The sequence below is a fragment of the Prionailurus viverrinus genome, chromosome B2, assembly GCF_022837055.1.
Source record: "Prionailurus viverrinus isolate Anna chromosome B2, UM_Priviv_1.0, whole genome shotgun sequence".
In the NCBI taxonomy this organism is placed as follows: domain Eukaryota; kingdom Metazoa; phylum Chordata; class Mammalia; order Carnivora; family Felidae; genus Prionailurus; species Prionailurus viverrinus.
Genome location: NC_062565.1, coordinates 135,164,784 through 135,290,284, shown reverse-complemented (window position 1 = coordinate 135,290,284; position 125,501 = coordinate 135,164,784). Strand labels below are relative to the sequence as shown.

Here is a 125,501-nt window from a genome sequence, read left to right as displayed (position 1 = left end):
AAGCACAAAAACAGGTGAAGAGACAGCGCTTTTCAGTGTAATCCCCTTTGGAATTTTTTCCAAAGTCTTGGTACGTCTTTTTGACACAAAACATGGATGGATGGGTGACTGAAATGTTCCTAGTTGCATAACTGTCACCGTGATCCAAAAATAAATCACTTTTATCCACACCTGGGCTCTCTGTTACCAAATTGTATATCATTTTCTCCCATGGCGGCTTCTCCCCTTAGGCCAAGTTTTCACGTCAAATATTGTGGGTGTGAAAACTGATGTTGTGGCTGCCTTATTTAGTGTTATTCCTCCCTTGGGGGTGAGGAGGCTGGGATCCGCCTTTTCCAGGGGAGGCCCAAGGTGAGAACATGCCTTTGCTGGATGTTCAGCTGGCGGTTACCAAGGACACAGGTTGCTTATCAGTTTGCTAGACTTTTAAAGTCCTCGTTACAGAACCACAAAGCAGTCTCATAAAAGCCGTTCTTCCTGTGTAAACCTGCAGCAGAATCCTTGATTGCTCAGATCTGAGGAGCCTGCTGCTATACCGTGCTTTTGCTGGGGCTGCTTTCCCAGAGGCCTCTGGGCGGCGGTTTGCGGCAGAAACTGCAGAATATCAGGGGTTAAGGGGATAGAGGCAGGAGAAGCCACTCACGTCAGCCTTGCTCCAGGTAAAATGAATCCCAGCCCTCCGGAGTTTACACAGAATTCACGTGGGGGACAATGAGCCAACTGCCCGCTGGCACGGGTACAGCTTCCGTTCTCTAGGAGAACAGTCCCTGTGGGGAGAAGAGCGGGGTGGGGGGGAGGGGAAGAGGCATTAAGGAATGGGTGATGGGGGATGGGGCTCTGGGAGATGGAACAACTACTTGGAATCACAAATCCCACCGTGAGGGAATGCACGGAGCCAGGCCCAGCTACTTGTGGGGCCCTGTATGGATTTAAAATGCAGGGCCCCCCAGGGGCGCCCGGGTGGCTCCAGCTAAGTATCTGACTGGGGCTCAGGTCGTGATCTCACGGTTCGTGAGTTCGAGCCCCACGTCGGGCTCTGTGCTGACAGCTCGGAGCCTGGAGCCTGCCTCGGATTCTGTGTCTGCCTCTCTCTCTGCCCCTCCCTTGCTCGCACTCTGTGTCTCTCTCTCTCCCAAAAATAAATACACGTTAAGAAACAAATTTAAAAAAATGCAGATACCTGTTCAAACGTGGTCAAGAATGTCAAGACAGCACAGCATTCAACCAAGCATGGGGTCCTTCTAAGTGGGGGTGCCCCGTGTGCCTGCCTACTGCCCACGAAGCTGCCCGGTGTGGAATTACCAAGTGTGCAAGGGAACATTTTGCACGCCCAGAGTGTCAGAGCCCAAGATATGATGTGCACACTTCATAGCTGGGAAAGGCCACATGTGTCCAGGGAGGGTCCTGGTCCCCCCGGGTCTCCCCCTCAGGGACTGTCTACTGCACCCCCTGAGGACTGACTGAGCGGACCTTCCTTGGCTTTCTCTGCCCGCCTCTGACAACAAGGGGCAGAAGAGGAGAAGTTAAGGGTTCTGGGAAACCAGACGCCGGACCAGCTCTGTCCATATGAGTACGAGAAGGCAGTGGGGGTGGGCCCAGCTGGGCAGCGAGTATACTGGTTTGTATTGGGCAAGGCTCTTTGGGTACGGGCATGGCTTACAAATCAAAGGTCAGGAGGCCAGGGGCGGAGGCGGCTTCGGGGTCGGCTGCACTGAGGGGCTTGAACCCTGTCTGTCAGAATTCTCTCCTTGGTTTCTTCTGCATGTGGATTATTCTCTCCTTCTGAGGTTTTCTCTGCACAGCGAGGGCCACGGTGTTGGCAGACCCAGGCACGTGTCCTTCCAGCTGAAGGACTTTCAGCCTCAGAAAAATCCTGGGAAGAATTGAGTGACCTGACTTGGGTCATGTGCCCAGCACTGAACCAGTCACTGTGAGGTGTTGCCCTAGATGCGGCTGGGTCTCACGGCCCCGTCTGGCTCAGATGAGGGCACGAACTGTGATTGTCAGCTCCCGCCAGACCCCACACGGTTGGTGGGGGGGGGGGGGGGGAGCGGGAGGTTTAAGGGGATGCCGGGCTCTTCCCTCAGATCTGAGAAGCGGGCACGGTGTCCAGGCAGACAGAATGAACGCCAGGCAAAACAACAGCGCTCAAATCTGGACTCTGGGCCAGGGTTTAGGTTGGCCGCACCGTCCTCCACTTCCATCCACAGTCAGCACAGCTCTCTGCGGGAGCAAGTTGGAGGGCCTGCTGCTACAGGGCCTGAGTGATCGTCGTGCGCGTCTCGCCACTCCCAGACTGCAGCCAGATGAGCACTTAGGTGGGAGACTGCCAAAATGCCCCGCAGAGGAGGAAGTGGCTCTTCAGAGTCAAAAGGTGACCTTGTTCCCTTTGACTCACTTCTGAACCGATGCCCTCTAGAACTCAGGAAGCTCTCGGGATCGGAGCGCTCAGCCCAGCCGCTGGCAGCTTCGCTGAAAAGGGGGGGCGGGGGCGGGCCCTGGCCCAGCTTGGTAATTACTTAGCTCCGAGTTCCTGGGGGAACAATGTCACCTCTCTGTCCTTCTGGAGGAATGACATACTTAACCCCAATGCCCAGGAACAGGAAAGGTGTGGTAAATAAACAGAAAGGCAAGTGGGCCACAGGGCTCAAAAGCCAGTTGAATGCCGTATATATATCGACTGGCTGGCTGGCTGACGCTGAGTGACACTGAGTGACACTGACTGGGTGGCTGACAAGGTCTGAGTAATCACTCAAATAGGGTTAGTAAACCACAATAGTTGCGAGTTTGCCTGAAGTCCAACTTACTCTTGAAAATGGCGTCTGTGTGACTAAAACGAGCCACACCAAGCCTTACCGATGCCGTTCTTGTTGGGGCAGTGGATGGAGGCTTCTTCCCCCCAAAGGAAGGATGGGAAACACAGGATGGAAATGAGGTCTCCCTCTTTGCGCCGGTGATTTTTTTTCCAGTCCGGCCCCCTTTTCCTTTCTCTGAGACTGTCTCTAGCCCTCGTTTTCTCAAAGCCCCTTCTTCCTACAGAGCCACCTTCTCAGTGGTCTTTTGGGGGCCATGTTTCACTTGATTGTATGTAACTCCTCTGCTCTGTCCTCTTTGGTCTCCTGCTCCCACCGCTGCCCTCAAAGCTCTCCGGCCCTCAAAGCCCTTCTCTCTCCCCTTCCTCCATGAAGTCTACCGGGGCCATTCCAGCCCTTGTGACCCGGTCCTCTTCTCGGATTCTTCACCGCTGTCCTTTCCGGGGCTGGACATTTCCCACTGCCCCAGGGCACCCTTGGAAAGATTTTGCTCTGAGTAGTTATTTGCTGTTCACCATTGAACTCTTTCCTTGTATTTGGGCGTGTAGACCATGCACATTTGAGAGGGTTGGGGCTCTTGTCTTTAGCCTTGTCTTTCCATCAGCTCTGAGGCCAGTCAGGACCAGTGAGGTTATGTCACTGAACCCAAACAGTCCCAGATCCCAATGGCTAGGACCACAGGGTTGTGGTATATTGTGCTCCAGGTCTGCCGTAGGTTAGCCAGGGCTGTGCATGCAGAGACCCAGGCTGAGGGAGGATCTGTCTCCAGCTTCCAAGTGGCCAGAAGAAGAGAACGTTCTCAAACGTGCACCGATTCTTAAAGCTTCCAAGTAGATGGCAACACCTGTCTGCACAGGGCAGGAGAACACGATCCTCCCGTGCGTCTGCTTAGGGTAGGCAGAATGGCACCATGATAGTTTGCCTGTGGTGGCCAACAGTGAATTATTTATTGATTGAAAGCCTTGAAGGAAGAAATGAGTTAAATAAAACATGGAACATTCATTTAATGGAATCGTATAAGCCACGAAAATGATATTGCTGGAGGATGTTAATGACATAGATAACGTTGAGCATAGATTATGAAGTATAAAAGCAGATTATAAAAAAAGAATGTGCCATATTTCTCTTTTATTAAAAACGCATATTATATGGGGCGCCTGGGTGACTCAGTCAGTTAAATGTGTGAGTCTTGATTTTGGCTCAGGTCATGATCTCACTGTTTGTGGGATCGAGCCCCACATGGGGCTCTGTGATGACAGTGCCTGGGATTCTCTCTCTCTCCCTCTCTCTCTGCCCCTCCCCTGCTCACATGCTCTCTCTCACTCTCTCTCAAAATCAAATAAACATTTAGTAAATGCATATTATACTTATAGAAAAGAAATTCTCGAAAAGGTCCACAGGTCCAGATGGTGAGATTATGAGGACAGGCAACCTCTCCTCCTTTTGGTCTTTTTTTTTTTTTTTTCAACGTTTATTTATTTTTGGGACAGAGAGAGACAGAGCATGAACGGGGGAGGGGCAGAGAGAGAGGGAGACACAGAATCGGAAACAGGCTCCAGGCTCTGAGCCATCAGCCCAGAGCCTGACGCGGGGCTCGAACTCACGGACCGCGAGATCGTGACCTGGCTGAAGTCGGCGCTTAACCGACTACGCCACCCAGGCGCCCCTGTTTCTTTCTTTTTTTTTTTTTTCAACGTTTATTTATTTTTGGGACAGAGAGAGACAGAGCATGAATGGGGGAGGGGCAGAGGGGGAGGGAGACACAGAATCGGAAACAGGTGGTCTTTATCTATTTTCTAAATCTTCTCCAGTTGATCGCTTTCATTACAAGAAAAAAATTTCTTGCTAAACAACCTGGCCTTTTAAAAAGTGGTATACATTCATCATAAGAGATGCGGAAAATTCAGGCCCCTTGAATTGACACGTGAAAACACCAAAGTTTAGATCTTTCCAGACCTCTTTCCATGTATGCGTGCATATTTTGTTGAAAGCGAATCCTCACCCGCCAGAGCCTGGAGCGCATGGGCTGAATGTCAGTGACGTGATGGTGCCCGTGAGCATTGTGCTGGTTCCATGGCCAGAAAATCCTGTGCAGGCCCTGGCTTCTGGGAGGTTCCCCCCCCCCCCCCCCCCCCCTCCCCGCCAAAGCTCTATGTCTGCCAGCTTCTGTGGCTGCTCTGTGGAAGGCCCACCATGCGTGGCACCCTGGGTCCCAAACACGTACATTCGGGCTCGTGATATCGCAGGCAAGGAGGTGGCACTCGCTGTGGAGAATTTGGCCCTGGGGCCTCACGGCCTCGTTGCTTGGGAAAGGAGGAAGATGGACGTTTCCCCATTCTCCGTTTGTGTTCTTTGAGTTGGTTCTGCTCCAGGGAATTTTTTTGGCCAAGGCAAGTTCAAAATAACTCTTCATGATCTGTTTGGTGCCAATGCAAGTTGATTTATGGCTTTGCTGACCTTTGATTCACTGGCAAAGCACTGCCTGGGGCCCTGGGGAGATTTTCCTTTGCTTGTTTACCCGGGGTGATTTAGGAGCTATAGTGCCAAGAAGGTTTTCCTATTTCTTCCACCCCAGGACTTGACCTCGCGGCCCCTGCCCTCAGGGCTCACACCCTGGGGGACTCAGCCTCAGATCGTGTACAGACGGACAGTTAACCTTCAGATGCCCTGGACCATGTTACTCATTCATAGTCTCTGGCTTTTAACCCCTTTCAAGAGGTCCCCAGAGAGGGGTGCCTGGGTGGCTCAGTCGGTTAAGCGTCCAACTCTTGATTTTGGCTCAGGTCATGATCTCACGGTTCGTGAGTTCCAGCCCTGTGTCGGGCTCTGTGCTGACAGTGGGGAGAGCCCCACTGTCCTTCCCCCACTTACTCTATCTCTCAAAATAAATTAAAAAACTTAAGAAAAGAAAATAAAAGTTAAAAAAACCAAAAAGACAAAACAGGAGCGCCTGGGGGGCTCAGTCGGTTAAGTGTCCGCCTTCGGCTCAGGTCATGGGTTCGAGCCCCGGTTCAGGTTCTGTGCTGACAGCTCAGAGCCTGGAGCCTGCTTTGAATTCTGTGTCTCCCTCTCTCTCTGCCCTTCCTTTCCCTGCTCACACTCTGTCTCTCTCTCAAAAATAAATAAACATTAAAAACATATACATGTATGAAGTGCATTTATAGGATGTCTCTTTATTTTTTTAAAGTGTGTTTATTTTGAGGGAGAGAGGTGGGGGGCAGAGAGAGAGAACCCCAAGCAGGCTCTGCAGTGCCAGCACAGAGCCCGACGGGGGGCTCGAACCCACGAACCATGAGACCATGACCCGAGCCAAAATCAAGAGTCAGACGCCCAACTGGCTGAGCCACCCAGGTGACCCAGTAAAGCTCTTTAAAAGCAAAAGAAACCTGTAAAGAAAATGTGTTCCCAGAAGAACTGACTCTGGAGGGTTCGAGGTGGACTGGCTCTCACCATGGGCTGGTCCCAGCTTCTCCTTGTCACCTTTCTGTCTTGTAACAAGCCCAGCAGGAGGCGACCCTGCCCTGTCTGTGCCCCCTGGAATGTGCTGTTCCAATGTGCCCACCTCAGCCTGAGGGGCAGCTGGGGAGGGGGGCGGTCTGTGGAGAGACCACAGGGCTGCTGGGCCCCCCTGTGGAGGGCAGTGGCCTGTCCTGGCTGTTCCACCCTCACTCAAGGAGGGTCCTCTGCCTGCTTCAGAGGTGGGCTGGCGCTGGGCCCCATCCAGGCTCTGGTCTTCTTCCGTCCATTCATGGACACCGCGGAGCAGAAATCCCAGACCGTGGCAGCCCCTCCTGTTTGAGTCCCAGCCACCAAAGCCCCAGAGGAGGTCGGCGGGGGGAGACAAGGAGAGGAAAGCCTTAAGTAGGTGCTTCCGGAACAACTGGAAAACGGGAGATGGTGGTGGGGGGTGGGCATGGGAAGCGGAGAGGGGAGACAGCGGCAACAGAAAAAAGAGAAGGCACGAGAAAGTACCACCTTCCAGTTCTGGCCCTGAGGCAGACCACCACTGATTTGATACCTACTTGTTTTTACCTAGCGTTTTCCAAACAGCGTCAGTATCCGTGAAGTCCTGGGGCGATACGTTAGCTACAGTTTCCCCAGGAGACATTGAAATCACTAGGTAACAGAAGCCATTTCTACGGAGACAGAAAGATGAGCGGTTTCCTGGGGCCGGGGGCTTGCTGGGAGAAGAAGGGGATGAGAACTAAAGGCGTGGGTTTCGTTGCGGGGTGGTGGAAATGTTCTAAATTTGACTGTGGCGTCGGTTGTACAAGTCTGTACTAAAAAGCATCGAATTGTTCACTTGAAAGGAGTGAATTGTATGGTATGTGAATCATACCTCAATAAAGCCATTACAAAAGCGAAACGAAAAAGAAAGAAAACAAAGCGCGTCTTTGTGAAGCCGGGATCTCCCTGCCCCTCTCGGCGGGGCCAGGACCGCTTTGGAAATACTTGGCAACGAGAAGTCCACGGCCCTTTCCAGTTCTGACATCTCGGGGCTCTTGCTGAAGCTGTACCGTGAGCGGGGTGAGTAGGGAGCCGGCGTGTGGCAGTGGGAGGGACCCGACTGCCGCCTGGCTTTTCGAGCTAAGCAAGCAGTGGCCAGCCGTCCAGGAACCGGAGAGAGCTGTGACCCACAACCGTGTTCCTACCACATCGAGGGCTCAAAAGCAGTGACCCAAGGCAGCTGCCAAACATCCGTCAGTATTGCACCACCGAGAAAACATCTGGGATCCAAAGTTGCAGCTGCCCTCGGCCTCAGAGACAGTCAGCCACGAGACTGCTGGACACTTCTGTGGGTCCAGGGCTGGCTTGGTATCGACATCGAGGCAGGAAAAGAAACTGGAGCCTCTCAAAGCCCCTCAGATGGGGCGGGGCTCCTGGGGTGACTCTTATCCAGGTTGCCCGAGACTGGCCCGGTTTTAGCATCGAAAACCCCACACACCCAGGAAACCCTTTGTTTCGTCCGGACAAACCGGACAGCTGGTCACCCAGATTCCTCACAGACCCCTGAAAGCAAAGGGCCAGGCTGAAAGACTCCTGGAAAGGCCACAAGAACGGCTTTCACTCTCCCTCTGCTCTGATAGCCACAGTGACTGAAAGGAGTCCTGGAGAAGGGAGAGAAGAGGGTCTTACTGTAAGCCTGGCAACCCACTTTCCAGAAACAGAAAACAACAAGAAGCCAGACTTGAGAATCAGGCCCTTGGCCAGGGCAGCGTGGCCACTCCTGGCCTTTGGGGAGGGGTCTCCATCACAGAGCCACCCGTGGGGCCCAGCGGGCACTTGCTTCCTTCAGCTCCCATGCTCACCCTTGAGGGGGTAAACTGTCACTGATTGTGATGTTTAATTTCATATGTCAACCTGACTGGGCGACAGGGCACCCAGAAATTTGATCAAATATTTTTCTGAGTGTGCCTGTGAGGGTGTTTCTGGATGAGAATTGGTAGACTGAGTAAAGGGAATCGCTGTCTTGAATGCGGGTGGGCTTCATTTAATCAGGTTAGTGGCCTGAATAGTCCAAAAGGGCTGACCATCCCCTGACTTACAGAGAGTTCTTCCTGCCTGACAGCCTCTGAAAGCATCAGGTCTTCCTGGGTTTCAAGCCTGCCAGTCTTTGGACTATACTTCGGTGCTTCATTTTAGGCTTTTGGACTCAGACTGGAATTAAACCATCGGTGCTCCTGGGCTTGTCAACTCAGCTGCAGATCTTGGGGCTGCTGGTCTCCATTATCATGCAAGCAAATTCTGTATAATCTCTGTCTCTCCTATTGGTTCTTTTAAAAAAAATATTTAATGTTTATTATCATGTATTATTCTAATTGTTTTAATGTTTATTTATTTTTGAAAGAGAGAGAGAAGGAGAGAGAATGCGAGCAAGGGGAGGGGGGCAGTGAGAGAGGGAGACACAGAATCTAAAGCAGGCTCCAGGCTCTGAGCTGTCAGCACAGAGTCCCACTGGGGCTCAATCTCACGAACCAAGAGATCATGATCCAGCGCAAGTCAAACCATTAACCGACTGAGCCACCCAGGCGCCCCTATTGGTTCTTTTTTTTGAAAAGCCCTAATACACTGATGAGTCCAGCTCTCTCCCTGCCCTACTCAGTCAACGACCTTCAAATGAAGATGTTGATTTTTGGTAATTTTGAAAGACTCAGGCTGGTGATGATGTCAACGTCAAGGCAAGGAAGCAGTCAGTTTCACTAGGGGCTAGTTCTTGTGCCGACTTCACGAATTTATGAATGGCTGTGGCAAGAAAGGCCCGCTCCTCCCTGGTCTTGCCTGTTTGGGGAGTGGGTACTCAGTATACTCACTGTCCTGTGTGCACGTGTCAGAAATAGAGACATCGTTGAGTCCGTTTTGTTCTCAGTCTCAAAGCCTCTGGAGAGCTGGTAACATAAACCCTAAGGTCTTGTGGGGCCTGACATACTGTGAGCTTTAGACACTGACCCCACACAGCTAGCATCACTCACCAACTTGCTCTGAAACAGGAAAGAATATGTGTTCCGACCCCATGCAGTCTTTCTTTTTTTTTAAAAATTTTATTCATTTTTTTGATAGAGACAAGTGTGAGTGGGGGAGGGGCAGACACCGACTCCGAAGGGAGCTCCAGGCTCTGAGCGGTCAGCACAGACCCGGACGGGGGGCTCGAACTCAGGAACCGCGAGATTGCCCAACCGACTGAGCCACCCAGGCGCCCCTCCCATGCAGTCTTTCTTACCGACTGCAGAAATAGTTCTTGGCCTGAAATCTCACTTCAAATGTAGGTCTAAGGTGCTCTTTTTAGAGGACTTCAGACACTGCCAGGACGCTGGGAGCAACCTTTTTCAGGACGCAAAGCTCGGTGCCCTTAACTCCTGGAAGAGGAGGAAAAGCAAAATCTCTGAACTAGGTTAGGTCTTCTGGGGGAGTGTTCATCGGCTTCAGCTCACTGAGAAGGGAGTTGGCCAAATATAAAATTCCCCAGTCTGAATCCTTCTTTTTCTTGTAAGAGCAGCTGGAAGACAAGCCACCCAGCTTAGTGTCCCCCACGTCCCCACCTCGGCTCCCCAGACTTTCAGACCCAGGAGCGCACGCAAGTACCGATCCTGACCATTAGGTGTCACTGTTGTACACGACATGGACTGACCTGGGCTCCGGATGATTGACCGCGCTCCAACTTGATCCGCCTTTCGATTTCTGCATGACCGCGGGGTTCCCCAAAGTCTAGCGGTGCCCAGCCTGAGGCCAGTAACCAGTCAACAGTTGACACAAAATACAGGTAAAGCCCACCTGGGCTTTGCACTCTGGCAGTTACAGCTCTTTGTGATGGAGGATGGAAAAGCAGTCGGTATGGTGAGCAGCCGGAAGGGCAAATAAAAATATTTTTTACCGTTGCGTTTTAAAATTCATAATAAACTATGTCCAATGTACAGGAAAATTACAGAGAACATTACAAGAAACCCTTGAATTGAATTGCCATGTCTGCTTCAGTGTTTTGCTTTGTTTTATATAAGTATTCACAAACATTGTATAGCATCATTCTGTGTGTTTTCAAATTTTATGTAAATATTTCCATTTCTATTACATCATTTTGCAAGTTGCTTTTATCACCTCAACCATTATTTTTCGTTTTGGGGGTTTATTACTGTCGCTGTAAGTAGCTCTGATTTATTTATTTGAGCCACTGTATTGTATTCCATTGAATCTCTACAACAATCAGTTTATAAAATCATCGGCTATTTCCAATTTTGTTATTACTGCAGGTAAAGCTGAAATGACAATTTAAAAACAACTTTATTGGGGCGCCTGGGTGGCGCAGTCGGTTAAGCGTCCGACTTCAGCCAGGTCACGATCTTGCGGTCCGTGAGTTCGAGCCCCGCGTCGGGCTCTGGGCTGATGGCTCAGAGCCTGGAGCCTGCTTCCGATTCTGTGTCTCCCTCTCTCTCTGCCCCTCCCCCGTTCATGCTCTGTCTCTCTCTGTCCCCAAAATAAATAAACGTTGAAAAACAAAATTTATAAAAAAAAAAAATAAAAAAAAAATAAAAACAACTTTATTTAGGTATACCTTACATACCATAGAGTTTACCCACTTTATTAAAGTATACAATTCAATGGCTTTCAGCGAATTTACTAAGTTGTGCAACCATGAGCACAGTCAAGTTTCAAACGTTTCTATCACTCCCGTGAGACCCTAGAGCCCATTTACAGGTACTAACCCATTTTCTGTGCAATGACTGTTCTCACACAGGTCTCTGTGCTCATGTGCGAGAGAATCTTTCTCTTTCCACCTGAGTGGAATTTAAAAGGCCATGGACATACACATTTCAGTTCTCAAATTCTGCCTCATTTCACGTTGTGTGGTTGAAACAATTTCCACTTTTAAAGCAGTGATGTGTATGGGGCACCTCAGTGGCTCAGCCGGTTAACCGGCGACTTCGGCTCAGGTCATGATCTTATGGTTCGTGGATTCGGGTTATGATCTCACGGTTCGTGGGTTGGAGCCCCACGTCGGGCTCTGTGCTGACAGCTCAGAGCCTGGAGCCTGCTTCGGATTCTGGGTCTCCCTCTTTGTTCCTTCCCCGCTCGTGCTCTCTTTCTCTCTCTCTCAAAAATAAATAAACATTAAAAAAAGAAAATAAAATAAATTCTCTCTTCTTTAAAAAAAGAATAAAGCAGCGATGTGTAGACTTCTTCTTTGGCCACATTATTAACATACTTCTTTTGTCCTTTTCTTTAGTTTTGTTCTTTTCCTTGCCAATCTGATTTTAACCACATTGTTGCTTCAATTTGCACTTTCCTAATTTCTTTTTTTTTTAAGTTATTTATTTATTTTGAGAGGAGGGGAAGAGGCAGAGGGAGAGAGAGAATCAATCCCAAGCAGGTTCCGTGCCATCAGGGCAGAGCCCGACATGGGGCTCAATCTCACCAACCCATGAGATCATGACCTGAGCCGAAATCAAGAGTTGGACACTTAACCGACCTAGCCACCCAGGCGCCCTTTCCTAACTTCTATCTGTTGATGTTTGTTGGCTATTTGGGTTTCCTCTTCTGTGAATTGCCTATTAATGCCCTTTGTTCATCTTCTAATGTATTACCTTTTTCCTATCGATTTGTAGCAGTCTCTTATGTATACTGGGTAATAATTTCTGTTTTCAGTTACACACTTTGGAAATATCATCTCCCAGTCTGTGGTTTATTTAAACTCTAGGGACTTCTGCTGAACAGAAGTTATACATTTTTATGCAGCCAAGTAATCAACAATTTCTTAGTGGTTTGTGCTTTTTATGTCTTAGGAGAAGTATTTCCCTATCACAAGGTTACAAAAATATTCTTTTGTATTTTCTTCTGAAAGTTTTTAAAAAAAAAATTTTTTTTTCAACGTTTATTTATTTTTGGGACAGAGAGAGGCAGAGCATGAACGGGGGAGGGGCAGAGAGAGAGAGGGAGACACAGAATTGGAAACAGGCTCCAGGCTCTGAGCCATCAGCCCAGAGCCCGACGCGGGGCTCGAACTCACGGACTGCGAGATCGTGACCTGGCTGAAGTCGGGCGCTTAACCGACTGCGCCACCCAGGCGCCCCTCTTCTGAAAGTTTTAAAGTTTTATATTTCACTTTAGGTCTTTAATCTACCTATAGCTTGTTGTTACGTGTGGTGAGGAATTGTTTTCTCCAAGTAGACATGCTATTCCTCTACCAAGCCCCATCCTGTGTCACCTGTTCATCTGAGCCTGTTGCTAACACCACAGCATCTCGGTTACTATAGCTTTAGAGCGAGTCTTGATATTTGGAGTGTGACCAAGCTCGATGAGGGCAGGAATTGCTGACTGTTCTGTTAACTGCTCTGTTCCCATCACTTCAAGCTAGGGTACACAGTGTGTGCTTCCCATTTGTTGAATAAAGAAATGAGTGGATATATAGTAGGGCACGTCTCTTCTCTCCTTTTTTTTCTTTTTCTTTAGGAGAGTCTTGGCTGTACTTGGTCCTTACTTATTCTGGATAAGGTTAGGATCAGCTGGGCAAGTTCTACAAAACACGTTACTGGACATTTTAGAATTGTCTTGAGGGGCGCCTGGGTGGCGCAGTCGGTTAGGCGTCCGACTTCAGCCAGGTCACGATCTCGCAGTCCGTGAGTTTGAGCCCCGCGTCAGGCTCTGGGCTGATGGCTCAGAGCCTGGAGCCTGCTTCCGATTCTGTGTCTCCCTCTCTCTCTGCCCCTCCCCCGTTCATGCTCTGTCTCTCTCTGTCCCAAAAATAAATAAAAAACGTTGAAAAAAAAAAAAAAAAATAAAATAGAATTGTCTTGAGCTTAGAGACTAATTTGTGGGAAATTGACATCTTTATAATCCTGAATCTTCCCAGCTAGGAACATGGCATATCTCTAGACTTATTTAGGTTGTCTTTATTTTCTTTAGTAGTGATTTGAGATTTTTCTCTACAAAGGTATGCATGCATATGTTATTGAAATCATTCCTTGGTGCCTTGTAGTTTTTGTTGTTATTATGAACTGGTTCTTTTTTCTTTACACTTTCCTACAGTGTTTCATTGGTGTTATTTATTTTTGTATGAACAAATCTTGAATTTCCTGAATGTTTTATCTACATCTACGAAGATGATTACATTTTCCCTTTTTATCTATTAATATACATTTCTAATTTTTTAATGTTGAGCCATCTTTGCATATGGGAAAAGCCAGTTGATTTTCTCCATTAGTGCTTACCAACAGAAGTTTCTGTGATGATAGAAATGTTCTGGTCTGTCCAAGAGAGTAGTTATTACACATAGGTGGCTATTGAGCATTTGAAATGTGGCTACTGTGACTGAGGAATTGAACTTCAAATGTTTATTTATTTTGAAAGAGAAAGAGAGTGCAAGTGGGGGAAGGGTGGAGAGAGAGGGGGAGAGAGAATCCCAGGCAGGCTGTGCACAGTCAGCACGGAATTTGACACGAACTGTGAGATCATGACCGCAGCCAATGTCAAGAGTTGGATGCTTAAACCGGCTGAGCCACTCGAGTGCCCCAGCACGGAACTTCAATTTTTACTTAATTTAATTATAAATTTAAGTAGCCACCCGTGGCTCTGGTTGCTGTACAATGTCCAGCTGTGTGTGGTGCTGGCCTGGCATGTAGCTTTGGGTTTATCTTCTCTGTCCTCCTCGCTCGAATGGGTTCTTCCGGAAATGGGATAAACAATGCAAGGCTATGGCTTTCCTTAGGGAAATGATAAAAAAGCAACTGAAGCTGAACCCAAATCATGATGAAAAAGTCACAGTGAAAAAGTCGCAGTGAAAAAGTCACATGATGGCTGGAAAAGCCACCACCCCAGGCTTTCCCGCTCTGTGCTCCTTCTTGTGAGCAGGGGACTCGTGCCCAACCTCACGATAACCGCACGATGCGCACATCCACTGAAGACGCCTAACATTGATTTTCCTCTGGAAAATAATGTGCGTGTACACTGCATTATGAAAGAAATACATACTCATTATAGAAAACACAGGAGACACTAGAAAATCAAGGAAAAGATCAACTGTTTAACATTTTGGTGTATTTCCTTCTGATACGCTTTCAACATACAAATTTTTGTTACTGTTGGTTTGCAGATGTATAGTTGAGATCATTGTCCAGATATGATTTAAAATTCTGGATTTTTCTCCTTATAAAATTATAACATGAGCCTTTCCTCAGCTTACTATGATCTTTGTAAACGTCATTGGTTAGAACGATATCATAACTTCCATATACAATTTACTGAACATTATTTATTTCTTTTTTGCCAGAAGTATATATAAGTGTCTTTGGCTTAAAGCTCTTTCACCATTTCAAAAAAAATGTGTTTTAACATTTATTTAGTTTTGAGAGGCTGAGACAGAGCGTGAGTGGGGGAGGGGCAGATTGAGAGGGAGACACAGAATCCCAAGCAGGCTCCAGGCTCTGAGCTGTCAACACAGAGCCCGATGCGGGGCTCGAATCCACAAACCGTGAGATCACGACCTGAGCCGAAGTCGGATGCTCAGCCGACTGAGCCACCCAGGCACCCCACTTTTTCACCTTTTCAGAATTTACCCCTAGTGGAATTACTGGAGGCAAGCAAAGTAATTGATATTGGAAGCCCTGCTATGCCTATTGTCAAATTGGTTTCCAAAAAGGCAGGTGAATTTATACCCTCCCCGGAATGTGCGAGGGCCTGACTTAATCACCTCCACCAGCAAGAACTGATTAGAAACAAAACCGCCCCCCCCCCCCCCCAGCAGCACCAGCACACCAACAACTTGATAGGAGAACAGTTTAAACTCCCCATCTTTGATCAACATGTGTTTCCTCTTTGGTGAACTATTCAAGCATTTTACCTACTCAGTCGTCAAGGTCTTCCTGCTTTTTATTTATCATTGTAAAAATGCTATACGTGTTGAATATGGTAATCTTTTGTCTGCCTTGTTTGTTGTAGACATTTCCCTCTGTTTGCTTTCTAGAATTTGGCTGTTTTGATACACTGACATTTCACATTCTTTTCCAGCCCCTTTCCCCTGTTCTTCTTGACCACGATGTGCAGGGGTGCTGGTCAGGCCCTTCTTTTCTCACCCTTTCTGCTGGTGACCCCACTATGTGCTTGAATCGTCATTGACAGGGAGCTGCCTATCCAGCCTGGAACACACTCAGGGTTCAGCAACCTACCTCCCCCCCCCCCCCCCCCCGCTCTGTCCCCAGGACAGCTCTATTCAGATGACCCACTGGTGCATGCTCTAAACCTGATGTCATGACTTTCCCCTCACACCTCTTCCATCTGTGTCCTGTCTTCACTGCCTACCTGGCTGCCAGAAATGGGAGGATATCCTTGACCTTCCCTTCTCCATTTCCTTGTTTTTTTAAAAAAAAAATGTATATTTTTTAGTGTTTATTTTTGAGAGACAAGAGAGAGACAGAGTGCGAATGGAGGAGGGTCAGAGAAAGAGAGGGAGACACAGAATCCGAAGCAGGCTCCAGGCTCTGAGCTGTCAGCACAGAGCCTGACACGGGGCTCAGACTCACTGTGAGATCACGACCTGAGCAGAAGTTGGATGTTTAATCTCCTGAGCCACCCAGGCACCTGAAACACTTTCCACTTTCTAACGTCAACTATCCCATCCATTCTGCTTCCTACCTGCCCTTTCTTTGCTTCTGCTGTGATTACACCTATGGAATTCTCTCCTGGACTCCCTGGATCACCACTCCAAAACTTTCTTTTTTTTTTTTTCAGCGTTTATTCATTTTTGAGAGAGAGAGAGAGAGAGAGAGAGAGATCTCGAGACAGGGGAGGGGCAGAGAGAGAGAGGGAGACACAGAATCTGAGGCAGGTTCCAGGCTCTGAGCTGTCAGCACAGAACCCAACGTGGGGCTCGAACCCACGAACCATGAGATCATGACCTGAGCCGAAGTTGGATGCTAAAGCAACTGAGCCACCCAGACGCCCCTATTTTTTTTTTTATTTTAATTCCAGTGTAGTGTTATATTAGCTTTGGGTGTACCACACAGTGATTCAACAGTCCATTTATTAATGTTCATCAAGTTAATTGTATTCTTAATCTCCTTCCCTTATTTCACCCATCCCTCTGCCCACCTCCTCTCTGGTTACCATTTGTTCTCTATAGTTAAGTCTTTTTTTTTTTTTTTTTTTTTAATTTCTGTCTTTTTTCCTTTGTTCATTTGTTTTGTTTCTTAAATTCCACATATGAGTGATATGGTATGGTATTTCTTTTTCTCTTACTGGCTTATTTCATTTAGCATTATACTCTCTAGCTCCATCCATGTTATTTCAAATGGCAAGGTTTCCTTCTTTGGTATGGCTGGATAATATTCCATCACACACACACACACACACACATACACACAGACACCCCACATCCTCTTTATCCATTCATCTATCGAAGGACACTTGGGCTGCTTCACAGTTTGGCTATTATAAACAATGCTGCTATAAACACAGCAGTGCATGTATCCCTTTGAATTAGTGACTTTGTATTCCTTGGGTAAATACCCAGTAGTGCAATTACTGGATCTAAGTGTAGTTTCTATTTTAAACCTTTTGAGGAATCTCCAGACTGTTTTCCAAAGTGGCTGCACCAGTTTGCATTCCCATCAACAGTGCACCAGGGTTCCTTTATCTCTGCATCCTCACCAACACTTGTTTCTTGCGTTTTTTTATTTTAACTAGTCTAATAGGTGTGTGGTGGTATCTCATTGTGGTTTTATTTTTGCATTTCCCTGATGATGAGTGATGTTGAGATTGTTTCATGTGTCTGTTGGCCATCTGCTCATCTTCTTTGAAGAAATGTCTGTTTATGTCTTCTGCCCGTTTTTAAAATTGAATTACTTATATTTTGGGTGTTGAGTTGCATACATTCTTTGTATATTCTAGATACTCTTTGTTGGTTGTGTCATTTGAAAATATCTTCTTCCATTCTGTAGGCTGTCATTTAGTTTTGTGGGTTGTTCCCCTCACTGTGCAGAAGCTTTTTATTTTGATGTAGTCCCAAGAGTTTGCTTTTGCTTTTATTTGCCTTGCTTCAGGAGACACATCTAGAAAGATGTTACTATGGCCGGTGTCGGAGAAACTACTGCCCCTCCTCTCTTCTAGGATTTTTATGGTTTCAGGTCTTAATCCATTTTGAGTTTATTTATGTGTGCGATATAAGAAAGTGGTCCGGTGTCATTCTTTTGCATGTAGCTGTCCAGTTTTCCCAACACCATTTGGTGAAGAGGACTGTCTTTTTTCCATTGGATATTCTTTCCTCCTTTGTCAAAGATTAATTGACCATATAATTGTGGGTTTATTCCTGGGCTTTCTATTCTGCTCCATTGATCAATGAGTCTATTTTTGTGCCAGTACCATACTGTTTTGATTACTACAGCTTTGTAATACAGCTTGAAGTCCGGGATTGTGATGCCTCCACTTTTGTTTTTCTTTTTCAGGATTGCTTTGGCTATTCTGGATTTTCTGTGGCTCCATACAAGTTTTAGGATTGTTTGTTCTACTTAATGTGAAAAATGCTGTTGGCATTTTGATAGGGATTGCATTAAATCTGTAGATTGCTTTCAGTAGTCTAGACATTTTAAAGATATTTGTTCTTGCAATCCATGAGCGTGGAATGTTTTCCCGTTTTTTGTGTGTCATCTTCAGTTTCTTTCACCAGGGTTTTATAGTTTTTAGGATATAGGTCTTTCACCTCTTTGGCTAAATTTATTCCCAAGTATTTGATGATATTTGGCACAACTCTAAATAACGTTGTATTCTTAATTTTTCTTTCCGATGCTTCATTATTAGTGCATAGAAATGCAACAGGTTTCTGCACACTGATTTTGTATTCTTGCAACTTTCCTGAATTCATTTATCAGTTCTAGTGTTTTTTGGTGGAGTCTTTTGGGTTTTCTACAGATAGTATCATGTCATTTGCAAAGAGTGAAAAGTTTTACTTCTTCTTTACCCATTTGCATGGATTTTATTTCTTTTTGTTGTCTGATTGCTGTGGCTAGGACTTCCAGAACCGTGTTGAATACAAGTAGTGGGAGTGGACATCCTTGTCTGTTTACTGACTTTAGAGGAAAAGCTGTCAGTTTTTCCCCATTGACTTATGAGTTAGCTGTGGGTTTTTCATATGAGGCCTTTATTATGTTGAGGTATGTTCCCTCTAAACCACCTTTGTTGAGGTTTGTTTTTTTATCATGAATGGATGCTGTCCTTTGTCAAATGCTTTTTCTGCATCTATTGAAATGATCATATGGTTTTTATCCTTTCTCTCGTTGATGTCACTGTGGTTTTAATTTGCACTTTCCTGTTTACAGTGAGGCTTAGCTCTTCTCCCTGGAGCCTTGGCTGTTGTGTTTTCCATGTCTGAGAAGTGCCTGTTTGTGGCCTTTGCTCATCCAAGAGCCTCTTGCCCCCCTAATTCATTCTTTACACTTGCTGCCAGAGCAGGCTTCTAGAACAGGACCACTCTGTTTAGCACCCCCCTGGGCCTCTCAAAGCCCCAAACTCATGATGTGGCCGCAGACCTGCACATCCAGCCAGTACCTCCCGCTGTGACCTTTGTGCAGGCCACACTCCCTTCCTCTCTCTGGACCCCAGGCTGCCTGGACTTCTGTCAGTTCTTCAGATATGCCACATCTTTCCTGCCACAGGGCCTTTGCATCAATTTTCTCTGCTCCTGCCCCACCTCCCCTCCAAACTCCTGAAATTCTCCAAGCCCAGAACAGCATGGAGTCCCAGGGTCCCTTCACCGGTCAGCGGGCTCCTGGCAGCCTCCCTCCTCCGGGGTCCTTCCATCCCACCCCGCGAATCTGAATCCTGGAAGCCCGCTTGTCTTGTTTATGACAGAACAAGTGACTGGGCACACAGGTCCTGGATCTCTCCCCAGCCTGTTCCCCTCACTCAACTGGTGCCACAGCCACCCCATCTCTTCAGGCCCTTGCTGGATAAGAGTGGTAAGAGTTGGGAAGGTAAGACAGCGTCTCAATATATCACGAGATTTAAAAATGACATATAATGACGGGCACTGTCACCCAAGCCGTCTGAGGTCCCTTACTGCTGTCCGTTGGTAGAGATTCTCTTTCATGGCTGATGAAGACCTTTCTGAGAAGGTGATTAAGTCTCATACACACCGTGCTTCCCAACAGAAAACAAAACGAAGCAAATCAGGGTGCTTGATTCCCCCTCCCCTGGCTTTATTGCTATATTAGAACATTGTGTGAGCGTAGGACACACGATGTGATGATTCCATTCTCGTCTATATCGTGAGATGAATACCCCAGTAGGGCTAGGTAACACCACCACCGCCTCACATATTTACCCCCCCTTCGTTTGTGGTAAAAACATTTAAGATACACTCTTTGAGCGACTGTTAAGTAGACAGTACGGTCTTGTAAACTGTCATCGCCGGGCTGGGCAGGAGATGCCCAGAACGGATTTCGTCTCAGAGCCGGAAGTCGGTGGCCCTTGACCGACCCACCCCTGGCTCCGTGTCAGAGTCTGGCTTTTTACGATTCCACCTGTCAGTGAGATCATATGGCGTGTGCCTTCCTCTGACTCATCTCACCTAGGCCGGCTCCGTGTTGAGTCCCCTTGCTCCCCACTGGCCAGGAAGAGCACCCTGTCCGACTGTCAGGGAGCACCCCCCATGGGAGCTGTCTAAATCTGCCTTTTTTTGAGAGCCGGCCGTCCTTGGAGCTAATGGTGGAGGTGGGAGGGGGATTTTGCTGCGACAGCCGGAGCCATGCACCCCTCGGATCTCTCCCTGCGGGAAGCACAGATGACAGGCCCAACTGCTCCCCTCTGGGTCCACCGCTGTGTTTGCCCGAAGGCCACTTTTCCAACGAGCTGCTCCCAGCCAAGGACAGCTTGGCGGGAGCACTCATTCAGCCCCTTTCCTGAGAGACAGATCTCCTCCGTCAGAGGACTCAGCCCTCTTTCCTGCTCTCTCTCCTCCTGCATCGCCCTCCAAGGTTCTCCTGTCATCTCCCGAGTCTTCCTTCTTTATCCTTCAGGGCTCTGCCCCCAGGATGTGTCTCACACAACTCACCAGTCTTTGTAGCTCCTTCTCAGAGGACCTGAACCAGCACAGGGGACACGAGAGGGGCTTAAGGACCGGACGGCTCACTCCCCAGAGGGCGAAGAGGGCACCGTCCTGAGGGGTGTGTGAGGCAGAGAGTCCCTGGTACGTCGTGGCAGCCCCGTTATGAAGATCCCGCGGTGGTGACCCGAGGTTGTGGGACCCATCCTTCGGAGGGGGAGACGGGGGACCGTGTCTCCAGGGGGCGCCGTGTTAGCTGGTGACCGCTGCACATATTGAGGCCTTGCAGAAAGATAGTAAAGACGGAGGGCTCTTAACGAGCACAGAGAGGGTGGGTGTGAGAGCCAGAGGGCCTCCTTGCAAAGACGCCTCTGTCTCCTGCGGGGGAAGAACGGACACAGCTGCACAGTGAATGGAGGACCCGAACGTCACAGAACTTGAGAGACGTTTCAGAACTTGGTCAAGGCAGAGCCGTCATGTCGCTAGACTCATTGCCCTCACTGGAAAACCTGGCCCGCAAGCATGGGAGGGGGACGTGGCATCCCCATGGGTGCCTCCAAGAATGTGGGTTCTGCAGAACACCCCCCACCCCGAACCCTCAGGGCTTGCAGAGGTGGCCAGCCCGTCCCTAGTAAGAGAGCACGTCCCCTGTGCTGAAAGATGCTGCAGAGGCCTCTGTCCTACAGAGCTGACTCTTCTCCAGCCTGCAGACTGATAACTAGGGTTCGATCCCAGCATAATTTGGTTTTATACAGACTGCAATTTGCCAGGGAGGAGAATGATTATGTTCCAGAAGAAGAGCAAGAATTAGCTAGTATGCACAGGATGTAGGGAGTATCTCTGGCATTGGATGTTGAAGGCTTGATTAAGGGGGCTAGAATTTAAAGTTGGAGAAGCGAGAATTTATTGATTGGGGGGCGCTTTACTGGACACAGGATTTAACACTGTAACAAGGCCTCCAGGGGAGAGGGCAAAATCCTGCTGAGGCGGCTGCTAGAAGCCTGGGAGTGTGGTGGCCAACACTGAGCGAAGTGAAAATGTCCGAGTTGCCCCAGACGGGAAAGGAAGGAATAAAGAGACAGAGGGGAGTGGTCATACTAGAAAGCATATCTTATCTGAGGCAGGAAGACTGGGAGGACAGAGAAAATGTTCCAGAGAGGACTCCAGGCCATTAGGAAATGCACTGATACAGGGACCCAGCATCACTAGGAAGTTCAATGGTAGCTTTCCTCTGCAGCCCAGGGTTGACGGCAAAAGGGATGGCCACCCACCCCCATGAAGTCTTAGAGGCCATGGAAGCACTAACCACCAGAAGCTGGGAGGTTGCAAGCACTATAATGAACAGCAAGAGGGAAGGGGTGGCCATGGGGACTTGGCTGGCAAGAATCACAGAGGTGGTTACTAGATCATGGGGACCCTAGAGCCAACTTTTTCTGTAACAGAAAAAGTCAAGAATGGAAGAGCAGAAAGCTAAGGGAAGTTGCCTAAATAGAGTCGTGATGTACTTTAAGTGGAAGGACAAGTGGCCCAAGAGACTAATACTGATCTCTGGGCAGTAGCCAATGGCCTGGCTGTCTGATCAGGTGCCTGGAAAGAAAATGACTGGACGATGGGAAAGGAGGAGGTCTGGGGTAGAGGCACGTGAAGGGTACATGGAAGTCGGCCTGAAATAAGATTTTTGTACCACCCGTTATGTCCACTGGAAGAGGCATTGAACAACGAAGTAGACAAGTACTTAGCCAGTTGACATCGGTCAGATTTTGTTCTTGACCCCCTGGAACTGGCACGATGGTCACATGAATGGAGTGGCTATGGTTGCCATGATGGAGGTTATATATATGCCCAGCACGAAAACCGTCACTTACCAAGCCCAATTGAGTTACTTAACTGCCTCTGACTTTCTAACATGTCAGCACTGGAGGCAGAAGTTGAGCCCCTGATGTGGCCTGGTCCTCTTCCTCAAGGACAACCACCAGCCCCATTTGGCCCATTGTGTTGGGAGGGCTGTCAAGGTAGATACACATTCTTGGTGTGTGTTTGCCTTCCCTGCCCCCAGAGCTTCAGCCAGCTTCATCATCGGGGGCTTCCTGGATGCCTCACCCATGGGCACAGAGTCCCACACAGCAAACCTAAGACAAGGGGATGCTCCTCACAGAGTAAGAGCTGTGGGAGCGGTCCCTGATCCTCAGAGCCATTGGTCCCGTCACACACTGCACCAGTGCAGAAGCAGGTGGCTCCCGAGAAAGGACCCCCCCCCCCCCTCCTGACTGCTCAGCTGCGCACTGGCTCGGGAGTAGCATTGGGAAAAGACGGAGCCATCTTTTCAGGCATTAAGCAGTTCAGGCATTAAGTCAGAAACCTGTCCAGGGTAGTGCCCCCAGCTAGGGTACACAGGGCTGGGAAACGAAGGTGGGGGGAACAGAAGTGGCTCCACTCACCACGAGTACCAGTGACCCATCCGAGATTGTGCCCTTCTCGCCCCCCAACTTTGGGGTCTCCAGGCTTGCAGGTCCCAGCAGGTCCCAGCAGGTCCCACGGAACTACAAGGTACTGCCGTGGCAGGGCGCTGCGACCCTGGTCTCCAGCGACCAGCAGGTGAGGCGTCGCCGTCCCGATGCGCGGGAGGAGGCGGGGCTGCGTTTTACAGATGGGACCAGGGAGGTAATGTGTGTGGCGCCCCGACGATCCCTGCGGCCACCTCCTGGCACCCTCCTGCCGCACAGACGTTTGCAGCCCACGGGCAGGGCCGCCAAGGAGAGGGGGGAGGTGCGGATCGCACCGCCGCGGCCACCGTGCAGACCTGCCGAGGTGACAGCCTTGGTGAGGGAAACTTAGAACGGACGGCGGAGGAGAAAGGGGCAGCCGTGGTTGTGGCCCCGGGACCACCGCAGTGACAGGAGCCAACCTGGTCCTCGGGAAGGGCGGGTGGGAAGCGCGCGGAGTGAGGACACTGAGGTCTGCGACGCACAAGGCCGGGCGGTGACAGCGGCAGGCGCACCGGCCCCTCCGCGCCCAGCCTTCCGGCGCTTCCCGCCGGTCTCCGACCCCTGACCGGGCACCGGGGCTCCTTCAGGCCCCTCCGCCGGGACGCGGGACTCCTCCGACGCGCGGCGGCGGCGGCGGCCCCGCCTGCAACCTGCCCCGGGCTCCTCCCGCCCCCGCATCCCCCGCCCCCCGCAGCTCCACCCTTCCCGGGCCCCGCAGCTTCGCCTCCCTCCCGCGCCCCGCCCGCCCTTCCCCTCCCCCTCGGCCCCGCCCCCGCAGCAGCTCCGCCCCCCTCTCCCCCGGTTCCCCCGCAGCTCCGCCTGCCCTTCCCCTAGGCCCCGCCCCCTGCCCGCCCGCCGCAGCCGGGCCCATTCCCCCTCTTTCCCCCCAAGCCCCGTTCCCCTCCCTTTAGGCTCCCCTCGACCCCGCAGCTCGCAGCTCCTCTCCCTGACCCCCACCCCCCCGCACTTGGTCCCCCGCAGCTCCTCTCCCCTCCGCGGGGCCGCGGCCCCCCACCCCCACCCAGCAGCTCCGCCCGGCCTCTCCGCAGCTGGGGCGGCTCTGCTTGGGAAGCTCTACCCTTCGGCCCCTTCTGTGGGGCTGAGGGTCTATAGGGAAGTTTACAAACGTGGAAACAAAAAACAGACTTCAAGCCGAAATCCATTTTGCTTTCTGCGAATTCAGCGCATTGTTCTCGTTTTTCTCACGTGCCCTGGATCGCCGAAAGAACCGGTGGTGGCTGGGGGGGAGGGAGCTGGGAGCTCGGCATGGGGGGTGGCCACAGGCATACAGGGCACCCCAGCGGGCTACCCTGGGGGCCGCGCGTCGTGGGGGGCACCGAGCCGGTTACTTCGCCGCGGCTGCTTTGGTTCCCGTTAGCGCCTGGCGAGGGCGGTGGGGACGGGCGGTGGGGACGGGTCTCACTCCAGTTTAATGCCCCTCCCTCCACAGCTAACAGGTGGCGTGTGAACGCCTGTATGCTCACGCAGGGGAGGTGATGGCTTCACGTGGGTTTTCAAACCGCCCCTCCTGAGATGGAGTTGAGAGGGGCCGGTGGGGGGGGGGTGCTGATGGCTCCCCTCGAACCCAGAGACACCCCCCCCCCCCCCCCGACGAACCGTGGCTTCCTCTGCTTGGCATTCGTTGCAGCGTCAGGTGCTCGGGAGCCCGCCACACGGTGTTTGTGCCGTCTTTTGGAATTAATCAAAACTTTAATCCTCTGCTCTAGCAGCTTCTTTTGAACTGTGGAAATACCAACCTTGTAAGAAAACAGTTCTTCTGAAGGGAAAACTGAAAACAGCTTAAACTCCTCTCGGTCAAGTTTTTTCCGGGTGAGCAATGTTTTCAACTTAAAAACGTTCCCTTGTAATTATGCCTCTGCGTGTACTGGTGCTTTTCTTCTTGCTTGCCTTCCATTCTGTTTATTCAGCAGTTAGGAACGGTGCCACATTGGACTCAGCTGGTGAAAGACGCCCTCATGATGTGCTTAGAAAGCAAGAACGTGGAGCCCAAGGAAAGAAACCAACCACACGTGTGGTTTCCCCCACGCAGCATTAGGTGGAAGGGAATCATCCCTTTGCGATGCCCTCCACTCTCCCTTCCTTATTAAAGACAACACTGACGGAAGACGGCGAGAAAGAAACAGAAAAAGTCACATTTAGGAATCCATCCAGCTTTCAAAAGAGAAAATCAGATGCTGCCCCGCGTACCACAAATGCAAGATACAGAGCGTGCAGTATTTAGAGCAACGAGGACGAGCCTTCCGGGAGCTGGGACACGGATGCTGCTACTTGCCTGCTTCGCTTGCCACCCCGCCTAATCCACAAACCAGTTCTCAAGTGATTAAAGGCTACTGTTCTGAGCATTTAGTAACACCCCTTTGACTACTGAGGTTCTTTACTATCTCACAAAGCAGAAGCAAAGAGCCTTAAAGTTTATAGTTTTCAGTGAAGGCGATGTTCGCTCCCATCCAGAAATTTATTCTTCTGAATTTGAGCATTTGCTCCTTAGGAGAGAACCTGAAAACAAAATCCTGTAAGACTACTCTCAAAGCAGTTGGGCAGCATATAGGGAAGGCACATAATGAGCCCAGCGCTGTGACAGCTCAGTCATGGGAGATCTCAGGGGACAGATGAGCACGGGGATTAACACTGGGGCTTCTTCACTGTTATGTGACCAGAACTCAGAATGTTTGGCACATAGGAGTGCATTGTCTGGGTGAATCAAAAAGAAATCAAATTTCTAAGTCAAGGTTTAACTTGAGAAAGCAGGAACCTCTGACAGTTGTTTGGGATTTGTCAGCCTAAGAGGCTGCATGCGAATGTTACCAGAGATGTTAGTTTTACAGAGAAGAGAATTACAGAAATCAACATATATTTTCACGAAAACACACCTGTAACTGGGAAAACTAAAGGTGGGTAGCTGCCTGGAGAATTCTGTCTGTGCTGAAGGCCAGAGGTGGTGCCTGCAGTGGGAGCATCGTGGATGCTGGGGACGCTTTATGGGACATCAGACGGTGGCTGCATGGGCGTTGAAGCACCGCCAGAACAGAGCAGCTCTTACCTCCCTGAGAATGAACGATCCTGTGGAAGAATCAGAAGAACCAAAGTACTAGGCTGGTGCTGATGTCGGTCTACACACGGCAGGGTCCACTTGGCCTCTTCACAGCGCAGAAGCGCTCACCGATTTCACGCGAGCTCCCTCGAAGAACACGGCGCTCCCAACCACAGATGGCCCCATGCAGTTGTCTTGCTCGGCATTAATTCAGTAGTGTTACAGTTTGAGAAGAAACCCCGCCAGGTATATTGGTCACCAGGTAGCTAGTGGTGATAGAGACGAATTGGTATCTATCCTACTAAGACGAAATTGTGAATCAAATCCGAGTTAGCAACAGGATGGATCATGGACATTCCCCAACTGGATTACGTCGGGGAGTTTTTAGCTTTAGATATGACGGGGTTGTACTTTATACCCGATCATTACTAAGGGAGCATCTAGTGGTAACTTGTTTTGTGTTTCTGCTTTTCCACTTACTTGCCTTTCTCATAGGTGTCTGTTTGTCAGGATGCGGGAAAGGTATTGAAATATATACCAGATGCTTTCCCTCCTAAAGCTTCTTTTAAAACAAATTTCTTATTTTAATTTATATACTCTCATATACTTTGCATGATTTTTATGTAACAACATGCACCCATTAAAAAATTTTTTTTAATGTTTATTGATTTTTGAGAGAGAGAGAGAGAGAGAGAGAGAGAGAGAGAGAGACAGACAGCACAAGCAGGGGAGGGGCAGACAGAGAGGGAGACACAGAATCCGAAGCAGGGTCCAGGCTCTGAGCTGTCAGCACAGAGCCCGATGCGGGGCTCGAACCCATGAACTGTGAGATCATGACCTGAGCCGAAGTCGGATGCCTAACTGACTAAGCCACCCAGGTACCCCCAAATGCACCCATTTTTAAACGAATTTTGACAAGTGGATACCCCCATGCAGGCTTGCCACAGTCAAGATGTGGAACATTCCCATCACCCCACGCAAGTTCCCTTGTGCCCCTTTTCAGTGAATTCTATCCCTGTTTCTGCTGTCACCACAGTTTTGTCCTGTCTATAACTTTATATGAACGAAACCCTACAGACGTACTCCTGTGTCTGGTTTTTTTTCACGGCTCTCAATGCACTGAGATTCATTGATATTGTTGCACCATATTTGTCCCTTTTTGATGCTAACACCCCCGATGCAATGATAGACCACCATCTGTTTATCCCTTTACCTATTCATGGAAGTTTGGGTTGTCTCCACTTTTTGGCTCCTATGAATACAGCTGCTATCAACACTGATGAACTTATGTTTTCATTTCTCAGGGGCCAACCACCCAAATTATTTTCATGGCTCCTTTTGCTCACTGAATCAAGTACACTCTTCATCTTGCTTCGCAGAGTGGTTCAAATGACCTCTCCCTCCCATGCTCCCCTTTCAGCCAAGTGAGGTTACCTGCAGATCTCCGTGGGGCCCCTGCAGTTTTTGGGCTCCATCATGGCTCACTCTATTCTCTGCATTTTGGAGCATCTTCCCCCTGCCTCCACCAGATCCTCACCCACCATTTGGGTCCCATCTCAAATGCTTCCATCATAAATTGTCACAGACTCAACAATTAGAAGTCATATCTCCCTTCACTGAACGCTGTACCTCTGTGGACAGCACTTGCCTTCCGCTATAATTCTGGTTGATTCTCATTATTTGTGGTGGTTGTGTCCTATATAGTCTTCACAAACACTGAATTAGCAAGTACTAAATCATTGCTCCTGGGGCAAATGCAGGCTGAGGTTCCCACAAGGCCCTGTTCACATCTTCATCAACCAATCAATAAATGTTTTATATGTGTTTCTGTTTAATACATTATTGATTCACTAACCCTGAACTCACAGGCTGCACAGCACTATGGCTTAGGCCCGAACAAAATGCATTTTCTCTGTAAGACACGTCACAGTCTGCTTGCACTAAGGAGCTCTAGACAGCAGCAATATGCTTGGAGGTCATTTAAAATTTTTTTTTCAATGTTTGTGTATTTATTTGAGAGAGAGAGAGAGCACAAGTGGGGGATGGGCAGAGAGCGAGGGAGACACAGAATCCCAAGCAGGCTCCAGGCTCCGAGCTGTCGGCCCAGGGCTCAGCCCACGGCTTGAACCCACAAACCAGGAGATCATGATCATGACCTGAGCTGACGTCTGATGCTTAACCGACTGAGCCACCCAGGCGCCCCTGCTTGGGGCTCATTTTAAACAGCAAAATCGCCAAGGAAAAGCACCACAAACGTGCAGCACGTGTCACTGACTAGACCGTAAACACGGACCCTTGTTTGCAGTAGGAAAGTCCAAGCAGGGAGGCAGAGCGTTGGAACCTTGTCTGACCTCAGCTGGGAATGTGAGCGTCAGGAGACGGAAATGTTTCATCGACCTGCACATGTCACGAACGGCTATAGCGAGCAGGCAAAGTCACAAGCTGCACAACGGGAGAACGGTGAGGGCTGTGCGTGCACACATTTGAGTGGGGAAGCATTTGAGGGAAGTAACAGAAAAACACAGTTACTCAAGCTCACCAGATTTACGGGCTGAACTTAAAATTTGCTGTGCGTCTGCTACGTGCCAGGCCCCCGCCGGGAGCAGGGTGCACGGTGGTGACCACAGAAAGAGACCTCGGCCTCACACATCAGAGGAAGTGTCGGAAGACTGGCCAAGGAGGAAGCAGCACAAGTTGGAAGTAAAGCGTCTCCTAAAATGTAAAGATGATTCTAGAGACTGAGAGCTGATAACTTACCATAGCCACTTTGGAGGAAGTAGGAATAAATACCCATTCGCAGGAGACGGAGAAGCCTGAAGGCAGCATGTCGTGGTGGTTAAAAGCGGGACGGGAGTCAGAGGCCTGAGTGGGAACTCTGGGCCTGAGTCTTACCAGCTGTGTGACCCTGGGCAGGTCACTTAATCTCTCTGCCTCAGTTCCTGGTCTGTAAAATGGAGATATCAGAACAGCTAGCTCTTTGGGCTCTTCTGAGGATTACATGAGTTCATATTTGTAAAGCATCTAGAATCGTGCCTCACATAGTGAGCACGTTAGTCCTATCTAAAAAACCGTCGGCGCCTGGGTGGCTCAGTCAGTTGAGCGTCCGACTTCGGCTCAGGTCACGATCCCACGGTTTGGCAGTTCGAGCCCTGTCTTGGGCTCTCTGCTCTCAGTGCAGAGCCTGCTTTGGATGGCTTTGGATTCTCCATGTCCCTCTGTCTTCTCCTCCCCCACTAGTGCTCTCTCTCTAAATAAATAAATAAACATTAAAAAAATGAAATACTGCATAGCAGACAATTTATCTGCTGAAGGAGATCTTGTCAGATCAGTTTGATTACATCCGTGAGAGGAAACAGGTAAATGAAACATGAGGTAGTCACTTCTACTTGGCTAGGAAAATGCGCTCTTGGCCACTCAAGGATGTGCTAAGAAGAGATGCTCTGACCCCGCAAGATTGAATCACAGTTTGGTCCTGGGGCTAAGCATCACTATGGCCATTCTGCTCCCTCACCAGAAGACAAGCATTAAGCCCATTCTCCAAACAAATCAGGACGCAAGAGGTCCCACGCCCCACTATACTCCATAAAACATGGTAGAGGAAGCTAGACCCTCACTAAAACAGATGGTGTAAGGAAAGACTGAAGGCGGTTCGTCATTCTGTCTAGAGAGGACAAAGCCGAAATGTTACCAACCTGCACTTTCTGAGAATGAAGGACTTTTTTTTTTCTCAGTATCACGCCTGTAGAAAACAGAGGAAATAGAATCAGTGACACGCGTTACAGCAATAAAATCCTTTTACTTGTGGATGGACGGGTCTGTCAAAATGCCATGAAAATGAAAGCCTTGTACGACTCTGGGGAGGGGGTCCTCACGATCTCTGCACTGCAGCAAATGTAGATTCCACAGCACAGATGCTCAGAGGAAAAAGTGACAGTTGGCCTAAGGTTTTCAGTGAGTCCTGCTTATTCTTTATTTCACTTGACTTAGAATGTGGGGGCCATTTGTTCCATGTAATGTGAACCCACTGCATTTAACCGTAGGTTATTAATGGTTATGAATGATGGAAGAGAGATTGTGGTTGGTAAAGAGAGGAATACAAGTGTGCAAGTTCCAAACACTTTGCTGTATGTTTTTGCTTTTTGCTATTAAATATAATTGTAACTTTGGGACACTTCACAGTCTTAACAAAAACCACCTATGATCATTCACTGCAATGAGATTGTGTGTACGACTTCTCATTCAGTGGCTTCGTAGAGCCAGGTTGCCCGGGTTGGTAGTTCTAAGATGTGTAGACTGTTCTGTGGAAAAGAATTTGGTTCTTCAGCATATGGGTTTTGAAATAATTCTATTAAAAACCCAAAAGGTAGTTAATTACTGTTGGTAATAGAACGTACATTTGATGGCACTCATCACACAGGCAGTGTGTTGGTCCTCCATACGCAATTCACAAATACACTCTCTGCTATCATGCACCTGGCCAGAAGCCTGCCTTTTCACCTTTCTTGGGAAAAAGGAGGAGAGGGTTATTACATCTTCTTCATTCAATTTTCTTTTTTCCCTCTTCTCTTGACCAGTGTTCTCAGAAAAAAAAAAAAAAAAAAACAAAAAACTCTCTCACGTCCCTCTGCTTCAGTTGTGAGTTAAGTTTTTTTGATCCTTATCATGTCTAAGAACAAGAAGCCAAGAAAAGGCAAAATTTAAGCTTTGAAGTAAAATCAGATAGAACAGAATCAGGGGCCTCAATTTCAAATGCCAATGTCTGTATTTTCCAGAATATCCACAAAGGTCTCTACTTTTCCACACAGAAGATAACTGAAACATCCTATTATTTTGTTGCATTTACATATCCCAATAGCATTGTGTCATATCCTAGTATTTTAAATGCAAAGCATTCCTATTAACTACTGGCTGGCCTGGGAATCTGTAACTTATATTGGTCCTATGTGAAATATATACCAAATTCAAAGTGGCTGTACCCATCGTTTAAATGTTAGAAATGGCCCTCAATCATCATCATCACCATCAACAGTTACGGACCTCTTTCTATGCATACGGGTATTTACTGTGGAGACACAAAGGGCTACGTCTTAATACCTACCCTGTCAGTTTATGAATGGACAGGTCAAAGCAGCAATAAATGCCAAGTGGGCAAAAAATATAGCAAGTGCCACAAGAAGGTAGCTTGGGAAGGCCTCATGACCTTGACCCCTGACCTGATCCTTGAAGGTTTAAACTCAGAGAGAGAGAGGAAGTGGAATGGACAAAAGTACCTTGGTGGGGATGTGCCCTAAGGCTAAGGGAAGTGACCAGGCTGACTGTTCTAAGAGTATTCCGTTGGAAAGTAACAAACCATCCTGAAGCCAAGCTACAGAATTTTACAAGTAAACCCAGTCAGCTTATTGTCAGGAAACAATAAAGATTTCTAAACAGGGGAGCATGGGCATGGTGTTACCTCTAACCCTGGCTGCACAGTGCAAGGAAGAATAAGAAACAGGAGGCAGGAGAACCAGGAAGAGCAGCGTGAAAAAGGCACTTAGCTGTAAGAAATGACGGGTGGGCTCACAGGTGGGAATGGAAGTCTGGTTTTTTTGGTTTTTTTTTTCTTTTAAAAATCTCTGGAAAGCATTTCCATGGCGGAAATATTTTAGTGTTTGCCCACTGTGCTATGAGGGTCAATAAACACTTTTGGAATATAGTTTGGGTCAGAGGAAGGATGTATTCCTGCCCTAAAGGGGAAAAAAAGGAGGTAAAGTAGGGGATTGGGAAAGAGAGAGGCTAGAATGACGTGTACCTTCGGTCAATTTCAGCCTTGAGACAAATATGCAAATGTGCAAACACTGGAGTAATTCCTTTGAAGAAAGTGTTTATTTTCCTGGAGAAATCATGTCATACTCCACCATAAAATACACGTTCTTTAGATAGCTGGACACACAACAGAAATATAAACACACTTGATCTTCAGGTTAGCCTTTGATAATCTTGGCAAAACAAGTAACTTTTTGACATTAAAAGGCAAGAAGTAATTTAACCGCAGTGACCGAAATCCCAAATTCTGGTCCACCGTGATGTCCCTAGGCCACTTCAGACAAATAATAGCAAACTTACCGTTTCATTCATTGACACTGATGAGAAAAATGCAACAAAACCCATTCAAAAACATGACCCACTGCTTAAGGATAGGGAAGTTCCTAGTGAGATCGGGTTGGCTCAGATAGTTTCACCTTAAGGCTCTCAGCACCCCTGTGAGGCAGGCTTAACATAATTAATATAATTATCTTCATTTAACAAGGCAGGGAAATAAAAGCAAGGAACTATCCTAGGGTTACAGGGTAAATCTAGGGAGATGCCAGAATTGGACCTCAACTGGCCTGATTCTTAAGATGAGTGGTCTAGGAAACAAGGTGCCATAGTGCTAAAAATGCAAATGCACAGAGTATAGAGTTGTTAACTCACTATATTTTATCCCTGAAACTAATAGAACACTGTATGTTAACTATACCGAAATTAAAAAAATCAATAGCCTCCAAGTGCTTTCACAACCTTTCTAAAGAACTAGGTAAGTCAATCAACCATTATAACAGGGCAGTTCTATTTTTGAAACTAGAATATAGGAAGAAATTTATAGTTGTAAAGACAAGGTATTACAGCAATCATTTCTGTATGATTAACTACATTCTCTTAAACAAAACAAAAAAAACAAACCCAGTCTATTGCATACTGAGGGTTGGAAAATCCTCCTTTAACAAATATAAAGTTACAAAATTGTGTTTTCTTTAGAAGTCTTTTCTCGCAGTTGCTTTACTTCAGGTGGAAGCAATAAAAACTAAAATGCAGCCTCAAACCATTTCATCTTCAAGTAACACGGATATAATAATTGTAGCTTCTAAAAACTGGAGTCAAAAATATGTTTGTCACAGAGAAATAGAAGTGTTTTGTAATATCATAAGGGAAGTTATGCTAACACCCAGCATGAAGGTATTAAATCTGGAACGGCCTTCAGTGCCACTACGGATTTAACATCATTTTCTAAGGCAATACAGCCAACTTCAATCACTCAGGGACTGAATATTATAGCTTACACCATTCACTTCTTAAACCCATCACTGCTCACTGGACTGTCCCGTCAACATTTAACTGGGATAGAGGTATGATGAAATGTCAGGAAAGTCTGTGGTTTAAAAATGCTTTAAAATACGTTTAAAGTTAATAACCAACATAGTTTTGACTACCTGTGGATATGATTCTGTGCACAATTTCAATTCTCCAATATAAAGTCAATATTAGGCTGCAGATTCATCTAGATTGGTCACTTAAAAAAGTAAATGGGGGGTGCCTGCGTGGCTCAGTAGGTTGAGCGTCTGACTTCAGCTCAGGTCATGATCTCACGGTTCGTGGGTTTGAGCCCCGCGTCGGGCTCTGTGCTGACACCTCGGAGCCTGGAGCCTGCTTCTGATTCTGTGTCTCCTTCTCTCTCTCTGCCCCTCCCCTGCTCGCGCTGTCTCTCTGTCTCTCAAAAATAAATAAATGTAAAAATAAAAAAAATTTTTTTTAAAGTAAATGTAAATTTTTAAAGAAAAATTAATTTTCATACTTTCACAAAAACCTGCAATATGACATACATCTTTGCATAATGTATTAGTTATAAGAGCATATACTGGCCACTATTGTGTTAATATAAGCTTTTCTGAGAAATCCAGGCTCCCCGAACTAACTGCCCACCTCACCTTTAAATAAGAGAACGTCAACACCCAAGGATAACAGTGATGAGAAACAGAAGTCCATCTTTCCATCTGAGGTTCTTAGTGTCCGTAATTCTACTTTAGTGCAGTAATTCTTGAAGGTGGTTTCCAGACCACCAGCAAGTCCAGGCCTCATATTCCTTGGCAAAGGGTATTTCTGTCTCACTAGGTTTAAAACACAAATCGAGGCAAGGCAGGGCTTTCTACGGTTACGACATAAAGAGATCAGCAAACGCTACTTTCTTTTTTTCATACTCAGAAAAACCAAGTTATATTTTTCGGGAAGTCTTAATATAGAGATTCTCTTCAAGAGAAGCACCACTGGGATCCCCAGCACCTACACATTATGCGATAAAGTAGATACTAAGTGACTCCTCCACCCTAATGGCCCAAGATATCACGCTTCCAATGAGGTAAACGGTAAAAACCCAAAAAGAAATGAAAGGAAAAGGAGTAACGACGAAAAAGAAGCAGTATTACATTGTTTTTGGCTCAGTTGAAACAGGGTCGCTTTCTTTCATTAGTTAAGAAGCCTGAGGAAATGGCGAAAAATCATCCAAGAAATGCAGTTGAATGCCATCTGTCACGAGAAGACTCTAGGGAATGAGTTCTCTCTGATTTCAATTAACTATCAAATGTTCGGCTGGGGTAGAAACTGTCTTCTGTCCCACAGACTTTAAAAACAAGTCACAAAATCCACATTAGAATATAAGTTTTTTAATTTTTATAAATAACTTATCTGTTACAAAGATAGTTTACCCAGCTAAATCACAAAACCATCAACTCAAGATATCCAAATTACGTTTTATTAATAAAACAAGTAAAAACTGATTTATCAATCTTCACATAGAACTGCAGATGAAGCTGAAAAACAAGGCCTAGTTTTAAAACAAAACGTATCAAATGTAAGGGCTTTGGGTCTATGGGCTAATTAACTAGGACTGTCCTATTTCTTCCCATATACAAGATGCAAAGCCCGGAAGTCGAGGCTCTGACATTCATACAGATCACCTGTAATAATCCTGCCTACTTAAAAAATATCCATTTGCAGACATTTACAATGGGTGACAGTCAACATTATCTCCTACCTTTTTGCTACATTTCAGCACTTCCCTTAGCCCCGTTCTAAGCACTGATAGATAATTTCATAATTCTGCTCTTAAATGCATACTGTTATTTCTTTTTCTTGATTTCATTTAGTTATATACATTCCCGATCATCTGAATATTTATTTTCCTTATAAAAATAGATCATCAAAATAAAGAGATGCTTGAGGTTGCTTCAGTGTTCAAGTTTGCTTGTTTTTCTTTTTTCCAGCTTTCCTTCAGTTGTCCTAAATATGACTAGCCTCGTTTTATAAATACGCATGATACTGCCACCAACAGGTTTTCAGGTTTAGAAACGGACTGCCCCAACAGTAAAGCATTTAAACTTCTCCCCACACCAGGGCTGTAGGTACGGCCGCTGTTGCTGGTTTTGCAAACTGTACTTTCCCGATCGTAATCTCCCGTGAGAGTTCTGTGGGACACCAGGCAGATGGAGCAAGCTCAACCTTGTTGCTCTGTCAGTGGGTTAAAAATACCTTTTGTTTTAAGCTTCCCTGTGGGAGATCAAACACCGTTGTGCCACCCACTGCCGAAGTCAGTACAGATAGTGTGACTTATCGACGTAAGTCTTGGAATATTTCCTGCAATTCACTGGGCAGCATCTGAATGTCTTCACAGAACATCGGCACTCATGAGGGCAAAGTACAGAGTGAGCAGAGGAAGGTTATTTTGTGCACAGCTTCATTTCATTAATGCTTTTTTTTATTTTAAGGCATTGCTTCTCTCAGGTAAGGCTTAAAAAGGGACATGATCGTGCTTAATCACTAAAAGGAAAAAAGAAAATTAGTTAACAAAAGACTATTACACTATACATATAGAAATATAAGAAAATAATAAAGAAGAAAAGAAATCACTTAAAGCAGACTCGAGAGATCTGTACAGCAGGAAAAGCTTTGGGATATTTCACTGCATGTTTGTACAGACAATGCACGCTGCTTTCCTTTTCATCTTTAGAGCCCAGATGCTGGCTTCACAGAGTGGAGACGTTTTCAGGGAAGACAAAGACAAGGCCAGGAGTACCACAGATTCATGAAGTTCTTCCCCCATCCATTGGCACCATGCGGCAGCAAACAGTTTTTAAATAGTTAAACCTTGTTCCTTTTCTTCATGTTTGTAGTGTTTCACCGAAAGCTTTAAAAAAAAAAGCCATCGTTCTATTCCTGCCTCCTGTCAAAATTCAGTAGTGACATGAGGGGGAAAAGGTACTGGGAACACCTAGGCATTAATAGATTGAGAAGTATCCATAACGGGCTACTGGTAACACTGTACATGGTTAGGCAGTGGGCAACCAAGTCTTTCAGCAGATTACCTTTCATGTGATGAATTTCAACTGCCCATGACATTAGACTGAGGTATTATTAGCTCTGTGGGCTGACATTTACCATTAGCACAACACCATCCTGTCACACCTTCAATTTGACAAAATCCTATGTAGCAGTGAAACTTTTCCCCTGATGACAGACTAGTTTCTTGAACTTCAGATGTGGTTTTAGAGATATAGGGCCTTTTGGCTCAGAAATGCCTTGGCATCTCACACTGTTCACAGCGGATTAAGGCTGGATGGTTCAAAAAAGTACAGGCAGTACAATTCCACTGAGCCCCCTCATCATCTTCTGTGTCTTGAGTCTTTGGTGTTTTGATGGTGGACCTTTGATCTATAAGGAAGCAAAAGAATGATTTTAGAAGCAAAAAGCACGAAGTCATCAATTACTGGCAACTTTAGACACCTGTAACTGCACAGCAGGAAAGCAGCCTGTCAAGCAAATGAAGCCTCGACCCGAAACGGACACAAAGCTCCGTTCTCTCCAACCTCTAGGGAGCCAACAGGGACATGACGGGGTCACCCCGCTATGTCCTTCAGGGGAAAAGAGTATCTTTTCTCCAATTTATATATAGCAGGAGAAAACCGAAATCAACTCACAGGGGACCCAACAGCAAATTCCCATGTCACCTTAAGACTGGGAAAAGGTATCCATCCTACTGCAATACTGACAAAGTTTATATCTCATTAATGCTAGAGTTTCATTCCCCACTGAAGCAGTATTTTTATTTCTGTCTTCTTCCAGGAATGGACCTTTTTGTTAAACGTCCTCTATCTGCTAAGAATGTAAGTCTTGACCAACACAAATAAAAATAAAAAGATGAGCTAATTTCTCAAATCCTCACTGTCTCAACAATAGACTTGGAGAAGCAAATTGAGTATAAACACTTTACCATCCTTTATCTCTCAGTTCATTTTAAAATCCTACTTATTATGGAACAGTAGAAAGAACACGAGGTGAAGTTCTGTTCCTGGGTCTGCTACTCATTCATGGCTTTGTTCTGTGATCTCAGATAAACCACATACCCTCCAGGTCTGATCTTTCTCATAAACTAAAGCCACTGCAGCTCTAAGAGGCCGATGTTCTAGACTGCTTGAAAGGATTAAGGTATCTTAAATATCAAGAATAATTATATTCCTCCAAGGCTGTATCTAAGATGAAATTACATTTATGAAACTACTCTTGTGGGAATCCCATTAGAAATGTTAGGACAGAGTTGCTGCAAATTATTGAGGGAGGTTTAAGGTAAAAGAAGCACGTGTTGCTTGCTGGAATCTCCTGCTGAGGTTTACAGTGTAAAGATTCAAACTATGTTAAAATGCCGTCTATTAATTTGCAAATTCCACCTACTCTACTGAGTTGGTAACTAAATGGTAGCTTTTCAGATAACCTAAAATACACACTGCGGTATCTAGTAGATAAAATATAGGAAGTCAAGTTTTTATAACAAATTTAAAATAATTAAGTGATGTTTGGTATTCTGTCCCCCTTCGGCAGCATCTTTTTTACTGATTAGTCTGAAAGAATACTTACTTTATTGCAAAACTGTCGACTTTCAGGCATTGGTAGCAATTTTTAGGCATCATGACAATTTTTGCCATATGCACGAGCAACCGAAAGTGTTATTTATACAGTAATTTTCTTTAAATCGAGTAAGTTAAAAATATCTAATTAAGGGTTTTGTAAATGAAAATATTTGAAAAATCAAGGGTCTGAAAATACTAGTTAATGTTTCCTACCCACATTAAAATAAATAGTTAAGATTTATTTTGACATTTTACCATTTAAAATGATTTCACATTTCATACTTGGGAGACACTTTTATTGAATAATTGTTTTAATCTCGGGCTCCATCCTACTTATTAGAATTTTGGTCTCACTTAGGTGTTAGAAAACATTCCTACCTGGCACATTTAAAAAACTTTGTCTATCCTTTTTGTTTAACTACAAAAGTTTTTAGGAAGGGGTACTATTTGTATTAACATTTCAATCTATTATTAAACACCAGCATTATCTTCATTATTTAGATATCTAAGGTAATCAATAGGGGACCTACAAATTAAAAAAAAATTTTTTTAAGCTTTATTCATTTATCTTGAGAGAGACAGAGACAGTAAGAGGTGCGAGTGGGAAAGGGGCAGAGAGAGAGAATCCCAAGCAGGCTCTGCACTGCCTGCTCAGAGCCTGATGGGGGCTCGAACTCACAAAACTGTGAGATCATGACTTGGGCTGAAACCAAAAGTTGAATGCCTAACCGACTGCGCTACCCAGGTGCCCCTAGGGACCTACAATTTTTTTTTTTTTTTTTTTTTATGAAAAATCTCCAATGGTTTTCTTATATCTGCACAATCTCATTTGGTACTTAAACTTACCAATCTTTTTATTAGAGGTATTTGGAAACCAGAATTTAAAAGGAGGAAGTTGGATTGCAAAGGATGGCTTGTGATTTCCACACTAATTTTAGCCGTTAAAAAAAAAACAACACTGCAGTGTAAAGCAGAACTGTAAAATCATTTCTAACTAAATAAACCTCTATAAATGAAACTAATAAATAATTCTCTATTTTAGCCCTAAGGGAAGAATGTTTGATTCTATATTTCCCCAAAATAGCATACAAATTTTTATCTTTTGCGAACAAGCTAGTAAGAATTTTTTTCTTTCTTTTTTTGGAAATAATAATATGCCATATTTCATCATTTGACATGTTATGAATGTTTTAAATTGAAGGATAGTTGGCATACAGTGTTCTAGTAGTTTCAGGTATACAACATAGTGATTCAACAATTCTATACATTACACAATGCTCATCATGATGTAGTTACCATCTGTCACCGCACAAAGTTACTATAATATTGTTGACTATATTCCCTATGCTGTACTTTTTGTCCCTGTGACTTACTTATTTTATAACTGGAAGTTTGTGCCACTTAATCTCCTTTACCTATTTTGCCCATCTCCCTCCACCCCAGAGGCCGTTTGTTCTCTGTATTTATTAGTCTGCATCTGTTTTGTTGTTGTTGTTGTTGTTGCTGTTTTGGACTCCACATATAAATGAAATCATATGGTATTTGTCTTTCTCTGATTTATTCACTTAGCATAATACTCTCTAGGTCCATCATATTGTCATGAATGATAAGATTTCATTCTTCTTTATGGCTGAATAATACTCCATTGTGCACATGTGCACGCGCACACACACACCCATCTTCTTTATCCATTCATCTATCAATGGACACTTAGGCTACTTCCGTATTTTGCTTATTGTACATAATGCTGCAATAAACATAGGGATGCATGTATCTTTTCAAGTTCATGTTTTCATTTTCTTGGGGTAAATACCCAGCAGTGGAATTACTGGACTATATGGTATTTCTAGTTTTTGAGGAACTTCCATACTATTTTCCATGGTAGCTGTACCAATTTAAATTCCCACCAACAGTACACAAGGGTTCCCTTTTTTCCCACATCCCCATCAATACTTGTTATTTCTGGTCTTTTTCAAATTGAGTTTTTAATTTTTACTTCTTGTCTTTTTGATTAGCCACTCTGAATGGTGTTACTTCATTATAGTTTTGATTTGCATTTCCCTGATGATTAGTGATTTGTAGCATTTGGAAAAAGTTTACTCAGGTCCTCTGCCCGTTTTAAAATTGGATGATGTGTGGGGTTTTTTTGGTGTCCAGTTGTATGGTTCTATTTTGGATATTAAGCCCTTATCAGATATACTGCTTACGAATATCTTCTCCCATTCAGTAGGTTACCTATTTATTTTGTTGGTGATTTCCTTGCTGTGCAAAAGCTTTTTAGTTTGATGTAGTCCCAATATTGCTTTTGTTTCCCTTGCCTGAGGAGTCACATCTAGAAAAATGTTGCTAAGGCCAATGTCCAAAAGATTATTGCCTGTGTTTTCTTTAAGGGATTTTATGGTTTCAGGTCTTACATTTAGGCCTATAATCCATTTAGGGTTTATTTTTAAGTGGTCCAGTTTCCTTTTTTTTTTTTTTTTTCCAGTTTCTTTCTTTAGACACATGTAGGTGTCTAATACTCTCAATACCATCTATTGAAGAGATTATTTTTTCTCCATTTATATTCTTGCCTCCTTTGTTGTAGATTAGTTGATGATATATGGGTGGGTATTTCTGGGCTTTCTATTCTGTTTCATTGATCTATGTGTCTATTTTTGTGCTGGTACCGTATCTTAAAATCTGGGATTCTGATACTTCCAGGTTTGGCCTTAAGATTCGTTTGGCTCTTTGGGATCTTTCAGGTTCCACACAAATTTCAGGATTATTTGTTCTAGTTTTATGAAAAATACTATTGGTATTTTGATAGGGACTGCACCGAATCTCAATGTAGACTGCTTTGGTAGTACAGACATTTTAACAATATTAAGTCTTCCAATTCACGAACATGATACATCTTTCCATTTGTTTGTGTTGTCTTCAATTTCTTTCATCAATGTCTTATAGTTTTCAGAGTATAGGTATTTTTTCCTTCTTGGTTAAATTTATTCCAAAGTATTTTACTTTTCTTTGATGCAACTATAAATGGGATGGTTTTCTTAATTTCTCTTCTGCTACGTTGTTGCTAGTATATAGAACTGCAATAGATTTCTGCATATTAATTTTGTATCCTACAGCTTTACTGAATTCATTTATTAGTTCTAACAGTTTTGTTGGTGGCATCTTCAGGGTTTTCTATATATAGCATTATGTCATCTGCAAATAGAGACAGTTTTACTTCTTCCTTATCAATTTGGATGCCTTTTCTTTTTCTTTTCTGAATCTGCAGCTAGGATTTCCAGTACTATGCTGAATAAAAATGGCAAAAGTGGACATCCTTGTCTTGTTCCTGATCTTAGAGGAAAAGCTTTTAGCTTTTCACCAATGATTATAATGTTAGCTGCGGGTTTGTCATATGTGGCCTTTATCATGTTGAGGTATATTCCTTCCAAACCCACTTTTGTTTAAAGTTTTTTTTTTTGATGTTTATTTATTTTAAGAGAGAGAGGAAAAGAGGGAATCTCAAGAAGGTTCTGTGCTCTCAGAGCAGAGCCTGACACAGGGCTCGATCTCATGAACCATGAGATCATGACCTGAGTTGAAATCAAGAGTCAAACGCTCAACTGACTGAGCCACCCAGGGACCCCTTGTTCAAAGTTTTTATCATGAACAGATATTGAATTCTGTCAAATGCCTTTTCGGCATTTATTATGGTGATTATATGGTTTTTATGCTTCATTTTGTTAATGTGGTATATCATGTTGATTGATTTGTAGATTTTAAACCATCCTTGCATCCCTGTAATAAATCTCACTTGACTGTGGTGAATGATCCTTTTAGTGTAGTGTTGAAACTGAGTTTGCTAATATTTTGTTGAAGATTTTTGTATCTATGTTCATCTGGGATACTGGCCTGTAATTTTCCTTCCTTCCTCCCTCCCTCCCTCCCTTCCTTCCTTTTCTTTTTTTTGTAGTGTTTTTAAAAGGTCTGGTTTTGTATCAGGATATAATGCTGGGCTTGTAGAATAAACTTGGAAGTTTTCCTTCCTCTTTTATTTTTTGGAATAGTTTGAGAAGGATAGGTACTACCTCTTCTTTAAATGTTTGGCAGAATTCACCTGTGAAGCCATCTGGTCCTGGACTTTTGTTTGTTGAGAGTTTTTTGATTCCGGATTCAATTTCGTTACTAAGTTATTGAAATGTTCAGATTTTCTGTTTCTTCCTGATTCAGTCCTGGAATAATGTTTGTTTCTAGGAATTTATCCATTTCTTCTAGGCTGTCGAAATGTTGGCATATAATTTCTCATAGTAATCTCTTATAATCTTTTGTATATCTGTGGGTGTTGGCTGTTACTTTTCCTTTTTCATTTCTGATTTTGAGTCCTCTCTTTTTCCTGATGTGTCTGGTTAAAGATTTATCAATTTTGCTTATGTTTTCAAAAAACTAGATTTGGTTTCATTGATCTTTTCTATTGTTTTTCTTAGACTCTATTGTATTTCTACTCTGATCTTTATTATTTCCTTCTTTCTACTAATTTTGGTTTTGTTGTGTTTCTTCTAGTTCCTTTAGGTGTAAGGTTAGATTATCTGAGATTTTTCTTGTTTCTTGAGGTTATATTGCTATGTTGCTATAAACTTCCCTCATAGAACTGCTTTTGCTGCATCCCAGAGATTTTGAAACTGTGTTGCCATTTTTTATTTGTCTGCAAGTATTTTTTTACTTCCTCTGTGATTTCTTCATTGATGCATTGGTTGTTTAATATGTTGTTCAGCCTCCACATATTTGTTTTTTCCCCAATTTTTTCCCTGTAAATGACTTCTAGTTTTATAACACTGTGGTTGGAAAGATGCTTCACATTTCAGTTTTAAGTTTACTGAGACTTGTTTTAAGGCATAATATGTGATCTATCCTGGAGAATGTCCCATGTGTACTTGAAAATATGTACTCTGCTACTTTTGGATGAAATTTTCTGTTAAGTCCATGTCATCTAATGGGTTGTTCATAAGCCAATGTTTCCTTATTTTCTGTCTGGAAGATCTATCCATTGATGTAAGTGGGGTTGTAAAGTTCCCTACTCTTATTGTATGACTATCAATTTCTCTTTATGTCTCTTAATATTTGTTTCATATATTTAGGTGCTCTATTGGTGGGTGCATAGTATTTATAATTGTAATATCCTTTTGCTGATCTTTTTATCATTACATAACGCCCTTTTTTGTCTCATTACAGTCTTCATTTTAAAGTCTACTTTGGGGGCACCTGGGTGGCTCAGTCAGTTAAGCATCTGACTTTGACTCAGGTCATTATCTTATGGTCCGTGAATTCGAGCCCCGTGTTGGGCTCTGTGCTGACAGCTCAGAGCCTGGAGCCTGTTTCGGATTCTGTGTCTCCCTCTCTCTCTGCCACTCCCCAACTCACACTCTGTCTCTGTCTCTCTCTCAAAAATAAATAAACATTAAAAAAAATGTTTAAGGGGCGCCTGGGTGGCTTGGTCGGTTAAGCGTCTGACTTCAGCTCAGGTCATGATCTCACGGTCCGTGGGTTCGAGCCCCGCGTCGGGCTCTGTGCTGACAGCTCAGAGCCTGGAGCCTGTTCCAGATTCTGTGTCTCCCTCTCTCTCTGCCCCTCCCCCGTTCATGCTCTGTCTCTCTCTGTCTCAAAAATAAATAAACGTTAAAAAAAAAATTAAAAAAAATGTTTAAAAAAAAGTCTACTTTGTGTGATATAAGTATTGTTAACCCAGTTTGTTTGTTTTCTTCTATTTGCACAGAGTATCTTTTTCCATCCCTTTCAGTGTCTTTAGGTCTGAAGTGAGTCTCTTGTAGGGAGCATATACATGGGCCTTGTTATTTTATCCATCTAGTCACCCTATTTCTTTTGATTGGAGGATTTTGACCATTTACATTTAAAGTAATTACTGATAGGCATGTACTTATTGCCATTTTGTTGTTCTCTGGTTGGTTTTGTAGTTCTTCTCTGTTTCTTCTCTTGCTTTCTTCCCATGTGTTGATTACTTTCTTTAGTGTTGTGTTTGGATTCCTGTCTCTTTACTTTTTGTGTCTTTATTATTGGTTTGTGGTTTGTGGTTAACATTAAGTTCATATGTAACATCCTAAGTATTTAGCAGTCTATATTAAGTCAATGATTGCTTAAGTTGAACATACTCTAAAAGCACTACATTTTTACTCCCTCCTCTATGTTTTATGTAGATATTATATTTTATCTTTTTATTTTGTGAATCCCTTAACTAATTTTCTTTAGATATAATTGATTTTACTTTTGTCTTTTAGCCTGCATACTAAGCTCTATAAGCAATTGATCAACTATCTTTGCCATAAGTTTGCTTTAACCTGGGAAATTTTTTCATTTCATTATTTTCTTATTTCTAGTTACGGTCTTTTCTTTTTTGCTTAAAGAAGTCCCTTTAACCTTTCTTATGAGGTTGGATTAGTGGTGGTGAACTCTTAAGTTTTGTCTGGGAAACTCTACCTCTCTAATTCTAAATGATAATCTTGCTAAGTAGTATTCTTGGTTGTAGGTTTTTTCCTTTCAGCCCTTTGAATATATCATGCCACTCCCTTGTGGCTGCAAAGTTTCTGCTGAAAAATCAGCCGAGTCTTATGGAGTTTTTCCCCTATATACAATTAATTCCTGTTCTCTTACTGCTTTTAAGATTATCTATCTTTAATCTTTGACATTAAAAAAATTTTTTTTTCAACGTTTATTTATTTTTGGGACAGAGAGAGACAGAACATGAACGGGGGAGGGGCAGAGAGAGAGAGAGAGAGAGAGAGAGAGACAGAATCGGAAACAGGCTCCAGACTCTGAGCCATCAGCCCAGAGCCCGACGTGGGGCTCAAACTCCCGGACTGCGAGATCGTGACCTGGCTGAAGTCGGACGCTTAACCGACTGCGCCACCCAGGTGCCCCAATCTTTGACATTTTAATTATGTGCCTTGGTGTGGACCTCTTTGGGTTTATTTTATTTGGGACTCCCTGTGCTTCCTGAATCGGAATGTCTGTTTCCATCCCCAGGTTAGGAAAGTTTTCAACTATTATTTCTTCAAATAAGTTTTCTGCTCCTTTCTCTCTCTCTTCTCCTTTTGGGATGCTCATAATATGAATGTTACTATTTTTTTAAATTATTTTTTTAATGTTTATTTTTGAGAGAGAGAGAGAGAGAAAGAGAAAGAGAGAGAGAGAGAGAGAGAGAGAGAGAGACAAAGAGAGAACAAGAATGAGTAGGGGAGGGGCAGAGAGAGAGGGAGACACAGAGTCTGAAGCAGGCTCCAGGCTATTAGCATAGTGCCTGATGCAGGGCTTGAACTCATAAACCGTGAAATCGTGACCTGAGCTGAAACTGGATGCTTAACTGAATGAACCACCCAGGTGCCCCTGAATGTTACTATTCTTGATGTCCCAGAAGTCTCTTAACCTATCCTCCTTTTTTAAAACATTCCTTTTTTTCTTTTGCTGTTTAGTTTGGGTGCTCTCCATTACCCTGACTCCAGATGGTCTATCCATTCTTCTGCATCCTCTAATCTGCTCATTCCCTCCAGTGTATTTTTCATTTCAGTAATTGCATTCTTTAACTCTGATTCTTTTTACATTTTACATCTCTTTGTCGAAGTTTTCGCTGAACTTATCCATTCTTCTCTCAAGTTCAGTGAGCATCTTTATGGCTATTACTTTGAATTCTTTATCAAGTAGATTGTTTATTTCTGTTTCATTTAGTTCCTTTTCTGTAGTTCTGTCTTTGTTTGTTTGGAGCACATTCCTCTGTCTCATTTTGTTTGATTTTCTGTGTTTATTTCAATGAATTAGGCAAAAGAAAAAAAAGACCTTTTTCAGTCTTGAAGGAGTGGCCTTGTGTAGGAATGTCCCCATAAAGATGTGTGTGCCCGGCAGCTTTGGCTGGCTGGCTGGAGCCTGTAGCAGGTGTGAGCGGAGACCCAGGGTACTCCATGCAGAGGTGCCCTGGTGGGACGGCTGGAACTGCAGTGGGTGCAGGCTGGGCGTCTACCAGTGCGCACTGCATTGGGGCCCTTTGGTGGGATGGCTGGAGCTCAGGTAGGCATAGGCGCATGGGGCCATTTTGGAAGGATGACTAGAACTGGTGTGGGAAGAGGCCCGAGTCTTGCTGAGAGGGCAGGTTGGCTAGACTTTGCTCCCATTTGTGCTATCATAGTGGTGGGAGAAGGTAAACATGGTACTTGCTGGCACTTCTGACCCCAGAGAGTTGCAGCAGTTCCCTCACCATTTGGTGGATGCTCTAGGTTTGGTAAATGGGTTTTCCTCACTTATATTCCCGTTGCCCTTTAAACCACATCTTTGTTTTTTGTTTTTCCTCTGGGGCCAGGTGGGCAAATCTGTGCGTAGGCTCCTCAGTGCTATCTCCCCCTACTGCAGTTTGTAGTGTAGGGGGTGGGGTTCCCATGGTTCCCGTGTCTCTATCTCTCTTTCCAATCTCTATGTGGTCCTTCTACCCTTTGTCGTGCAGAGCTGTTCAATGAGCCCCCCGTTCTTCTTCAGGTGGAACTGCTCCATACATATGTAGGTGTAGATTTGGTGTGTTTGTGGAAGAGGTAAGTTCAGAGTCTTCCTAGGACACCATGTTGGACCCCTTCCCTTGATATGTTGTAAATTTAAGGAAAGGCTTCCCATCCTTTGCTTTCACCGTTCCACGTTTCCTTACTTCTTATCACAAAAAACTTCAAGCATATACAGTAGTGGAGAGAACGGTAAACTAAGCCCTCATGTACTTATCCTGCTTCAACAACTGTCATGACTGATTCCATTTCACCTCCTTTCCAACTACCTTCCATCTATACTCCCTCCCACTCTCAATTCATAAGTACTGGATTAAGTAGAAGTAAAACAGGAATCTTTTTATAAGAACAATTCTACTTTTCGAAAGAGAGTGAAAAGATTATATTAAAGCAACTTATTCAGAGTCTGAAATACCCACTTTGTTTATTTTAAGAAGCTAGGCTATGCCACTGTTTTCTTTACTCTATTTAATTAACATCCAAATAGCATGTAGTATTTTAACCTTACTGGGCTTACTGTGACAAATGCCCTAATCTCACTTTTGCTCCTCTGGAATAATAGTTCATTGCATTCCAGCTAACTGTGTTTAGAAACGTTTAAATTAAAAAAAAAAAAAAGATGGTACAGCTAGGCCCAATACAATTATATTTAAACAAAAATGACGGAGTGGAGAGAACTCCACTGAGTGCTAATGTGAAAAGTCTTCTAACAAACCAAAGAGCTAGTAACATACCTATTCATTCTTGTTATCATTTCTCTCTTTTAATTCCTAGAGTAAAAAAATCCACACACCTATTGTGACATCTTGGTTTGGTGTGCATATGGTCTGATTATCAATGATGTAAAATGATAGTAGGTAAAAAAATTTTTTTTCACACCCAGCGTGGAGCCCAATGCAGGGCTTGAACTCACAACCCTGAGACCAAGACTGAGCTGAGATCAAGAGTCAGATGCTTAACCGACTCAGCCGCCTAGGTGCTCCTTAGTTTTTAAAAATGATTCATTTGGAATTTAGAGTATTTTGATTATGCAGAATTATGCATCAACAGAATACTCACGAAAAGTAAACTTCCCTAAGGTGTCTTCCTCTTCATTTATCTAAAATTTTAAAGAGTACAAATTTTTGCACCTGATGATTTCTTTTGCCAAGACTTGCTGTTTTAGAGGGGTATATATAATGAATCCTAAGGACCTGCATATTACTCTTAAAGAGCTAAGTACATAACACTTTTGCATCCTTTCCCATCCCCAGCATATAAGTGAAAATAAGCAACTATCCTCCTGATGAATTCATCCATGAATGCCAATGTTTGAAGCACTTCTAGAGTGGAAGGTTGCTAAAAACAAAATTTTCTAAAATCTTGTTTTTCAAGATGTAATGGTTTTCACACTTAATGGAGACACTAACCTTTGGGTTTTGGTGGCACAGGACCTACAAATCCAATATTGTCATAAAAGTTATGAATAGCGCTGGGATTAAAATGTGGTCCTGAAATATATAAAAAGTAAATATATCAATGTTTATAGCTCAAAAATACTTAATTTTATTTTTTCAAAAGCAAACATATTCTTTCTAAAAAAGATCACAGTATAAATAGAAGAAATGTCTTTCATTTATTTTGCACTTCTATTCTCAAATTACATGTAAGGATGTCAAAACAGCTGAGGAAGGTATAATACACTACTCACAACAGAGGTCTAAGTGGTAAATGAGGGAAGAAGCCAAATGAAACTGTAAGACAGTGACAGATGTAGAACTAGACCACTATTCCATGTGACAAGTTAAAATAACTTAAAATGTAACAATTTAAAATATATTTTCAAACAATCAAACATGGTCTTAAGCAACTACATAAATAGCTTGGTTCCAAATAAGTATTAAAACCTTACACTAATGTAATATAATGGTTCAGATGTTAAATAAAAGGAACAGGTTCAAAAACTATAGTTGCTAGACCGGCACTAAATTCCTTTTTCTCTCTTTAAAGTTAAATATGGCATTTTCTATGAATGTCAAACATGACTTATTAACATTTTAAAAGGAAACACAACGACCATCTTTCAGTTTGATGGATTTTTGGCACACACTCAAGAGTAATTAAGGACTTCTTTTTTGTTGGCTTCCTTCCTTTTTTCTATCTTTTCCATTTCATACATTCTATTATTTCCCTAACTTCAGAATTAGGTTTAAGTTATAAAATTTCCTTTCAGCTGTCTATGGAACTGAATTAAACTGTCAAGATTTTTTTTTTACTACAATAAGCAATTATGGCTTATCACTAATAGCTCAAGCTTCCTAATAAGTTGTTCTAAAAAAGTACAGGCCATACTTTTACTCTCTTTTATTAATTAAGACAGTGCCATTAGGGTGGGGATGCCTTTTAATTACGTTTTTTAAAAAAAGCATGATTCTTGAGAGGTAAAAGGAAAAACAGCAATAGGAAAGAGACATAGGCATACCTCTATTTTAATCTTAATAAATATTACAATAAATATTATAGAGTCTACTAATACATAACAGTAATACTTTTGATGGCACAGCCAGACATACTAATTACTGTCTTCCCTTAACACACGACTAAAGCGGGTTTGAATAATACAAATTTTATCAAATTACTCCTAAACCAAATATATAATTTCTTTTGGAGTGGGGGTGGGGAAGAAAAACACAATAGTTCTTTAGTACTATCTGGCTCCAAAGTCAAATCTGAGACAATAAGCTTACAACTGAGAAGTTTGTTTTCAGCCACAGGAAAAGAGTTGATAAATTAATACAATGAATTTCAGTTGAGTATGCACTGAACTTTACCTCGGGCTTGAAAAAGATCAATTTCTTTGGTTAAGCAGTCAATGTCAATCTGGAGTTGTCTATTACAACTTCTCAATTGCTGCATTTCTTCGAGCTGAAAAATAATTCCGTGTGAGAAGGATCTACATTGGATTCTCTTATCATTAGGTAAGAAAGCGTGGAGTTTGGCAAGGGAAGGTAAGGGCAAAGAAACAAGTCTGAGTTAATAGGAGCATTTCTAGAAAACTAGATCAACTCTTTATACTTCTGACAGATTGCCTATTCTCATGTTCCCAAGCACAGAGGTCACAAGAATTACAGAAAGACTTACTGAAGGTATTTGGGATATGGAATTTGATCTTTTCAGGCGCCTTCGAGTTAGATTATTTTCCATTTCATTGACCTCAGATTTTAGTTTATCCAGCTTTTTCTTTTGAATCTCAAGTTCTCTTTGAAGTCGTTCCATTCTGGCCTTCTGGTGTACCAACAGAGCTGCAACACATATTAGCACACATGAGGACCCACTCACTTCCGTCAATTAACCTTTAAGCAGCTTCGGGAAAACAAATGGTGTTTCTGTGACAATCAAGAGTATGCCAAGAATCCCAAAGAGACACTAAAACAAAATATTTTGAGTTTGAACACTTAAAATTTAAAAAATTGTAACTTGAAAATTATTTTAATTATTTAAGCAGACAAATGTTGCTACTCCTTTAAAGATTAAAAAAAAACCGGTTTGGCTAAATCCACTTTGTGGCTAAGGACAGCATTTATAGCCTATTACTTCTATAAAGGCTCCGGTCTAGTTAATTAACCTACTCACTCTTATTTAATTTGCGTCTGACCCTCTGAAAGATAAGACCTACTCCAAGAAGCCTGACATGTTTGGACTATGCATAAGGTATTCTAATATGAACACTTTATGGACATTTTAGAAGAGAATGTGGGTTAAGCCAAATCCATTGTGATGAATGCCAACAAATAAGACAGACTGATTTCAATCCACATGAATATTAACATTAAAGTGTTAAATGCTAACATTAAATTGTTCAAATCACGAAGTAAAAATGATACCATTTAAAGAAATCACTATTATTTTGTGAAAATATTTTCCTAAGGTTTTTAAAGAAAGAAAGTATGCAATCAATCTTGTAGCATGAATGATAAGCTGCCTGGGAAACCTTATTAAGCCAAAAAATTAGTGTGTGTTCTTGTGATCAATCCTTGGGCAATGTGGGCCTTGTTTTTTAGGATACTGGGCTAGAAGTGAAGACGCCTTTATCTACTTCTATAAAAAGGCAATGTGGGATGATTCTACCATGAGAAAACGGGCAGATTTAGAAAAGTACAATTAACAATCTTTAAAAATGAAAAATAGTTATTAAAATGAAGAAGTCAAGTAGATTAAACAGGTTGGATTAATGCTAAACAGTCATCTTAAACTAAACTCAGATTTCTTTATTTTACTTAATTTTTTAAACCTCATTTTCTAAGAATCAAAAAAATAAGGAAAAGGCTATGGCATATTAAGACATATTCAGGCCAATCGAGTACTGTATTCTAGAACCAGAATTAGGGTGTGGAGTCTGGGAGGCTGTTAGGATCAAGGACTTCAAAATTAACTTTAAACAGTAGAGAATTTTTTCCCAACAAAATCTGACACTGTTATAATCCACAAATGCTTCCCTCTATAATTTTCCTTTCTTATTAATTGGAAGAAATAAATACTAGGGCATTATGTTTCAAGTTTTAAAAAGCATGGCTGATTCTGATAAACATGAAAACCCTGTTAACCTTTCTCCCATTTTAATATATATTCTGTAAATGCAGGGAGGTGTTCTTGGAGGTACACATGTTCCTGGTTGAAAACCTGCTGTGTCTATAGTACATCCCTACCTATCAAGCTTGTTCTGTCAGGCTTTTGTCAATTTGACTTATTTATTTGAACTGAAGCTTTACCTCTCTATTTCCAAAATATAAGAATTCTACGGTAGGGTTTATTTTCTTAAGAGAAGATGAGGATGTGGGCTGTTATGGAGGGAGACAGAAAGAGAAGAAAAGACGGAGGCAGGACTGCAGTAAGAATGAAGGACAGAGCAAAGGAAAATGGGGAATAACATCCTTTCTAAACTCTAACCACCTGCCAACAACATGTCTCATGGGGCATTAATTAGAAATTTGCTCAAATTAGTGATTATTTTCTCCCTAATGACTAAATCCTTTAATATCCTCTGATGACCAAATGATGGTTGATATTTATGCTGAAATTCTAAAATAAGATACATATCTGAGATATTCTTCAGTATTCTTTATGAAGCAGGGATGAGTAGAGATTTCCTGAGAAATTGAAACCCAAGTTAAAACACATCTGAGTGGTCAAAATTTATATCTTAAGGGCAGAGAGAGAACCTCAGGGTGAGAAATACTGATGCCAATGAGCCCCAGGCTGGTGATTTGCTGGGAGGGGTGGGCAGAGGCAAGTGCAAGCTGCCGTGACAAGCCACTTCCACCGCCAGGAAGCTATTACCATGGGGTCCGTGGAGGAAACATCCTTTCCATAAAGAGAAGCTTTCAAAAGACAAGTCTGACCAAACAAGAAAATGATCTCCCGTGAGGATCCATGGCCTAGAAGGGGCCCCCCAAACTTAGAGATTATGTAATAGTCTGAAAGAAGCTATATATAAAAGCCTGAGATGACTACAGTGATAACAGAGTACGTAAAAATACAGTAAAAGATACTATGAATAAAAGAGACAGATTTGCAAAAGTACCATCAACAGAAATAAAACAGAAATAAAAAGTAGCCACTGAAATGAAAAAGTCAAACACATTAAACAGTAGACTGTATACAGTCAAAGACACAGCTAGTGATCTGGAAGATAAGCCTAAGATCACTACCCAGAACACAGAGATAAAGTGACAGAAAACATGCAAGAGGCGTGAAAAAATCTCACATAAATAAAAAAGGAGTTCCTGAAGGAGACAACGGATAGGAAGGGGCAAACTTTGAAGAGATGCTTGCTGAAGAAACTTCTAAAACTAAAGAAGAGAAATAACAGATTCTCAAAGATAATAGCATAACTTGATCATCTAGTTAAATTATCCGAGCATGGATGCAAAAACATTTTCAGGTAAAGTTTGGGGGAATTCACCAACCACCGGCTGCTGCTGAAATTATGTTTTTTTTTGATAAGAAGGAGATTAATACAAAAGGAAAGAATAGGTGAACAAATCTAAAGTTCTAACTCTAAAAAAAGGGGAAAGACCATGGCAGTGGGCAGGGTGGCATAAACTGCTTAAAACAAAGTAAAACTAAAACATTAAGAAATAACAAGAAATTGGAAATACGAAGCCCAGAGAAGCATTCTAAGGTCTTGAAAGTATTCAGGAAGAATACTCTAAAATGTTGACAAACCAAACCTACATGTTAGGGGCACCTGGCTGGCTCAGTCGGTAAAGCATGTGACTCTTGAACTCGGGGTTGTGAGTTCGAGCGCCAGGTTGGGCGTGGAGCCTACTTAAACACACACACACACACACACACACACTAAATGTGTAGGGATCACTATTAGAGAAAGCTAAATAGAATGTAGCTTCTAAATAAAAAGACTGAACAAAAGGAGAATGAAAATTTGATTAAACTTAGATGGCAGGAAAGGAGGAAAAAAGAGAAAGAGGTAGAAAAAAAATTTGACAAGAATAATCCCAGATATATCAGTAATCACAACTGCAATTTAATTAAATGTATTTGTTTAGATACAAGAGATCAGCACACTAAATTTTTAAAATTCAGCTATATACTGTTCATAAGAAACACACAATATAATTCACTCACCCATTCTTTTATTATGTTGAGAGCCTACTTGTCAAATCAAAGAACAGGCAAAAATCCCTGCCCTTGCAGAGCTTACATTACAGAGGTAGGAGAGACTGGGGGCGTGATGGTGGTGGTGGGGAGGGTGGTGATGGTGTGGAAGAACAAGGCTCTCAACGAGTGGCCAACAAACTATGGTCATTGGACAAGTATGGCTCACTGCCGGTTCTGTGAAAAAAGTTTTACTGGAATACAGCTATGCTCACTTGTTTACTTATTGTCTATGGCTGTTATTGTGTTATGACAGCAGAGCTGAATAGCTGTGACAAACTGCATGGCTTGCAAAATCAGACATAGTTTACTATTTGGCCCTTTATCAGATCATGTGGAGACTTGCTGATCATATTAGGAAGTCTGAGTACGTGGGGACCCATCATAGCACAGAAAGGTGGGAAGTAAAAGGACTAAAGTAAAATAAATAGTTTGCACTTCGGGTACCACTCTAAGAGATGCAAAGTAAGAGCAGTCAATTGCTGGAGATATTTGAAGGCAGTGGTACACTAAAGATTAACAACAAAACCCAAATCCAGCTCCGGGCCTGACTGAATTGACTAAAGTCTTCACACTAATAACCTGAAAAAAAAAAAAAAAAGCTGTTCTCATTTCTGGGTGCAAATACTACTTATCTCAGTCTCTTCTGTTTTTTTTTTTTTTTTCATACAATACTGGCATTCAACAAAAAATTATGAGACACACAGAAAAGCAAGAGAAAAATCCAACTTCTCACCAAGAGATAAAGCAATCAATAGAACCATACTAACAGATGATCCAGATGCTAGAACCACCTGACAGGGAATTTTAAAATAACTATGATTAATATGTTAAAAAAAAATCTAGTTAAAAAGACGGAGAGCAAACAGGCAGGACCCAACAGATAATCTGACAAATGGAAATTACACAAAAAAAGAGTCAAATGCTGGCAATTAAATATGGTATCAGAGATAAAGAATTCCTTCAACAGACTTACCAGCATACTGGATACAGAAGAATCAGTTAACTTGGAAGACAGAAATTGCCCAAACAAGAGGAAAAAAGTGGAAAAAAGAACAAATATCAAAAAGTCTAATATACATGTAATCAGTTAAAGAGAAGAGGAAAAACAAGGCAGAAGAAATATTTAAAGAGACAATGGGCAAATATCTTCCAAAATTAATGAAAGACAATCAATCATAGATCAAAGGAACCCAGAGATCTCCAAGCAGTAGTTAAACAAAAACCAAACACATCATAGTCAAACTGCTGAAAACCAGACACCATCTTGAAGGCCACTTGGAAGTTTTGAAGGTGACATAGCAGGCAAATATGTAAAATTGAAATAAAGCGAGTGTAGTAATATTCATTTCAGAAAAAGATGACTTTAGGGCAAAATATGAGACATAAAGAGGGTTCTTTACTTAGTGATAAAAGTGTGGAGGGGGAAGGTACCAACCATCCAACTTTATTTCTGTTTCAATTTTATTTTCCAACCAATCCATCTCAGGACATACATTCTAGGATGGGGGCTAAGCACTCTTCCCAGTAATTCTCTGTATTAGTAATCCTTTCTACCAAAATAGGAAAGTATACCACAGAGCTGAGAAGGCCAATATTGGTAGCAGAGATCCTTTAACAAGGCAGAAATCTGGTTAAAAAAAATTGAGGAAAAATAGAGGAGCCACAGTCACTGAAGCAGCCACAGCTGCTGAAGGTTGTGGGCATATTTTGAAGTTAAGGAGTAAATTCTTCAGAATGTTTCTGCAATAGAAAAATGTTATTTACATCCCTGGGGATTCACAAAGAATGGAGTTTCTGCAATGGCTGAAGATGGCTTGCCTTTGGGGAAAAATGGCAAGATACATTTATGATTAGACTGAACCCCGAAAGTAAAATACTGTGAATCCATGACCTCAAATTCTGTTTGAGAGATTTCTTTCCAGTGAAGACAAAATCTTAGAACAGAGTTATAATTATATTATATTATATTATATTATATTATATTATATTATATTATATTACTTAAGAATGAAAAATGTAGTTTATAGACTCTTCAGGATCTCTTAAGTATGTCTGTTAATTATAAACAAGATAAAAAGTGCTCTGAAGATAGTAGGAAAGAGATATGACCCTCTACTTCTTAGCAATTATTTCTTCTAAGTGCCTGGATTTTTATGTGCCCAGTTCACTTTTCATTTGTGGCTTGGGAGTTTTAGACAGAAATCTCAGGAAGATGAATGACAAAATAGGGGTGTCAAGATGAATCACTATGAAAATTCAGCTAAAGGTAATAAACTTTTTCTCTCGTTGTGGTCTGTCTGCAGTTTTAACCTTCACCATATAAACCATTACACAGTACATATCATTAAGAACCCTTATTAGACTCATAATGAAGAAAAGTCATTACAGTGTTTGTTTACAGACACTTTTGCTCTGATCAGGCCCCACGAAATGAAAAAAGGGTGAGTGTTAACTACAGAGCAAGAAACATGACAATTATACTTCTGGCGTCCAAAAGAAGGGAATTAGCTTAGAAAGAGAGTCAGGCAGGCTTACAAAATTGGGCTGCAGTCGTGGGGTGAGGCTAGAAAATTTCACCTCTGTTACAAGAAATGGCTTTGAAAAGGGATTTGAGAAATCCCTGAGACTGGTTTTTGGGTTTTGTTTCTTTGTTTTGACATGTTAAGAAAGTGTTACAAACACAATGACATCAACCACACATAAGGATAATTTGGGCTCATGTGCTATCTAGTAATACGTATTTATAAGGGAGGAGGGGTGATTTGTTACACAGACTTCCATGGGTAAGCTAAAGGAAAAATTCTCTCTCCATTCTTGTCATTCATTTAGATATAGACAAATATGGACTTAAAAAGCCAGGCTATGAAGAATCGATGTTAGCCAGGACTTCCATTTAAAGATGACTAAACATTGTATTTATATAATTTTCCACCTCCTGAAACCCCAAGACAATGACAGAGGAATAAAACCATCAATCCAACAACAACAAACAATGGGAAAAAGGCAATTAATGGACAAGAGATTTCAACAAATTTCTGGAAGGCTGAAAGTAGATGGAATAGCAGGCTAATGAAGGAGGGTGGGGAAAGCTACAATCTCGGACAACGAAGCAGCTCATCTGCACTGCAGAGACCTACTGAGGCTCCAGACTGAAGACTGCAGGTGACAACAGGAGGCCTAAGTTAAGGAAATAAGGCTTTAATTGGATAGCTGTTTATGCAACAGTTGGCCTTACCCTATCCTGTGGGACAGACAGTTGCATGTCTATTCTCAAGGCCACCCAACATGGATTTCTCAAGCTGGTCCCCATATACAAACAACATTAGGCCGTGATGGTAGTGTTCTCTCCTCGTAGCTGGCTCCTCACTCATCACATAGCAAAGTCTCCCAAGTGACAAGTCCCTCGTTCTCACGTAGGTTTCCACTTAGTTTTCTCAGTCTTTCATTCTCAGATATAAATTGGGGTGCCTGGGTGGCTCAGTCAGTTAAGCGTCCGACTTTGGCTCAGGTCATGATCTCGCGGTCCATGAGGTCAAACCCTGTGTCCGGCTTTGTGCTGACAGCCAGAGCCTGGAGCCTATTTCAGATTCTGTGTCTCCCTCTCTCTCTGCCCCTCCCCTACTGGCGCTCTGTCTCTCTCTAAGAATAAGTAAACATTAAGAAAAAAAAATTTAAATATGAACCAACAGCCATGGATCACCATACATTTCAGAAACGTCTGACATGTCAAAGATCTATATAAACAAAGAGAAAGACTAAACCCAGATCAAGCAGAGAGGATTTAGGAGCTAGACGAAAACTTAAATTCTAACTAGCATCATTAAGAGATCTGAGACATTCATGCACCCATGCAACAATAGTCTGCTATGAAAAAGGAATTCGAGAAATAGCTCTTAGACATTAAGAACATCACTGCTGAAATGAAAACTTCATACATGGGTTGGAACAAAAATTAAGGAAACCTCTTGAATTACATAATGGGAAAGATAAGGAGGTAGAATATCTGAGGACAGGGCTACGAGAAGTAGAAGGTTGGTATAGGATGTTGAATAGCTGAGTAAGAGAAGCTCTAGAAAGAGACAATGGAAAAAACTGGGACTCAGGAGGGGATTTCTAGAACTGAAGGGAGAAATAAGCCTTTCAACAGGAGTTCACTGAATATGAAACAAGGATGATTAAAAAAAAACACCACACCTAGACATAACTGTGTCTAGATACAGAATATGTATATATACATCTACAGAATATACAGGATATACAGAATATAATGTAACATATATAAATGTATAAAATTAAAATATATCCAATCATGTATGAGTAAAGACTGTGCTGTAGTTTCTTCAGCAGTATTTGCATCGTAACAGTATTTTGTTTAGCCAAAAACAGATTAATTAAATTTTTAGTATTCTGAAATCCAAGGTAATCTCAGTAGTAAAGGAGCTTAAGTATATTTCTATACTACCTGTTCAAAGGGCATTAAATAAATTAATACCCTGAAGTGTGAAGTATGAAGGAAGTGTGAAGGAAGGAACAAAGTTAAAGGAACTATTTCAAAAGCATTTTTGTATTTATAAAAATACTATTATTTTGTATTTATAAATCGGTATCCCATTAGAGAAGCAACTTTTTTTGTTAGATGAGTCCATTTCATTTCACACTAGGAAAAATTCAGCATTTTAGATTTTTCATTATCAAGTACATCTCTCAACTAAACCTCAAGGTCCTTGAGGGTAAACACTGATTTTGTACCACCTGGTATCTAGTACTAAATGTCGACAATTGTAGGCACTTGATAAATATCTACTACATGTAAAATAGTGACAACAATTGACTTTTAATGAACGGTGGAGTAAAATACCAATTTTAGGCCCAAGAGACAGAAATACTGATAAAACTGAAACATGAAATTTATTTTAGAGTTCTCCCTGAATGTTTAGTTTTAGTATTTTTCACTTAACACAGCTGAATACATTTTGAAATCTGGCAAGACTTTTAAGTTGCTCACAATGCAGAAAGGTGGCGTTGTTTTATATGCTAGTTCTGCCTAGGAAATAACCTAAGTGATGTATTTAACACCTCAATCACACACTGACTTTGGTTTCGAAACCTACCTATCTACTTTTAGATATACACACAAAAAAGAGAAGGAATAACAGGTAGTGGAAAAAACATTCAGTACCTTTTAAATCCTCTTTCAGGAAAAATTACATTTTAACATATAAAGGTAATTTAAGCATACAACTCCCTCTTGTGGTTGTTAAAATAAGTATTAGTGAATTCAAATACTGGGGCCCTTAAACCAGTCCTACGGGCATTTTTTTAAAGCAGCAGTTTAGAAAGCTTAGTCTTTACCCAGCTTTTGTCAACTTCCAGGAACGATGGACACAATTTCTTACTCAGCTTTATTGGTAATTAGAAAAACACACTTCAAGTTTCAGATGGTGTTAGCTTTACTAATTTTAGGTATTTAAAAAAATTTTTTTTAATGTTTTATTTATTTTTGAGACAGGGAGCAGCAGAGCATGAACAGGGGAGGGTCAGAGAGAGGGAGACACAGAATCTAAAACAGTCTCCAGGCTCTGAGCTGTCAGCACAGAGCCCAACCCGGGGCTCGAACTCACGGACCGAGAGATCATGACCTGAGCCGAAGTCAGCTGCTTAACCGACTGAGCCACCCAGGCGCCCCATAATTTTAGGTATTTTTATAGTGTAAATAACATGTAATTTCTCCAAAAGTTAAAAAAAAAAAAGAGATACTGTCTACCTACCATGTTTCAGGCACTGTACAAGCATTACAGAGAGAAGGGAGCAAGTTAGAAGAGATCCCATCCCTTGTGGCACTGACATTCAAAGCACGGTCAGATTTTTTTCTTCTTATGAAATGTGGGTATATGAATTAGTAATGGAAGAAAGAACAGTAAAAATAGTTAACCATAAAATGAACCAAAAATTAATTTTGATTTGTTCTCCTCCCAAATGGGGGGTAAGAGAAAAAAGAAAATGTCTGACTTAAGCTTTTAAAATAACAGCATGGAACACAGCATACATTCTGAAAACTGCATTTCCATTGTGGGGGGCGGGGGTGGGAAGTAAGAGAAAATGAGGAAGAGAACAAATGTACTTGAGACCTAAGGTGAAGAGATACGGAATCACCACTGTTGTCCGGGAATGGTGATGACAGGGTTGACATTCAAGAAGGAAAAACTGTAATTCTAATTAAGGTATTCACAGTTTTTTTTTTCAACTGCCTCTCTTAAGCCCCACGTAGGTCTCGCATCTGCATAACTATTTTACAAATGGTAAAGCACTAGACAAATGTGCGGCTTTTGTATTATTAACAAATGTCAAGTCTTTATAATTCTTACAGAAAATTCCTTTATCCTACAGTTTTTAAGGGTTTACCCCATCTCCCCCCAAAAGTAGTTTAATTCTTCAGTCATCATTCTTACATTCTGTTTCTTTAGACAAAAAGTTTGACTTGAACTTGTGGGGAAATTACGCGATTTCTCAGGTGCCTACTCTTTTTAATTGGTGCCAATAAAAAAACTTGCTAAAAAAAAAGAGGATGCAAAGTGCATATTAAAAGAATACCTTTGCCACTGGAAAATGTACCAGGTATTTGTGGATATGAAGATCTTTGGCTTATCAGAGAGAGAGAGAGAAAGAGAGAGAGAGAGGGAAATTTGCAACTGGAAATCTGATAGGTACTTACTTCTAATATCTTTTATATTTTTGTCTGTCATGACAATTTCACATGCCAAAGTGAGTTATGTGCCTAAGTCACTGTACCTAACAAAGTACAATGTCAGCTTCTAAAATAAATCAAAACTGTTCTAGACTGTAACTGTTGACAGCAGAGGTATTTGTTTTATATGCCAATGTATAATTACTGTCACTTATTTAGTGACGGAGTCACAAAAGATTGAGAGATGGCAATTACTCATTAAAATTAAGTTTCCTGATGTTTTCATCTACTTTTGCCATTTAAAAAAATTTTTTTTTAACGTTTATTCATTTTTGAGAGACAGGGAGAGACAGAGCATGAGTGGAGAAGGGGCAGAGAGAGAGGGAGACACAGAATTGGAAGCAGGCTCCAGGCTCCGAGCTGTCAGCACAGAACCTGACGCAGGGCTCGAACTCACAGACCAGAGATCATGACCTGAGCCGAAGTCGGACGCTCAACCAACTGAGCCACCCAGGCGCCCCTACTTTTGCCATTTTTAAAGACAGTTTGAAATCAGAGCTTTCAACAGTGCTGAAACTGGGCCTCTAATGTGGGCCACAGATGTAACAAAACTATAAGGAATGATGCCTAACTCCTATGATTAGGCTTCTGCTAGATAAACACTTTGTTGGCCTTTATTTGTGTGTATAAGTAAGTACATATAATTGTGTGTAATAAGTATTGTACATATAATTTTACAGCATTAAGATAGAGACACTGTCTAAAACTTCTGTTATAGAGAAAAAGAAAACCAGGGCCTAGAGATACCAAAAGAGCCTCAAAGAAATACAACTGGATGAACCATTAAAGGAACTGGGGGATGTTTATAGCTTAGAAAAGTTTTGAAGGGTTGCCACAGGAAAGAGAAATGAGTCCAGTTCAATAGGGTTCCAAAGAATATCACTATAAAGAGAAGATATGTGCAAGATTTCTGGTCCTTTTTCAAAATCTTGGAATGGTGAAAGGCTTTCTAAATAAGACCTAAAACCCAGAAGCCAGAAAGAAAAAAAAAAAAAGGTTGATAAGTTTGAACATATAAAAGTAAGAAACTTTATAAATTAAAAAAATTTATTGACCAAGTTAAAACAACGTATTAGAAAAAAACAGTAGGTATCTTATAAAAACAGACAAGTTCACAAAATACAAACAGCTTAAAAAATTAACACATGAGGGGCGCCTGGGTGGCGCAGTCGGTTAAGCGTCTGACTTCAGCCAGGTCACGATCTCGCGGTGCGTGAGTTCGAGCCCCGCGTCAGGCTCTGGGCTGATGGCTCAGAGCCTGGAGCCTGCTTCCGATTCTGTGTCTCCCTCTCTCTCTGCCCCTCCCCCATTCATGCTGTCTCTCTCTGTCTTAAAAATAAATAAACGTTGAAAAAAAAAAAAATTAACACATGAAAAGGTGCTCAACCTCACTCATTTTCAAAGATGCAAATTTTTAAAAACCTGAGCAATAAATTTTTACCTACCAAACTGACAAAGATGTATTTTTTTTTCAATCACCTATATCGTGATGATACTCATCACGAGGGAGGGAAGGAGAAAAAGAACATTCTTACAAATGTTGTCAAAAGTGTTCCCCGTTTACAAATATGAGATTATAAACTGGTAGCTAGATAGAGTCTCAAAACTGGCAATATTTTCTGTGATAGTCATCGGTGTCCTTCACCAAATATTTCTGGCTCTCTGCCTTCCAGGTATATACAGTAGAATTATGCCTCCCCATTCTCCAGGAATTAGATGTGGTTACGGGTGGCTGTGTAACTTCCTTTAGCTAAAGAGTAACGTGTCAGGGCAGAAGCTTAAGGAATCAGTGCTGATTTGCTGATTTTCCTTTGTTTTATCTGAACAATCATGGAAACGTGGAATGGCACTTCCCTCAACCTGGGTCCTTAAGTGAGGATGATATAGAACAGAGCCCACCAGCTAATCTACTGTGGCAAGTGAGCTAGAAATAAACTTTGGTTGTTAAAGACACGGTTTGTTACTGACATATAACCAAGCCTAAATGATACATCTATCAAAATTAAAAATACACATATCCTTTGACACATCAGTTCCACTCCTGGTAATCTCTTCTGCCAACATACTTGGACATGGGCATAAATATGTATGTACAGGATTTTTACTGCAGTGGTTTGTAAAAATAAGACCTTAATGTCTATCTATCAAGAAAGGACTGGTTATGGATTATGGTACAAACTGCTGTGCAGCCATTTTTTAACAAAGAGATCTATCTGCACCTGCTGTCATGGAACGCTCTCAAAGTGATAAAGAAAAAGAAAGGACAAACACAAAACACGAGATACTATATTTCATTTGTATAAAAATATATCTATATACCTATATACCTTGATTTGCTACATTTCAGTTTCTAGAAGAATGCAAAATGAAATATTTGTGAATAGCTATCAGTTGCCTCTGGCGAGATGAACTTTTCACTACAAACCCTTTTGTTCTGATTGCATTTAAACAAAACAAAGCAAAACAAAACATCAAGTATATGTAGAAAAATACTCCAGTGCAATTTCTTTTTTTTTTTTTTAACATTTATTTATTTTTGAGACAGAGAAAGACAGAGCATGAACGGGGGAGGGGCAGAGAGAGGGAGACACAGAATCAGAAACAGGCTCCAGGCTCTGAGCCATCAGCCCAGAGCCCGACGCGGGGCTCGAACTCACGCACCGCGAGATCGTGACCTGGCTGAAGTCGGACGCTTAACCGACTGCGCCACCCAGGCGCCCCTCCAGTGCAATTTCTATTAGAATCCCAGCTGACTTCTTTGTAGAAATCGACAAGTTTATTCTAAAATTTATATAGAACAGCAAGAGACTGCAAATAGCCAAAATAATCTTGAAAAAGAACCAAGTAGAATTTACAGGTCTCAATGTCAAAACTTACTACAAAGTAACAATGATCAAGACAGTGTAGTACTGGCCTAAAGACAGACATATAGATCAATGAAAAAGAACTGAGAGTCCAGAAATAAAGCATGTGTTTATGGTCAACTGATTTTCTATGAGGGTGCCAAGACCATTCAGCGAGGAAAGAAAAGCCTTTCCAACAAATGGTGCTGGGGCATCTGGATAAGCCCTAGGTTAAAAAATGAAATTGGACCCTTAGCTCATACTATTGTATAGAAATTAAGTCAAAATACATCAACGACCAAAATACAAGCACTAAAACTACAAAACTCTTAAAAGAAAACATAGGAGTAAATTCTCATGACCTTTGATTTGGCAACTGATTCTTAGATATGACACTAAAAACAGGAGCAATGAACGGAAAAACAGATAAATTAGATTGCAGCTAAATTAAAAACTTTTGTGCTTCAAACAACAGTCAAGAAAATGAAAAGATAGGGGGCCTGGCTGGCTCAGTTGGTAGAGCATGCAACTCTTGACTGTGGGAATCATGAGTTCAAGCCCCACATTGGGCATAGAGTTTACTTGAAATAAAAACTCACAGAATGGGAAAACATAACTGCAAATCATCAGAGACTTATATTCAGAATACACAAAGAATTCATACAACTCAATAATAAAAAGACAACCCAATTTAAAAAAGGCAAAGGCTATAAATAGGCATTTCTCCAAAGAAAATACACAAATGGCCAATAAACACATGTCGTAATCCTCAACATCATTAGCCGTCAGAGAAATGCAAATCAAAACCACAAAGAAATACAACTTCATAGCTACTAGGATAGCAAGATTCAAAGTCAAATGATGGCAACTATTGATGATGTGGAAAAATCAAAATACTCACATACAGTTGGTGGGAATGCAAAATGGTACAGCCACTTTGGAAAACAGTCTGGCAGTTCCCCAATGGTTAGCCACAGAATTAGTATAGGAATCAGGAATTCTACTCCCAGTATATATTCAAGAGAAATAAAACCAAATGTCCACCAAAAAAGGTGTACATGAATGTTTACAGCGGCATCATTCATAATAGTTAAAAGATGGAAACAACTTAAATGTCCATCAACTGGTGAATGAACAAGCAAAAATGTGGTCTCCATCTATACAAAAGCACGTTGTTCAGCTGAAAAAAAGAATGCAAATAGTAACATATGCTGCAACACGGATGAATTCTACAACAGTATGCTAGGTGAAAAGAGCCAGTCATGAAAGTCTCCATATTAGGTAATTCCATATATTGTAAGAGTCCAGAATATATAAATTTAGAGCCAGAGAGTAGATTAGTGGTTGCTTAAGGCTGAGGGTAGGGGTGATGGGGCAGGCAGCTGATAGCTAAAGGGTGTGGAGTTTCTGAGGTGACAAAAATGTTTAGTATTGGTTGTGGCTATGGTTGTACATGTGACTCTGCCCAAAATCATTGGTTTGTACACCGTAAGTAAGTGAATTTCATGGGTGTAAACTCTATCTCAATAAAGCTACTAAAATGAATAAAAATGTTTAAAAAGTATATTAAAAGAATGAAAGAGATTTGTACAGGCTGAAATGCAATGATCTTAAGCAAAAACTGTGGAGCGTACCTCTCCAGTGTTTATGTCCTACATACGGTAGGTTATGTATGTATTATAAAATCCCACATGTGTGTATTTATGTATGCCATATGTGTATAGTGGGTTCCCGTTACAAAAAGTGTGTGTGTGTACGTGTATGATTACAGAGAGAAGGGGGATCAAGACTGTGAGTGGAGGTTACCTCTGATAGTTAAGTGGTGGGAGGGCCGGGGGGGAGACACAGGCAGGTGTTGAAAGGAGACAGATTGTAATCCTATCTTCCTTTTGGGGGGGGGGGAGTTGAAATTTCTTGTATCATGTGCATATGTTACTGCATAATACTTTTTAAAGAGACCAGTTTAATACAAGAAATAACTTGCTAAAAGGCAGAACTGTACAAAGTGGGATTTGCTACCTCGGGAGGCAGCTTCTCTCTCCTCAGGGATTGAAGTACGTACAGAATGGGTTTACAATGACTAGGGATTGTGAGGACTAAGTGTTAACTGGGCAAGTGGGCTGGATGACCTCTGCACAATTGTACACAGTTGTACAATTCTAAGTGACTTTTGAAGTCTCTTCCAATCCTGAGATTTCAAATTAAGAAAGGTAGTAAGTCTTGAGACTGGGAAGAACCTATGAGAAGTAGGGCAGATTAAAAACTAATTTAAATTTTATTTCCTCTTGAAAAGAATATTTAGCCCTCTCAATTTTTGTCATGATTAGCATATTTATTGAATATTGTTAAATAGAAAGTGTGATTTGGAGGGAAGCACTGGTTAAAAAAAAAAGGACAAGGAACGAGAAATACAAAGTCCAAGGAGCTAAATTTCATCTCGTAATTTTCCTTATTTGTTTTTGTATTTCAGGTTCAAAGTCAAGGCTACTGCTTAACAGTATGATAGGACCATAAATATAATTGGGAAAAAAGTAGTAGGGAATCATTAAAAATGTTTATAACCTTATATATGTAAATTTAAAAAAATGTTTACTTATTTTTGAGAGAGACAGACAGAGAGTGAGTGGGGGAGGGGCAGAGAGAGGGAATCTGAAGCAGGCTCCAGGCTCTGAGCTGTGAGCACAGAGCCTGATGCGAGGCTCTTCAGAAATAAAAGAGAAGACGACATCATTTTTGGCACCAGTGGTAATCTGGTAAGAGCCTCTGCCTGCTATAACAAAACATAGAAAGCAGGCCTTTCCTCCCATCCCCCACAATGTAAATTAGTTTGAATCAATGAAATGTTTGTTCTTCACACCTAAAGAAGTTGCCAGTATTACTAAAAGCGTACATCTATGAATGCGAGAGGGCACCAGAAAGTCCCAGAATACAGTGAATGATAAAATATTTACTGGCACTTTTCAGAAGTTAGGTACAGTCAGGCAGTATGACTCAAGGGGGAAAACGTAGCTTGTGGCCACACAGTATCCTTACTACTGGCAAGCAATTTTTACTTTAACATTTGTTTTTAGCAGATAGAATAGGAGTCTTCTTTATATCCACAGACTTCAAAAGGGCATTTCTCTCTAACCTGAATTTGTCTTTTCTATTGGGCATTCATTTGTGTCTCTGGTTCCTGTAGTACTTTGATAAGGACTCAAGTGTAATTTAATTCCTTTAGCAGTGGTGTTGGTAGACTTGGGTGATGAAATGAGCAGGACCAGGGAAAGTTTCATTAATTTATCCCTTTTTCTTCTCATTCAATAGCAGAGGGCTTATCAATCAATGTATCTTTTATAGACATAAATTCTCATTTTTGACATGTTTTATTGTAGTATTTTTAGATTTTAAATGTTAGATGAAATACAAATGAAAAAGAATGCATTTAGTGTACCAAATTTATTTATGTATGTTCCGTCCTCAACTTGAGAAAAATATTTTCCTACGACTCTGGTACTTGGCTCAACTTCTCTTTCTATTCTGAAATAGTCTGTTCCAGGAGCTTTAGAGAGATCAATTTCACTGCAGGAGGCAGAGACACTTCTTTTCTCTTTATTACCCATGCCACATAAATCAGAATTCAGGTCTTTTCTTAAAGATCACTATTATTCGGGTCACCGCATTAAGTACCATAGTGAGTGCTGTATAAACTGTAGAGCGTCAAACACGTATAAGTTAACCTCACAAAAGATACATTTTCAGGAAAGAATAATTAAAAAAAAAATTTTTTTTTAACGTTTATTTATTTTTGAGACAGAGAGAGACAGAGCATGAACGGGGGAGTGTCAGAGAAAGGGAGACACAGCATCTGAAACAGGCTCCAGGCTCTGAGCTGTCAGCACAGAGCCCGACGCGGGGCTCGAACTCACCGAGATCATGACCTGAGCCGAAGTCGGCCGCTTAACTGACTGAGCCACCCAGGCGTCCCGAATAATCTTTTGATTTGAATAGAACCAAGCCAAAGAAACACGAGATCAAGAATTTTGTCACTGGATGATGCATAAATCTAGGTCAACAGCAGTTCCACACTAAACAGAAAGAAACAAGATGAAAGGGCTGGAGAACGGTACTCCCACCAATCCGGTGTGCACGCACCAGGTAATACAAGGATACGCAGCCACACGAATGTTATGAAATTCCACATGTATGTACATATGTGCAAAGCAAGTGAGTGCTGTTGTTTCAGCTGTCTGAAGGCTGTTAGTGTAGAGAAGTAATTTGAGCGGCGGATTCCGTGGAACCCTGCTATTTGTTACTTGGGTAGGTTCTGGGCTCTCAAACCAGGGCCTTCACTCATCAGCATTTTTTTTTTTTCTTTAATGTTCAGGTGCCTTTTGAAGTCTAGTGCTCCCTATACTTCTTTCTCCAGGGGACTGCTTTATTTTTTCAAGTCGTTTTTCTAATTATATCTGTATATTGTGATTTCTTTCCCTATAGCTGCCTGTTTTTGTTTTACTTATTTTTATTGAGTGATATTTTAGCTTCACGCTTCTTAAACTGGGGCACGTGTCGCCCCCACAGTGGTGAACCAGGGGTTATGTGAAGCTGCAAGACAAACTTGAAGCATCTATCCAGAGGGTTTATTTTTAAAATGTGGAAAGAGGTTACAGTGCTGTGGTTTAAGAGTGTGGGCTCCACTGTCAATTTCCTAGGTTAGAATCTTGTCATTTGTCCTTTGGCAAGGTATTTACCCTGTCTGTTTCTAAGTATGTTAATCTGAAAACAGGAATAATACTAGTGTCTGCTTTATAGCTGGTTGTGGGAAATAAATGGGCATTCAGAAAAGTGCCTAGCACATAGTAAGCTTTCAGCAGGTATTTATTAGTTATTATGTATCTTACTATTAGATTATTCATTTTCCTCTCTCTGAGCAAAAATAAGCAAGGATGGAAAGATGGGAAATGCTGGCATGGAGATTTAGACAGGGAGACCAGGGATAATTTCACTGAAAAGGTGACATCTGAGTAAAGATCCAAAGGGAATTAACTGGATTCTGGGAGAAGAGAATTCAGACAGAGAACAGCAAGTACAAAGATCCCAAGGCATCCCTTCCATTGTTTAAGGAAGGCCATTGGCAAGAAGACCAATAGGGCTGGAAGTGGTAAGCAGAAGGAAAAGAGATGAGCAATGGGCAGTTGATCACATAAGGGTTCATAGCTTTTACTCTGAATGAAATAGCCATCATATGCAGAAGAGTGATATAATCTGACTTACGTTTTTTAACAGCATCTGTCTGGCTGCTGAGCTGAAAGAAGACCATAAGGAAGCAAGAATGAAAGCAGGTCGGCTACTGCAATAATCCACTTGAGATGATGGTGGGTCAGACCAGAGTGATGATAATGGGGTGGTAAGAAGAGAGAATTCTTGATACACCTTGAAGGTTAGAGTTGATAGATTTTCAGATTAGATGTGAAATACGAAAAAAAGAAGGTGTCAAGGGTGTTTCTGAAGTTTCTGGCCTAATTAAAAAAAAAATTAAATTGCCATGAACTGAGATGGGAAAAGTGATTACAGGGAGAGTAAGCTGGAGGGAATAGCAGAAGGTATTTCAGACACGGAAAACTTGAGACGGCCAGTAAACATTCAAATGGAGATGTTAAATAAGTAGTTGAATAAGCTGGCTTGAAATTCGGGATTAAGTCTAGGTTATGAATTAGGGAATCATCAGCACATAGTATTTATAGAGTCATAAGGCTGAATGAATCACCTAAGGAATGGTACAGACAGAAAAGAGAAGGGGCCCAAGGATTAAGCTTTGAGGCATTGATCCCACTTCTTTGAGAAGTGGAAGGATGAAGAGATGAGAGATGAGGGAAGGAGGACGAGCAAAGAATAAAAAGGAAGGTGGAAATTTTATAGTATCCTAGAAGTCAAATGAATAAAATGTTTCACCGTGAAGAGGGTGCTTCACTGGTAAATGTGGCTGTACGCACATCAAGGAAGATGAGGGCTGAAAGGAGACAGATAGGTTTTGTAACAATGCTGTCACTCATGACGTTAACAAGAGCTGACTATAGTGGAAAAAATCCTGACTAGAGTAGATTCCAAAGAGAATGAGAAAAACTGGGAGATAGCAAGTTTAAGCAACACTTTATATTTACAATCCAGTTAAATGTGATCATCATGTCTATTTCAATTGAAAATTCCCTTTACCAAATCGTCTTCATACAACAATTTATTCTCCATTTAAGAAATAGCAAACTATATGAATACAGGAAATCTGCTATTTTGATGGAAGGAGAGAAGGAGAAGGGAGGACTTTGGGAGAAGAGTAAGAATTAAGTATCAGTGGAATAAACAGTGGTATATTAAAAATTCATATACCACTGAAACCAAACAAAAATGGTTCCAGTTTGGGGCACCTGGGTGGCTCAGTCAGTTAAGCATCTGACTTTGGTTCAGGTCATGATCTCATGGTTCCTGAGTTCAAGTCCTGCATCGGGCTCTGTGCTGGCAGCTCAGAGCCTGGAGCCTGCTTTGGGTTCTGTGTCTCCTTCTCTCTTTCTGCCCCTCCTCTGTCCCTCTCTGTCTCTCAAAAAGTAAACAAACAAACAAACAAACTGGGTCCAATTTAGTCACAGATATATGGAAAACAAACAGAAGTTTTAGCACAATTTTTAGTGCAACTGGAATCACCCACAGACCTTTGAAAACACACATGTACACTAGGCTTCACCATTCAGAGATTCTAACTGAGCAGGTTTGGGTTAAGACCTGGGCATCTTAATTTGAAAGCTGCACAGGTGTTTATGGAATCTGAAAACACCACAGTCCAGCTTGAGTTGAAAATCACAAGAATCTAATTACTTGAAACATAAAATAAGCCAAAACAATCAGGCTTTTCTGAGAAACTCAGCAGTGAAATCATTATTTTTAGAATTGTTTTTAAGTTTATTTATTGAGAGAGAGAGAGAGAGAGAGAGAGAGAGAGAGAGAGAGAGAGAGAATCCCAAACAGGCTCTGCACTGACAGTGCAGAGCCTGACTAGTGGTTTGAATTCACAAAACATGAGATCATGACCTGAGCTGAAATCAAGAGTCGCAAGCTTAACCAACTGAGCCACCCAGGTGCCCCTATTTTTAGGAATTTTTAAAAGGACAAGTGGTACTAGGGGTAGTAGGTGGCTGCGTGGGAGTGATGATATATATAGTACTTTCCTGCCTACAGTACTTGGAACAATTCACTGGGGACACAAAGATGAGTACGACATGTTGTTACTCTAAAGGACTCGCAGCCAATCTACAAATCTACATCAATAGTCAAGAAGACACTTACCCTCCACTTTCTTATCTGAATGAATTTAACAGTTTCCTACTGAAGATTACGTAACTTAAGGGACCAAATAAAATATGTATGACAGAAATTATCTCTACTGGAACTAATACAGATATCATTTAGTATTATGTCAATATCAACTAGTCTATTTCAGAAAAGGATAATCAAGAGAGACAGACTGAAAACTATTGTTTTTATTCACAATTCCAAATAAAAAGAAAGGCTGCGTTCATGGATGATTAAGGGTGACTGAAAGAGACAAATATCTAGAATAGAAATCAAGTCTCTGAGTTGAATTATTCTAGGACTTGAAGAAGTTAGCTTTTGACATAAAATAAGATGAACAACGTCATATTAGAAAAATGAAAATGCCTTAAGAGTAAGTAGAGAATTCGCCTGGTTGAAGAAGGCAGATTTACTGTATGAATTCACTCATCTCTTACTAAGATGTGTGTTTGTAGAAATTTTAAAGGGCAGGTAAGCATCACCACGGAGAAGAGAATTACCTGAAAAGCAAACATTAAGAAAGTAAACAGACCAGGAGCGCCCGGGTGGCTCAATCAGTTAAGGATCCAACTCTTGATTTAGGTTCAGGCCATGATCTGGTGGTTTGTCAGTTCGAGTCCCGTGTCGGGCTCTACACTGACAGCGTGGAGCTTGCTCGGAATTCTCTCTCTCTCTGCCCTTCCCCCGTATGCACTCTCTCTCTCTTCTCAAGTAAGAAAATAAGCATTAAAAAAAAAAAACAAAGTAAACAAACAAGAGTGGATACTTCTGAAGTTGTGACCCTATCGGTCAAACTTTAACTTACACAATAATAAAACTGAAATTCAAAGCTCATGAATACTCTCAAAGGTTTTAAAAACAGTATGAGATGGGGCAACACTTAAAAGATGCAGTAATCATGCTGACAGCCATGTCTACGGTGAAATCCAATATACACCAATAAGCCCACCATGGAAAGTGACCCCACCTTCCGTATTATTACCTTGAGTGTAGGCAGCATCATCAGATCCCATACTCAACTTCCGTGCTTCACTTATTCTATCCACATGTGCTAAAGTAGGGTCCGTGAGGTGCTGAATATTCTCTGTTTCTACATAATGATCAGGATGGTTTAGAAGGTTTGTAAGTTCAAAGGTAGGGGACACCACCCCTGGTGAAACTGCAGGGGGTTTATTAGGAGAAACTGTAATTTTGAAAGTGTATTTTGTATTGGGTTGAGTGACCACCACTCGAGGAGAAGTTGCGGAGTTATTGCCTATTGCTCGGCTTTTGGGAGGGTGGTGGTGAATAAAGGCAGGACCCATGCTCACTTGCCCAGACATGTTCCTGGAGGCCGCAGATGCTCCGGAGTTTGTGGATATGAAGAGGGTGGGCTGATTCCTCATGATCTGTTCATCTCCTGGGGCGGCATTGGCCGAAATGTAGACCTTAGGTTGACTACGGGACATCATCTCGTCACTATTTGGGGGACTGGCAGCTATGTAAACAGTGGGCTGATTTCTATTTAAGGTCTGGCTATTGACCGAAGAGGAACTGCTGGAGGTTCGAGGTCCAGAGGAACGCAATTTTGAAGAGCTGTTTCTTTGTGGGGGTTCAAGTTTGATTTCGATCTGGTTCTTTCGAGGTCCTGTCGAAATGTTCTGAATGTTGTATTGGCTATGGGCAGAGGACTGGGAGCTCCCAGATGAATGAATGGTCGGTGGCTGTGGAGTAGTAGGTGAACTGATGGGCATGTAGACGTGAGAGGTCTGGTGGCCTTGCTGGTTTGGCTGCTGGGCTGAGGTATGTGACATAGGATTAGATGCAGGATAAGGAGTCCAGGGGCCAGGCTGTGAAGGCTGATAGACTTGTTGAGGGTTCATAGGATTAAACTGAGATACCCAGCCAGAATGCTGTTGTGTCTGTCGAGCTGTACCACCAGGAGTCGTAATATAAGGCCTAATATAGATAGAATTTCCCTGTGGACTGTTCAGTACAGGGGGAGGTACACCATGTATGTGCAAAGATGTAGGAGTGTTACGACCAGTCTGGATGTTTGGGGCTAACGTCACCATAATGGGATTAAATCTGGGAGTCTGCTGAGAAAGGCTAGATGTTCCTTTGCTGCCTAAGTGAAATCCAAGATGCGGTGCTGAATTTGAAGCACCTGATGCACTAGACATTCCAAAAACGTTAAAGCCTTGAGGAGCTTGAGCTGGTGCTGTCTGTGGCTCCTGCTGAAATAGCTCGTTATTGGCCGGACCACCTGGAAGTTGTCCATCACTAATGCTGTGCGTCAGAGTCCTGCTTCCGTTCACTCGATGTCCTTCTCTCCCATGGTGGTAAACATTCTGCGACTGCAAGTCCAAGTTGAGAGAAGTCATGTGATTGCGTAGGCCAGAAACTCCAGAGTCATCCGAGAAGTTCAAGTCTCCTTCACCATAAAGATACCTTGTACTCTCCTGAGAGAGAACTGCACAGCAGGCATCCAGGTTGTTATTATTCTATAAAACAAAAATAAGAACAGCTTGATGTTAACAACCAGAAGCTCATGCTCACATGCTCATCACTACTAAAATATTACGCGATTAACTAGCGACTAGTTAATACAATTCTGACAGATCTGTTGGAATCTTTAATTTGAGAAGAACTATTTTTGGTGCAAATGACGGAATTATAACAATCCTCACTGCTAACTTAATGGAAAAGCTCTCTAGCAATAGCTGACAGCAAACCAGGTCACGGTTCTGTTTTAGGAGCTGTTTTGTAAGTAAAATGGATTCATGCAAATACAGTAAAAGTATAACCGAATTAAAAACACGATTTGAATGTTGAACAAAACATAACCACTCGAGTATTATATATTAATTAGATGTCCTGCATTCAAATGCTGTATCAACTGTTTTACACTAATGACCTTTTAAAAAAATCACGTATGGAGTGTTGAAATATAAAAAGTCCGAAAATTCACAACAAAGTCATCTCAATTCCTTACATGCTTCCCCTTAACCTGTGTAAAAAAACCCCACACATATATAGGAAATGGAAGTTCCAGGGAGGCCCTAGAGTAATGGAGTTCGTATCTCTGCCTTTAGACAGTACCATACAAATCTACTCCACAGAAATGAAAACAAAAACAAAAAAGCAACCAGATTATTTCCAAAGAATCCTCAAGAGACTGACCAATCATTACTCATAAATCATCCATAAAAATATTTACTGAACACCCAAAATATGCACAGTAGTCTGAGCCTGTGGAAAAACTCAATGACCTATAAAACCAAACTTTCCCTAGAAGAGTTCTGGAACTCGATTAGGGAGACAAACCGTGGATTTATGAAAAGGTAACATTATTAAAACAGGAGTATGTGCCAAGTGGTTTTGAAGTTTGACAGAGTCAGTACTGTAGGCTACTGTACAAAGAACTGTTATTAAGGGACATGTAGTCTGATGGGTTTTATATACAGTAGGATATGCGTTTATACACGACTTGGATAGGAACAAAGAATTCCAGGTGAAGGGAATGGCAGGAGTAAAGACAGATGTAAGTGTGATCAACAAAAGCATATTTTAAACAAGGTAATTTCAACAGACTTAGTTGGAGCTAAAGGTTTTATTGGAGATTTTAAGATTTTAAGAAAAAAAAAGATTGAGATTAAATTAGGCATACCTCGTTTTACTGTGCTTCTGTGCTCTGCGGATACTGTTGTTCTTTTACAAATTCAAAGTCTGTGGCAAGCCTGCATTGAGCAAACGTATTGGCACTGTTTTTCCAACAGCATTTGCTCACTTAATGTCTCTGTGTCACATTTTGGTAACTATTATGTTTGTTATGGCAATCCATGATCCAGTGATCTTTGATGTTACTATTATAATAGATTTGGGGTGCCACGAATTCTATGGATGTGCCACGACCCACATCCATAGAAGATGATGAACTTAACCGATAAATTTGTATGTTCCGACTACTCTCTCTCCCTATCCTTGGGCTTCCCTATTCCCTGTGACACAATACTGAAATTATGCTAATTAATAATCCTACGATGGCTTCTAAGTGTTCAAGTGAAAGGAAGAGCCACCCACATCTCTCACTTTAAATCAAAAGCTAGAATTGATTAAGCTTAGTGAGGAAGGCATGTTGAAAGCCGAGACAGGCCTCTTGTGCCAGAGAGCTAGGTTGTAAGTGCAGAGGAAAAGTTCTTGAAGGAAATTAAAAGTGCTAGCCCAGCGAACATACTAATGATAAGAAAACGAAATAGCCCTATTGCTGATATGAGAAGGTTATAGTGGTCTGGATAGAAGATGGAACCAGCTTCACCATTCCTTTGAGCCAAAGCTGAATGCAGAGCAAGGCCCTAACCTCTCTTCAATTCTGTGAAGGCTGAGAGAGGTGAAGAAGATGAAGAAAAATCTAAAGCTAGAAGGGGTTGGTTTATGAGGTTTAAGAAAAAAGTCATCTCTATAACATCAAGTGCAAGGTGAAGCAGCAAGGGTTGATATAGAAGCTGCAGCAAGTTATACAGAAGATCTAGCTAAGACAATTAACAAAGGTGGCTACATTAAACAAATTTTCAGTGTAGATGAAGCAGCCTTCTATTAGAAGGAGATGCCATCTAGGCCTTTCATAGCTATAGAGGAGAAGCCAATGCCCAGCTTCAAAGCTTCAAAAACCAGGCTGACTCTCTTGTTAGGAGGCTAACGCCTCCTAGTGACTTGAAGTTGAAGCCAATGCTCATATGCTATTCCCCAAATCCTAGGGCCCTTAAAAATTATGCTAAATCTGTTCTGCTTTTGCTCTAAAAAGGGAACAAAGCCCTGATGACAGCACATCTGGTTACAAAATGGTTTACTGAATATTTGGAGCCCATTGTTGAGACCTACAGCTCAGAAAAAGATTCCTTTCGAAATATTACTGCTGACAATGCACTTGGTCACCCAAGAGCTCTGATGGAGATGTACAATGAGATTTATGTTGTTTTCACGCCTGCTAACATAATACCCACTCTACAGCCCATGGCTTACGGAATCATTTTGACCCTCAAGTCTCATTATTTAAGAAATATGTTTTGTAAGGCTATAGCTGCCACAGACAGTGATTCCTCTGATAGATCCGGGCAAAGTAAACTGAAAGCTTTCTGGACATGATTCACCATTCTAGATGCCATTAAACACATTTGTAATTCACGGGGAGAGGTCAAAATACCAACATTAAGAGAAGTGAGAAAGAAGTGGAATCCAGCCCTCACAGACAACTTTGAGGTGGTTCAAGACTTCAGTGGACGAAGTCACTGCAGATGTAGTGGGGACAGCAGAAGAACTACAGTAAGAAGCAGAGACTGAAGAAGTGACTGAAATGCGTCATCTCATGCTAAAACTAACAGATGAGGGAAAAAAGTGGTCTTTTTGAGATGGCACTTACTGCTGGTGAAGATTGCTCAAATGACAATAAATGATGTAGAATATTATATAAACTTAGCTGAGAAACCAGTGGCAGGATGTGACGGACTCCAATTTTGAAAGAAGTTCTACTGTGGGCAAAAAGCTATCAAACAGCCTTGCGTGCGACAAAGAAATCGTTTGTGAAAGAGTCAGCTGATGTAGCAAACTTCATTGTTTTAAGAAACTGCCACAACCTTTAGCAACCACCTCCCTGATCGGTCAGCAGCCATCCACATCAAGGCAAGATCTTCCACCAGCGCAGAGACTGTGACTCACAGAAAGCTCAGATGATGGCTAGCAGTTTTGGCAACAAAGTATTTTTTAATTAAGGTATGCTCATTCTCTTTTTAGACATCATGCTACTGCATTAATAGACTACAGTATAAACATACTTTTTATATGGCACTGGGAACCCCCCAAATTCGCTTGACTGGCTCGGTTATGATATTTGCTTTATTGTGGTGGTCTGGAACTACACCCTTAATATTTCCAAGGTATGCCTATAATTGAGGGTTTTGAAAAATGAGTCACACTAAAGTTAGGACCAGATATAGGCCGTGGGGAGAGCCACTGAACGTGAATGAACAGAGAAGTGCAGACACAGGGTATTTTGGGAGGGTGGTCTGTTGATACTTCATATGAAAAGGAAAGGGGCAACTTCTTGATAAGACCACCACTGGAAGACATGAAATAAGGACTGTTTGACAGTAGACACAAATTATGAAGGATTACAAATAAACAGTCAACGCAATTTGTCTACAAGAGAGAAAGAGACTTCAGAGAGGTTGGAAGATTAGGAACCTGACAGAAAGAGGTCAGTTTTAGACACAAAAAAGATAAGTAACCAGGTTAAAATGTTTACAGGTGGTTTGATAGGAGATAATACCTTATTAGAGAAAACTGAACTACAAAAGGCATCTTGAAGTCTTGTTAAGAAATGACAGTCCACAGTTTGAACAGGTAATGCAAAATATAGTGGGCAAGGCTTGACTTATTTCCGCCCCAAAAGCTCAAATCTCTTATGCTGTAAAAATTCTTTTACCCTACTCATAACTCTGAATTGATATATATTAGTTTTTCAAATAAAATTTTAAAAGTCACCACAATCTTTATCAACCAATTACTCACTATAGTTAGACCTTACCTTTTGCCAAACCTAAATGGTGCTTTTTGCTTCAAGTTACCTTTATTGCTGTTCCTAGCAAATTCTCCCTACTAAACCAAAGCTCACAAAGACCCCATCTTCTCGTCTCTTCTCTGCCAACATCCCCAAATTAAAATGTGTCTACCAAATCCAATCCCACACTTCCTTTTTTAAAAGAGATACTCCTATTTACAAAGTCTTTTTCCTTAATTCTCTTGAGCTCTCAAAAATCCCGTCAATCCTTTATAAAATCTGATTATTTAATATGTTCTAATCCCAGCTATGTCATAACTCACATGCACTTAGGTTATTTACCCTCTACAGACATCATTTTCTTATCAGAAAAACACTGACAAGTCGTATACTTACAGGGATTTTATAAGGCCATAACAAGATAAAAGGAAATGTACCTTTTATCAAATGTATTAAAAATTAAAATATTAAAAACTAAAGAGTAAATACGATAAACTCATCTATATCATCATCCATCTGTAACAGTGTCAAAATCTTTTTTCAACCAATGTATATGCCCCAGCTACTCCCCTCACAACGCTAGATCAAGTCTCAGACATTATTTCGCTTTCATCTGTAAATACTTCAATATGTATCTTTTAAAAATAGGGACTTGGCCGCCTGGGTGGCTCACTTGTTTGAGTGTCTCTTGATTTAGACTCATGTCATGATTGCAGGGTCCTGGGATGCAGCCCTAATGCTTGGGATTCTCACGCTCTCTTTCCCTCTGCCCCTCCCCCACATATGCAGGCACACACACTCTCAAAATAAAATAAAATAAAATAAGATAAAATAAAATAAAAATAAAATAAAATAAAAATAGGGACTTAACCATAATCACAAGGTCCCTATCACACCTTAAAATAATCAATACTTGGTATCACTTAATATCTAAATAGTGTTGAAATCCCAAGTCATAAATGTCTTTTTAGTTAGCCTGAAGGAGGAACTAAGAAAGGTCCACATATTTAATTTGGCTGATATGCCTCTTAAATTTCTAGTAATAATTAATCCTCCCGTCTTTAAAAAATTCTCTAGCCATTTGTTTGTTGAAAAACAGTCATTTGTCCAGTAGAATTTGCCATCTAGACTGGATGGGTGCACTCTGTGGTGTCAATATCCCCTGTATTTCATCGTGAATTAGTAGTTGTAACTCTAAGTATAAGCAGGTTCATATACAAATTTTTGGCAAGACTCTTTATAGCGTCTGTTACTTACTGCATCACAAAGGGGGCATAATAATCCACTTGTCCTTTTATGACTTTCAAGCTGATTGGTAGATTCTGATATTATCAGCCTGATACAGCTAATGATTTCTAGCAGTTACTGATGATCGCTATTTAGAATCTTTATTTCATTAGGGATTGCAAAATGCCGATATTTGGGATATCTCAACTGTAAGATTCCTTTTTTAAAAATTTTTAAAAAATATTTAGTTTTGAGAGAGAGAGAGAGAGAGAGAGAGAGAGAGAGAGAGCACAAGCAGGAGAGAGGCAGAGAGAGGTGGAGACAGAACGTGAAGCAGGCTCCAGACCCTGAGCTGTCAGTACAGAGTCCGACGCGGGGCTTGAACTCAAGAGATCATGACCTGAGCCAAAGTCAGATGCTTAACTGACTGAGCCACCCAGGTGCCCCTAAGATTCCTTCTTCATGTATTAGCTGCAATGCTTCCTCAAAGAACTTGCTGTCTTCAACTATTTGGTACTCTTTGCACAGAAGAAACAGAGTAAATAATTTCTTTCTCTCTACTGGTTTTTAGAATAATGAATTGGTGTTCTAGCAACGCCTAAAAGTTACTAAGATTTATTTTCAGTATCATCACAAACTCCAGCATCTTTAATGTTTTGATGTTTATCGATTGTGGTCATTCTTATTTGATCTTTAGGCTGGTGGAAAGGACTTCAAGTTGGTCCATGTGTATACATGACATGAACCCAGTAGCCTTTCATAGCTTGTTTTGTCATATGACAAGATGTCCAAGATCATCTTGTACACTTCCTACCCTAGAGGAATCACCTGTTTCTCAAAGACGCCCTAGTTACTTTTAGTGGGACTCCATTTAAGTGTAACAAGAGGTGTGGGGTAAGATTCTAAAAGGTTGAAAATCATTGCTTTTTTGTATATATGCAAATCTGCATTCTCTTCAAAGCTACAAAAAGGTCTGACTCATTATTTCCAGTTCCTCTTTCATTTTTCCTCAAGCTTCTTACATAGACCCAGAGATTACAGATAGTGTCAAAATATCCTCTGTGATCATCCTTCTCTAACTGATTCATTCACCCCTTCAACCAATTTACTGAACTTCCCTTAGGCAAACAGAAAGAAATACAATTACTGCTAAGGATCTCCTGGTCTGGTAGAGGAAATTAATGTGTTCACAAACAGAATAAAGAATGATAGGTGTAGGGATAAGGACTATGGGCAGAGGTCACCTGAGAAGACTTCACCTAAGGATATGTATGGTACTTAATATTAAGTCTTACAAATACTAAATAAACACTACTTAATGCATTACTGTTAGAATAGCAAATTTTAAACTTATAGATTCAATTGTCATTTTAAGAGAACTGAAAAACTCAGTTAAAAAAAGGAAGTCAGAGTGTTAACGATGCAGTATTTTTACACCATTCTAATATTTAATTAAAAATATGAATTTTAAAGATATGAATTATCAGATACCTGCTGATAATATTGTCATCTTAGAGAATCCACAGCACAAGGAAATGATACAGGCAGTTCCAAACAGAGGAATCTGAGCAGTCAATAAAGTCAAGAAAAGAACAGTAGATATTTCTGTCCTTAAGAAGCAAGATGTTTGGGGTGCCTGGGTGGTTCAGTCAGTTGAGTGTCTGACTTCGGCTCAGGTCATGATCTCGTGGTTCGTGGGTTCGAGCCCCGCTTCGGTCTCTGTGCTGACAGCACAGAACCTGGAACCTGCCTCGGATTCTGTGTCTCCCTCTCTCTGTCCCTTCCCCACTTGTGCTCTGTCTCTCTCTCAAAAATAAGTATTAAAAAAAAAAAAAAAAAAAGAAGAAGCAAGATGTTTAAGAGCATGTAAACACAGTGGCAGCATGGCATGATCCTTTGACGACTAATTTCTTATATTTTCTTTACCGTGTTTTTTTCCATCGAGGAAAGTTCTGAACCAGTGTATTTATTACAGAGAGGTTCCCTCCAGAGGAAGGACAGAAGCCTACCCAATTGGGAAAGGGACAGCAGCTCCCAAAAGAAGAGGCTGTTACCAAATAAGAGATGTTTAGAAGTACATTTAGAGGTAGCTAAATTTACTTTTACAGTTTAAAAATATCTCCCCAAATTTGGGAAGATGTGCACCCTAGCTGTGCTTTCAGAGGAGCTCTCCCCATCCCTTTCTTTTAACATTTCTTGTTCTAGCACATACAAATTACATTATTTGGATGCCCGGAATGATCATCAACTCAATTTAAAAGAATGTGATCTGTCACATGGGTAATTTGCAAGCAAAACCGATTTCATTTCAGTTATCATTAGGTGTTGGGAAGCTTGCCTTCGGGCAGTTCGCTTTTGTGAAACCAGACTAACATGGTAAAAGTGTTACTACTGAGCGCCCAAAAGGAATTCAAAATCATTTATTTTCTATTTTTTGGTAAAGTTGAATACATGCTTACTGACTACATTTTTTAAAAATTGGCAGTTCTTTCATATCAAGTCTTATAACATTTTATTGAAGAAATTGTATTATTTTTCTATTTTTCAATGACTTACTGAACTCTCAGCATAGGGTTATTTTATTATCTCTCAGCATAGCGTTATTTTATTACAAAAGTCTATTTGAAAAGTTAGAAAGAGGTACCTGGATTCTAGGGGGAAACACTCCCCACTATCTCTGCTCCTCCCCATATTTTCTTTACTTCTGACTCCACTCTTAGCGGATTACTGATTCATTCACCAAATATTTATTATAGGTCTTCTACTATTATTATTGTTATTAGTAATGGCTGCCAACATTTATTAAGCACTTCCTATGATTCAGGTATCCTACTGGTGGTTTTACTTTCCTTATCATATTTAATTCACTGTTAAGTTTTTTATTCCCATTGTATAGTTAGGAAAATGAGGGCCAGAGAGGTTAATTAAATTACTGTTAGTAACTGTCAAAACTTGAACTCAAATCTGTTTATCACCCCAAACATATGTTATTTTTTGATTATTTATTTAAAAATTTTATTATTTATTTATTTCCTCCCCATTTTACTAAGGTATGATTGATAAATGAAAACTGTACATATTAAGGTTGTACAATGTGATGTTTTAAAAGGTGTACAATGTTATGATGTAATATAGTTATACATGGTGAAATGATTACCACAATCAAGTTAATCAACACATTCACCACTTCACATTGTCTCTGTCTCTGTGCATTTTTTTAGTGGTGGTGAGAACACTTAAGATCCACTCTTTTTGCAGATTTCAAGTATACAATACAGGATTATTAACTCAAAACATATGCTCTTAAACACTATATTATAGAAAGAGCGAGGCATGTTCAGAGAATTCCAATCAGCTGAGGACGTCTGCAGCATAGGGTGTGAGGAGGAAGGACTGGGCAAGAGACCAGGCTGCAGAAGAAGGCAGGATTCCAGATCACAGGCCTGGTATGCCCTCTTCGCAATATATGAACTTTATTCTGAAGGGTATGAAAAAACAATCATGAGGTTTTTAAGCAGGTAAAAACATGATAAAATCTGCACTTAGAAAGACACGTTGGCAGAAGTAATAAGGAGGACTGGAGAGACCAAAACTGGATTAGGCTACAGGCAGGTAGAGCAATTAAATGTACAGATAAAAGGTGACAGGAGTATGAACAAAATGTAGTCACTTGTATCAAGCAGATATCGAGCCTTTAAAAATTTCATGCAATTTCAAACTTTTAAATTAATTTATCAAGAGAAAGTATGTTTGAGCCCAAATTACTTTTTTATATCTCTATTTTTAACAAGCTTGGAAAAGCAGTTTTTGATGGAGAGATTTCCAGTTTAATCAAATGACAAGGCACAACTACCACCAAATATTTAGAATTATGGATTTCTAAGATTGTACACGTAAGAAAAATGCAAACATTTATTAGCTGGTTAGTGACAACTGGAAAACCTACAGATTAAATTAAAACATATAAAAACAAACTTTTGTCTTTAAAATTGGAACCTGAGGCACCGTTGAAGTCAAATTCCTTCATTTCACAGACAAGCAAACTAAAGTATAAAGAAGGCATATTACTTGCCAAGTGCGCTTGGGGTGCTCATTTAGGATCAGAACCCAAGTTTCCTGACTCCTTATTTAATGATTTCCTGACTCTCAAATGAAGATCTGGAATTTTTAAAAAGTGCAGGGGAAAAGTGAAGCGAGCTCAGAGTAAGTATGGACCATGTATCAGGGCTTTATACTGGGCTCTCATTTAGTCCTCACGTCTACTTCACAAGGTAGGTACTATCTGTATTCCAAAGAGCCTAAACACCTCGTTAAAGGCCACACGGCTATCAGACACCAAAGTTCATTTCTTTTCATCGGAGCACACGAGTGCCAACAGGAAGATAAAAGAGTTTTCTTCTAATTAAAAAAAAACAACAACCCAGGTTTGTATGAATGAATGCAGAAATCATTGCACACTGACCTGTAACATGCACCTGGATACAACAACTTCAGGTACTTCAGGGAATTTTTGTCGCAGGTCATGTAAAACCTGAAAATCAATTTGGTGGCTTCCTTGGGCCATTCGTATATTGCCTGATCAGGACTATTTGTACAGTAGGCAATTCTAGGCCTTAGTGGAAATAGTACTCATCTCTTCTGTCCAAGCATTTTCTGTGAAAGAAAGAAAAAAATTTTAATGAGAACTGATTAGAGAATGAATATTGTTGTGGATTTAAAATTTCAATACACAGGGCACGTGCTTTAGTACCTAACATTTAATATAAGTTATCAAAATATTATTTAGTCCTATAATGTTTTCCATGTAGTTATACTGTCTTTTCAATTTATAACTCCTGATGTCAAACTTTTAGATTGTTTCATCCCTATTTATATGCCTTATAATGGCTGTGCCAAAAGGCATTTAAGAAATTATTGTCAAGGATGTCTTCCCTCATTCTTCTAGACGGGGAAAATGAGTAACATTACTGACATTTTTCTTAATATTAGAAGAGAATCTGAGGTGAGTTATCTTATTTACTCAAAATTTTTAAAGTTTGGAACCTGATAAAGTTTGGTTCTAAAAATGACTTTGCATGCTTTGTCTAATAATGAGCTATATAACCCAATACATTTTCTTAATTTCCAGATATACTTAATCCTTAAATGTGTAATGAATTCATTCTCAGGGGATCAGTGGCATTTTATTCCCTCTGTTTTAATAAAATCAGTATTTTAAAATATACTATTACTTGAGGCTCAACCCCAAAGGTCTGGATTTAATTGGTTGGGGAGTGGCCTGGGCATATGGATTTCTAACACTTCCCCAAGTAATTCTAAGATGTGGCCAAAGTTGAGAACTACCTACCTTCTTTTTATTCCTAATGGAAACCATGTTTAATTTTGAAAGCCCTTTTGGCATATAAATAGTATGTAAGTATATTAAACCTAAATAACATGAAAATATTTAAATATAATGCTATTTGTGTGATGTCATTTTATGATAAATTTAACAATAAGACAATCTCTTTGAAACAGGTTTCTTATCTGTAGTATTTCTCATTTAACCTTGCTAACTAACATAAGCTTAAAAAATACAAATCTATAAACTCCATCAATATAGGAATTAGGTCTCTTTTGTTCCCTTCATGTAGCTAGCACTGTGTAAGCACTGTTCAGCATAACAGTAGATATTAAAATATTTTTTATTAAATTTAGTTATGGTAGAACTTCTGAGTCTTCCACAGAATATATAGACATCATGCATAGTAAAGCCTTTTAGCTTTTTATTATCATTTAATTAAATTCCTTAATTGTTTCGTCTATGTGATTTCAGCTTATGTCACACAGGTAAAAATTACAATGGGTTATAGGAGAAAAGAGGAGTACTGAAAATTAGTAAATGGTATTTTAAAATAGCTTAAGGGGTGATAAATGAGCTACAACACTGCTCAACTTGAGCTAGCCTCCCTTGACTTCACTCCAGCCATCAGCTCGTTTCTCTGCCCCTTCCCTCTTCTGGGCTAAAACTCCTGGAAAGGAAGGGTTGTTTGTACCTAAGTGTCTTCCCTTTCTCCCTCCTAATCTCTTTTAGCCTACACAATCAGGCTTTCGCAGTTTTTCTCCACTGAAACTATACTTCTCAAAGCTGCCGCAGGCCTTCAGGCTGTCAGACCTCATAAGCAGTCCCCAGTCCTCATCTAACCACAGCTGAGGACTCAGTCAACCAATCTCCTCCTTTGAACAAGTTCCTCACTTGGCTTCTGAGGTTTCTACTCTTCTGGTTTTTCTCCTACCTGCTGGCAGCTCCTTCTCAGCTTTGTCAGATCCTCTTCCTTTCCTGCACATCTAGATGTTGGTGGACAATGGAGTTCGATCTAGGGTTTCTTTTCAACTATACCTACACTCCTCCGCAGTGTAATTTCATCCAAATATACCACTTTAAACAGAGGCATTTGTATCTCCAATGTCAAGGGAGCGCTCTCCCTTGAGTTCCACACTAATCTAGCCAATTACCTGCCTGACATCTCCTTCTGGACATCTAAAACTCACTTCAAACTTACTATGTCCAAAAGGAAACTCTTAATTTCCCCCCTTTCAAGCCAATCCCTTCGCAGTCTTTTCCATCTCAGTAAATGGTGCCATCATTCATCCAGTTGATCCTTCTTTCAGATCCCAGATCTAATCCGTCATCAAGTCTTGTTGGCTGGATCTGTAAAATAATATTCTGAATCTGACCACTGTCTCCCACCTCTGTTACTGCTCTTGTCCAAGCCACCACTGTCATTCACACAGACTGCCACTGCAAAGGTCTCTTCCTGTTTCGTCCCTTGCCTTCATTTTCTGTTCCCCCTCTGCCCCTCATTCTATCGAGGGATCTTTGTGAAAAGTAAACCAGAGCAAAATCCCCTGCTCAGTCCTACAACACGAGGCCCGTGGCTAACTACCACCCCTCAGACTTCACCTTCTACCATTCTAGTCCCCTCAGTTCTGGTTAGTTCTCAAAAAAGCCACTCTTTCCTCCCTTATGGTTTTTGCACCACTGCTCCTTCTGCCTGGAACATTTTACCCTCAGATACTTGCATGGCCCCCTTTCTTAATTCACTAACATCTCTGATGGAATGTCACTCCCTCAGAGACAGTAGCTTCCTTGACCAATCTCTCAAGAATAAAGCCACAAGTCTCCTCCTCACGTCCTCACACCCTACTTTTCTTCATAGCGTGTCAATACCCGATACGTATTTATTTATTTATTTTCCATCTATCTGAAAAATGGTAACTCCACAGGATCAAAAACTTTGAAATTCACTGCTATACCCACCTCAGGACCTAGGTCAAACATGCAACATTTGCTGCATGAAATGAAAGTTTTACTGTATGGTTTCTTCACATTACTTTGCTTCTAAAACACTTTTCAAATGATCTAGATGTGGAAATTTTTGCACAATTTGAGGGAGAGGCAAATAAATGAATTTTCAGTCTAATTCAGGACCACCTTTATTAGAAGAGGATGAATCACGAAAATAAATTTCAACTTATCCCATTATTAAAACATAAAGTTCCCAAATTCTTTGAAAAAGTCTTATCACACTTGCTTTTCTAATAAAGACCATCAAGTACACAAACAACAAAATTGTTCATATGTACAACTGTATTTCAGGGATTTCATTTCCTGTAATGGCTGAATGGCTCCTACTAGCTCATTTCTCTCATAAACACTATAAACATTAGACAAAGTATAAAAACAACTACATGAAAGCAGAAGGCATAACCAGTAATAGAGATGGTGGGGAGAAGGAGGAGTCAGTACTTAGAAGGTTAACAGCATGGGGTGATTTTCCATTTTTTTTAGTGGCGTTTAGCCAGAGAGCAGGCCTCAGCTGGTTCGGATGGCTAAAACCTAGACAGAAAACCTACAGCCGTACCAGCTTAATGAACCAAAGGGTAGACTCTGGCATACCCACAACAGCTGAAAACCTAGTAAGTAAATCACAGCAAGGAGAGAAGCACCAAATCCTATGTATAAATTCTGCACACATCTCTGATCCCCGAACTACACATATGTGAGATTCCAAGCAGCCCAGCCAAAGCTAAAATAACTGAGATTTCAGAGTTTGAAGCTGGGAGTTCAGCCAAGTTAACTGCCTCCTAAAGCAAGCAAGCGAGGAAGGAAACCAACCAAACATCAATACTCACTACTGAAGGCACACAATAGAATCCAGAGTCTCTACATGCCATTCATAAGAAACAGGAAAAACTGACCCATACTCAAGAGAAAGGGCAACCAAGGGAGACCAAGCCCAAGATGACCCAGGTGCTAGAATTAGCACATAAGGATTTTAAAGCAGCTATTTTAACTACGCTTAAAGATGTAAGGACACACATGCTTGGATTTCAGCAAAAAACCACTCCCCTGAAACCCCAAAAAACCAAAAAGCCAGAAACTATATTCTTTTAAAAAAGAGAACCAAACATAACTTCAAAAAGTGAAAAATAAATGTCTGAGATAAATTCACTGGGTGGATTCCCCATATATTGGAAATGACAGAATAGTCGGTAAACTCGAAGACAAAGCAATAGAAATTATTCACACCCAAGGGATGGAGAATAAAAAAATGACTGAGGGTGGGATGGGGTCAGGTAGGTGAGGTTAGGAAGAGAACCTAAGGGTAAATATCAAAAAGTCTAAGGTACTTGTAACTGGAGATCCAGAAGGATAAAGGAGAGAAAATGGGGTAGAAAAAACTATTTGAAGAGTAGTGGCTAAAGATTTCCCCAAGTTAGTTAAGACTTTGGTCACCTTCTCAGACGTGTGTGGCTGCTATTGGTCAGGGGTCATCCCACACAGCAGGCAGAAGATGGTGGCTGCAACACCATCCAGAAGATGATGGCTGGAGTCCATCAACTCTAGGCTCCAACTCCTCATGAAAAGTGGGAAGTCCTTGCTGGGGTTGGAGCAGACTCTAAAAATGACCAGACAAGGCAAGGCAAAACTAGCCAATTGGCCAACAGCTGCCCAGCCTTGAAGAAATCTGAAACAGTACTATGTCACATTGGCCAAAACTTGTGTCCATCTCTGCAGTGGTAATACTACTGAATTGGGCACAGGATGCCCTGACCCAGGTGATTCTGATATCACCAGAAGCCTGTTAGAACAGACTGGTGAAAAGTATGCAGAAGTTGTCTTTAATAAAACTGGCCAGAGCTTGTTTTAAACAACAACAACAACAACAACAGCAGCAGCAGCAGCAACAGCAGCAGCAGCAAAAAAGATCTTACTTAAGAATATCAAAGCCTAAACAGGAAAAGCCAAGGAAGACCACGCACAGATATAAGTGTCAAACTGCTAAAAATCAAAGACAAAGAAAATGTTGAAAGCAGCAAAAGAAATGACACAAAGGGGAACAATTCTAATAATGCTGACTTGTCATCAGAAACTGTGGACGCCAGAAAATAGTCAAATGACATAATTTAAGTGTTGCAAGAAAAAACATCAACCCACTTTCTATATCCAGCAAAAGTAAACCTTAAGAACAAAGCAAGATAACTATTTTTAATGTAGCCTTTGGCGGTGAGCAAATAAATTTTACAACTAAACACATTATTGAAACAAACCAATGTTAGATTCTGTATGAACTATAACGCAGCTAACTATGGGCATTTATGAGGCAACTGGATACACAGAATATTGAAAACCAGACAATCATTTAGTCTAATTAGCCACGACCCACACACTTAAGGAGTGTCTAGAATGTGCAGATACAAGTACTAGTCAATGCCCTTGCTCTCCAGGTCACGGAAATTCTTGGATTAGAGGCACATCAACACAAGTTTGTAATTTAGGTAGCTATTCGAACTTGGGCACTATTTTACCTTCTGTCTGCTTCCTGCTGCCACCTCAGCCTAGCCTGTTGCTATCACATTGGTTTCGTCTCTTTCACATTCAAAAAAGGATTAGAAAGGAGCACTGTGCATAAGGAAAAATTGTAGAGAGCAGAGAGCAAGAAGAAGCTAGGCTCCAAGTCATGATGTGTCTTGCAGGTCATTAAAATTTGGAAGTTTTATCTTCTGAGTAATGGGAAGTCACTGAAGATTTAAGCTCAGAGGCAGGGAAGGGGACATGATCAAAAAATCATGTATGTATGAAGAATAGCTACAGAATGGAGAAAAGGGCAAAATATATGAGCAACTCAGTTTGAAAACTACTGTTGTAGTCTAGCTGGCAAAGGTTAATAGCTTGTAACTACAGAAACAGCAATGGAGGCTGAGTAAAAGGAAAAACTGAAAGGATATTTAGGAAGGAAAAATGAATAGAACTTGTTGCTGGATTAAATATTGGGGTGAAGAAGTCGGTGTCAACACTGGTTTCTGATCTGCTCAACTGGATGGTGGTCCCATCTACAAATGATAGAACAGGCCCAAGAAAACAAAGGGGTAGATTACGGGTTTGGTTTTGAACATGCGGAGTCTGGGGCACTTTTAAAACATCAAAATAGATGTATCACAGAGGGAGTAAGGATATATGGGTCTAGGCTGTACACGAGTGCTACCTAAGTGGTATTAACTGTGCTGTATGTGTTTAAAGGGCTCTCTGGGCTGAGGGAGAGAGTGGGAGGCCATAGAATCATGGCTACTTTCGAAGTTTAAGAATATAAAAAAGAATGAAATCTTGCCATTTGCAACAACATGGATGGTCTAGAGGGACAATACTAAGTGAAATAAGTCAGTTAGAGAAAGACAAACACCAAATGATTTCACTCATATGTTTAAATTAAGAAACAAAACAAAACGGGCAAAGAAAAAAGAAAGACACCAAAAACCAGACTCTTAATTATAGAGACCAAACTGATGGTTGCTGGAGGGAAGGTGGGCGGAGGGACGAGTGAAATACGCTTATTGTGAGGAGGCCTAAGTCATGTGCAGAACTGCTGAGCCACTATATTGTACACCCGAGACTAATGTAACTGCATGTTAACTAAACTGGAATTAACATTTTTAAAAAAGAAGGTTAAAAAAGTATGAAGCAAAACAACCAAATCTGAGGCAGCTTCTGGAGATAGTCATCTGTCTGGCTAGAAGAAAGGAGGGACAGTAGGATTAGGAAGAAGGAGTTTGGGGTGGGGGGTAGTTACAGGAGATGAGAAAGGCCTTGAGATATAAGAACACTAAAGTTTTAATATTATTATGTAAACTATCATTTATCTTTGCCCTATTCTTGCATGGTTGAATTTTACTGAAACACATTTAATTATAGTTCATGTTGAGTATCAGAAAGAAATGGAATGAAATATATAAAACTAAAATTTACTTCTCGATTGCATTAGGATTCTCTTTTAGCTTATAGGACAAGAAGGTAAGGAGGTCTTCCCATTTTAACATATATACCATCCTAAAATTTAGTTCTGGTTAATAACCTTAAGAGATGATAATTTTTTCTGTAAACAATGTAATCTTGAGTGGGAGAGGACCCCATGAAATTATCTTGCGAAAGTATATAATTTCAGAGGTTAGAGAAAAGCCTGTTGTCCAATAGACTCCTTGCTAGACTTCTCCTTTCACCTGTGTAATTTCACTTCTTAAAACTGACCCTTGACAACAAAATTCTTTACAAAAGTACTGTTATTGTCAAAGTGGAAAGACTACCTTGTTCACCGTTGTGTCCTAAATACTTAGAAAGTGTGTGCTAAGTAGTAGATGCTCAGTAAATATTTGCTGCAATAAATCTCTACATATCAGAAAATGCCTAGATTTATTTTTTTAAATAATTTTATTTATTAAGTAGGCTCCATGCCCAACGTGGGGCTTGAACTCACGACCCCAAGATCGAGAGTTGCAGGCTCTACGGACTGAGCCAGCGTGCCAGAAAATGCTTGGATTTTGAAGACTAGTATAAAAGGGGGTCTCTATCTATCCAAACAAGCATTTCCCTTACCCTCAGCTTTAAGTCGGTGCTGCTTAGTACTTATTTTGAAACTGCAAATTTGTTCCAATGCAATTGAAATAATAGGGAACAATTTGAGCGTTAGTTACCAGCTAGAAATACTAGTTGGATGCGGAAAACCACGCTCAACTGAAACAAGCTGCGTGTGAATACACAAAATGTAACACACCTCAAACATCCGCCAGCTGCCTCAGCTGGCCTATCAGCATGCGGCCCCACCTAGCCATATCTTGTGTTACAACTTTCCTTCTGATTTCAGAAAACCCTTCTTTGACCACTTCAGGATAACAAATTGCCACATCTATGCTCACTTCCATAAGCCAACTTCAGATCTTTTTCAAAGTACCGTATTTGTTTGTACGTTATAGGAGTACATATTTCTTAGTCATTTAACATGGGTAAAACTATACTGTCATTTTTTAAGGATCCTATCTTTTTTAAAATGTTCTCTGATAAAGTTTTTGAGTGTTGTATCTGGAACTCCACTTTTTCCATAAACCCTGTGGCTTTTCTTTTTCATGATTTGCATAGCACGGTGATTTTTAGAAACACAGATGTTAAATTTTAACAGAACTGTCTGAACTGCAAAGCCCCTCTGACCTTAACAACTGTGAACAGTAACTTCCCCAGGATGACTACTGGGAAGGCAGAATGTTTTAACTTATCTATTTGGTTGTCAAAATGATGTTAATAGTTTCTTATAACTGATTATAATTTGTGTCTTTTCTGTGGATTGGCTGACATTACCAGACTGTGCAGTGAGTTATTCTTAAAGAGTATCATAGAACGAAGCATTGATATACAGTCAGAGTAGCTGGATGGCACTACAATTTTTAAAATTAAAGGTAAAGCAAATTTTGAAACCTTTAGCCCCAATAAGATTTCAGAATTAAACCTTAAAAATAAAGAAATCTATTCCATGCTTAATCATACACACACTATTCTAAATACCTTTTACTTTACTCATGCATTATCTAAGTATCTCATCAAATGCCAGTTAGGTAACAGTTGATGTACTTCACATTTGATTAACCTCAAAAGAATTTACAAATGTCATTAATTAAACATAAAAACTTTCAAAAAAATTTTAACAGCACATTATTGGAGTTATATTTCTTGGAGCATGATATGACAACTTTACTAAGGCAAAGCAAACTCCTCCCCCCCCCCCATCCACCCTCCACCAATCTATAATATCAAGTTATTTTCCTAAAAGTTAAAAAATGCAAGAATTGTAGCCATGTAATCAAAATCTAAAATTCAAATACTATCACTGTTTAAGACTAAAAATAAGAATCATAATCACTCTTTAGCATAAATTTTAGCATGAAAGAATTGTAATACTGAAACACTTTACATAGATAGCTAGTTATTTGCAAAAGTAACAGTAAACATACCAAATCAGTCATCTAAATGCTACATGAAGTTAGCTATCATGTTCAGCTTTTATGTTATTTAAAAGCTTGAAAGGAGCAAGGGACTGGTAGCAGAAAATGGATTTCTCAACTTTATAACGCTGCAATAATTTACTTTGTAAAAGAAAAAGTGAACACTAATGGCTGAAGTACATAATGATCTACACTTCCTTCTCTAAACAAGAAAACTTCCCGACTTTTTCATTTACTACATTGCCTCAAGTCCACGAATGTTGGCCATTCCTTATGGATAAAAGTCTTACCAGTTTTAAGTTCTTCTAAAGGAATGTGCAAGTCAGCCACACTTGGCAATTTATGTACTGTGGTTTTGTGGTGAGTGCTACCATTTTCTAAGGATCAAGAAAAGTGCAATAAATCTAAGACAGAATGGTTATAATTCATCAAAACATATTATATAACTAACTACCTTGTGTGTATTTTCCAATTCATATCTCACTATTTTTTTCCAATACATTAGGGCTTTAAGATGGAGACAAAGTTATTTTTCAGTGCTCCCTTTTCCCTGTAATTTTTGGATAATCCATCCTGTGCATAAATATCTTGGAAAGAAAACATGATATAAATAAATGATATGACAAGAAGCTCCTATTATGGGTAAAAGGGAAAAAGAGAGGATAAAAGAAAATGAAAGCACTTGGAAGTACCAGTTTGCATCTTGTATCAACCATCAACATTTAGAACGAACCAATGAACTCAGTGGCATGTGAAAATTATAATAACCTGGTTAAAATATTAATCCAAAATGGCATCTTTATATGCAGATTAAGAGACAGTTATGAGAAGTTTTATCAACTGATCCCTGTGCAGTTCTAATCACTCACTTGGCCCCACGCTTTCTTTTTGTTCATCTCATATAATTTTGCCCATCTTCCTTCTAATGTCATGGCCCTCAGCTGACTTCTCCCCAAAGTGGACTTCTGGCTGCCTGGTAGATGTATGCATGTGTGTGTGTTATAGCACAGGGCACAGGTCGATTATGTTCATGAGTTAGACACAGTGTAAATGGACAGTTATTAGTCTTTTCTTCAATTTTAATTTTTTTCATGTTTATTTAATTTTGGGTGTAGAGAGAGAGAAGGAGAGAGAGAATGAGCAGGGGAGGGGCAGAGAGAGAGGGAGACATAATCTGAAGCAGGCGCCAGGCTCTGAGCTGTCAGCAGAGAGCCTGATGTGGGGCCCGAACCCACGAACTGTGAGATCATGACCTGAGCCGAAGTCAGGGGGCTGAACCGACTGAGCCACCCAGGCTCCCCATTAGTGCTTTCGTAATAACTACTAAAATGTTTTACTATCTAACGAAAAGTTAAATTGGCAATTTGAAAATTATACACATACACTTGATTGGTAATACAACTGTGGTTAATAGAGACTGCTAAGCCTGCTAATGGAGAAAATATATACAAATCTATATGTAAAGACCAACATTTAAATAAAATATTTCATTACTAGATTATTCAGAACCTTAAAAGGAAATCACAGAGAATTCAAAAGAGCAAAGTTAAAATTGGTAAGGCAATATTAAATGAATCAAGTTTCTAAAATACAACACCATGCTGTAATGTTGTTTAGTATGTGCCAGTGTTTCAATCTAACACTGTGAAACTGTAGTATATAGTTGGCTATTTGTCTTGTTATAGTTATGGTGAATGGATTTTTTATTAGATGGTCAAGAATAATCTCAGAACTATACAGAAACTTTTATCAGCAAATTTATTATATACAAATCTATTTCACAAATCTCTAAATTAGATACCCTTAGAGAATATTCAATTTAATATTTTTAGTTGTATAACATAATCAAATAAAGAAACAGAAATCACATCCTGCAAATACCTATCCATAAATCTGCAGCAAAGGCTTTCCTAATTAAGTAGGAAATCTGAACTGTAAAAATATATTAAAGTGATCTTCTACTTAACATTTTTATTTATGACATAACCCATTTTCTAATTTATCATTTTTATATTTTTCATATGTACATTTTTCATATGTATTTTTTCATATGTGTGTGTGTGTGTGTGTGTGTGTGTGTGTGTGTATATATATATATATATATATATATCTCAAACTTTGTTGAGTGCCTGCTACTTACTCTACACCATAGTGGGTGCTGAAAGTATTAAAATTAATAAAAGCACAGTTGCTTATGTTCAAGAAATTTACATTTTAGGGGTGCCTGGGTGGCTCAGTCAGTTAAGCCTCTGACTTTGGCTCAGATCATGATCTCATGGCCCGTGAGTTTGAACCCTGCATCAGGCTCTGTGCTGACAGCTCAGAGCCTGGAGCCTGCTTCAGACCCTGTGTCCCCCCTTTTCTGCCCCTCCCCTGCTCGTACTCTGTCAATCTCCCTCTCTCAAAAATAAATAAACATTAAAAAAATTTTTTTTAATTTACATTTTAGTAGGGGAAAACAAACATTCAACAAATAAATGTAATAATGGATACAGATATAATATGCAGTAAACAGCAGAAATGAAGGAGGGACCAGCCAATTCCGGGAGAAGGGGAGGATTGAAGGAAAGGATTCATTAAACAAGGGGACACCTACGCTGGGTCTTGGAAGATAAAATGTGTTCTCTTGGACAGGCGAGAGGGAAAGAGTAACTCAGGCATAGGTAGTTGCCTAGGGAAAGACCTAACAGGGTGAAGCAGCGTGGCAAGTTCAGGAAACCGTAAGGAGCTGGCTAATGCTGACCTGGGGGGGGGGGTGAGACTCACAAGGAGACAGCGTGACAAAAGACGAGGCTGAAGAAGTGGGGTAAGGAGGGGCACATCACAGAAGATTTTCATTGCTCTCTGCGTCATGCATGCTGCCTCCCACAAGTCAGCAAAAACATGCCTCTCACTTTCTCCATTCAGGTCATTTATCTCTGAAGCTCCAGGCCCCGCCACAAGATGTACCACTATGCCCCAGCACACGGCAACAAGTACTCTGTGCCATTTACAGGTGTATAAGCTGCAGTGAAGGTCAAGGGAAGAAGTGCCTAAAACTTAGGAACTGAAGAAAGGCAGGAAAAATGTCACAAAGAATGTCGTGCTTGAGCTTAGGAATTACAGAGGAATAATAAAGGTCTCGCAGGAAGGATATCCCTGACAACTGTTTGTGTTGAGGGAAAGGCCACGAAAGAACATGATAAATTAGAAGAATTACAGCTGAGTAGAGTAGAAAAACGAGTGAAGTTTGAAAAGGTGGGAAAGTTTCAGTGAAAAATGTACAGATTCCAGATAATGTAGAAAATACATCTGAGAAAATTCTACGGGCCTGAACGACTTTTTGGCTCACCTTCATTTCTAGGATCCACTCTATAAACATTGCGACTGTAAGCCAGGCGATGTGCTTTAAATATGCAAAGGTAAGTAAAATATAGTCCCTGCTTTTGAGAAGATTATAATCTAGCAGAATTCAGATTTATATTGGGACTTCTTATCAGCACATGTCTATTATCTCACCTTATCCTCCCCACATGTGAGGCACAGAGGACAACTGTTATATTCCTTTTAACTGAGGAGCATCATGGAGAGAGACACCGAGACATCTATACACACACTTCCCACCAAGTTAGTCTGCAAGGCCAGCCGTGCACAACTGTGGTGTCAACCCCCACTGCGACTGCAGTCAGCTGTGAGGCAGGCTGAATGAAGTCTGTTGCAGATAATAAAGTACCAGAGGTCTCTTTATATAAATTAGAGCATCTCATCTAGAGACAAACACATGTGTTTCAAGAGGAGCAGAAAGTCACCTCCTTAGTGTGTATTACTAAAAACAACTGCTATTGGGAAGTGAATAAGTAAATTACTGTATAGCAACACTAATGAATACCAGGTAGCTGTGTGTGTGTGTGTGTGTGTGTGTGTGTGTGTGCGTGTGTGTGTGTTTTGGTGGAATAAGGTATCTAAATAATTAAATGGAAAGAGAAGATTTTAATGAATGAAAAAAGTAAGAGGCAGAATCTGTGTATTTAAAAAAGGGATACAAAAATGTATTTTAAAAAGATATTTTGTATGTATCTACAGGAAAGACTCTGAAAGAATATACACTTATTTTGGAGAGGGAGCGAGGCCAGGTAAAAGGTTACAAGGATGGAAGATGGTCCATCAGTATTTGTATTCTGATACCTGAGCAGGAGAGTAAGAGTAGAATACTTTGAAAATACCTATACTTAGCCAACTATATGTACTTTAAGATAACTTAAAGCCTATGTTATCTATGCTGAGACTGTTACTGTTAGAGTTAACAGCTACAACAATTACCAATCTTCCAGATGTTTGACAAGACGAGATCTACAGTTACATTTTGATTTAAACGTTACATACAGGCTATATGTTTAGGTGCACGACTAGCTCTATGCTCAGTCCTGTTAAAACAAAAAAGCCAGGTCCCTTTGATTTTCAACCAAAGGCTAACTCAACATGAACTAATTCTGAGTTACTCTCAAACGGAGTAAGAAATACTCATCCACCAATGAGATGGTTTAATTGTTTAAAAGAGGTAGGGGGTTGTAGAAAAAGAGGTTTAATGTTACTATCTTAAGCCTAAGAGTCCCTCAATAAACACAATACTTTTATAGAAAGCTATAACACATAAAGGTGGACAAGAACACTTTTCTGTAAGTTTACAGTATAAACGCTATGGTTCAGCATTACTGGTTCACCATTATTATGGGCCAGGTCCTATGCTAAATGCCTAACATGTATCATTTCAGTTACTTCGCACATTCCTGTAGTAAGGATTAAGTGAGAAACTGCAGGAAAAACTCTTCACACATTTGGCACATATAACAATAAATGTCCTTAATGAGGTACCACTGCTGCTGAAATCTAACTTCATCAAGCCAATGACTCTAATACAGTTAGCTTTTCAAAAGACTCACGGACTTAAGTGCACCAAGGCTTAGAAATCTTCAGTGGATACCCATTCCCTGCTACTGAATTAAGTCCAAAAACTTTCACCTGACATTCAAAAGTATGACACAGCTCCGTCTTCTATCACATCCTGTACTCCACTGTTCTCTAGGCACACTGGACTGCTCACAATTTCTAGAACATGTTATACACTTAAAAAAAAATTTTTTTTTTTTTTACTTCTTAAAGAAGTAAATAACATTTAAAATGTTTACTTATTTTTGAGAGAGTGCAAGTGGGGGAAAGGCAGACAGAGGGGGACAGAGGATCTGAAGAGGGCTTTGTGCTGATGGCAGCAAGCCTGATGTGGGGCTCGAACTCACCAACTGTGAGATCATGACCTGAGCCGAAGTCGGAAGCTTAACCGACTGAGCCACTCAGGTGCCCCTATATACTTTCATTTCCATAACTTAGATTTCTAAGATTTCTAGATTCTTGCCATTCTCTCCAAAGACTTTTATCTATCCCTCAAGGCTTAGTAGAAATGTTACCTTCCCCATAAAGTTGATTCTATCTGGTACTCTCCTGTATACTGTTAGCACTCCTATTATAGTACTTTCTTTGGTATTACTTGTCTGTGAGCTCACCGAAAGCAAAGTTTATTCATTTGCACATCCCTTTGGGCCTAGTACAGTGTTTTACACAAAATTTGCATTCAGTAATGTAGAAAAATTTCACCATTACTAACAGCCTCCCAGATAACAAACAAGACTTGAAATTCAAATGCAATTCTCTCTTCAATTTCTCCCCCAATTCACCCATCGGCAGTAAAGATCCTGTAATAACTCTGATAGTAGCTCTCTTTCCGGTCCTAATACAACACGCAGTGAGATTCAATCCTTTCAATACCAAACAAATCATGTGGGACATAATCAGGGACCCAATGCTGACTAGACTGGCTGACATATTCATTATACAATAACAGCGGAGGAGAGAATTTCTGAAGCAGAAGCTAGGATATTGGAATCATCTTTTAAAATCACAGTTGGGACATAAAATTTCTCTGATCAATTCTTCTGAACTGAACTTTAAAAACAAAAGATAAGTATGGTTATCTGCCCATTCAGTAAATAAAATCACCTTTCATGGATTAATCCAGTTTCTAAATCTATACAAATTGGTAAAAGCAATAAATGCCCCTAAAAGCTAACTGACCTCAGCCCTCGAATCCTTCATAAGTAGTTTTCACTCCATTAAAATCTTAAGCAGCAGGAAACGTGTTTTTGTTTTTGTTGTTATATTCCAGGACAATTTAATCTACTTATGACTTTCTTATTGGATTTATTTTGAATAATCAAGTATCATTACAGCAAGTATTAGTTACACACTTACATTTAAAATTAAACTCTTTATGTAGAAGTACTATATAATACATTATTTGGTTCTACTTCCAAATGCTGAAGAAAACACTGACTCTATGTGAAGGCAGGCATTGCGTGGAATGGTTGAGAGAACTAGTTTCACTTATTAAACTCCACGTACTACTCAGACCATGTGTGAACCTCTTAAAGGAAGACAGTTTTGCTGTCGATAATGTTTACTTTTCATTGAAGAACAGACTAGTTTTTGCACATTTACAGGGTCTAACTCAATAGTATTTCCAATTTGTTTTTCCTACGTTGTTTTTGCATTAGTTTGCTACTACTAGCAAACAAGTTAAATCAGAAATATTCAGGCAAAAGTAAGTTAAAGTCAAGAGTAGCTGCATGTTACCTAGATGTTAGGAATGTTACCATACTTGAAAGCAAGAAGACCACAGATTTTGAAAGTAAAGTTTTGGTTATTATAGATGTCACAGTAAGGCAGTTACACAGGCTAAGCTTGACTGGTGCCGTGGACTTTAGCATACCTGGAAATAGAAAAATTCAAATTGTAGCTGTTCTTGGTTGGCCCTTTGCCATTTTTGCAGCTTACAAATTTTTAATTAAGTAACTGCAGTGAGCTCATCTCTACCGGATACTTCTTTTCCAGGGCAGGTCCAGGAACTGGGTCTGGAGCCTTGAAAGCAGAAGAGAAACTAGAGTAAACTAGAGGCAGGCGGAACGAGAAACGTGACCAGGTAACACTATGAGATCTAATGGCAATGATGTAGTCCCCAGTGCGTCTCACACAAGATATTCTGAGGTGGAAAAAGGATCTCCTAAGTTGTAAGTTCCCAGAAGATGCCATTTACATGAGTTAAGTCACTGTCTTCCTTTACCCAGCTCTACTCTCGACTTCCAGTTCCAGCTACTGAAGCAGTGGCCTTCGTGAGACCTGTGATGGCTTTCAGCAGCAGACTGTCCAACGTGGGACCACAGACAATAGCCGAAAGAGAAAAACAGCAAATCCACTTTCACTGGTCAAATTAAAATTGTAAAGTCCTCATTTTCAGGTCATTTTGCTCTTCTTTCACTATCTTATTTCCAATTATCTTCTAACTGCTCCCCTGATTTCCTACAATCAATTCTCAGAGGTTTCTTCAGAAATACATCCAAGCAATGAGCTGAATTTCAAGTTCCAATTTTTAAAAATACTTGGTAATTCTTAAAGTGGGAGGCAAAAAAAAAAAAACAGCTCATAAGATGTGGTTCTTAACCACACTGGAAATTCTCTTTTTCCATTACCAAAATAGGTTCAATCTTTTTGGTATAAATTTGTTGGGTCCATATTAACACACACACACACACACACACACACACACACACACACACACACACACACACAACTACAGAGGTTACAGAAATGGTAGGATATTAAAAATGGTAGACTGTTGCATGAGAGCCTGGCAAGGATGCCCTTACACTTGGTGAGCTGGCACCCGAGGGAGCTTCTCTAAGAAACAAATGCCACAGCACTCAAAATGAATTGAATTCTCTGCTACTGTCAAATGATGGCAGATTGTGGCAACTGCTAACAAGACAAAAAAAAAAAAATAATAATAAAAATAATAGTGAGGACAAGGATTCAAAGAACTAACTCCCTGCATTTCTAGTGACTAGCAACACAGCAAAGCAAAACAGAATCAAAATAGTTTTTAAGAAAAATGTAAATTTTCCATCTTTCACGATGGCATATTGTCAGTGAAAAAATTCTGGCAGAGACAGATCTAGGTTCAAATCTTGTGTCAGCATGGCCTTGGACTAAAACTCTCTGCAGAAGTTTCTTTTCTATTAAGTTGGATACCACACCTCACTTTACTAGACTGTCAAGAGAATTAGCTAAAGTACACAAGTGGCTAACAACCTAGCACACAGTAGATAATCAATTTTTCTGCATTACTACAGAGTGAAACACATTTTTTTATTCTAAACATACAGGTCTACCTAAGTTTTCATTTTCATATATACTAAAACAACAGTGTGTAACAAGCTTTAGGTTTAAATAACTCAACTGCATCACATCCTAAGAGACACAACTGATTTATCAACATTGATTTCAGAACTGCAAAGGAAATGTGTCAGAGAGCTCAATTCTGAGAGCTGATAATGAATACAAATATAACAATTTACATTTAGAACATAAAGGGAATCAGTGGTAAGCAAGGTAAACAATGTAATTCTTCTCCCTCCAAATAAAATAGAAAGTACCTTTGTCAACACATCTCTTGTTAAAGAGTTACAGATCTGGAGTAGTGTACTTTAAAAAGCAAAAAGAATCCACGCATAATATAACTTGGTTTTTAAGTCAGGAAATGCTTTAAGGGCAAAGAAAAGCCTTACATTTGGGCAATAATTTTCCTCTTACTGATAGAACAGCGGGTTCCATACAAAATTACTATTTACCAAATATGGTTCAAAGATCAGATTACACCTTTCCTAGCATTACCAAGTAATACAGCAAGTATCAAAAGTAACAAAGAATTAAAAAAAAAAATCCTTAAAGTCATTCTATTCACTGCTACAACTTTATTTCAAAATATTTTTTAAAAGTTAACGTGGAAAGTGTCTATTCAAAACCCACTTCAATTTACTTAGAGATGATAAAATTAAATTGTCTGTGTATTCCCTAGAAGGAAAACAAACAAACAAACAAACAAACAACAAAGAAAGTATTCAGGGGTGCCTGGGTGGCTCAGTAGGTTAAGTGTGGGACTTCTGCTCAGGTCATGATCTCAGTTTGTGAGTTCGAGACCTGTGTCGGGCTCTGTGCTGACAGCACAGGGCCTGGAGCCTGCTTCAGATTCTGTCTCCCTCTCTCTCTGCCCCTCCCCCACTTGTGCTTTATCTCTCTCGAAAATAAATAAACATTAAAAAAAATAATTAAAAAAAGTATTTAAGAATGAGGATTCCTGGGGTACCTGGGTGGCTCAGTTGGTTAAGCATCTGACTCTGGATTTCGGCTTAGGCCATGACCTCAGTTTGTGACCTAGCATCAGGCTTCTGACAGTGTGGAGCCTCCTTGGGATTCTCACTCTCTCCCTCTCTCTGCCCCTCCCCAACTCGCGCGCACGCGCGCTCTCTCTCCCAAACGCTCTCTACATAAATAAACTTTAGGAAAAAAAAAATGAGGATTCCCATTCATTAACCCATACAGATGGGCTTTCAGTTTAAAGTCCACCAAGAAAAATACGTATTTTTTAATGTTTATTTTTTTTAAGGAGAGAGAGACAGAGCATGAGCAGGGGAGAAGCAGAGAAAGAGGGAGACACAGAATCTGAAGCAGGCTCCAGGCTCTGAGCCGTCAGCACAGAGCCTGATGTGGGGCTCCAACTCACACACTGTGAGATCATGACCTGAGCCCAAGTCGGATGCTTAACCGACTGAGCCACCCAGGCGCCCCTGGAAAAATACTTTAAACAGTTAGTTTTCATGTTTGGTATTTTATTACTAGCTATTATAATGAAACCTCATGATTCATAGTAATGTGTAGGTTGATTCTTTTTTTGTCTTTTCCAGATATATAAGATCATCTACAAATAATAAATCTGTCTCCTCCCTTTCAACAATTATTTTGTATTTTGGTCTAATTTTTGCATTGTATTCCAAAGACAATGTTATAGAATAGTAACACTGGCCAGATCTTCCTTGATTCATGACTTTAAAAAAGGAATTCAGTATTTCACTAAACACTAAAATGGAAATTCTAGTATTTCATGTCTAATAACAAAATGCAGTCTTGTGGTTTGAGGTATGTAAAATTTTAAATATATTCATTTATCCTGGTTTCACTAAGGATTGTTAGAAATAAATGTTGATTTCCCCCTTTTTGGTATCCTTCAAGATATTCATAATCCCCTCTCACCCACTAAACGTGAATGAATTTATCATTACATTTCTAGAGTGAATTCTACTTGGTTACGCTTTATTCTGTTAATGTAATGGTAGTTTCCATTTGGTAGTTTTATTAAGCATTTTTTGCACCAACTTTTGGGAGATTGGTGTGTATTCTTCTTTTATGTTCATATTTTATTATCATGTTATGCTGGCTCTGTACAAAGGACTGGGAAGCTTACGTTTTTTTTTCTCTACGCTCTGAAATGGTTATCTGGGGCTTAGCGTTCTTCCTTCAACCTATGAACATGTTTGAGTCTTAACCATCTTAAACATACATCCATGTATAAACTCGTGGATGTATTTCCTTACCTTAATTGGTATATATAATATACTGGTATATACAATATACAATATACTGGAAATACACAAAGTATTTCCTTACCAGTTAAGCCCTGTAACAAGTATGTCTTCACAAAGCTATTAAAATTGCTACTGTATTCAAGGCACTGAGGAAAGAGAATGAGCTACAGTTTCTGCCCCCTACATCCTCCTAAACAAGTGAGAAACACAAACATACATACCAAAATCTGCATTAGCAATGTAAGGAATGAACACACTATGCTAGGCCACCTGTGTCTTACCATTCATGCCTTTTGCCAAACTCCTCTACAGAGTAGTTATACTATGGCTTCAACTTTCTTTTAATCTGCCCCCAAGTTTCCTCCCTTGATAATAGTTTTATTCAAATCATCAAATACAATACCCTTTTCAGGATCGTCATCCACCATTTCGCAATAACTTAATTCCATAGTATATTTAAGTTTTCTCGAGTACTTTCTAATTCATCATATCATTTGATCCTCATGAAACACCAGTGAGGAAGCCTAGATAGTTATTATTCTCATTTTGCAAGGTTTAGAAAATTAAGTAATTTACTAATCAAAACCTCAATCAGTGGCAGATTTAGGGCCAGAAACGTATCCGTGGCTTTCTAACCCCAGGCACAGGGTTCCTGCCTCTATGTTTTTGTTTTTTTTTAATTTGAGAGAGGGAGAGAGGGAGGGAGGGAGGGAGGGAGAGAGAGAAAGGGAGAGAATGGGTAAGGGCAGAGGGAGAGAAAGAATCTTAAGCAGCCTCCACATTCAGCATGGAGGCTGACGTGGGGCTTGATCCCATGACACTGGGATCATGACCAGAACCGAAATCAAGGGTCAGACACTCAACCCACTGAGCCACCCAGAGACCCCCTTTCCTCTGTATTCTATTAACTTGACCGACTGATTACTAATTTGAATGATTACTAATCACTCTTTTCTTGAAAAATTTTCTGCTCAATAGTGTACACATTCTTCATTTTTCTAGGATCATTATTTCTGTGCTTCTGGTTTGTCAAAACTCTGTGGTGCAGAGTTTTGACATTCGTCCTTGCACGTCTTCCTCAGGCACCTTTTCTGCGCTGTTTCCAGCATAATCGAAGGAGAATCTCCTTGAAGGTGTAGTTCAGTCCTTCTCTTCTACTGGATAAAATCTAAACATTCACAGCCGTAGAGTCTGATACTGAAAGGACGCTTACATATACTCTAGTCTGACGTCCTTACTTAATTAAAAACCTCAAGTTTGTATTATACAAGTCAGTGGGAGAATCTGAATAAAGGTTTAAGACAAAATTTGCCTTCTTAAACTATATGTAAAGTAAATGCATATATGTATGTACAGTAGATATAGCTAAGTAATTAAATTTTAAGAGTAATTATTGGACCTTATTTCATTTTTGCTAAGGACTTGTCTGTCCTTATTTCCATTTCTATTAAAGACTTGCCTGCTATTTCTAAGAGATGTTATTTATGTGACAATAATAATAGGAGTTCATTTATCAAAGTAGATTAAAAAAATCACAGAATAGCAATAAAGTTGAAACCTACTCAATTCTACATATTCATGAATTATCCATACTCTGGATTTGTATGTTTAAAATTTGTCTAAATGTACAGAATTTGAAGTTGGTCAGTTTTTTTTTTTTATAATATTTATTTACTTAGAGAGAGAGAGAGAGAGAGAGAGAGAGCGCACGCGTGCGCAAGCGTGAGCGGGGGAGGAAGAGGGAGAGAATCCCGCGCAGGCTCTGTGCGGTCAGCACAGAGCCCAGCACGGGGCTCGATCTCACGAATCGTGAGATGATGACCTGAACCGAAACCCAGAGTCGGACACTTAGCCACCTGAGCCACCCAGGCGCCCCTCACTCCAGATTTTTAGGGTGAACTGGGAATCAAAGTCATACCGCTAGCTATGCTAACGCTTCCCACCCAGATGCAGTCATGACCTGGGCTACAAGGCAGAGAGGCACCAGACTGCTTGCTGTAAAGCATTTAGAACAATGCCCGGCCTGCGTTAAGCATTCAAAGTGCGTTGGCTACCACGCTGCAGCTGCAGCTGCCATTTCTGTACGTGTTCACATCATTACAAATATGGCCACGTTAATGGTTCGGCCACACAAAGAATCCTGCCATGGGACAAGTACCTTACTCTACTCCTTTTCAGTCTGTTTTCCAGGTTTTGTCCCAGTGAGCAGGGCCACAATTTTAACGCTCCAGGAACAACACCTTTCAACCACTCTCAAACCCGAAGTACTTTAATGTCTCAACATCAGAGACTGTGAGTTCTGAAAATTAAGAGCTTATTTTACTTTAAATTTTTTAAAATATAATTTATTGTCAAGTTAGCTCACAAACAATGTATACAGTGTGTTAAGAGCTTATTTTAAAAGGAAATTGTACATTCCACTTGTAAACTTTCAAGCTCATTCTACCAATATGGAACACTTGAAAAATAAAAGGGAAGTAAGCTTAAATTTAAAATCCTGCCCAAAGTCGCTTCCCTCCTCAGCTTCCCATTTTTATCAGAAGTAGTAATTCTCTTTTTAGCCTGAAAACTGAAGTCACCTAAACGCTTCTCTTGCCTTTCTTTACCTCTCTTTCAAATTTCATCCATTTCATAATCAATATTCCTCAAAACACAACTCCTAAGACTCTCTTCACTGGATGTTATAATCAATACAGTTTACAATTACTTCCATAGTTCTGAAATCTAAAAGTACTTAAAAGATTTTTTCCATGAAACTTCATGTCGAAACTCCTCTGCACAGGGTCCCTGACTGGCTCAGTTGGGAAAGCATGTGACTCTTGATCTCGGGGTTGTAAGTTCAAGCCCCACATTGGGTGTAGAGATTACATAAAAATAAATCTTAAGAAAAAAAAAAAACCTCATCTGGTAGTGGCAAAAATTTGCTTTGAACTGACTTACTGACTTAAGGCTATTTATAGGCTTAGTTAGCCTACTGTGACTATTTCCATGCTTCACTGCAGAAATAATTAGGGTTTAATAACTGGGTGATGCCTCACACCTTGTTGGGGGCATTACATAATATACCATATAAATGTCATGTTTCCTTTCTAAAATTCAAAGACTTTCGAATTCGAAAACACAAAGCTGGCCTCGGGTTACAGATAAAGCACTGTGAACCTGTAGAGTATTATTCCAGGAATCCTAATTTAGGCACTCTCTTCTTAACTTTCTGGTACTTTCCCCTACACCACTGCATGCAATTCGGCCACCATGATTACCACCAACCCCTTTAAAGTTCTTTCTTAATACCTCCTGGCAATGCCAATTCTAGCCCACCTCTACCGCTACCCATACTATCCCAATCATCCAGCATCTAACTGACCAGACCCACAGCTCACCTCCCTGACACCAAAGTCTTCCCGCTTGACCCGGTGTAGTACAGCAGATTAAGAAATGCTCCTACCTAACCACTTTAAATATTTCATTCCTTTGCACAAAAACTTAACAAACTGGAACAGATACACGGTAAGAGGGTAAGGATAAAGAGTGTGGGACTATACAAGTTTGGGTTGCCTTGTAAACTTATGTTTATCTATAGTTGTAAAATAAAGAACTCCCTCTTTTTAAAACTTAGTGAAAATTAAAAATTCTTCTAAGTTAACTTGAATTTATTCTGTAATTAAAAACAAAAGAAAAATTCATTAGGTTCCTCCTCTACTATTCACTTCAACTAAAACTCTTTGGTAGGGTTCTCAAGGCCTTTTCTTGTTTGGTTTCACTAGATCTGGTGCCATTGACAGTCTGAAGAAAGCTACAAATATCCTCTCAGAATAGTTTGAAATGCATAAAATACAATACATAGGATTACAAAGAAAGCCAATTTCACTAAAGTGTAATTATTTTTTAAAATATGGATGGTTTTAAATGTATTAGTGATTACAAAGAAAACTAATTATATTGAAAGTTACCAAGTATTTTTTTAAAACCTGTATTGGTGATGCATATAGATATATAGATATAGATACATATAGATATAGATATATATGCTTCTTTATTAACACTCAACAAAATAAAATCTAGAAGTCTAATAACCATAATTTTTTATTAACCTGCGTAAATTATATTCAGAGATATCAACAACTGTAAAGTAATATGAAAATCCCTGTGCTTTTACCATTAGTAATAAAGTCACAGGCACTGCTTTACTGCTTAGAATCACAGTACAGATCTTCCTTGAGTTATAATGGGGTTACGTGCCAACAAACCCACTGTAAATTGAAAATACTGTTTGTTAGTCAAAAATGCACTGAATACACCTAACCCACCAACCATCACAGGTTAGTCCAGACTACCATGAATGTGCTCAGAACACTTACACCTCATTAGGGCAAAATCATCTAACACAAAGACTACTGTATAATAAAGTGTTGACTATCTCATGTAATCTATTGACTACTGTAATGAAAGTGACAAACAGAATGGCCGTGCGGGTGCAGAATGGTTGTAAGTGTACCGGTCACTCACCCTCATGATTGTGTGGCTGCCTGGGGCAGCGGCCCCCTGACACTGCCCGGCATAGAGAGTCCAGCACTGGGAATCGCTAGCCAAGGAAAAGATCTAAATTCAAACTCTGAAGTGAGATTTCTATTCAATGTGTATCTCTTTTTCAGAAAGTTGAAAAATCATTCAGTTGAACCACTGTAAATACGGGACTGTCAGAAGAAAATGCTAAATTGCAGGTACAGGTTTCTGTTAGCGAAAACATGAAGATGTGAAGTTTTTTTCTCATCTAAGTGCAGGGATCCCTCTAAATTCTATCCTCAGACCTCTTCGGTTTCACGGAACCTAGAGTAAAACTCTACTAAATCCACCTACCTTTATTTCCCACTCGTCCTCACACCCGTAGGAATCCTGTCGGGCTTGTCTGAACATGTTTAACCCAGTTTTCCTTCCCGATTACGCTACTGCCTTGGCTTAGAATGTCATTTCTCCATCTCGATGCTTATCAAACTCTGACTTACTCTCCAAAACCAATTCGTTTCATCTCCTTCTTGAATTCTTTTGCTACTGCTTCAACCCACATGGATCTCTCTATTCTTAGAACTCCCACTGTACCTGTAGGTCAGTGCTTCATGATCTAACATTTAATCAGTCTTCTAGTTTCATTTGTGTGTCTCTTCATCTAGGTTATAAGATCCCTGGGGACATGGGCTATATCCTTGTAAATAAGACACTGCTTACATATAATATAGACAAACAGAATGTAATCAGTAAGGAAACTTCTCATTAAATGAAATATTAGAAAATCATTTGACAACTTTAAGTATATAAGATACATCACGAAGGCGAAAAATTCCACGAAGCAACTAAAAGACAATATAAATTAAATAGTTCGCCTCAGTCAGAACCTAGATACTCCTGTTATATTAAAAACTTAGAAGCTTATTTACTAGGTAGTACTGAATCCCAAGTAATAAATCAGGAAAGCAGTGCTAATGTAGACATAAAACAATGATTTATTCCACAAATATTTGCTAATAAGCGCCTACTGCATGCCAGACACTATTCCAGATCCCATGGATTCAATGGTAAAAAAACAAAATATCTCACACAGGAATTTACTGTTAGAGCTTGGACTAGAACCTAGGGTTTCTGACTCTTCATTCCGAAGCTCTGGGAACAAGAAGCCATTTCTATCTTCCAGAACAGGTTAAGTGTGGAGCAAGGGGAATGTTCCCTATTTCAGAAGGTAGTACATCACATAAAAACATTATAAAGAAACATACTTGTAACTACTAAATACATGTATACATACACACACACACACAAGTAAAACCTACATAGTGTATATATATATTGTAAAAATCTCTATACACAAAATCTATAAAAAAACCATTTTGGGATAAATTTCAATTATCTTATGTAGCATATTTATAACCAATGAAACTAGATGAATGAAGTGTTACACTACTCATTGATTAATGCTTTAATCACAAACACCTTACATAAAGTTTTGTTTTTTCTTCAAAGAGCTCTACCAAGTTGCCTCATTTATTTCAAGAAATATAAAAACTTATGTATCAATATCCCAGAGATGGGGTGGGGTGAGGTGGTAGGAGCGATGGTGGTAAATATTATTCTAAGTAGTCTTTCTCACTGGAAGAAGAGGAGGATAATGGGAATGTGGGTAGGAAACAAAGATGGTTTCCATACAACACAATTTCTACTGTTGATTATAACCAAATAGAAATGACTTTTCCTAAAGGGAAGTTCTTAGACCAACAGCACTGGAATTCAGAGTGAATGAGGGGGAAGACTGGGGGGTGGCGGGGCAGGGAAACTGGAACAAGTAAAACTAAATAGCCTGACGATGCTATGCTAGGAACCCAAGTTCTCTGTCTAAAACTTATCTGTCTCCCACCCAGTAACTGCCTCTCCAAGACAGGCAATAGGTTTTCTAGAATTACACAGTGCTGAGTTTTAGGAGAAGGTAGTGACAATGACCCAGGGAATTACAGAAAAGGTGCTAAGCAGGAAAAGAGGAGACTTAAAGACCAAGAATTTACAACAAAAGAGTCAAAGTTAGATACAATTCAGAAAAGAGTGGGGTCAAGAAAGCCAAGTGAAAAGAAGCATAACAATAATTATTATAAAGTTTTAAGTTTATTATTTTGGTAATAATTTTATAGCTATGCTATAATTGAAAAAGTTTTCTATAAACCTCTAACACTTATTAAGCATTTATCACATCAACAATTTCAGAGAAAGATTCTTCCTATAAACTTTATTAATTTGTTATGGACTAATGGGACATATATGTACATGTAGATACATACATACATACATATACGTATACACATACATGTACAAACACACTATGGATTTAGAGATAAAATACCATGGTTGCAAAAATAACTGTTCTCAGGGCGCTTAAATCTGCATTGGAACAGTAAAGGCTCAGGGTATATTTGTCTTGTAAAGCTCAAAGGAACAAGAGTATATGAAAATGCTTTTAAAAGTATAATTATTACTGAAGAGAAACGTGGCCTATAATTGTACCATCTACTTGGAAATGGGGAGAAGGACTAGGTAATAAACGTGCACATGAAAATCCTATGAGGCATGTAACTAACTGTGGGCTAAACTCTAAGCTCAGCTTCCTATCTGTAAAGCGTATGCCATTCAATACAAGTCTGGGCCAAAGTTGAGATGATTTTGCGTAAATCCATTACCACTAGGGCAAAAAGAACACATAACAAAAGGCAAAACGTGTGTCTCACTGACTTTGGGTTAGTAATGTTGCTATGCGCATTCTGTCGGAGTATAATGTTCATTGAAAGCATCAACTGAAAATGTAGTACTCAGAAGAGATATATGACCATAACCCATACTCTGGAATCTCAAAAACTCATTTGCTTTCAAAAGCAAGGTTATTAGCTTTAAGCTTTAGTAGTAGGTGTTCATGTATTCATTCACAAATACTTACAGAGAGCTTAAGTGCCAAGGCATTGTACTAATGCTGTAAAACCTGACATTTAGTGGGAGAAACTGAGAAGTAAACAGAATATTGTAACACAATTTGGTAAATTGTACAACAGAGGAACTAAAAGTGCTAGAGACACATAAATTTCTTTATCAGTAAGAAAATATTATACTAGAGGGGCGCCTGGGTGGCTCAGTAGGTTGAGCGACCAACTTTGGCTCAGGTCATGATCTTGCTGTTCGTGAGTTTGAGCCCCGCCATCGGGCTCTGTGCTGACACCTTGGAGCCTGGAGCCTGCTTCAGATTTTGTGTCTCCCTCTCTCTCTCTCTGCCCCTCCCCTGCTCGCACTCTGTCTCTCCCTCCCTCTAAAGTAAATAAATATTTAAAAAAGATTTTTAAGTATAAAAAAAGAAAATATTATTAGAGTTAATCAGTTATAACAAAAAAGATTGTGGCATTTAAAAAATATTTTCTGAAACACTTTTATATGAAGTAAACATATCTGAATGGAACTCAGAAGATCTGTCTTTTCACCAATTCTGTAAATTGAGGCTCACCCTCTCCCTTCACCGATTTAATTTTGGGCCTAAGTCAGAAATCGAAGTCTTTTCCTTGCTAGCTATTTTGCACTCCTGTTTTTAATTTTTGTTTTTGATTTGTCTCCCTGGCTGTCCTATTTTACCTACAAAAGAAATCCTGCCACAGAAAGCCTATCAGGCATTTAAATAGTGTCAAACCCTGTTCACAATACACACAGAAATACTTCCTTTTATAAAGATTTAGGACAAACCTCTGAAAATAAGTAAGACACACTACTATTACAGTCATCTGCCTATCAAAAAGCATGGCTAAATACAGTATTATAGGGAATATATATCCCCCCCATCACATAATTTCTGGTGCACGTCACGTAATGTCAGATACACAGCAGTCTGGTGATAAACAGAACCAATCCAAATTTAAACAAAGTTCTTCACATGGTAAGAGAATACAGCATTTTGCTAATAGATAGATAACCTTAGATAACAGTTCAGTGAAAAGGTGATAGGTATAGTTTTTAATAAAACTATAAATATCACTATAATTTCTCGTATGTCAACTCCATTGATAATTCTCAAATTTCTAGTCTGAATCTCTTGCTAGAATTCTATTTTGTATACCCAATCACCTACTTGTTATCTCCAGTTACAAGTCCAATAGGCCTTTCAAAGTTAACATGTACAAAACAAACTCTTGATTGCCTAGCGCAAACTGGCTAGACATCACTGTCTTCTCTCAGTAAACAGCAACTCCATACTTCCAATTGCTTGGGCCAAAAATCTTAGGAGTCACCCCTGACTTCTCTTTTATGCCTCAGATCCAATTCATCAGCAATTCCTGCCCACACAAGGTTTGAAACATATCCAAAATCTGACCTCTTCTCACCCTTCCTAGTCCAAGTTACTATCCTCTTTCATTCGGATTACTGCAAAAATTTCCAATATGGTTTCCCTGCTTATATCTTGGCCCCGCTCCCATAGTTTATTCCACACAGCAGCCACAGTAAATCTTTAAAAAGGAAAGTTACCATCAGTTAACAGTTTAATGAAGAAAAACCATGACCTATTAATTGATGTAGAAAAAGCACTTGATAAAATTCAATACCTGGTCATAATAAAAATTCTTAAACTAGAAACAGAAAGGGGCTTTTTCTCAATCTGATAAACAGCATCTACACAAACTTTCAGCTAACATATACCAAATGGTGAAAGACTGAATGCATTACCCTTAAGATCAGGAGCAAGACAACCTTGTCTGATCTCACCACTCCTATTAAACATAATACTGGAAATACTAGCCAGAGCATCAAGGCAAGAAAAGCAAATAAAAGGCATACAGATTGGAAAGGAAGAAATAAAACTGTCTCTATTCACAGAGACATTAGAAAACCCAATGGAATCCGCAAAAAAAAAAAAAAAAAAAAAAAAAAAAAAGACACCTAGAATATTTAGCTTACTGAGGTCAAAGGATACGGGGTCAAACTAACAGAAATCAATCATACTGCTAAAAACTAACAATGAACAACTAGAAACCAAAATTAAAAACACAGTGTTATTTATAATTGCTCCAAAAAAATGTACCTAGGTAAAAGTCTAACAAAGCATGGACAAGGTTTGAGTACTGGAAACTACATACTGCTGATGAAAGAAATCAAAGACTACCTAAATGTATGGAGAGAAATGCTGTGTTCATAGATTGAAAGACTCAAAATAAAAATGCAAATTTTCCTCAAATTAATCTATGCATTTAATGGAGTTCCTAGCAAAAGCCAGGATTTTTTGCAGGATTTTTGTAAAATTTTATAAATTTTACATGGAAAGGAACTGGAACAGCTACAAAAAATTCTGAAAAAAGGAGAATTAAACTGGAGGAACTTCGATACCTGATTTTAAGACATACTGTATATAGCTGCAGTAATCAAGATAGTTACTTGCGGAGGAACAGACACAAAGATCAATGGAGCAGAATAGGGAATCCAGAAATAGACCCTCACAAGTACAACCAACTGATTTTTGACAAAGGTACAAAAGCAATTCAATGGAGGAAGGATAATTTTCAACAAAGGGTGTTGGAACAGACTGGATATCCATAGACAAAAATGAATCTAAATCTAAACTTCACATCTTAAATAAAAATTAAGTCAAAATGGATCATAGATCTATATATTCAAGATGTAAAACTTCTAGAAAACTTTTAGAAGAAAATTTGGGATCTAAAGTTAAGCAATGAGTTCTCAGACTTGACAACAAAGGCACAATCCACAAAAGGAAAAAAAAATGGATAAATTAGACTTCATTGAAATTAATTTTTTCTTGCTCTGCAAAGGCCCATTAAGAAGATAAAAAGATAAGCCACAGACCAGGAGAAAATATTTACAAATCACATACTTGACAAAGCATTTGTATGCAGAATATTTGAAGAATATTCAAGGTTTGAAGAACTCTCTAGGGTAAAAAAAAAAAAAAAAAAGAGAACAAAAAAAATCCCATTAAAATATGAGCAAAAGACTTGAACAGATACTTTACCACAGAGGATATACAGAGAGCAAAGCACATGAAAAGATGTTCAACATCATTAACCACTAAAGAGATGCAAATGGACGCTTTAATGAGATGTTACTCTAAACCTATTAGAATTTCTGAAATAAAAAAATACAGTACCAAATGCTGGTAAGGATGTGGGGAAATTGATGTCTCATACATTGCTGGTAGGAATGTAAAATAGGGCAGCCACTCTGGAGAAGTGGCACCTTCTTAAAAAGGTAAACATATATTTACCACACAACCCAGCAAAAGCACTCCCGAGGACTGACCCCAGAGAGATAACAATGTATTTTCACACACACACAAACTCTACAGTTTTATTTTTATCAACTAGAAACTCATAAGTCTATCAGTCCATGGTTGAACAACTTGTGGTACATCCATACAATGGTATAGTTCTTTGGTGTTAAAATAGAATCAACTATTCATACACTCGTTAACTTAGATGGATCAAGGGCATAATGCTGAGTAAAACAAACAAACAAACAAAAAAAAAACCAGTCTCAAAAGATAACATAATGGATGATTCCATTTACATAACCCTCTTGAAGCACTAAATTAAGCGATAAAGAACAGATCAGTGGTTGCCAGGGGTTAAGGTCGGGGGGAAAGGTGTGACTATATAAGGGTAACACAAAGAGGTTTTTTTGTGGTGACAGAAGAGTTCTAGTTCTGTATCCTGACTGTGATGGTTACACGAATCTCACATATGATAAATGATAGAGTCATATATATAACTGCAAACAAATAGACATGTTCTAAGAAGGGAGAAAAAAAGCACAAAGATCATGCGTAAAAACTCTTTAGGGCTTCCTATCACATCCTGAATAAAATCTAAAGTCCTTCCTACAATCTAAAGACACTATGAGGAATACATAGTTGAATCTCATCTACCCTTCCCCTTGCCCTCAGCTCCAGCTAGTGTGGCCTTCCTGCTCTTGCAACATGGCAAGCACTCCCCCCCGCCCCCCCAAACGCCTCTGCACTTGCTAATGCCTCTATTTGGACAGCTCTTTCCCTTTATCACTTCATCAGGTACCTACTCAAATGTCATTTAATTAGAGAAGTCTTCTCTGCCTCCCCGCAATAAAGCAATGTCTTGCTTCTCTTTTCTCTCCATAGGAACCTTGAAAACAATAAAAAGAACTCAGATATATTCCTCACTTGTTACTGCCCTGGTATGTCTTATATTGGTAAATGGCAGGCACTACACTATATACCCAGGTACTCAAACCAGGCCATGTGTGATCATTATGACATTGTTTTACTTCACACTCGGTATTCGCTTCTCAAATTCATATCCTACTCTGCTCTTTAATCCCTGACTTAATTCATTAATTCAGTTCCTTATCCAAATACATGGTTATAAGGCCTGCCCCTGCCTTCCAAGCCTAGCTCTTTTCTATTTTTTTTAAATTGATTTTTGAGAGAGATCATAGTGGGGAAGGTACAGAAAGAGGGGGACAGAAGAGCCGAAGCGGGCTATGCACTGAGAGTAGCAAGCCCGATGCAGGGCTCGAACTCACGAACCTAGAGATCATGACCTGAGCCAAAGTTGGACGCTCAGCCAACTGAGCCACCCAGGTACCACGTCCTTGACCTTCCCAAGCCTGGCTCTTTTCTAAATATTCTCTACACTGCAGCCAGAAATACCTTTTCAAGGATGTTAATTTAAGCACTTGCCTTCCATCATTTATAGAATGAAGGCAAATCTACCTTACAGAGCAGGCAGTATCTTCATGTCCTGTCTTCTAATTTTCCACCTCACTTCCAGTAACCCCTCACTAGTGCCTACACACAGTGAAACTACTCATAGTTACTGAATGTGTACGGACTTTCCTATTTTCACCCTTTACACATGTTGTTTTCTCTGAAATAGCCTCTCTCCTCCCAGCTTGTACTCCTTGTCTGACATACGCTTAGATTAAGCTTCACCTTTCCTATGACGATTTCCCTCTCCTATTCCTTTCTCACTCACTGAGTCAGATGCTCACTCCTAGAGACTCCTAATCTATAACTCTCTCATTGCACGTGTTACAGAATAGCATACTAGTTTGTATACATGTCTCTCGAAGGCAAGAACTGTATCTTATTCCTCTTTCCATCCCCCTCACCTAGGAAAGTACCTAGCACATGGCAGAAACTCAAAACTACTCCAAAACTATTGGATAAGCGAATTAGATTAACTAATCAAGAATGCAGAGATGAAGCATAATGGAAGAATCAGTCGGGCAAGACTCCTTGGGTTTTACACAGGTGTGCAAAGGCTGTGGAGTTTCTTTCTATTCTTCCCATCACGTGACAACCTAGAAAAGTTGAAGTACTAGTCCTGTAGTTTGGTTCAGGTGAAGATCACCCGTTCAATCTTCCCATGAACCAGCACTCCCGGAAGAGCACTTCCGGTTCCACTTGCACACATACAGGAACGGCTCTGAACAGTAATCCTGTCAATTTATGCCGTTGTTCGTGAGGGGAAGATGTGAAAAGAATGAGGATGTCTCACTCGGGCCAGCCAATCACTTCGCCTAGCAAAATCCTGAAAAAGAAAAAGAGAAGAAAAGAAAAAAGAAAAGGCAAGCTGGCAAGCCCAACCAACATGTCAACACATTTTCCTATGTAAAAAAGCGTAATTGTCCATGTGGAAATGAAAGGGTTTTTTTGAAACTCCAATTTCCACATGTTTATTTTTCCATTTCCTTAGAAAATCATCATAAAGTGGACATCAGTACTTAGTCAAGTACCATTCGGGTACATGCTAGCTACAAGGTAAACTGCAAGTTACTCTCAATGCAAATATACGGTACCTGTATTTCCACCAACTTTTGTTTGACGATGATTATCTTAGGTATCTCCTAAGTACTTGTTCTCTTCGATTCTAGCAACTACTTGACTTCAATGCCTACACACATCTGCTTCAGTTCCAAAGAGTAAATGTCCGTGTTTATCAGGTCACTAATTGCCTTTTAAAAACTAGCCAAGCAACTATACATACAAAGTGCTCAATGAATTAAAGTGGGACATACACAGTGTTCTGAATTCCTGTCAAAAAAAAGTTTGTTTTTTTGTTTGTTTGTTTTTTGCCTATATTGCTATCTTCTCCACAATTATTTTCTAGGGATGACTCAGTACCAATAAAAACCTATGATCAGGAAATGCTGGTATAAAAGACAGGATAGTTCAGATAGTCAAGAATATGGAAGCCAGTATCTATCTTTATCTTACTTTATACCATAGATTTGAATGTTATAAATTTTTTAATGTTTATTTACTGGAGAGTGTGTGAGAGGGAGAGAGAGAGAGAGAGAGAAATGGGGAGGGGCAGAGAGAGAGGGAGACACAGAATCCAGAGCAGACTCCAGGCTCTGAACTGTCAGCACACGCTCTCTCTCTCAAAAATGAATAAACATTAAATAAATAAATAAATAAATAAATAAATAAACAGACAAAGGGAGGTTTCTTCAATTTAAATTCTTATGCAACTGATTATTGATTTGCTACATGTAAGATGAACTCTGTTGCAAAGGGCAAAAAAGCAAAATTTGTTGACCTAATTATTACTAGCATTAAGTGATCCATCTAAACAATTTTGAAAACATAATTTTCAAAATAATAGTATTTGAGGAAAATAAAAATGGAACCTTTGTGTATATAAATAATCCTATGCACTACACATGACTTTGCTAAAAGAAAAACTATTTAGCCATAGAAAGGACACTGGCAAGACCAACACAGATCTCATAATCCTCTCTGCAACAATGTTATTTATTCGATGATAAATGGTTAGATCTCCGCTATCCTTTGTGCTTCTAGGTTTATACCACAGACCTCACAAAAAGTGCACGTTTAGACAAAGAGTATTTATTACCTCTAAAGCTACTACCAAACGTTCTAAACGTACTTATTAAAGTGCAGGCAATTATTGATGGATTGATTGATTGACTGGTACATACTGCTTAACAGTAACCACAGCAATTGGACTTACAGTTCAGTAACAGGTTATTTGTATTGCTGCAATACCAGGAAAAGTTCTGAGGTTTACTGGATGATCAATAAACAAATGGTATTGTTAATATGTTAAAATATTACTTATGCAAATAGAACTGAATACTAATTAGTAGAGCAAAATATTCTACAACAATCACATCAGTTCTTTCAATAGATTAAAATAAAAAACTTTTAGGAAAAAAAAAATCAAAGCATCCAGTAATAAACGTTGGGAAACTCAGCACTATATCCGTTTAGAATGTGAAATACAGACACAGAAGAGTATTATCGAAATAACTCAAAAAAACATTGACTAGGAATTTAAAACAGAAAAGGTACAAAGATCATTCTATATAAAGTAACACAAGATTTTTTTTAGGTAGCACAAGTTTCATAGTATTATATTTAACCTCATATTTAAGGTGTTTTCAAATATGACCCATGCCAATTTTCTAATGCTTTTCATTAAAAAGAACTTAATTATGAGTGTGGACTACTTTCAAATGAAAAATGTACATTTCTTCACAGGAATGGGTAAGGAAAATACAAAGAAGTTACACATTTATTTTGTAATGAAAAAATAACAGTGATGTTTGTTTATTTCATCCTTGGTCTAAAGAGGAACAGTAAATTAAACTGTATAGAAATTACTCCCTTTTCATACTATTTATTGAAAACAACAAAGGGAATAAGTACCCTGAAGGAAAAACCCAACAAAGCAAAATTCCAAAAGTAAAATTATTATTTCTAATTATAAGCTAGATGTCTAATGTAAGTACAAGAATTTGCCTTGTTCTATTTTAAAGATTAATACTTCAAAAAATTAAACTGACTAAATAGAAATTGCTCAATATGAAGCTAACAAAGTTAGAGGGAAGAAAAGCTGTCTTGAAAAGCACAGGATATCATAGGATATATTTTACATTTTGACTATTTATCGATGCCTACTAGGTTCCACGTCTGTATATAAGTAATATAAGAAATACAAATAATGTGATTAAAACTCCCATGCAAGTTAAGTATTAGTGTACATCCTTATTTTTCTAAAAAAAAGTCCTAGGCTCAAAAAGTCTGAGCAATTAATCTAAGGCCACATACTAATAGCAATACAACTTGGGAGCTGAACTAGGGCTCATGTGACCTTAAAGCCCAGGTCTCTTACTAAACCTCGCTGAACCTCACCATGGTAAAAGCTAAGATAATTAGCTAAAGGGGGTGGAGGTTGACAAGCTGACCAGTTAAGAGAGATCAACTCAAGTCAAAAGTCATATTTTCTTCAGTTGCAGACAGAATCAAAACTAAGTAAACTCCCTTCAGCTCCTATCTCCCCAGTTGATACCAGAATTAGTTTTTGTTGATTTATCTGACTAAGCACTTGCCTAGTGTGAGAACCAGGTTCTGTAAGGTCAAGTTGCTGATTTCAAGTTTTAGTTTGTCTTGGCAAGTATTTTCTCTCATTGATAGGGAATGGAAAACCACGGCACTGAATTGCCATTGGCTCTGTAGGGATGAAGCAGGCGGTTATCTCTGGCCTGCCCAGCTGGCAAGCTGACAAGAAGCAACCTGTGACATGCTCAGTTTTGCTAACACTGGAAAGGTTAACATTAAGGTAGGCCAAAAGAAATTTTCCTAAATATAAACGTTAAGAGTAAACCTGTAAGGTAAAACTCAAAATAACTGAATATTATGTAACAATTCAGATAGAGGTACAGTTAATAAACCAGGGAGAATTTACTAATTTATTAATTAAAATTTACTAATCAAAATTTACTGATTTAGAATTTACTAATCAAAAAGGACTCTGTCGCATAGTTTTTTGGGGAGGGGGCAATAATTCGCTCATTCTCCCAGAACGTGTCTTCTGCACCAAGTAAGCAGGCAAGTTAAACGGTCAGAATTACCTCCAGAAATGTTTAAGACTTTGGTGGTAGCACTAACCCCTGTAATATATCTAGGAATGTGACACTGCTTTGAATTGTTTTCGTAGGACTGGCTGGGGGTACTGGTTGCAGGGGTCACTCGCTTTAATGGATTAATTCTTTTGAATAATTTATTAATCACTACCAGTATTCATGTATTTCCACCAAAATCCTTGTTAAATTCTACATTACTCTTGCTTCTCTCCTGTCTTTCTCTGCAGGACCTTCCCAACCTCTATTTTTTGGCTTCTGTGACTTATACTAGGACTGTTTTTGTTTTTAAGTGAAACAAGAATGTCATTTTCTTTAACAACGCAATTAAAATACTACAAATTCTTACAATGCCCTCGTCTATGTTCTACCTGTTTGTGGATAAATCAGACTTTCTTTCTGAAGCCACTCACACTGACACACTGTAGAAGTATCCCTTTTCAGTGGCAGGTTATTACAGTTCAACCCAAGCCAACAAACAAAAACCACAAGAATAGCAAAATACTCAATTGTATGTATTTCTATCTCATTTCTAAAACAGTACTGTAACATACCAAATTTGAATATAAAGCAATGAGGAGCAGTTTTTAAAAAGCCAAGAAACAGTTTGTGTAAATGACTAAATGTCTCAGAAGTTGAAAAACTCTTGAGTTTTAAGAAAGGTAAAATTACTATTCATTAGGCAGAGGACAACTTGCCACAGAACAGGAAAAAGCTGGCTGATGGTAAGATTTAAGCATATGAAAAATGGTTACTGTTAAAAGTAGGGTGGGGTGGGTTGTTTTCTCTTTTCTGTGAAAACACCAATATTCCCCACGTCGTAAGAGTGTAAGAACGTGACTGAGCCATTGAACTCATAAAGCCAGTATAAATTGACAGTTTCATCAAAAGTGCCCTAAGAGAGAAGCTTAACTTGTCTTTTAACAGGTAAGAGCATGTAATTATGCATGAATTATTTTTTCTGCTCTACTTGTAAACATTGCTATTCACTTTTTCACTTTAATGTCAACAACTTCATAGGAATAGGTTAACAAATGCCAATCTAGCTGCAAATAACTGATTTCTTCCTCTCAATTTCTAGGGTATTTTTCAAATTTTTGGCTAGATTAAAAAACATGGCATTCAGAAGACCTTGCCAGACATCTGAGTCTGTGTTTAAACTACAGATTCAAAGATTTAAGTCCAGTACTGTCACTTTTCAAACTCAGAAGGGGCTTACTGCCAAAATGAGTTGTGATACAAAGAAAAACTAAGAACTATTCAACATCGAACACACATTTGTTGAGCTCTTAAGTAGAGGCCAGCCACTGAAGATATAGTGAAATTAAGACTGAAATGAAAATAAGCCGTGGTCCAGGGGTGCTGAAGTGGCTCGGTTGGTTAAGTGTCCGACTCTTGGTTTCGGCTCAGGTCATGATCTTCTGGTTCTGGGAGTTCAAGCCCTGCATCAGGCTCTGTGCAGGCAGCATGGAGCCTGCTTGGGATTCTCCCCCCTCTCTCTCTGCCCCTTCCCTGCTCCTGGTGTCTCTGTCTCTCTCAAATAAATAAATAAACTTTAAAAAAAAGAAAAGAAGCCATAGTCTGTCCTTGAGAAGCTCGGTTAGTGATCTCCCAGAATAAAAATGAAAAATACTGCAATTTGGCTATCCCACTCTTCCCTCAAAAAAACTCATCAACAATTTGCATTCTTTTATCCTTGTAAAAGTTTTCCTTAATACTTTCTGAACTCTTTGATTACACCCTTCACACAATAAGGAGTAATGAGTGAAAAAAGCAAACGTTTATTGAATACTTACAATATGCTACGCTGTACTAAATGTTTCACAAGTATTTGCATAAACTGGAATCTTACCCAATATTTGTATTTGTCAAAATGCTGTGATCCAGCTTGTCACCCTAAATGACAAGCTATGTCACAATGTTCCCTCACCAGAAAAACACTGTCGGTTTACTCCCAATATCACATTGACTAGACAACTGTACAAGTGTCCCGGATAGTACTAGTGACTATAGGTTACAGGTATATATTAATTATCCTTATGCTATCAGACAAGAATGCTTTAGCTGTTCAAATGAAGTATATATTAAACAATGCCCCACAGAGTGCGAGGAGAGCTTCTTGGAAGGGTCACCAACTTCAGGTATATTTGTTTGACAGAATTTTCCCATAAGCAGTAAACAAAAAACGTTACAATTTACTGAACCCCTTCTATGTATCAGATAATTGACACAAAATGTGTAATTTATAATCACAACCACCTTATTGATATCACAGGCGTTTTAGAGAGAAGAAAACAAGTTCAGAGAGGCCACCCAATTGTAATCTGCTCCAAAGCACAAAGCTAATCATTGGCAAAACCAGGATAGCAGATTCCAGATTTTCTATTGAGCCACAAAGCAGTTTTCTGAAGTACTAACAATAGAAAATTGCTATTGGGGTGCGTGGGTTGCTCAGTCCGTTAAGCCTCTGACTTCCACTCACTTCATGATCTCACCATTCGTGGGTTTGAGCCCCGGATCAAGCTCTGTGCTGCCAGCTCAGAGCCTGGAGCCTGCTTTGGATTTTGTGTGTGTGTGTGTGTGTGTGTGTGCGTGTGTGTGCATCTGTGTGCGCGCGCGCGCCTGCCCCTCAACCACTCGCATTCTCTCTCTCTCTCTCAAAAATAAACATTAAAAAATTTTTGAAAATTGCTATCAACTGAACTCTAAATTTTTTTTTTAACGTTGATTTATTATTGAGAGACAGAGAGACATGGAGCCTGAGCAGGGGAGGGGCAGAGAGAGGGGAGACACAGAATCCGAAGTGGCTCCAGGCTCTGAGCTCTCAGCAGAGCGCGACTCGGGGCTGGAACCCACAAACTGCGAGACCATGACCTGAGCCGAAGTCGGTCGTCCAACCAACTGAGCCACCCAGGCACCCCTGAACTATAACTCCAAAGTACAAACATAAATGTGTGCACAAGTTATGAAGTATATTTTTAAAGAAAAAATTTATGTAGTGGATAGTTTTTGCTTTTGAAATCAAGGATAATGTTCATTACACAGTTGTGAAAACAGCAAATAAACGATGTCCATTCTCCAACCCCCTTTTATTTTTCTCCACAGTACTTTTTTCTCCTAGACAATTCATTTTAGTCATCTGTCTTCTACTGCTAAAATGTAAACTATACGAGGTCAGCTATTTTGTCTATGTCATTCACTGCTGCCATCACCTGCATCTCAAAGGTCCCTAGCACGCAGTAAGTGCTCAATAAATATTGGTGAACGAAAGCTTGGCATTCAGTAGCCATTTAGTAAATATTAGTTTCTTTTTCTTTCCTTTACTATGAAAGAAACACTAACAAGACTAACATAAAGCTATTAAAGGTCAAAAAAAAATTCATCACTCCCTTGATACCAAATTTTGAACTGGAACAGATGATTAGAAATGCAGGAAGAATTTATTAAAATTTTACATTAAAAATGTTGAGCAAATCAAAAGATATTCAGCAATTTATCTGGCATCAAGAGATAAGGAAGGGGTCTATATAAATTGTATTTTGAACAAATGCACTTTTTAGTGCCTAAACTTTAATTCAATTTCAGTTATACTTCATTGATATTAATATCTATGATTTTAGTTTATGGCCATCGTGACCTGGATCTTCTTCTGAAATATCAAGGTGTCAGCTGACACTTTTTACTGTGCTTTTAACAGTAGCTCATTCCCTTTCTGAGGACTAAGAAATTAGAAACGAAGCATATTCTGTAAAATGAGTCAATAAAACTCAGAGTGAAAAGTCTAAGTGAAATGCTTAACTTTAGTGCTAGAAGGCTAGTAGTTTTACTTAGTACTAAACATTGTTTTGAGGGATGGAATAGTTAGAAAACAAAGAAAAAGAAAGCCATTCTTAATCTATGACTCTATCAAGATCATAGTCAAGTTTAGTGGTCAACAAAAGAGAATGCTAAAAATACAATACTAGCTACCCCTAAGATACTTCCTCTGGTTTTTAAGCTTTCTGAGTAAGCAAGTGTCCTTGATTTCCTAGGACCAGAATCATAAGAAATGAAATGTTAAACTACTGTGTTTTGGAAATATGAGCCAGAGGTAAGTAATATGAACAAACATACACTTAAATTTCATACAATTTCAATGTCTCCAAATCCTTACCATTTCTATAAATAAGATGACATACCTATGGTCAAAGTCTCTCAAAAGATTCAGAGCAGATCTCTTCAGTACAGTTCAGCATGATCATTTTCCTATGCTTGGTAGCCACCACTACCCACATCTACGTATTTCCAGCTGCCTAAAACTCTTCATCTAATAATCCCTTATCTCCTCGTTATTATTTTGCCCCGATCTTCACATTGGCCTCTGTTACTGCCTCATAATCCTTTTATTATAGACAGTCCCAGTCTCAGATGGACCAAATATAGAGGTGACAGAAGTGAAACAATGAAAAGTGCTACCACTATTCTCCTCTGGGTGATGGGAACCTGGCCAGGTAGAGATACACTGCAATCGAAGCCTTTCTGAATTAGTTTAATTTACAAACTTTACATATTGGCAAGATTACCAGGTACTTTTTCTCCAAAACATGTATAAAAGACAAAATTTCCGTTGATGACTGTTAAAAATAAACTTTTAAGTCTTGATCAGTTTATGTCTCTTAAAAATGTTTTAGAAAATTCTCACATGCCTCAAGGAATTTTTGGCATGAAACATAGTCTCATGTAAATGGTCTACATCACACCTATTTTTCAAAATGCGGCATGTTTACAGATATATGTGCATATTTCATCCTAAACAATATTCTGAAAAAATAACTTTCCTTACAGAGAAAATGACAGAAATAGAATACTTTTACTTCTGTCAAGACACAGACTAATCACATTAAGACAATTTACCCATATTACTAATACTAATGAAGGAATACTCAAGGACATTAACTGGGGATCTGGGTAGCGCTTACTTAACGCCGCAGAGTTTAAAAACTTCATTTCATTAGATGCAGTAATTAAACAATCCTTAGTTGAAGGCAAGTACTTCTTTCCATTAAAGAGAGGACCAAATATAGATGTTATTTCAATCAAACAGGATTGATTTAAGTTAAAACGTATTTTTCAGGAAATCTGTATCGGAGGAGACTCCCATCATTACCCACTTCTTAATGAGTTACAAAAGCACCGTCTCTACTATTTGACAGTTCACTGAAGAGACGCTGAAGGGCTGCATTTCATCATTGTCCTTTGAGAATACTTTCAAACTTAGAAAAAGTTATTCCATGCACCCAAGAGAAAAATGAAATAATGGAGTCTATTCGGGGGATGACTTATTCATCTAATTAACACATTCAACTTTCAGTTGATCCTTCAAAGATTTAAATCATAAGCACCCTATATTAGAAACTGATTAGATTTAAAGGAGAAAAAACCCCAACAGAAGTTCTGAATCACTGGAATTTTTGCTCTATTTCCTGTTAACACACTGATGGTACCATCACTCAATACATTTGTTCCATACACGTTTTTAAATGCTTCAGGATCCCTTTTAAACTAACTTGGCCCTAATTTAATTTGTAGCTCATTTATCTGACAATTCCTTCCATTGTTTCTAATTTAAGTGTTCAGCCAAAACACACAATAAGATGAAAAGCATGTCTTCCTTTATTAGAAAATGCAATGGTTTCAAAACTAAAGTTTCAAACTGCAGGGTTTATTAAAACCAATCACGATTTCACGGTTACAAAAAAAAAAAAAAAAAAGGTGTCAATACTCTGCTACTGTATAAAGAAAAGTGTGGCAACCAGTTAATAGTGTAAAAACTGAAAGCAAAAATTCTACTCCATGCCCACCAAAATTCTCAGCCAAGTCTGAAATTGCATAATAAGCAACATACTCTTTTAAGTGAGCTAAAGCACAGCCCCAATTGCTTTTATAAAATGTGAAGCAACCTGACCCTAAAATTTGAACCTTTACAAACTTACCTAAAACAGACAAAATGGATGCAAAATCATACTGCCTTACCGTTGCCTCAAATACGACCTTAGTGTTCAAGAACTTTCCAATGAATAAAAGGCTCTTAAAAACAGCCTCGCATGGGGGACCTGAATTTCACGAGCTACTGAGAAACCCCTGTGAAGCTGCAAACTCCCTCCGCTCTCCTGGAAACTCCTCTTATCAGAAACATTTGAAGAATTTCTCCACAACAATTAAGCGGACTTGAAGAATGGAAACCTAACATCTCAAATATACTATATATGGAATGAAACGTGGCCAAACACATACAAATACAAACTCACACGGTCCCCGAAACTTTGGTTTACAGCTCTGCCTGAGCAATCCGACAGCATCAGCAACAGAAAGATACACCTGTCACCTGTTCAGCAATATCCAGACCCTTTCAACCTCCCCGCTACAACCACAATCTTAGGGGGTGGAGATAGATCGGACAGAACACTAGAACTCTCCAGTGAAATCGAGGGGGCCGCATATTCAGAGCGGGGCTTGCTCCCCATTTCAAGAAGGCTGCAGAAAACCAACACTGCAAAGGGAACGAAGTTCTCCCCCCCCCCCCCCCCCCCCCCCCCGCCCCACCGTCGCCACACAACTCTTTCAGTCTCTAACCCCAACACCCTGGCTAAATCACCTCGACCGGACTACGGCTCCCCAAAAAGGAGTTTTCCTTCCCCCACCCCCATCTCACACATGCCGGAGGGGCGGGCCGGGGGCACGGGTGCAGGCAGGGGCCCTCCCCACCCCCTGGCACCCTCCCCTACCCGGGGCTCTCCCCGGCTCCCGACTGCAATGAATGCCCCCCTCCCCCTACACACAAACTCCCCGGAGCCCAGGCCCGGCCCGAGACTCCCCACCCCCACCCGGTCGGGAGGACTTGGGGGGCCTCCCACTCTTCCTCGCCACTGGGGGAGGAAGGAGGCGGAGGGAGGAAGAGTGAGGGGAAGAAGCGGACGCCCCGCAAGGGCCCTGCGAGTCAGCGGAGCCCCTTCTAGACGAAAGGGGGGTGCGGGAAGCTGAGGGGAGAGCCGGGACCGGGGATCCCGCCGAGGCCCGGCAGCGCTGTCCGTTTACCCTTCGCCGCCGCCGCTTCCCCCTCCTCCTCCTCGGCCGCCGCCGCCGCCTCTCCCACTAGGGCAGCCGTCTCCACCGTCGCCGCTGCCGCCTCCACCACCACGGCCGCCGCCAGCGCCGCCGCCGCCTCCGATTCCACCCGGCAGGGGGGACACCTCAGCCCTCCCTCCCTCCCCGCTCAGCCCCTCCGATCGGCCGCCGCCGCCAACTCCCTCCGGCCGCCGCCGCCGCCGCCGCTCGTGGCTGAGGGGGAGGGGAGGGGAGGGGGTCGGGCTGGGTCGCCCCGCCGGCGGCTGCTGCAGATCAAAAACGCTGGCTGGGTGGCGTCGCCGCTCCCCGCTCCTCGGCTCCGGCTCGCTCGGCCTCCCTACCTCCCTCTGCCCCCACCCCCCTCGCGCTCGCCTGCCCTCCCCCCACCCCCCCAGCTCTCGCTCGCTCTCGCCGCGGCTCCGCCAGCCCAGTGCAAATCAAAATACTGTCACACAATATGGCGGCGCAGCCGCCGGCAAACACCGCGAGATCTGCGGCCGCTGCTGAGGCGGCGGCTGTGACGAGGCCTCCCCCAGCCGGCCGGCGGCGGCCGCCGCCGCAGCGGCGGCGCGGGGATGCTCTTTCTCCGCCCTGCACCCCTCCCCCGACACTCGCAGACTCCACGCCCGCCTTGTGAAGGCCGGAGGGAGAACACAGATCAGCGACGCGGACTGGCGCGGGCCGCCGCCGGGGCAGTGCAAGAGGGGGCGCCGGCGCAAAGAGCTCG

General features: G+C 40.7%; 1 protein-coding gene across 7 annotated transcripts; it reads right to left on the bottom strand.

The window, feature by feature from the left end:
- Positions 1 to 34,392: 34,392 nt before the first annotated feature.
- On the bottom strand, positions 34,393 to 124,867 carry TAB2 (TGF-beta activated kinase 1 (MAP3K7) binding protein 2). Of its 7 annotated transcripts, none has more exons than XR_007152078.1 (8): positions 97,522 to 99,543; positions 81,877 to 82,067; positions 70,635 to 72,135; positions 49,208 to 49,368; positions 48,898 to 48,991; positions 47,497 to 47,577; positions 35,569 to 36,369; positions 34,393 to 35,478 (listed from the first exon to the last, which is right to left on the bottom strand). XR_007152078.1 is itself a non-coding variant. In XM_047858123.1 (8 exons), the coding sequence occupies exons 3-8, from the start codon at positions 81,976 to 81,978 to the stop codon at positions 36,227 to 36,229; spliced, it is 2,082 nt and encodes a 693-aa protein (XP_047714079.1). In that variant the 5' UTR covers positions 81,979 to 82,067; positions 97,522 to 97,670; positions 124,745 to 124,867; the 3' UTR covers positions 34,393 to 36,226. The 7 variants fall into 7 exon arrangements, 6 of the variants coding, with proteins under 6 accessions (XP_047714079.1, XP_047714081.1, XP_047714083.1 ...); XM_047858123.1 differs by adding an exon at positions 124,745 to 124,867 and having other exon boundaries at positions 34,393 to 36,369; positions 97,522 to 97,670; XM_047858125.1 differs by adding an exon at positions 83,957 to 84,105 and having other exon boundaries at positions 34,393 to 36,369; positions 97,522 to 99,544.
- Between the last annotated feature and the right edge of the window lie 634 nt (positions 124,868 to 125,501).

What these genes read in the sequence shown, in the direction of transcription:
- TAB2 (XM_047858123.1), bottom strand. Translation starts at nt 81,978, where the DNA reads ATGGCCCAAGGAAGCCACCAAATTGATTTTCAGGTTTTACATGACCTG. An exon ending in TGATGCTGCCTACACTCAAG is followed by an intron (nt 49,369 to 70,634) that starts GTAATAATACGG and finishes TATGTGTTGCAG; the next exon opens with CTCTGTTGGTACACCAGAAG. An exon ending in CCATATCCCAAATACCTTCA is followed by an intron (nt 48,992 to 49,207) that starts GTAAGTCTTTCT and finishes ATTATTTTTCAG; the next exon opens with CTCGAAGAAATGCAGCAATT.